Source organism: Chrysoperla carnea, chromosome 2 (assembly GCF_905475395.1).
Source record: "Chrysoperla carnea chromosome 2, inChrCarn1.1, whole genome shotgun sequence".
NCBI lineage: Eukaryota > Metazoa > Arthropoda > Insecta > Neuroptera > Chrysopidae > Chrysoperla > Chrysoperla carnea.
Window position 1 is genome coordinate 49,954,444 of NC_058338.1, and position 121,896 is coordinate 50,076,339.

A 121,896-nucleotide genomic window follows, 5' to 3' on the forward strand; every position below is an offset into this window, starting at 1 on the left:
TTAATATATATATATATATATATATATATATATATATATATATATATATATATATATATATATATATATATATATATATATTTAATTAATTTTGAAAGGTTAATATATTTATTCGTTGTGTACCATAACCGCTAAATTAGTAAGCAAAAATCAAATATTCATTTTATGTCTGTATCGAATTTCAAAAATAAATAGCATATTCAGTCTCCCCTTAGGTCATCGAAAAATCAATAATTTTTTTGTAATAATTCATTGTGGGGTTTTTTTATGACTTAAATTGAGTATCATGTTTGCAAGCGTCTAGTCTGTGCAAACATGATTATGCAAAAGTATTGATTATGCATGATCTGATGCAAAAGTATTAAATTTCAATTTTTGCTCCAATTTCATCAATCAATTTTTGTATTATATAAGTATAAATTAGCTTATCGTAATTATAATCTTATTTATAGCGTATTTTATTCGTCTAAAAGCGATTTAATTGACATTTTTATGCAGTATGCTCTTAAAAGCACTTAAAAAGCTGATTTTTAAATTAGCTTCGAATGTTTTTCATATTTTCTCAAAAATAACTTCATTAGAAATTTGTCGTAGCATTTCATACTGATGTATCCTTTAGAAATCTAAATTTTAGTATATAAAACCTTCAATTTTGCTACGTTAAAGGGTTGATAGGATTCAGGGCATGCATGCCATTACAAAAATTTATAAATCTCCATCATCACAGCTTTTAAGTGGTCGCGACCAATTAGCATAAATTTATTTTTCTTCTTGATGGCTCTTGAATTAATTATCGTTATTAGTTCTAAACTAAAGCCAATATCCTTTACCAAAAAAGGGAATCGCTTACACATTTTACCTAGATCGCAATAAATTAATCTCCAAAAGTGAGCACCTCCTGCGATTGGATTAGGTTGCATAAAAACAACAATAGTATGAAGTAAAGTTTGCATTGAGGGTAACCTATCTTCAAAGTTATTCTTTGATAAATAAGCTTTTTACTTTTCATGACTTAACGGAAAGACGTTATATTTATATCGTTACTAGAGTGATACCCACCCGCTTCGCTGGGTTTGAAAGTAAAGGTTGATAAAGATTGCTCTCGCTTATCCCCTTTCTATAACACTCGAAATAATGGTAAGGATTGTTTTACACAGGTAAAATATATGTATGGTTTTCTATATTTTTTTAAATGTATAATAGTAATTATTCATTGGTATATCAGAGAAGATGGAAGTGAAATATTTTATATTGACTCTTTTTACAGAAATCTGCAATTTATGGTAATGTCAAATTTTTTTCAATTCTCTTTAATTAGTCAAATTAAATTAATTGAAAAATTTTGTTTGTTTGTTTTTTATAAATGTATCTTTATAAATTATATCTCATGTGTTATTCTGATATATCAGGTATATAGCTGTTCAGTTTCATTAAAAACCATTCGCTAGTTTTAGCGTGAAAGCGTAACAAACAAACAAACATGTTTACTTTCACATTTATAGTATATAGAGATATTTTTTATTATTTTTACATATACGCTATTAAATAATCAATTTATTAAAATTTACATATTTTAATAAAACCATTTATTTTATTTGAGAAAAACTCAAATTAATAAATTTAATTTTATTGAGGTTAATCGATATTCGTTGTAATCCGATCAGAGCTAATTAATTTACTTGATACCTGTATTCATTGTATATATTTCATATTTTATCGTACCTATATATAAGGATAATGGATCTTTTATAGCATTCCATTTTATAGGATGTTCAAGTTACACTGATGGAATTTCTATAAGATTTTTTTATAGTTTATGTTATAAAGTATTTCATATACATTTTCATATATTAAATTTTTTTACTGAATTTGAAGCGAAATATTCCAATTTAAAGTAAGAATTCACGATTCATAATAATAAATCCACTAGTAAAAGGTCAACCGAGATTCTTGCGAATTTTCTTAATAATTCTTGGAAACTATTTTGTTCCTGAATTAAAAGTTCATTATCGAGTAAAATGATTTCTTAGTAATTTGTAAACGTTTGTACATATTACACGTAAAATAAAACTCGGTAATACTGAAAGTAATTTTAAACTAAATTGGCTTCATCCAAAAGTATTTTTTTTCATCTTGATTTTTGATATTTATTTACAAATGTCTCTTTTTAAGATAAATGTAACTGGAGCTAGTTAATAACAAAAATTCGTGGCGCAGGAGCTGTGTTAGCTAAGCGAAGCGCCCCAGAGATTGAAGAAATAACACATTTTTCATAATTAAAGAAAACTGAAACTTATTTGTATAATTTCGCCCATGAAAGCTAGACAACTTTTTCCTTGCGAGACCTAGGCGTGAATTTCTAGACGTTTATGCAACGTTCGTTTCAATTCTTAACAATTTGTTGAGGTTAACCCCCAAAAACTGCAATAACAGTATATTATTATACGGATAAAATTCGTTTTATAAAATTGGAAAATTTTATAAGTTTTATAAAATTACGAAAATGTTGTATGCCAATTTTACTAAAATAAAAACGAATGAATAAAAACACAACAAACTCACAAAAACAATTACAATAATTTATGACCACAGGTGTATATTATTTTAAAATTATGTCATGTTTTTTAAAAAATGGTTATGTCGTACATCCCTAAACGTTTACCCAAACATGATGGTTCAATTGTATTTGACATATTATTTGTTTAAAATTAGATCGGAAAATTTGAACAATAAATTGGAATGACAGAATATTAGTATTTTGAATACTCATAATAGAGATAGTTTCTATTGCGGAATGCGAAATTTTATGCATGCCACTGATTATTTAAGCTGATTTTCGTAACTTGTAAGAGAAAATTTTTAATTAAATGAAATTTATAAATGTAACGTTTTCTTTTATAAAGCAACTAACAACTGACCTTTTATTTAAAAATAATCTTATTATAGAAAATTACCTCTGATAAAATTATGCAATACCTATGACAGCAAAAAATTTCGTATTCCGCATAAAGGACTACCTCCATTTTGATTATTCAAAAGGATAGAATCTGTTCTGCCAACTCATTTTTATACCCTGTATATATGTAATATATTATATCAAGGTATACTAGGTTTGGTCCCAAGTTTGTAACGGTTAAAAATATTGATGCTACCAACAAAATTTTGGTATAGGTGGTTCATAAAATCACCTAATTGATCCATTTCCGGTTTTCCGTCTGTCCGTCTGTCTGTGGACACGATAACTCAAAAACAAAATGAGATGAGAAAAATGAGAAAACTTACGCCATAATTGTGTTGGTCTTTTAAACCATTCTGCTTTATAATAATATAATGCAAGCACTGATATTCAATAGTTCTATACAGGGTATTTCAACAATTAACTCAGTCAATTGTTTGTTTTCACTTTTTTCTGTTAAAATTGTCCAATCTATATGGGTTATAGGTAGGTACTTGAAATTTGATATTTTCATATTCATAAATAAAAAGTGACATATTTATTTTATGCTGCAGCCAGATACGAAGACGAACGTCAAATAACAACGTAGATAGGCAAGTATCAAATGGGTAAATAGCATCGCATAATGCGAGATTGTATTCACTTTTCTTTGCTACATTTGCTGTTTGATTCTTGCCTTTTTTTTCGTTGTTATTTAGTATTCGTCTTCATGTTTAGCCGTAATTTTATATAGAAACTTAACTTTTATTCTTAACCTAATTATGAGGCATGGATGCCACATCTAAACATTAAACCTTAAATAATACAGGAGAAATTTAAAAGTTTAAAAAAACTTTCTTTGGGTACGGAATACTGAACTTGCACTTGAAATATAGCTATGAACACTGTCCGATAACTTACCTTCTTCCTTATATCTTCCTCTAAACTGAGCCGATTTTAAATATCATCGTATTTTTTTTAGTTGTTTCGTGTGTGGAACTTTAAGCTTCCATTAGAAACATAGCTAAGAACACTCTTCATTAAATTACTTTAAAAACAAAATCAAAGCACCACCCCCCTTTTTGGAGGTTAGGCTAAGCGGACAATCCCTCAAAAAATAGGAAAAAATTCCTCCAAAATTATGTTTTACAGTTCTTAACATGCTAGAAAGATAGGATTTTCATCAATCGACAAAATTGATTCTCGAAAATTTCCTTACCGACATCACAGCCCCTCGAAAATGGGAAAACTGCTCTTTTCACTTCTATTCAGGCTAGAAAGACTGATCATATCAAAATAGATGTTCAAGTTATGATTATTTTAGTTTCATTTTATTATACCTATATTTAATTTCTTAATTTCGGTCACTGGAAAATGTCTTAATATCGGATATCTGAAAGCATGCAATCTTTGTGAAAAACACGATTTTATCCAACATTCAATTATTTAAACAAAAGTCGCTTATACATAGACCATCATCTATTAGTGTTTTTTATTTTACGAAAAAAAGTTTCCGATATTTGGGTACACTACCCTATTTAATGTTCTGAAAATACTGTATTTCAGATGAACTACCAAAATATTTAAAATATGTACCTTTTAAACAATTTTGAATTATACGGCGATTCAAACAAAATTGAAAATGAAACGGTAATATATATAAAAAGTTGTAATGTACATAAAAATTCATCCATGCTTAATAGGCTTTTGTTTTCGATGTGTAAACGCTAAAATATTTTGTTGTAGACATAAACAAAATATTACCCCTATACATAAATAATAATAATAGACACACAAAACAGTGACGGTGTCAGGCATTTGTTTTCCTATGGGGAAAATTTATTTTATAACTAGATAATAACAGTGGTTATATTTTATTAAATAGTTATTCAATTGATGAAAAACTGTTTAGTACTAAACTGAGCTATTTTAATTTCTTTTTTATTTTTAATATTTTGTTTTGTTTTGAGTAATAAATATCTAATTATTTTTTTGTATATGTTATTTCTAGTGTCAAAAATATATAATGCCAAAGTGTCTCATAAATGGTTGACACCAAATAAAAATTTGGTGTCAAAGTTTCCAAAAGATCTCGCACAAATTAGGTGGAATCTACATTTCGATAAAACTTTTTCTAATTTTCCCAAATGATAGTTTAAGTCATTCTAAAGAAAAGTTCCCATGATCACAAGTCATGAAAATGATAGGATTTCGTGTTATAGCTAAATTAAAGTTGGAAAATGCACTTATTTGTATATATGCCTATGTGTGTAAAGGCAAATACATATACAAATATGTGTAACTACATGCATACGTGTGTTTTTTAATGTAAGGGTGTTGTTTTTAATTCTTGTTTTTTTTTTTAAGAATATGTTACGAAATTCAAAGAAGAACGAGTGTTAAATGTTCAATGGATCAATAATATGAATTGTTAAGATCAATATTTTCAGCTACATATATGTATACGTACATGATTTTTGACAATTCAATTACATTAATTTTTTTATATATAAATGAGTACATTTTCCAATTTTAATTTAGCGATAACTTGAAATCCTGTCATTTTCATGACTTGTGACCATGAGAACTTTTATTCAGAATGACTTAAACTATCATTCAATTTTTTATCCCAAAATTTGAAAAAATTTGACCGAAATGCAGATTACATATAATTTGTGCGAGGTCTTTTATGATAGATATTATATATTTTGTTTGTCAAGATTCAGTAAATAGATATTTTCTAAGAATACGGTTCGAAAGTTCGCTGTTTTTTTGAAGACAATTTCGGTTTTCAAGATCGTAATTTAAGGAATGAAATCATAAAATTTCTAGTTTCCATTGAAACGAAATTGTAATACCATTGATATAGCCCATGGGTCAGGGTATTTTCCTTTTCGTGGCGACACTGTGACAGTGTGTGGACATTTTCACTGTGTACACAATACATACAACGACTCCATTTGTAAAATAGTTTGACCTACTTCAATGCATATGTAGTTTTACGCGTGAATAAAAAAAAAATTGATAATAGTATAATATTATTGAGTCATTATTTACAACAAAATACATTAATGAATAAGTAACGATGGTATATATTCACCTTACTTTCAAAACCGATAGAGGAGATCGGGAATTATTGACTATAGGGGAAGGGAGACAGAAATATATAGAAAGTTTATATTGAACTATTAGTGTTATAGCATACACAAAATTTCAAACCCAATTTTTATTTTCGTGGCAAAAAGTATCCCTTTGTAAAGTATGTATTTTTCCAAGCTAATACCATTTCTATTTCTATATTGGGGTGCATCAAAATTGGTTCATTGACTTAAGCGTGAAAACATTCCACGACGACCGCGAGAGTTACTTTCGCCTTTATATTATTAACTTGATCAGGCTTCCTGCCTATTAAATTTTCGCGCCTAAGCCCTGAACCAATTATAATGCCTAACGGTATAGAAATTTATGGAACCATTTTTCGCAAAAATAAAAATGGATAGGACACGGCCTTTGGCGTAGCCTTCGGTAGTGGAGCTCGAAAGTGCCTAGATAATACCTCAATACTATTAAAAATAGATAGTACATAGTATGTTGTAATAATAATGTAATTTTAATAATAAAAAATACCTCAATACTATTAAAAATAAGTAGTACATAGTATGTTGTAATATAAAGTAATATATGATTTATATGCGCTCCCACCATTTAATGAAATTTCATTTTTTTGGTGTGGAACCCTCAAAAACTGTTGTAGTGGACCGAATGGTAAATTTAAACCATCATCGGATCCACTTGATGTTTAAGAGGAGTACAACCACTAACATCTACAAACTCGAAATATGTTTATACAAATTCGAAATATGTATAATATTTAGGGGGTTTTTCCTGGCTGAATCTAATGACAATTGGTCGCTGTAGCCCATGTATGTCACTCTAACTGCTTCGTGTAATATAATATATATAGGCTATTATAATATAATATTAAAATGCTAAGTGTAGTCTCTTATCACTTAGCCAAAATGCAAAAAGTATTTCTTGACACCCACTGCTTGAAGTTGAAAATGAGTTCATAAGTTTATTAAAGGTTCCTTTTTTTAAAAAAAACGACCTTGGTTTTATTGTATCTGACATTACCCCATAACAGAAATAGATTCTGCACAGTAACGATGAATTTAGAGGTTTCAAAATTCGTCAGGTGCCGTCAACTGATCTTTTTCCCTATATAATATGACCATTTTTTAATGGTATATTTTCTATATTGGACGTTAATATCGCCAATTTAACGTCAAAATGAAAATAAAATTTCAGAAAAAATATTAAAACAATTTGGTCTGTTAGTTGTTATATTGAATTTTTTCGTTTGGAACTATTTAATTAAATATTCTAAATGAAATGAATACTTTTCTTATGAACAGAAAGGTTCGATTATATTACGAAAATATCGAATTCATAATAATATTTTCTTTTTCCATTGCCTGAAGTATATTAAAACAATATTCAATTTCATAAATATTAAATTAAAAATTATTTATTATACATAAATATGAAAATATTGTATCTTTTATTATTAAGTTTTCAAGCCACTGTACAAAAAATAATAAAAAAATTTAGCAAACCATTATTTCGACTTAAAACAGTTAATAAAATTTTTAGAGGTTGAAACTAGAGAAAACTAGTTTTTGGGTTTTAAATATATCTGTTTGAGGCCTATTTTCACAAACAATTATTAATCATTCATTTATCTTCTTCATTAAAAGGATAGAAAGTAAAAACAAACACATCAAATTTTAGATTTCTGAATCTGGTCTTGAAATTTCCACAAATCTGTTGAGCTTAGAAACCGCGGATTTTGGAAAATTACATTAAAAATAATAACGGAAAGATCACTCCTCAGTACAAGAAACCTTTTCACAAGTGATTAATAATCGGGACAGACTTCGTTATGATGAACCTTAAACTTTTTTCTGGAAAGAGTTTATAAGAAGATTAACGAACAAATAGGAAAGTGATGGTGTTTAACATTTTACAAAACTTGGTGTACGTGGTTCTATACCCGAAAAATCGAACGTTTGGTTGGTATCCGACAATCGACTTCCTATTTTGTAAAATGCTTCTTCAATTTCGGAGCACCTCTCCCCCCTCAGAAAGAATAAAAAAATTATTTAAGTTAATCATAACAAATTCTCAATCTCCATGTTATTAATCATTAGTAAAAAAGGGCTTTGTTGGAGGACTAAATATATAGGTACACATTATATATACTGGATAAGGTTACTCCTTCTTTAAAGTGGGTTAAAAATGGTTGTAATGTACGCTTCCATGACAACAGAAAGTCATTGTTTAAAAAAAAAAAAGGCAAATGCAAGCAATATAGTGTTTGAACAAATATTGTAGTAATTGATTTTTTTACAAACGCGACAACGAACAATTTACATATATAGTATAGTAATTTACTAAATAGATAATACCTGTTGTTCGTTCACATGTAATAGGGATAGCGAACCTTTGGTGCGCGTGCCATTGATGTCACGCGACAGAATATTTTGGATAAGTACACCACCGATCACAAAGTTCACTATAAAGTATTATATTAAGAACAAACGCGAGTTCGTTCCTTATTGTAGTTCTATCGTGGACTACAATTAGAACTTTGAAACAAATCACAAATGTTTTTTTAAGTCCCAACGATGTTTTACAAATTTTTTTTTTCGGGCGTTTTCGTTTCTCTTTTGAAAAGTTCTTTTAAAACTGTCTCTAAATTTAAAATTATCATGAAAAAATAAAAAACAGTTTTGTTATATAAGTTATACATATATAATCTCCCTCTTTTTTTTGTCAAAAAAAAAAAAATTGGTTAAAAATCCCAATTGCAAGTGCAATGAAGGTACAACATTAAATGAACAGATATGGATCCAATACATTTATTAATCAATCATTCTATGTAATATGTATTCGTTGTGTGCGTAGTCATGGTAGGCGATAAAGGACGCGTTTATGACTAATTTGCAATTCTTTACATGTTATAGAAAATGTCAAATTAAAATTATTGATAAATACTAATTAATTAAACTTAATGCATTAAAAATTGTGAAAATAAGAAATCAAATTGCACAAATATTATTTTTCAAATATAAATTATCATAATTATTTATTTAAATTTGTGAGACAATAATATTAAATTTTCAATGTAAGTCATAACTGCAATCCATACAATTATATATGCATCCATACAATTCTATAATTAAAGTAGTGTATCGTTGTCATGGAACTCGCGCACGGTGCGAATATATGTATAGGTTTATAACCGGCTGTACATATGACCTCAGTTATTAAAAGTGCAGCCGTTCTATAAAAGTGCAGCTTCTATACTAAATAAATTAAAAAAGAAAAAGAAAAGTGCAATGAAAGTACACAGTCATAATACTCTTAAGCTTTTGCATGGAGGAATTTCAACCTTAAGCATGCTTATTATTTTCTGCCTACCAATTCGTCGCTTCTTTGAGGCTATGTAACCAACTTTGGCCTAAAGCTTAGGATATCGGCTGTTCCGTGCCATCCTCTGAGCAGATGTTATATGGTTTCTTTTTTCTCGTCGAATTCTCCACATAAGTGGTTATTAATGATCCCCCAGAAATCGGGCTCTGGTTGATCCCGACTTTATAGTTTGCCGTGATGTTACCCGTGGTATGCAGGCTAGGTTCTTCTTATGATTCAGCCTTTTTATTCTACTGGTATCAATTTTCCGTCAAAAACAAGCAATAGTACAAGCACTTTGATCCGTCATAACTGCTTATGCTTTTTATACCATGTATATATGAAATATATATAGCATATTAAGTTTAGTCCCAAGTAACCCTAAAAAATATTCCCTCCGTCTGTCCGTCTGTCCATCTGTCTGTCAACACGATAACACAGAAAACGTAACGAGATATCAAGATGAAATTTTTATAGCGTACTCAAGACGAAAAAAGTGAGGCCGAGTTCGTAATGAGCAATTTAGGTCAATTGGTTCTTGGGTCCGTAAGACCCATCTTGTAAACCGTTAGAGATAGAACAAAAGTTAAAATGTAAAAAATGTTCCTTATAAAAAAATAGACAACTTTTGTAAACATCACTGTTTACCCACGAGGGTGCTAATTAGGTGCAAATTTTATAGTATATATTAATATGGGAAGAGGGCTTTTCATTTTAAAATCACGATTCACATTTGTTTCGTACTCAATGATTTATAACCAATGCGATAAAATGCATAACAAATATCTTCTATCTTAGTCCTACTTATTGCTGTCAGTACGAAAAAATAAACTCTGCACTTGCACATATGACATGATGAAAAGGTCTATATTAGTTATGTGTGTGTGGCTTTTTAAAAGTGGATATATTTTTTATTCACGTCACGTCAAAAAACAAACGATTGCGGCATCAACCCTGTCTATACATAATATTTCAACAATTAACTCAGTAAATTGTTTGTTTTCACTTGTTTTTTTGTTGTTTTTTTTTGTTTTTTAAATTTCATCGATAGTATCTTTTAGCGATATATTTATAGAGATTTTAGCGGATTTCCCAAGACCGTTATGAAAGTTTATTCTTAATTTAAAAAACACAACAAAAATCTTTATAAATAATGTTTTGTTTCAGATAATATTATACAACAAAAAATCTCATGGTTATGGTAAGTTGAATTTTAGAATTTTAATTAAAGTAAAAGTAGCACATAGAGTAGATATAATCCAAGCACATAGCGTAGATACGTATATTTTTTGAAGTGATCGTGAATTTTCACTGTCCTTTATAAAATCAAAAAAGATTTACTGTTTTAGGTCAAGGTGAAAATATACAGCCATTTACAGGAATGTTGTCAAGAGTTGCCTGCCATACTTTTGACTTCTATTACTTTCGTTTTTAAAAGGATTTGAGAAATCCTAGCACATAGCCGAAAAGATTTTGGGAAAAGGAGCCAATTTCTACATAACGTATTTAGTCGAAATTTACGCCTGTATGAAATTAGAGAAGCTTGGCTTTTTATCGTCAAGATATTGGACCATTGTTGAAAATTCAGGAAATATTTGTTGAAATGATTGAAAATAATGTGAACATCTTGCTGATTTTTCTTATTTTATTGTTCGGAATTGAAATTTGAGGGAATGAAATGGTTTGCATATTCCCAATATTTTCACAATACTCTTTTCTTACAACCCAAATGCAAGGACGAAAATCGGTATTGTTTCAGTACCCTTCAGCTAAAACTAAACACGTTATGGAATTAAATTCCTACTTACATGACGATTTTCTGTTTCACTAACATGCACCACATGAAAGTTGTTCTTAAATCTTTATGCCAAAGATTGAAAAATATAAGTGTTGCTTAGACTTTTCATATTTTGCTATGGAAAAAATCATTGTTTCTTTTTTGATTAGATTTCTTTTTTAACACGACTATATTAGCTTCACGTGTATGTATGTATATTTATATGTAGTTTTCTAATAGCATACCCATGCATAGGACATCATCAGTTATATACATTTATTATACTACCAATAACCATACTATACATACATACTTAGAACAAGCAACAAGCGTGTTTTTTAGTTTTTATATCATGTATATATGAAATATATGAAGTATATTAAGTTTAATCCCAAGTTTGTAACGCTTAATATTGATGCAACGAAAAACATAGAGTCATCTAATAAGTCCATTTCCGGTTGACCGTCCGTCTGTCTGTCTGTCTGTCAACATGATAACTCAAAAACGAAAAGAGATATCAAGATGAAATTTTTATAGCGTACTCAGGACGTAAAAAGTGAGGTCGAGTTCGTAAATGAACAATATAGGTCAATTGGGTCTTGGACAAAAGTAGAGCTTGAACAAAAGTTTAAATGTAAAAAATGTTCCTTATGAATAAATAAACAACTTTTGTTGAAAACATTTTTTTTGTAAACATCACTGTCTACTCACGAGGGCGCTAATTAGGTGCAAATTTTATAGTATGTATTAATATGGGAATACCAGTTATGTGAGTATTGTTATTTAAAAGTGGATATCTCTTTTTATTTACGTGACGTAAAATAACAAATGATTGCATCATCAACACTGTCTAAACATGGTATTTAAACAATTAACTCAGTCAATAGTTTGTTTTCACTTGTTTAAACTATATTCTTATTTATTTTTAAAACAAACAAGAAAATATAGATAGATGTCCGAAAAACTAAAAAATATTATTGTATTGGTATTGGATCTACTAAGGCAGAAGGTCGACCCTAGACGGCTTTCCCCTATGTCCTCGTATTATATTTAAGAGAAAATAAACCTTTTGTTAAAATTTTAATATCAAACACATTCTGTGTTATTTTATTTTTTTTTAATAATAAGCGTTTATAAAATTTCCAAAAGACAGATTTTTTTAATGTAAAAAGATACAGAATAAAGATAAGTAAGTAAATACTAATTTTAAAACGATGTGTTTATCAGATTTTATTATTTGTTCAACAATATACAACATACATCATTTTTAATTGTTAATCTCTTACCAGTTGTAAGGCCTCCACTCCACCTGCTCCAGTAAACTCCATACCAAATACGGGGTGTTAAAAAAATTCTATAAATATATTTTATAAAAAATTTTAGTAAATTTTCGAGTTATTTACTCAACAAAATCAAAAATTATTTCTTTTATACAAACTAACTTGATCATTTTCTGATTTTTACCATTTTATTAACTCGCAGAGACTTTAAAGGATGAATATAGATAAGAATTAGATGACAATGCATGAAACGGAAAAAAAATCCAATACCTTTAGATAAAAAATAAGTAGTTCAAATAAATAAATTATAGTTAAAAAGAAATTAATAAAACTCGCTTCATTTCACTAAGAAAAGGAAAATCATTTCAATTGTAATGCAAAATTCAAAGCATGGGGTGGTCTCTACATCCATTTTTTAAATAAGCTGATTTGGCAGATATCGAGCATCCCATACTTTGAGTTTTACATTACAATTGAAATTATTATTCACTTTTAAGTGAAATGACGTGCTTTTTAGTTTTTCAAACTATAAGTTATTTTATTATATTTTTGTCTAGGATAAAAATTGTGTTTTTTTATTAAATTATTGTATTGCAATCGCTCCTTGATAAGTATGCGAACTTTCAATTTAATCCGAAGTTTTGAAGTGCTAATTAAAAATACTTTTTAATATTTCACGTTATCAAAACAAACTGTAAAGTATAAAATAATTCAACTATTATAATTTACAATATAAAATTTAATGTTAAACAGCATCCACCCGTTTTAAAAAAGTGGGATATTAAATAATATTTTATTTAAATTATTTTTATTCTCTCTCTTTCTATTTTACTGAAAAAATTTATTTGCATGCAAGGATAGATAAATTTTCGAATTCATATTCTGTCAAATCTATTAACTGCCTGAAGTTAGACTTTTCAGGGAGCTTTTTCTGAAATCGTTATTTTCTGTGGTTGGCCTCTGTTCTTGGTCTTCTCTAACTCTCTGTGTGTAAGTATGTATGTATTATTATTCTATCGTAGATATCACATTAGTTGGCAAATTTGTGTATTATTGTCAGAAAAACTATAAATGAAGGACACAGGGCGGTTATATTTTCGTAAGTTTTAAACAATTCTAAATAGTTTTTTTTATTCGTTTTTGAAAATTCACGAAATTATTGATCGTTTTTCAAAGTTTAAATTTACTGGCTTATAAGATACTTTTGAAACAATTAAATACCCTTGAAACCATTATTTAGAAATTATTAAATACTCAAGAAGTTTCTCGAATGTTCAAAAACGTTTCCGAGTATTTCGTACATTTTCACCACTCACCGGTATACCTCGGATCTCAGATAGTGAATGGGATTCCAGAAAGAAACCAATTCTATACCACAAATATTCAGCATGAGAGAATTCAAACATTTAACATTTCTCTAACCTCAAGGTATTTTAATATAATATAATATAAACTTCGCGTTTATATTATATGTAATAATATAAACTTCCTTTACTTCACATCGCTTCCATTATTTAAAATTAATAAATTTCACCATCCAGATTACTGGAATCAAATTTTGTTATTCGTAATGGAACGTAAAGGGGAAAATGGAAGGTAAAAATGCTGACATGCTCGTAAGGAGAAGAGTGAAAAGTTGTGGAGAAAAAAAACACTTGACTTTCATAGTACGTATAATGATTATGTATAGATTATACATATTTTACACGGGACGATAAATGATATTTTTGTTTATCTAAGGAAAGTTAATTAACAAAAATATAAAGAGGTTTGGTATAAACGTGACATACAAACTCTGTATACAATGTGGCCGATGAAGATGAAATCTAACCTCTAAAAAAATGCAAATAAGCTGAAAGTTGTGAAATCAGGTAGCGTTTAGGTTGGAAGGTTGATTGGAGGATGAGTAGCCTTTTACGTGCTTCTACGACCTTTTCTCTGATTATTTCAGATTTTCAATTATTTTAATAGGATTCTTCATGCATATACACTATTCACTACGCCGGCCGATCATAAACACTAATTCAAATAATTTAAATTTGATTAAAATTATAAATAATTTTTGCTACGGCGGGAATCGAATACGCTACCCTAGAATAACTGCGCACAGAATTGGTTAAACCAACGCTTTCCTTACTAAACTACTGACCTACTGGAATACAAAATAAAAATAAAAGTAAAGTTTGGATAAAATCATTTTCTTTTCAAGGGATATTTCGTCGTTTTTTTTACAATCCCATGTCCTGCTATCTTAGCTTAGTCCCGCGCACTTACGGACTGATCCAAAGAATTTTTTTATTAATTTAATAGTTGGTTGTTTGGAGCCCTTAAATCTGATTTTACTTATTCGTGAAATTACGTTTTGTCCACTATCTTGCGTTCTACTCATAAAAATTTAATAATAATTCTATTAATTAAAAAACGACAGCAAAATCATCAAATTTGAATGAATAGAACGCAAGATATGGGCCAAAACGTATTTTTCAAGATGGCGGTGAAAGGATTAATTTCCCGAATACGCAAAATCAGATTTAAGGACTCCCAACAACCCCTTTTGGATGAATGAATAAAAAAATCTAGTGACAAAACTTTTGGGTTACCCCTCGATTTACGTAAGCGCACTGGGCCACTGGGAACTTTGATGCTTTTATCCGCTATCCTGGCTGCCCTACTACTATGGATAAAATAATTTTATATTTTACTATTATTCCTGTCATGTTTTCTGTATTTTATTCATATTCATATACATGACGACATTAGACACTTTATTTATGATTTCGTTGTAACTTGTCATACATCATAAATATTTTATGTTTACAAAATGTATGCTTATGCTATCTGCTGTGTGCTGTATGCTGTCAGAATGAATCTAAAATTGTTTGTTTATTTTTATTTCTGTGTAATATATCAACTATTTTATTATGAAAGTATTCCTCAAGGGCTAGTCCTTTTGGACAATATTTGAAATATACCCTTTAATATGAATGGATGAAGGTCAATTTTAGTTGAACACTGCTTTATTTCCAATACGAAACAAAAAATGTCTAAATCAATTCTGAAAATTTTAGGGGGGTTGTCTGATTATTTAAGTAAATAAATGACTTTAATTTAAAATGGCTTATTTAACATTGGTCTTGTGGGAAAACGGTAGATGGCTGATATGTTTTCATAGATTTCCCCAAAATTTGTCGGTGGAAATTAAAAAACAAATATTTAATACGAAAATGTTAATACGACTAATTAGAGATGTATGAGCACGGTAGTGGGGACCCAAATTAAAAAAATATATATATTTTCAATTTCGATGGTGAATTATGTTTTAACTTGACAATATATAAGACGAAAAGTAAGAGTAATATTTTTCGATATCTGGAGTAATTTTCAAAATACCGAAATAAATTATTTTACTTTCGATATTTTGAAAACCAAGGCAGATAACAGAAAGTTTTGTTCATATTCTTTGGTTACATTCGTGGAATTTCAACCAAATTCAATAAAGTACAAGTAATTTCAACCACAAGTCGAAATTTGTCTTTTCGCTTCTACTATCTTAAGCATTACAGTTCAATAATTAGAAAGACGATATTTTTTAATTTACGCCTTATCCTATACCTGAAAATTCTGAAATGAATAAAGAAACGAAATATTAAGGGATTAGCTATTATTATTAAGAATATTTTCAACGGTCTCGTACAGGTACGTCGATAATATATTTACAGTTTTTGTAAAAGATAAGGAAAAAAAAACCTTCTAGAAAATTTGAACTTAATGTATCCGTCGGTGAAGTCCGTTGGCATCAAACTACTCCTGCCGTTCTTAAGCATCCCAAAATGATTCATGTAGTAGTGACCGAGTAAGTCTTTTTCGGTATCACAAAGGACCGTATGGTTTAATTGTGTCCCACTTGAGGACAGCCACTCTAACTTTATCTAAGCTTTCCATCAATAGTCGTGGAAAAAAGTTAGACTCGTTTTTAAGATAAAAAAAGTTAAGCATTAAGCACCAACAATTTAGGATTAGACTATTACAGGAAACCTAGTCATACGAAAAGATACACCCTAACAGATTTAAACAATTTGCCAAAACATAAATAAGCTATATTTACTAGAAATGTCGAAAATAATATCTAGAGCACATCTAGCAAATATATAAAAAGATGAGTAATGAAAAACACGCCGTGAAATAGTCAGCAAATAGGCGACGAGTAACATCTCACAGGATAGTAATATCGACTATCTAATACTGACGATGACTATATTGAATCTGAAATATGTGTCTATTATACAAAAATTTGATTGAGACGTTGCAGGAAATTTGAAATTTTACTCCAACATGTACCATACGATATTCGGTAGAATCACATAAAAAATATTTTTTTATGATTCATATACCTACCTACAAATAATACAGCGAGCCCAGCAAGTTAAGATATTCCAGTCTAATTCTTGTTGAGTGTATCTTGATGATTAATCTTTCTGACAACAGGATTTAAAATATTTCGTTTTAAAGTAGTATACAGAATGACACATAAGTAACGCAACAGCTCCACAAATATCAAAACAAGTGTTTTTTGTTTAAATGTTTCAAATCAGACCATCAAAGATTAAAAAAATAAATTTGGTTGGAATACTTTTGTCAACAAAATTCCACAACCCCAGGTTGTAATTTCCATTCGTTTAGAAAAATCATATTTATTGCCTTTTCGTAGAATTAAATATACCTACTCCCATCAAAAAAGGTGAAATTTACTAAGTTAAGTTTTGGAGGCAGCAACGTCACCTATACTAAGTATTATCTTTTAACCAGTAGAATAAAAATTTACATATTCAGATATCGGTTAAGTACCTTAAAAAATGTGACACATCACTCTGTATGGTTGTGCCAATTTTTCAAATCGATATGCCCATAAATAACGAAGGAATGATGGTGTCTTCATCTTAAATGCAACACACTGTAGGTATATCTACATTCATTCACTCACGAGCATATTAATTTTATTCGTACGCTGACGATATGGTTACTATGCCTATGTGTGTCTACAAAAGTATTACTCATTCGTACCTACTTACTATAATATAAGCTCGCATGTGTTACAGGTAGATATTTTTTTAATCTGAAAACTTTTGTTGTTATATTCTCATATTCACTTGTTGAGCACTCACAAGTTGCTCCATATAGTTCATACGTAGTTGTAACATTCAAGGATAATTTTGTTTAATATTCCTTGTTTGAGACCCCATGTTAGAATTTTAAGTTAAGAAATGATAATTCTCCCTCAGTAAAAAAGTTATTACCATCAACCATTGTAGCTACTTTTGACTTTTGCTCAAAGCTTCTGATTAAGAATATCGTTAGGAAGATCTAAAAATTGAGAATCATTTTACTGAATATCGCTATCTAATTGGCTGGAAAAGAAGAAGTAAAGTATTAAAAAAAATTAAAAGGTCGGTACCTGATGTCTAGCCCAATCGCTGAATATCTGTTATTTTCTGCTTTCGAGTAAATGAAATAGCTCAACGCCGTATATCAACTACTATTTCCCTGAAAGTTTTTATTCCTTATATCACATAACTGGTTTCATGGTTCTTTCACTAAATTTAAAATCGAGAATAAATACGCTGAAATCACCTTTCGATACATTTAAAAGCCTTTTCCTGAAATTTTTAACTATAGTTTAAGAACTGCATTAAGATCGAACTTCAAATATTTGTGTACCGAATGAAAGTATGATAATGGATTAGAATGCATAAATTCCACACATTTCGATTATTGTGATTCAAATTCAACTACCTCTGCCAGATAATTCCAGCTCCTGATGCATGAAACGAACATTTTTATCGTACGAAGCTGAAAAAATGCATTTCTAACTCAATTTAAATAGCTGGTACCTATAATCTATATATTGCATGGTAGTGCAGAAGGGATTACAAAATTTATACTCGTAGCGTCTATATTTTCAATAAAACGAGACCATTAGTCCAAACTTAGGGTCAGGTCGAGTAAAGGCTGGTTTTATTCAATTTTTCATGATAAAGATGACCTTGTTTCATGCCTTCCATGACGAATCTTGGGTTATTTCCACTTTACTGATATTTCGGTCAATTGCGAGAAAAAAAGCTTCAAGAGTACGTAGAGTTCAGGTGCTTTTTCTCAGTATCAACAGTACTAAAAGAAAATGTTGGAATCATAATTACTGTAGGAATCGCCGAAAAGCATATGCACAGTATATTCTTAAAACAAGGTTAGCCTTAATTTGGATCGTTGAATTTTCAACGTAAATTTTTCCCATTTTTAATAACTTTAATGTTTAGTTATCTATGTGCCTTCATATTTAGTACCTACGTCGTACCGTTTAGTTCTATTAGTCAGTGCTTCCTTCACACACTATGACAATTTCTCATGTTTTTGTATGTATTACAAATTATACTATAACAAATTTAACTAAAATCAATAAATATTCAAAATTTTCAACGTTTTAAATTGTTTTACAACAGCTACGATATATACTTCATGTACCTATCTTTTAAGGATCTTTCACATGTACTCATATAATGCAAGGTTCTAAGTAACTGGAAACTTTTACCTGAATTTGCAGATGTCTAACTATGGAATCTGAGAGATTAAATTACACTAAGGATTTTTGTTCCGTCATAACGATACTTAGACCAACAGCAGAAGTTCAAACTTTTTAAGACGACAAGATGATCTAATTCCAAAACGGTTAACAGAGCTTAAAATCATTGTTGGGTTTATATGCAAAGAGTGGTCAAATAGAGGGGCAATCAAGGAGAGATTCGTTCCCAGAGTTTGCTTCGGTCGCAATATAACATGGGCCCCAGAATCGTGTGTGGTATCTACACTCTTAATGTCTGCTGCACAACGCGATAGTGCCGTCGCAATAACCACTTTAATAAATGTCTTTAAAGATAAGGTCGAATTCAAATACAAATGTCATACTGGTGATGTTTAGAATTCATTTAGTATTCGAAAAAATGTAGTAAATAAAAATTGTTTTTATTATTTATCGAGATACAACTTTAGTTGTGGTTATTTTATGTTTAAGCCTTTCGCTGGTGAAATATCGGGGGTGAGATATTTCACCTGGGAAATGGTACAAAATTCACTGATGAATTTATTCAGTTTTCGAAAAAAATGTTTCAAACAAAAATTGTTTGTTTTTATAAAAGGAACAAGTTTCTAATTTAATGTGTCAATCAATCTCTTAATAGTTGTGGCATAGACACGGCTTTTGAACTGCTTAAAAATAGGTTCGCACGCCCCTTGCGAACCCATCAACTTTCATTCTGGCATTACGAAGCTTTTTTTTGGAATATTTCTCTCGTTAATTGGATCAATTTAATATGAAATTAAATTCAATAACCATCTACTTGAAGCTACTTAGGCATTTGAAAACTCACTTTGAATTTTATAGTTGCCCCAAAAGGCTCCAGAATTCTCCAAATCAGAAAAAAAAATTTTCCCAAGACAATTCTAGTGGAATGAAAATTGATATATTACCTCATGATAGTATTGAGATAATGATATTTTTCTTTCAATGGATCATTTTTACTTTACAAAGATATCATTTTGAAAAAATAAAAATAAAAATACTTTCTATAAATATGTTATAACTCGAAGAGGAAAGCAGCTTATATTTTCTATCTGCCTGCAGCTTCGTAATCTATTCGTTATTCACTACCATTTAGTAACTTTCTATTTAGTTGAAAATTGAAGACAAAATTTGAAACACTTTTGTTCTTGGGTTAAATGTCAAGAGCCGAGCCAAGTATAGATAGGTTCCCTATAAAAAGAACTTTATTGCTAATGAAAAATTTATGACAATATGGAATTACAAAACAGTAAACAATTTATATAATATGATAAAACATGTACTTGTACAATAAAGTTTTCCAGATAAAAAAGGTAAAAATATTGCATCTCCACTTAGACAACAAGAAGATACTTTCTACTTAAAATGTATTCGATTCAAACTTTTGTATAATAAGTTAAATACACAACATTTTTATTTCGCTTTTGTATCAATATTGTTAATTTTATATATACATAGGTTCTTGGAGAGTTATCACACGATGCGTCTATTGCCGCTGAACGCTGGGCAATGCCATGATTAATTACATGAAGATTTGGAAGGTTAGTATTATAATTTGAGATTTTATAAATTCTATGACTTAAATTGTTATTCTATCTTATCATTTATTATCTAAATTGGCTATTAAAGAAACCCGAAGAATTATATCTAATCTGATGTCAGAACATGATGTCCCCCATCAAACTCTACAATTTTTGTTGAGGTCATTTTATAATAGGTGATGAGATATTCAAATGTATAGATTAAAATGGCTAACTCTGTATATTAAGATATTTCCAAAACTTCAATAGTATTCCAAGGGCTCCCAAACCTGTGGACTTACGATGCAGTGCATAAATCTACATTTTCGTGGGCTCTCTACTTTACTCTAACTATCACTATTTAATTAGGTATGGTAAGCTAAAAAGAAAATAATTTTTGATGATTCTAAAATATAAACGACAAAAAAAAAAGAAAGAAATGATTATTTATCGTTCCTTCGTTGCTCTGTTTATTTTTAATACGATATCATTGTATTGTATCTCGTTTAATGTTCTTTTTTACTGGTGAGTGGGTGGTAGGTTTGTTGGAGGGTAAAAAATGCGATCTTGTAACCTAAATTAATTTCGTATATTGAATAAATTTTTTTCTCGTTGTATGTATATTTTTTTCTTAGGTAGGAGAAATGATAATATTTGACGTCATTAAATTAAAATTTAATTATATTTTATCTTGAATTTTACAAATAAACTTTTAATAAAGGGTCATTTATATAAAAGCAAATCGATGAACAATTTGATATTTCGTTGTACGGGAATGTATAAAGAAAGCAGAATGAGAAGGAAAGAGAGACTGGGTGTAAGTGATCCCTCAAATTTATATTATAAACCTATCAAGATGTATATAAAGTCAGAACGGTTTTGGTTTCTTTCTCATTCAAATTCGGTAATATTGGGAAATTATTAGCTTCCCAGTGTAGGAAGTTATTTACTTCCTACTATAGGAAGTTATTGTAATAGGTCCGATTTCGAAATCGAAATATTCAACATATCTTTACGTTTCATGGTTAGGATATATTTAGGGTTCAAGGAATTGACACCGATTTGAAGAAGAAGTATATATATATGTGTGTGTGTGTGTGTGTGTGTACGTTTCAACATTCGGTCAAAGCGTATTAACCGAAATATGATCCGAAAATAATTCCATAACATTCGGGAGAGCTTTTTCTTAAATTTTATCCTGATCGATATCGCGTGAACAAAAAATGATATCAACTTCGTAGACGTGCCGATCAATAGTATTAACGGAAATATGGTTCGAAAAAAATTTCATAACATTCGGTCGAATCGTTACGGGTCAGTCGAGTTTTTTATTTTTAATTTTTTTATAACATTTTATTATACTGGGAAGTTATTCGTGTAGCCCGCAAGGGTTGCACCAGACCCACTCCTCGGCTTGCTATTATACTTTTTGTTTTGTACATTCAATTATTCAATATTTCTCGAAAGGCCGTACACTTTGTAGACATATATTTCGAAACCTATGGCAATTCATCATCATTATAGCACTCATGTGCCATGACAGTTCTCTATGTTTGTTGATAAAGTGAACTACACTTTGGTTCTTTTTTGTAATAGGAGATAATAAGAGCTCTACAGTCATTCTTCAAGTGACAGCAAGGTGAAGGTGAAGGAAATGAATGGATATGCCTTCGATTAATGTTATTAGAAGATATTGAAAACTTGAAGTATTGTAATGCCTAATATTGGCATTAAAAACCCTATTATCCGCTGTACTACTATTTTGTGCGCCAAGTACAAATGTTCATCTAATGTTCCAGAAACAGTTATGACTTTCAAGGACGCAAATAAAGTGGCCAAGTCGAACTCAACTCCATTAGAGGCTCAAATAATAAACTGTACAGAAAATTTAATAGACATTTAAAAATGAACTGAAAGATAATGATAAATAAAAGATGATAAAACCTCACCTGGAGCTGGAACACCATGACCATAATAACTATTTAAAAATTGAAGTTAATGCAAAAAGATTCCAAGTTAGTGGTGTTATTAATATTTGCAACACAGTAACCAAAATTAAACTTTTTCATAACGACAAACCAATGCCATAAAGAAAAAGAAATCAAATTATCTGAATGATAATTCTTGGAAATATTCCCACAAGGAATAATCCAAGATTTTACTATATCAAAATCCGACTTTTTTTGGTTGTAGAAGAAATTAAATTATCTCAAAGATAATTCTTGGAAATTCCCTTGATTTTCCTATACCAAAATCCTACTTTTTTGGTTGTACCTTATTTTTGGATTATCTCTCTTGCATTAATCGTATAGTGCAAATAATATACATCGCCTAAACTATTAGTAATATTACTATTGTAAATTTAGCAGTAATAATAAAACTTTATAGAGTAATAAAATACGTGCTTAGATGGAAATAGTGTCTTTTGATACATACATGATTTCTTTGTTCGGAATGAAAAATGCACATATTCATATACATATTTGTTTAGGTAGCTTTGGAAGTAGGCTACTCTTACAAATACTAGTAAAAAAAACGGCATAAATGTTGAATACAGAAGTTGCATTAATTTTTTTCTTGCCACAAATTCATATATAAATGAAAGAGTAATTCATCTAAAGAATGATTAAGTAATTTTTTTTAAAAATTAATATTTCCATTCTTATATTAGTTATTAATAAAAAAAAGTTAAATTTTTGAATAAATAAAATGGTTGTGACGTTTTAACCTCCGTTTAGCATGTGAGCCAATCGGTTTCTATAGAAATTTGCGGTGTAATATAGTGAAAGCCAGCTGAGAAACAAATCAATTTAAAAAATCTAAAATAATCTTAATCGTATTCTATTGCAAAAAAAAAAAGAAATTATTAATAAAAATAATAACAAAGAAAAAGCATGCAACTTTTGTTCATGTTATTTTGTCATTTCCTCGAGCGATGGCGTAACGAAAGCGAGATGTTGACGTCACTATCGTTTGAATTTATAGTTAGGAATTCCATTTTCAATTGTAAAATTACATGAAAAATCAATTTAAAAAATCTAAAATAATCTTAATCGTATTCTTTTGCAAAAAAAAAAAAAAAAAAAAAAAAATAACAATAAAGAAAAAGCATGCAACTTTTGCATTTAATTTATTTTGAATATTTATTTGTTTGTATACAAGAAAAACATTCTTTTATTATTCAATTATAAATTAATTGCAAAAATACTGATTTTTGAAGTTAATTTTAGTCGCGTTAAAAACTTGAAAAAAGATGAAACCATATACTGTGCTGATAAACTAGTCTGAATTGATGAAAAAAACGTGAAATCATATACGAATCCATTTTTTGTTATGTCTCAGGATATAATTTTTACTATTCTCGATTCTACTTCCTCTTAATAGGTACCTATTATATGAAGCTAAAATGCATTTTTCATAAAAAAAAAAAATTAAGAAAACAGAAAAACTTTATGACATAAAGTAGTTTTTTTTAAATCAAACGTTTAACTCAGTTATTTAAATATCTAAAAGGAGAACTTTTAATATCCTCCAGCCATACGGAGCACGTTTGTCAGAGGTTGCTGGATCGATTTTCGTTTTTTGATACCATAAAGCATTTTTTCTATCTACATTCAAACATATAAGAATTATTGCGACTGAAAATCTTATTTGAACCATTTATATATTTTATACTCTATACACCTGGTGGTTAGCGTTTATTATAAATTATAAAGCTCATCATAAACATCTATAATATATAAACGTATAAAACAGCTTATAACTCTTACAGGATTCTAGGGATTTAAAAAAAGGAATAATGCAAACACATCTATAATATGATATTAAAATTTATTTACTTAAAATTTAATAATTTTATATGATACTATTTTTAATATCATTTTTATCAACTATTTTTATTATCAGAAGATAAATTGATTCCACTAAGAACTGTATTTTGGGATGCTTTTCGTAATGAACGAATTACTTCTAATTCTAATTTTGGTACAATACGTTCACAAAATATTCCTAATGACCAATTTGAGATATCTGGTACAAGATTATTTAATGATCCTAGTCCAGTGACATCGACTTCAGTTGGTCTGCGAAAAAAAAAATAAATAAATAAATAATCTTCTTCATTTTAAATAAGTTTAGTCAATGAATTAATATAATATTAGAATAAAATAAAAATGCGTATCTAGATATTCAGCACCTCTTAAATGGATTTTTTTGAACACGTAAATGGACAGAAGTTATGGATATTTAGGTTGCATAATGCCTAGAAATATTGTCATCGACTTAGATGCCCTATGTATAATTAAATATATTTACTAAAAATTTAAGTGATTTTTCAAAACGCTTCACGATTAATTGGTATCATATACGGATTCTTTTTTATAAACGTTTTACTCAGTTTTCTTGATAAATCCAATTAATAAACTACTATATTATTCCTATTAACCTTATTATAATTTTATTTATCACTAGTTTAATACCCTTCCGCTTCGCTGAGTTTAAAAGTAAAGTTTGGTAAAGACCACTGCGTTATAGCCTTCAACTCTCTTGCTTTCACTCACCCCACTGCCGTAACACTCGAAAAAATGGTAGATATTGTCTTACACAGGTATAATATATGCACAGTTTCAATTTTTTTAATGTATAATAATCATAATTCATTGAGTAAAACAGAAAAGATGACCATGAATTGTTTTACAGCTACCATTTTTACAGAATAGTTTAATTTATGGTTCAAAATGGTTTTTTTTAAATATATCTTTATAAACTTAGCCTATGAATAAATTATAGCCCATGTGTTATTCTGATGTATGAGCTATATTGTTGTTTCTGATGTATGAGCTATGAAAGCGTAACAAACACACAAACAAATATTCTTACTTTCGCGTTCTTCAAGGCGAGAGATCTAAGGTGATGTAGTACATCGCCTACGCCTATGCCTAACTAGAAATCAAAACTTTAGTTGCTGGGAAAAAAATTAAACCCTTTATCCAGACTTTTTATATTAAAATCTTAATTCACTAAGTATAATACAACTAAAATAGATTCACTCGGTAGAGACGGAATCTTTTTGAAATGATTTTAATAATATATTTATAATGCTTAAAATCTTTGTAATGTATGTAACAACTATCAAAAGTGAGTATTCTAAGAATATTTTCAATTTAATTTATGAACTAGCTCAGGCTCTCTTTTACATACTTTATAATGAAGTTTTCAATTATATATTAAGTTTCAAGTAGTCTAGAAATGAATAAATATGTTACAGGCGAAATTGTTACAAAGTTTTATTATTAAATTAGTGATGTATATCGTGTAAAAACTATAACTAATAATAATAATAATAAATATTAGGGAATAGTGTTGTATTGTAACGACATAGCGTTTCTATAGAATGTATTCGATAGATACGACTTTGTAAACAAATATAACCTAAAGCACACTTGTTGTTTGTCCTCGATTATTGAAGATTAAATTCTTTTGATTTTTACTCTGTTTTTTATTTTCGGTACCAAGCCTCTTGGGTGAAACCCAGGTATTATTTAGAAAAAAAAAAGTTTATTCCCAAATACTTTTACCTCTGGCCCGGGGAGGTAATGTAAGGACATTGCTATTGCGTTTCTATCGAATGTATGTACATTTTTTACAGTGTATTCAATACTGTGGATTAACGTTTTGTATAAAAATATCCTTGGGCGCTTTATTTTTGGTGAACCACTCGGTAGTAAGTAATTACTATAAATGAATATTTTGAAAGATCTATAGACCAACTTATGTTTTTGTATTCAACTACTGAAGAAGTGTTACAACGTACTTCATGTTAAACTTCTTATCATTATTACCTATAATTTTCTATGGTTTTGAAAAGTTCTACCTACTACAGTTTTCTGATATATATTTTGCATTAGACAGGTAAATCAAAAGGTCAAAACCAAATGTTTCAAAATATTGTTTGTTCAAATTTATCACAGTGATTTTAATTTTAGTTATTATGTGGTTATGCCGTCAAAATTAATATTTTACTAACCTTTGAATCCATAGAAATATAAATCAAGGAGGATACGCAAACTTTCCTTCATAAAAAGAGATCAGCGCTTTCGTAAAATGAACAGTAGGTACACGCTATTAGGACTTTAAAAATCAAAGAGTATAAGGCGGTATACGGCGTATACCCATTGATTTGTTCTGAGAAATTAATGTATAGCCTATGCTTATTGAAAAGTGAATAAATTCTACACTTTAATTTTCTAGTGTATACTCTGTTAAGTGCTGTATCTTCATTACAGCACTGTTGGTGGCTAGGTGGCTAATGGTTGAAGCTTCTTCAAGCAAAACCAACTAGTACTGACTTGTAAATTTTGCAATGAAATAAAATCCATAAGAATGATTTTTATTTTATTAATCATGTGGTTTGTTTTTTATTTTTCAGACGCTTTTGCGCCTTTTGAGCGCAGCTATATAATTTTGATATCAATTTGATGCAAACGGACTTCAAATCGGAGAAGTCAAAAATGCCTGACTCTAATGAGTTTATCTTCTCGTAAAGCTCTAGGCAGTACAATCAAAATGGTATACAATCAAAATGGTATAGCTCCTGAAATAGTGATGATACACTGTTAGGACCAAAGTAGGGAATGCGCCCAAACCAGTGCTCTGTATCAGCTGCCGCAGATTGCTGATGGAATCAGCAATCTTGGCTTTTGTTTTCCGGCATAATTACTCATCTAAGTATCAAATAGTAACTTTGATTAGAATCAGCCTGTAATTATGTAAAATTAAGTAACCAGGTGGTATATGAAATGCATTTAAGTATGTTATAGAAGTACATATAATATTCTTGTTAATATAACTAACATAAATGAACGAATATATGTAGGTGGTTTATACATTATATTATTGATAATTTTATATTGAGCACATCCTCATGGTCTCTCCTACTTCGTCTACTAAAACACCTTCTGTTCGTTTTCAAACTTGTGTTTTATATTCGAAACTATAGATATATGACATCAATATGTAATGTACAAGTAAAGGATGATTCATGAGTTTACGGGAAATTAAATCAACATTAGAGTCAAGAGTCTAGCCAGCCTGTGGGCTAAGGAGGGGCAGGATGGTGTTCAGATAAAATTTATATACATAAAGTGTTTAATATATGACTTACTTGATTCTATACTTGCTCTTAGGCATTTAGCTCGAGCCATTAAAGTTAGATCCTCCCTTCCTTGTTTAAAGCGTGCACCCTATTTTGTAAAATGTAAGTACATGTAAATGTAAGTAAAATGTAACAACATAAATTTGGCATAAATTTTAGAAAATTTATGATATCCAATTATGATAATAATATATGATTGAGTGCTCTTTTTCTCGGTTCTGCCTCCGAACAGGCTGAAAAGTAGTTATCTTAGCATTGAGTAAAATGAGGGGAAATTTGCTACCGAGTTGAGTGGATTAACATTGAAAAACTTATCATTTATTTTTCACGCCCTTATCTTTACTTATTATTTACAGTCTTTGTATCAACATTTTTTGTAAGCCTGCAGTATTTGCTTTTTGCGACTGGCAGAAACTTCTATTTTTAATTCTTCTAAATTTTACCTGAAAGAAAAATGCGACAAATTTGATTATTTCCTTACAAAAGCAAAACTTTAAAAGTAAAATTTTGCAGGCTTAAAGCAGAAACAATTATTATTGAAAAAAATTATATCCGATTTTCAAAGAAATTTAAACGTTCCTGGAGTTAAATTAAAGTGGATATTCTGGTACACGCCATACAACTTGTGTATAAAGTTTTCTTTTAAGTAATGCTTTTCTGAAAAGTTATATCCGTGGATATCGATTAAAAGGATCTACCCTAAGACACATAAATGGAAAAAGTGTTACAGAAATAATGAGAATTTATTCTTTCGTTTCCACAGAGAAATCGCGAATTTTAATAATTCCAATTTGCTGAATACGCCAAGATAATAAGCTGTAGACTATCTATGTTGGAAATAAAGCGTAATTTGGTCAACAGTTTATTTAACCAATAACTCATGTTAAGCGGTAAGAGCCCCGAATTTGAATAATTCTTATTCCAATAGTTTATTCAATAATCACTTTCATCGAAATTGGTAAACGAACTGCATTATATAAATTTATTTCATTAAAATCAAATTTTATGATATTCTAAGAACCAGCATTAGATAGTGCGATTAACATAATTGAGAGAACACAAATATTAAGAAAAATTTTTCCCCATCCCTCACCCACCATAAATATTTCTAGCTAAAACGAGTTACTCATTGCGACTAAACACGAAGGTAAAGAACAAAAATAAACAATCTTCTTGTTTGTAACATTCAGTAAATAAACCATAAAAATTCTCTCGTACCATTGGAATTTATTCATTTGATACATCGACCAAGAATCTTTATTTAACTATCTACTATCAGTATCGGTAGTATCTAGTACTCCCACATTTCACATGAGTTGTACAAAGAATTTGAAAAAGTTTTAGCATTAGAGCTGATGATTTAAAAAAAAATGAGGGCTCAGAAACATAAAACTCCAGTTCGTATTAGTGATTGATGATGTTTTCAAATGATGCTAGAAGATACGTGTGGACAACGTGGGTATTTGCACCAGGCTCCAAGTACCTAGATAAAGTTCGTAATATGCACGCATCTATAGCTGTTTGTGCAGTTGGATCATTTGCCCCAGTTTGTTCTGCAGCCATTCAAGGGAATCATTAAATCTTCCAGCTATGTTAGCTCTATTTTGCTCTACCAACTAAGCGCTAGATAGTTTGTAGATACAGCTGCTATTTCTAAGGGTAGAATCAATGAATCATTTCAGCTGAAAAATTCAGAGGCGTTTAATTTACCATAAACTTACTCGGCGTATTCAAAGCGGGAGATGTTCGTTGAGAGTACCAAAGACGGTATCTTCTCTATCAAGTTTGGATTGATTTCTGAACAGTTAGACTCGGTGTTGATCAAAACAGAAGATAGACATAGATTATCCAAAAAAAAACATAGTCGATTTGAGACCGTCCAAAATTGTAGTGACGGGGTTCAGCTTCATTCAGTTCTATCTCCGCAGCAATGTTCTCGTTTTCCCAGAAGAACATCTTAAAGTCGATAAAAGAAAGATTTTTTCCTGTTTAAGAGGTATGTGACCAAAAGACACGTTCCTACGTACTCTAGATTCCAAGCAGAATATCCAACCTTCCTGGAATGAATCATATTTAAATAAATAGGATTCCTCCTCCTGCGTTGCGGTCGATATGATGTTTTTAGGCCTGGGCGAGATTTTTAATCGTAATGAGAAAACATTAGCCATTCTGAAATCAGTTTCCTGGTTAGCTAGAAATGACATATTTAATTAGTTTAAACTTGAGTGAGATGGTATCTTGTTGACACCCTCTATACGGGTCAACAACCACCTCCCCCTCCCGCGTTCTAAAAATTATCTTATAGTTGAAAACATAGTACTGGCTAACATGTCTAAAATTTTCAGCCTTTTTGAAATGACTCAAAAATATCAGCTTATCCGCAGACCTATCAACTGTCGTTATTTGTGGTTTATAAAACCCTAAAACCTCTGGCTGCTGGCGGTAGTAGTCAATAATTTCTAGTGCATGGCCACCAGTGGCTAAAACAACAAAGTATGATTACCCTCACTTTAATCACCTCCGATGAAATTGTGGCCTTATTATTACCACGTCTGACTTGGTATCATTTTCGAAATCAACCTTCCAGAAGCTGGTCTTCGATAGAGCCAAGAAATATTCCACACTACCAGCTATGGTTATGAAGTTGGTTGACATTTCAATATTTTTAACAACTCTGTATATAGGTAGTATAGCACTTTCTACAATATACCAACTACACTCTGATAGTAACAGTATTAAGAAAGCCACGACTGTAGCTGGTTGACAAGCAGGCTGGCTGGCTGGCACTGGTAATCTGATCAACTTTACTAATGAATATTTAATTAAATAAACCGTAATTACTTAGAATACAACTAACTAGTAGAGGTACTTCGTTATATTAAACAAGACAAGCCTTTATTATTATTAATTTACATATAATTTTTTATGTTAATTTTTTTCGTATAAAAAACTGCTGATACTTTATTTTATCTTTTTTTCTTAAAGATGAATTTAACTTATCTTGAAGTGAAAAAAGACTGTCGTGTATCATTTTTCTTTTTCAATTAAACTTGAAACGTGTTTATTTCAATTATTTTATCCATTATCCGCAAGGGTATCTTTTGAAATATATGTTTCTACACAGAAAATAATTAACTTGAATCAAGTAATTATTACTTGAACCAAAAATATTATTATTGGGACAAAATTTAGGTCAGTTTTAAGAAAATATTTCTCCTGCAATTATATTTGATGGTTCTTAGCTTAAAAAAATAAAATAAAACTTTGTCGAAGTGTTTTGTTCAGTCTATGGTCTAAGTAAATATTTCTTTTAGACTTATCTTATATTCTTATTTTATTGTAACAGAGTCAGGGGAAAAATAACACTCCTCAAAAGTTGGATATTTTAATTTTCAAGTTCCTACGTAGATATTAAAAATGGAAAAAATGAGCAAATATTTGATTTTTTGTTTGTTTGTTTATAACGGATAAAGTCCAAAACCACAGACCGATTTTACAAATTTTTTCACCAATATAAAAATTTATTATCATCGACTAACATGATTCAAAAGGATTCCACACCAAAAAGTAAAACCCTTGAAGTTGTAAACAAAAGTAGGAATAAGTGAGAGCGACGGAAATGAAATCTATAACGCGATGGTCTTTGTTTTCAATCTAAAGTTGAAATTGTCAAGCGAAGCGGGTGGTAAACTACTAATTAGTTATAAAATAAATTTTAACAAATTAAGTTTCACCATCAACAAGTTTATACCTTTTGTGATAACACCAAGGCGATCTGTACTGTTATCATCATTTTTCATTTAATAAATGGCTTATTTAACCTATTAATGGATAGCGGATAGTCTTACAGTAACAAATATCCGAAAATTTTGTGTCAAAGTCTTCCAGGCAAGGAAGCCCCAAACATGATATTTAAATGGTTTTTAAGGAGACTAGATAATGGGGCATGCTTAGAAACAAAGGAAATCGAGGTTTTCTATTTTTGTTTTCATAATATATACAACTTAAAGAATAACGTAATAATAACTTCTCGTTTTTTTTTCAGAGCACTCGGTATATATATAATTAATTTTTTGATTAGAACATTTTAGGTGTATAATAAGATTAATGAATTTATTATACCTAATTTATTAACTAAATGAAAATAATGTAGTTTAGTTTATATACATTAAATAATTAAATTTATTGATCAATTATTATTAGTTTCGGTATTACTATCGATAAACTTTATTACATAGAGAGCTACTTACCTACTTTGTAGATAAATAAAATTTTTAATTCTAGGAATCACATAATTTGATGAATCTATTCCTAATTGAAGTTTTATTATTGATGTATTCTGACCATAAACCATTGTTACTTTACCATTTGCTATTGTATTTGGGTAAATTATTTTATAATCGTCATATGTAAGCTAGAAAAAATATTCAAGTTTTGAAAAGCTTTAAGAATAAATTATAAAAAATGTGTAAATTTATACTCCAGACTAAAGAGAATTTTTTTCGGCTCGAGAACTTAAGGGTTTAAAGAAAAATTTCTAAGAACATTTTTTATTAATTTTGACCCTAATTATATAAAATTTTTCTGATGCTTTTCGGTCAATAATACTTATTTGTTTAAAAAAAATTATTTAAATAATATCCTATCGGGCTACCCACTGATAAGCTGTAATTTTACGTTCAGGAGCATGTTTTAAACGGGCTCCTGCAAAAATTTTTCATGCGAAAATTAATCATGCTCAATGACAAATTTTGCCGTGTCTTATTAATAATAATAGGGGTATTTATCTATTTTTAAATATAACTAGGTGCTAACAGACTAATTTTGTATGATAGATATGTGTTATAATATATTTTTATACGATAATCAATGATTTTTGTATACGATAAATCAGACTGATAGCTCTGATTCGTAAATGAATCGGTTGGACTCATGAGTCCGCCCAGTGAAAATACCTTTTTTATGAAGCGAAATTTCGATGATTTTTTTCCTGCCAATTAGACGATTTTTAAATAATGTAAGTTTGATAATAAATGATGCTTTAATAGTGATCCGATTTGTGTAGTATCGTCGGTAGATTCGAAGCCATGATTACTCCAGGGTTAAATTTACGGAAACCAGGTTGTCCGATTTTCGTATTTGACGATGCTTTTTACTTGGCGTATGTGTTGAGACAAAACCATTGATGAGACAATACATATAAATAAATGTCAAGAAGTGTCCATGCCGCCAAAATTTTCAAAATTTGTGCACAATTGAAAAAAACATAATGATTTTTGAACTCTTCGTTTATAGTTACAATTTGTAGCAAAATTTGTTGCTATTTGTTTTTATGTATTCAGAACAGTTAATAAACCGGGATAGCACGATTTTCGGAGTACATGACATAATCCTTGTCGTAATCTGGATTCGTATTCAGCGAACAAAAATACTTCCTAGATAACATTTTTAAGCCAAAGTAAACATTTCAAAAAAAATTTTGGGCTACATATGCCCCCCAAGGGGATTCTAGCCCCTCTATGACTAGGTTAAGTTGGCTGAATGGTCTTTTGGGTCATATAAACCCGTTACAAAAACTTTTATTAAAATCAGTGCTGTTTCTCAAATTTTCCACTATCCATACTTTTCCCGGTTTATCCACTGTATTAATTTTTTCGTCTATATGGCTTTCTTTTAACACATACGACAGGTAAAAAATATCGTCGAAACACAAAAATGGAAAAGTTCGATTTACTACCATTCGCTACCCGAGCCACGATACAAATCTCTTTTTTAAATTTACCTTTCTCAATCCTCTAAATAGCATACAAAAAGAATCATGGAAATTGCGCTTGATTGTAAGCGAATGGATGAAGGACTCAATTACGAGAACTAAAAATCTTACCTTTAATTCTTTAAAATAAACAATTGAATAAACGTATATATCAGTCATTGTAATATTTTTATCCCGTGAGCTATCCATTTCTTCGATTTGTTCATTAACTAATACAGAGTAATTAACAGTTTTTCTTTTACCATTTGTTCCATTCGTTACAATATTATTATTATTATTGTTAATTACATCCAATGGTATATTTTTATTTGTCACACATGAATTACATTTACGTTGTAATTGATTTATATTTGTTAATAGACCACGTGATGTTTGAAAAGCACCCCATTGTTGACAACGACCACGTAATGATTTTCTTGAGAAGTATGTTGATGTATTTGCTGTTGTTATATGTTTAGCAACAATTGAACGTGTCTCATTCAGTATGGCATCAATGATATTATTTGCAATTGTTGTTATATTCATGGAATACATTCTGTGGAAAAACGAACAAATATATATGAGTAATTCAAAATGTTGTTTAGAAAAACATGAAATTGAAAAATGGGGTCAAGTATGCAGTTAACTTGATTTGAATACATTATTATTGGATGGCGTGTTCGATATTCACACATGTGAGCTGCATAAAAACAGTGTGATTTTCTATTTCAAGGATTTTAGAATTTTGCTGGTTTTTGCTATCAGATTAATTCAATTATTTATGGCTAGAATTATTTTCAGAAAACATTATGATAAACAAGTCCTATAACCTTTGAGGACAGATTCATAACTTTTGTTAAATAAAAATATTATAGTCCAGTCAACAAGTTCAAATTGATGAAATATAGAAATACTGGTACAAAAAATACGTATGATAGCTCGTTGAATTCGATATGATGTCTAGAAAACTGTTCTAGAAGCGTTTTGCAGCGCATAAAAATTGTAAAAGCTATAAACAATTAAAGATGCAAATAGATATTCGTTTTTCGCAAAAATTTCATAAAATATTAATATCTAAAAAATTTTTTATTCTGAAAGGAAAGAAAATTTCCAAAAGAACACTCCCGGAAGCCTATCTCCATTATTTATAATTTTAAATTAACACTGAACATGGGTCTTATTGTGACATTTTTAGGTTGTTGTAATATTGTGTAAATTTTTTCCTATATATGTACTATTACAACAGTTTTTAGGCCTAAAAACTATAAAATCAGTACTAAAAATTGAAGCCTATGAAAACAAATTTTAATGTTGAATTTTTCGGAGGAAAAAGTCAGCATCTTTTACAAAAACCAGAGGGCATTATTAAAAAAAAAAATGTTGGCCATCGTTTTATAGAGAAGGTAACGCAAAATAATTAAGTCGAACAATTTAAAAAATCGCTCTGTACAAAAGTTGGATAAAATATAAATTATGGTGTTGGTCATTTACATCATTTTCAAATAAGAATTGTAAATACTTTCTCATCAAATCTAAAGTTTAACACAGATTCAACCTTAGAAAAATCACCTTTTAGTGATAGTCTTATGAAGGTAGATTAATTACACACATAAAAATTGTCACTGAATATTTTTGTCACGTAGAGAATATAAAAATAAACTGATTTAGGTACTACAACTTTAATATCACAAAATTATATTTTATGACTAAAAAAATACAATAAAATCATTCTCAATATATAAAATTATTAATTCGAAGAGTGTTCCAAAATGATCTGAAAGTAAAATTGATAATACACATTTTTATACCCCATATAAGGTTATATATTCATTATAGTCTCCATGGCCTGTCAAAAATTTTAAAAAGTTTTAATTCAAAATTAAAGAATTTCGGGTTTAAATTTTTTTTATAAATTCATAAGTTTTTCTTTTCCAAAGCCTACTGTAATCAGCAAAAGTTCTACGTAATGAAAAAAGTTCCTGACGTCTGTAACTCCGAAGGAGAGCGTTTCTAGACATATTTTCATAGTACTAATTTGTTTGTTTCAACTTCCCTCCAAGCTTCTAGATTATGGATTCATAATAAATTTTAACAATTAATTTTGGCAAAGGAAACAATTAAAAAATTTTTTCCAGCATTCACTGAAATTACCATCTGAAAAAGTAATCAGAGAATCCCATTGTATGTTATACGACAATATAATTATAATCTGTAAGATTAAAACTTAGTAGAAGTAAGTAAATACCCTTAATGTATTATTTATTGATCATTGATTTAATTATATTAATTAAGGGTATATATTTAATAATAATAATATAATGATAAGATGATACAATATAATAGTCCCTAGTCTTCAATCATTATTTAAGTTATAGTTAAGGTACGTTATTCAATTAATTAATTGTATTATTTATTTATGTATATGTCGCAGCCAACTAGCTTAATTAGTTGTTCAATTAATAGCCCAGTCTGTTTTACTAAAGGGTGTCGTTAACTGAACTAGCGGTCTGAATACCAACCTAGTCATTTAAATTTAGTTTCACTTTCTGCCACCAAGCGGTGAAATCCACACACTTTCAATATGGCGTCGGCAAGCAACAATATTATGGGTGTGGTGACAAAAATGATGTGGTTAAAGAAAATTTCGATCGAGAACTTGCTGAAAATGATGAATAGCATTAAAGTATGTATTTTGTTTACATAATCTAAATTTATTGGACATATTCCCATAGGCATATTAATTATGTATTCTCTACTGCACATATATTAATTATAGAGCGCTATTTTGCCATTTTGCTAGGCTAATGTCGAACAAATATTATTATATATTATAGAAAAAGAAAATTAATTACAATCATAATATCTATGCGCATATTGTATGTATACTCTGCGTCACAAAATCTGCACTAGTGGATTACCTATATTTATTAAATCCATTCCATTATTATCTAAATAGTTATGATACACTATTGTATTATTATATATTAAACAAATATATTTTAGAGAAAAAAGTATGGCAACTTTTTTAAATTTACTCAGTGCAGATTTTGTGACGTAGAGCATACATAATTTATATTAGGAATATATCTTTCTAGGATTTCATTTCAGCTATCAACATCGGAAAGAATCTTAGAGGTTATGGACATGAAATATATGCTAGTTTTCGAATAAAATTTCAATTCCTGCCCTTTGATAATACTTATTTTTTACGGATAGTTTTCCTCTACAAACCCTATCTCTAACAGTTCTGTTTGAGAGAGTGATAATTGTTCGAAAACTAGATAAGAAGCACTTTGAAGGACAAAAAAAATTTTTCTAATAAAATCTGAACAGCTTTTCCCGAAATTTTTTTTTTAGATTATTCAACGTATTCGCCACAAAGCCGAACTGATGTTATTTTGGGACTGGAGTAAAATTTTATGAAACTTTACATACAAGACGATATTATCATCCGGAACAGCAGTCCAAATGGGTGGAACCTTTTAAAACCATTCATTTCGGAATATTAGTTTTAAATAATTTTTACGTATTTCTAAATGAATTAATTATGGGAACATATTATTGTAGTTGAACTTATGTAATTTCAAGCATTTTAGTGTTCAATAATTTATGTTCATGATCCTTTCCTAGCTACTTTAGGTAACGCCTTCGTCAATCCTGTGTATTACATCCTTGCGTCTATGTATCGTCCCCACACTTATTAGTTATTTTTTCAGAAGTTTGCTAATTTAAAAAGAATTTTTTTTACTATAAACATAACTAATTTTTTTATTTAATTTTTACTTAATGCAATGTATTTTTTGATATTTTGATAAAGGCTTAATGCCAAAATGTTTAAAAAAAAAGTTCAATAATAACGAATCCCCTGGAAGTTTTATTTTTGGGTGAAATAATATCTGTTTTGTAAAATAACTGATAATTAATTTTCCCTCGTAGCTGGTATACATGTTATTTTATTTATTTTATGAAAAGTATCAATTTGATTTAGATACCCAGACCTTTTTTCTATACCTACTGGATACGCCTAACTTTTTCCATATAAATATGAAGTTTAACATTGGTACAATATACACGGCATTTAAAAAGTATAGAAAACGAAAAAACACCTGTCCAATATTTTTTGAAAGCCATCTAATCAAATGAAAATTGAAAACACAAGTTAAGCCCCTGAACTGGGCTTACCGAAATCAGTTTTAAAATCTTAAATAAAAACCGTGCAGACCGTAATCAAAAACCGTGAATCTTTTATTACAGATTCCGATTCCCCATGTTACAAAAAGTTCATGGTTAATTTCGAGTAAAAGTCAATTCGATTCGCATTATTTCACGTTATAATCGCAACAAAATTTGTCTTTTTTTTAAACTACTCACGCAAAATAATAAATTACTAGTTCATTTCCATGAAATTATTTATTTGAAGTAGTTTTTTTGAACTGTTAGTTAACGCCATAACCATCATATACAGACAAATAATGTTAGCTCATTTACATGAAATTTTTATGCTTACTGCTTATTAAACATTACCAATTTTTGAGTAAAATTTCCTTTTTTTTAACATAGAGAATCTTAATATGTATGAGAAAATGGAAATTTCAATTTAAGACTGTAACGCTGACCCCTACTCCAGTACAGAAGATTAAAAGAGAGAGAAAGGGCTCGATTTTCATTTCATTAGATGGATTTTATTAAAATATTGAACACGTGTTTTTTCGTTTTCCAAAACAAAGTGCCATTTTTACATTCTTCGACTTTTATCATACTTTTTGAATGCCCTCTATATCAAATTTATATATAAATATCGTTTTTATAATTACATTTTGTATGAGGGAGTGATTTTTCCTGTAGGATAATACTTATATATATGTTATCTATCCATTTGAGTATCCTAGCTCAGATATTGGTCATCATGTTTCATATACCGTGTGTCCAATTAAATCGGCACCATACACACACCTTTTTTATTACTTGTTTTATGAAAGAAGAGTTATTCTTAATAAAAATTTCTGCATATAACGCTAAATGAAACAATCCAATTTTTTACATTCATATACCAGGTTTGTCGAAAAATTTTGCCCAAGAGTAAATATACTTTATTTAGTACCTATATTTTTACACTTTCGCCACTTTTTATTGAGAAAATTTGAGCCTTATTGAAAACGACAGTGAGATATTCAATACCATCTACCATGAAAACGGGTAGATAAATTGATACTACACTGGATTTTTCAATGCATTCCAGATTAAAAGCCGGTCTGTAGGTATAAGCTATCAATTCTTATATACAGACTTAGTACAAATAATAAAATCTGTTTTGTTATGGTCGCTGGATAATATTAGACCTCTGATCGTAGTTTTCAATTAGAATCTCCTAGACAAACCTCGTATACAAATGCAAAAACTTGATTCTAAATATTTAACTTGGGTCATAGGGGCCACCATAACTTTTTTCTTTTTTTCAGGAATAACTTTTTTTCATAAAACAGACAATAAAAAACTTTTCCATATGTTGCTAACTTATTAGGAGGAGAAAAAATTACTATTGAGAAATTATATAGCAAATCAACAATTTGGAAGACTTTGTAACATTAAAAAACCGATTTCATAAATCAGCTGCATAGACATAATTATATTGTTTTAATTTGTGCAGTAAAACTTATTATTATGTAGTAGTTTAAATAAGCCGCATCTCGATAGGTCCCAAGCGAGTAATTTAGCGTAGTATATACAGGACAGTCCATTTTAATCTATACACCTAAATATCTCGTAAAAACTTAAACATAAGTTGCAGAGTTTCATGAGGGACATTATATTCTGGTATCGGATTGTACCTAGTTCTTCGGGTTTCTTTAATAGCCAATTTAGATCTTTAACGGTAAGAGGTAGAATAACACTTTAAAATTTGAAATGGTTTTGTTGACAATTTTACGTTAAAATGTCAACAAAATTTTTTTTTGCGTTATTTGGATTATAGAAAGTGTTATTTTGAGATACAAAACTGAAACTCGATTTACGAGAAAAAGCTACCTTCACCATTATATGTACCATAAGAACTATTTCCTCCTCTGTTATCGACTGAAATTCATAGTATTTGCGGCAGATTGTTTTAGGTACCTAGTAAATATTATTGACTATACATAACATAGAAATTGATAGAATAGAAACACATAACATACCTCAGTTCGTTAACAATATCCACATCCGATGTTTGTTCATTTGGTAATAATTCCGTTATTGATATTTCCTTAAGAACATCTTCAAACTGTTGTGTTATAGCATTATTGAATAAACACACCAATTGTTTCCAAAATACTCTTACAATTGTATTTTCTAAAAAATAAAATAAAAGTAAAACATTTATAGAACTGATTTGTTAAACTTTTTTGCGATCTGTATTTACGATGAATGAGTAGAAATATAAAAGTAGAAACATATGACACACGGAGTATTTAAAATACCTATCTAAAATTTCGCAATATGGGCTGAACTAAATTTAAAATATATTCCTGTGCAAATATATCTTTCAACAAGAGAAAATAAGCAATTGACTGAGTTAATTATCGAAATTCCTTGTATAGACAATGTTGATTATCAGTACTCGCACTATTTTTAATAAATAAGAGAAGTTTTAAAAACGAATACAATAAGTACATATATGACGGCCTTCCGTTCTGTATTTGTTCTAGTTCTGAATAATTCGAAGTATTTGTTAGAAAACTTTTTGTTTTGTTTTTCGAAAATCTTCCACAAGACTTGCTAGCTGAAAACAAATTTTCAACTCTCTATCTTTTATAATTTTCAAAAAAAGAACACCAAAACTTTGCTCTAATTTTCTACCTCACGGGAAAATAATGACATGATAAGAACAACAGGACAAGATCCAACTGACCCAATTGCCCATTTACGAACTCAAACTCACTTTTTACGTCCTGAGCACGTTATAAGAATTTTTCAGAATGATATCTCTTTTTGTTTTTAAGTTATCGTGATGACAGACGGGCGCATAGACGAATTATCGAAAATTGACTAATTAGGTGATTTAATGAACACCTATCCCAAAATTTTGTTTGTAGCATCAAATGTTCTAAGCGTTACAAACTTGGGACAAAAATTAGTATACCTTGATATATATTTCATATATACAGGGTATAAAAATGGTGTTGGAGTTCCTAAACTATTTATCAAAAATAACTATCCTTTGCAAAAAAAACTCGAAACTGATTTTCGGAAAATGCTTTGAATCGAACTCACGGGTAAAAATCGTTTAATCACAGATTGGTTTTTTAAATATTTTTGCTTAAAATTAAATGGAAAATTTCTTTTCAAATAATATTAATCAAGAAATTCTCTAAATTACGATAGTAACCGATCTAGCTTTCTTAATAGTAATATCGAATAAAAAAAAGAAACTGCAAAAGTACTTTCGCCTTACAACTTCGTCCTCTTTATTAATTTTCCCCTGTAGTGCAATGAGTAGCTGGGATACTCCATATAGTTTCTATTATAATTATTAATGATCTATATTTATGTGTGAAAAGAACCATTATTAAATTTTAAAACACATTGACCTACGGTCAAATTCAACATGGTCAAATTTGAAATTAAGTTCAGTCCACAGAAGAATACGTAAACGGATATACGCCTTCTGGAAACATAATGGTAATGGTTTGCATATATAGTTCAAATTCTATCATTGGGACAAACAAAATAAACAATTCACCACCAACAACAATAATATTCGTGTGTTGTTGTTTTAAGTGCCTAAAGTGTTTTAATACCCATATTAGAATATATATTAGGTATACAATTTTCAAAACAACTAACTAATTCTATTTTAGACAACAAAATGTTCATATCTAATGGTGTTTCGCAATCTTTTGAGGTATAATCCAACATATTTGTTTAAGATATCGATGCGTCTCAATTATTTATATCTCATAATAGTATCGATTTATTATAGTACATTATAGGAGAGGGTAGACTAGCATTGTGAAGTTAAGCATTGGACCTCGAGCCCACCTTTCAAATAGATTTAACAAAGTCTTTGAGACTTCGATGAAAACGCGACCAAGACTTACTTAAGCAGCCATTATCAAAGCGTCAAATAAACCTTTTGAAAGAAAAAATATAATAAATATTCTAAACCTTGGCCAAATCAAGTCACAATAAATAACCCTTACACAAGGTTGGACCAAAGCTATAAGCTCAGCCATGATTTCCTATTTTTTGTCAAGCGATGGTTAAGGCTAATAAATAATATTTTGATTTGCCAGCCCTTGCCTAATCATTATCTAATAAACCAATTTTATGTTTATCCTGTTTTGCTGATTTTTGCCAGCATTTACCAACTTTGAAACTAATAAAAAAGTGTTGATTGGTTAATCCTTGTCCAGGTCTCAACTTATTAAACCAAGTGTTAGTTCACCGCTTTTTACTCAATGTTCGCTCATTTTCTTGTACTTATTCAAATCTTGTTTCGCAAGTTCTTATTCTCGCCTCAACCAAATATAATTAACCAAGCTGAATGTTGATTTATAATTATATTTTATGGCAATATTGTAGTATGGTAGAGAAAATAAACGGTAAAGATATATTAAATGTTCTGCCTAGTAAGTATAAACATAAGATCTAGCTAAAGGTCTCAGAAATGGCATAATTGAACAATTTATTTTTACTTGCACCAAAGTTTGGGTTAAGATAAGATACTCTAGGTTAGGTAAAAGTTCCGTTTCATACTGTGCCAAAGCTCGTAATTGAAAGAAGATTTGGCCAAAACTAAAACTTGGTTTGATATTTAAGATCGGGTAAGGAACTGTCTTCCAAGCTTGAAACAAGACTTTGTTCCATGCTTGACTCAATGTTATCAATCGAAGTTAAACCAATACTAGGTCAGTCTTGATTTTCAAACCTAACTCAATTCATAACAATCTCCTTCCAAGATTGAATCAATATTGGTGCAGTTTTTATTTATTTTCTGAGAATGAGTCCTATGGATTTTAGGATTTCGCAATGAAGCCGTATCAAGAATGACGTTGTTAAACGAAAATGCAAGAAAATATACCAAGATTTAAAAAAAAGTGCCACAAAGTATACTTAAAAAAAGTATATTTGAATTACTTTTCACGAAACAAGGTTAAACCTTTATCAACGGAGGTGATCAGTGTTAATTTTGGACATTGACGTAAAATGTCTGAAACATTTTTAACATTCGTGTTAGATCTGAAAATAGTACATTACGAAAGAGTATGAGACCCACAACTTATGTAGGTACGATTTACTATTTGAGGCTAATCTATTTATCCGCTTATTTAAGCTATTAGAATATCCTGATCAAACAAATTGTGGGTAATGTACGCACATATTGGGTTGACTATTAAATCAGAAATAGTCTTTATAAAACTAATATTACAATTCATTAATAATGCATAGAGTTAAAGTAGCTATGGTATTTAATTCTTTAAACAATAAAACAAGTATTTCACTTTTTAAATTTAAACATTAAATTTTCTGAATTATCAATGCACAGATATGCAAAATTTATCGCGCAAGAAACGGAAAAAAAACTACTTAAACCTAAAATTACCAACGCTCAGATATGCAAAAATTATCGAAAGAGAGAACAAAAACCATTTACTAGAAACTAATTAAATTTAAGCAAGGTAGTGTATCACAAAACTAATATTTATAATTAATTACTAATACAGTTATTTGTATTTTCAAATTATTTTTATCCTGCTGTAAGCATATTTACATTTTTATAATTTTTTTTTAAATTTATTTAGTTTAACGGCTGCACTTTCAAAAACTGAGGTCATATATACAGCCGGTTATATATATATATTTACATATTACATACAATGATTAATGAAACAATTTTTTGGAATTGTGTTTTTTTTAATATCAAATCGACTTCAAGTCGCGCTGAAAAAGCACAAAATATCTTACAAAATTGAACATGTGCATAATCAATCATTTGAACTAGCAAAAAAATATATTAAATTAATAATGTACGAATGTAATGATATTCATAATTTATACATTTATTTCTACAAATGTTGGAATGTGCTGTCTCAAAATATCATTTGGGTATTTTTGTGAGTGAAATGTGTATAACTAAATTGAATTATAAATGGAATAAATAGTTAGTTGATGTAAATTAAATTTACTTTAAACAATTATAATACATGTATATTTTATTAAATAACGAATTCTCCTGATTTATCCTTATTAGAACATCATAATCTCTGTAAAAGATTTATAACAATGTTGTAAAGTATTAACGGGTTAATTAGCTCACTGATTTCAAAATGTTAAATGACAAGCACATGTTATTTTACAGTGAAACATGAACATTGCTGCCGAGGGTAGCCATGAAGGATTCTTTGTTATTATTATTGTTATAATTGTGTTAAGACTTAAATAACACTAATTATTCATATCAGCGTTTTTTGATTTTGGTGTGAGCGCTTTTTTACATTTTAAGATTTTTTTTAAGTTTTTTGGTACAATCCGTTAGTCAATCCAAATTTTATTATTAAAACACGCATCTAAATAAAGTTGTAATAATAGTTTGAAGTGCCTACCATACAAAGATTTACACGACGAATAAAATTATAATGAATTATCTCCATAATTTCTTCGTCAACTCTTGGAGTTGAGTTGCTACCAAAGAATTTTGAGTAAACCATGAGAATAATCGATATTTATGAAGAGCATCTTTTCTGTAGTAAACAGTTATGTCCTGTATAAAAATGAGAAACAGTTGCGTAGCTGTTGGCTATTGAAGCCCTGAGAAGTTTGTGAATTTAATATTATCTTAAAATTGTTTATGGAAAGCTATGATGGTCTAGGAGTCCGTGGGCGGAATACTTACGGTATTTTAACAAACCCCGTATTTCCTATTTTAACCTTTAATATTCTAGTCGGTGGTGCTTATAGAATACTAAGTTGTAAAACTCGTAAGATTTTAGTATCGTATGTAAAAAATCACATTTTTTGAGCATGTGAAGGGTGTTACTAAGCAAAAGGTGTCTTTGGAGGAGAGGAAATGTTTTACTGAAATTTTTCGATTTGACTAATTTGAACAAGTAGACGATTTTGTGTGGACAGATCAGCACCCTCCTAAGAAGATGAAAGTGTATGGTAGTTTAAAATAAAAATCGCGAAATCACTGTAATTTTGAAATATGGGTTGCAGAAGTTGGAATGATATGAAAATAAATAGTAACCTACAAAAATTCAAAATTTTTTTTATGTGGTATAGTTATAATAAGGAAGCCCAAGATGGAATTTATGTGGTAGCTCGAGCGCAATATAAATATGCGGGGTTTCTTGGACCTTCCTTAGTACCTCCACCAAATATTAGCCCTAAATATGGGGGAAACGTGTAGAGCAGACAATCAGATTAGTAAAAAAGAAATGGCGATAGCTGAATTAACTGGAACGCGTCAAATAAGATATGGGGGGTTAATTACATGCTAAAAAAATGTACATTTCAATATAAGCGCTCGAGTTAATTCACCTCTCGCAATTTTTTAAATAATCCAATCACCTGCCCCACACACATCTCCCCATATTTAGGGCTAATATTTGGAGGAAGTACCAAGAAAGGTTAAAGGAACCCTCATATGATATGATACTGATGCGTTCTAGTAACTACACAAATCCTCTCTTGGGCTCTTCTATTATTATAATCGCTGAGAAATTGATTCTATGGATAACACAAATTAGAATAATGATAATGCATTTCATGTACGCGGCTATAATAATTAGTTTGTGATTTTCTCACAAAATAAATCAATAATCAATAAAATTAAACAAGGATAATCTTGATGCTATGAAGGGTTTTCGAATTTACTAGTATTATTTAATAAATGTAATTAGATATTCTGTTATCGAATATTACTACCTATCATCTAAAACGAATTTATTTAAGATTTAAACAGTTTTAATATAACAGTGAAGTGATATCCTTAAATGCTCTGTCAACACGAATTAATGGATATTTTCAAGATATATATCTAATATAGGTAAGCCAATGTAATCCTTATTCATCTTGTAGTTTGTATTGAATTATCACCTCAATTAATTAGATGAAGTTGGATTTTTAAAGACACGCTATGCATGATTTATTCTGCCACTCTTCGCCAGTAGTTAAAATAGGTAATTATTTTCTTACAAATATCATCATATTGATTACTAATATCATCTTATTTTATATTCATTTTTTTCGTTGCACCTGTTGTGCACAATATATAGGAAAAAAGGTTTAAAAAACAAGGAATAAGGGCTCATTTTAGCGAAACTAAGTCGAAATAAAAAAATGATTTGATTTTATTTGTGTACACCTATACCAAAATTTTGTTCGTAGCATCAAAATTTTAAACATTACAAACTTGGCACTAAACTTAGTATACCTTGGTATATTTCATATTAAATGGTGTAAAAATGCGCGTCTCCCGGGACTTTTTCCTTCTCCAGGCAAAATTTTCTTATCAACTATGTTACATAATATTACTCCATGTAAAATATGCCAATTTTCAATATACTTTAGTATGTAAAAAATGTTTTTAAACCATTTTTCAACCCTTTCGATAGTTGCAAACATATGTTGCCCATTATTTCTATGTTTTATGCTGTCAATGTCTTTCTTTTAACATACACATAAACAACACAGCAAGACATTGCCAAAATATGATAAACAAAAATTTGATAACCAATAAATACGACTTCTAGAGCTGCGGTTAAAACTAGGCTTAACTTTATAACCAAAAAATTATTTCATTACTTATTTCTATCAATCCTCGCCAAACGATATGAAAGAAGAAGCAAAGAAATTGCGCTTCATTATTGGCTATAAAGTATACATCCAAAGTACGTTTGTAAATCTCGAGCGGGGATACACTCAAGTTTACTTCATACATATGATACCTAAACGAAAATCAAAATATAGCTAACTTAAATGTACAGTGTTAACGTCGGTTTGTACAAAATAAATTACCAGGAAATCCAACTTTCTGACCTACGGTCGTAATATAATATTTTTCATGATGACTATATACCTATAACCACGTAATCTATAACATGCAAATAATAGTTTATCTTATTTATATGAAAGTCGAAAATACGAAAAACAATGCTAGTTGTCTACCATTGTTGGATGGCTTTTTCTATTGTGTAATAAAATATTAATTTCATTCATTTTACAATTTTTATGCTCTCTTAAATTCTGGTAAAAAATGGGAGAATTCCATTTGTTTTTCAATGACCCCTTGGGTAAATAACTAAAGTTTTTATTATATAAAATAAAATAAATTGAATATAATAAAATGAAAAAATTTAAGAACTTTCGAAAAATATATAAAAATATAATGGATCAATAAAGGTATATAATATATACCTAGGAAAATTGCACCTTTGTAAAGTGTTCAACTGTAAAGAGTTTCTTACCACAAAGTGGATTTTCTATCACCTAAATGTCAACAAATAAATACAATCATTGTCGTTCAAATGTTTGATAAGTCCATTAAAATCAGTTATTTTTCTCAAATTTCATATTAAGTTTCTAGATTTTACTCGCATAACCGTTAGGGTTCCGTAATACGTCAGTAAAAATACACGTGTTTTTGTCAACTTTGCACTAAATTACCGATCCATTTTCCCTTTTTTTTCTGTGGTTTAGGATCATTTACTGAGTTTAAATCACAAAATGCTGGCAGCTTCCGAAGGAGTTTTACTCGCCAACCTGAAAAAAGGTTTTTGGCAGATATCTCGGAAACTATGCAAAACTTACCGCTTACAATTTATGGCTCATTTATTGAACAGATTTTTCTATCTCAGCCGATAACTCAGATAGATCTTTTATTTGAAACTTTTTTTCTAATGCCCATACTTGTCGAGCTATAGGACTCTTAATGTTAGACTATCGAGTGCAAAGTCAAAAATTTTAAGGTTTTCATAGAGTATAATAATATGTAATAATTAATAGTAAAAAAAAAAGGTATTTTCTCGTCAGGAAAAAATTGTCTGAACGACGAAGACATGATGGTAGTCAGTTCTCTCTTGTTTTTCAATAATTTCTACATCTGTATACCCTTTTAATTTAAGCGGGATACTTTGAAAAAAACCGTAAACATTTTTAATGAGTGAAATCTAAGCACAAAAAGTTTTTTGGAAAAATAATAATGACTCAAATAAAACAAACGAAACTAATACCATATTAAATTTTAATGAAATTTATAATCCGGAGCATAATTGTAATATTATACAGCGTGCTTTTCAGAATAAATATTTTAGTATTTTTAGGTATACGTTGTAACTTAACTGTTAAGGTACGTTCAAAGAGCATAAGATAGAGGAGAAGGCATCTCAGTCCCATTACTGGCCTCTAGTGATTGGGTCCATTCATAAACGATCTACATCTTCATTATTTTGCTTAAAAAAAATTTGCTAGTAAAAAGCGTAATTTCGATGTATAAGCCTCTGGGTTATGGCCAGCACGCTTCACGCTGTTTTAAATACAGTTGTATACAAGGACTCAAATATCATATGGCTTTCGTACCTGTATACGCGACCTTCTCCTGTATCTTACAACTCTTGGGGCACGTTATTGGGCACGTGAAACTTTAGAAATATATTGTTGAAGAATCGCTTCTTAACATGGCAACGTATGTTGCAATTAACTGTCAGATTCTTTAGAAATTTAAGACCTTCCAGGTCACCAACAGAAATTTTATACTTGATTGTATTCTGTTTATCGATCGCCCGATCGATCACGCCCGATCGAGGCGGACAATGATTTGTCTGTTCAAACATATTTTTACATTAGTTGACGATTCGGTGTAAGATATTTTAATCTATTTTAATATAAATTAACATAAATAAGAGAAAAGAACAGTCAAAAACCAAAAATTGCTTTGAATATTGTGTGTTTTGTAAAAAAGTTAAAAATAGTAAAGATAATAACAGAAAATCAACTGAACTTTTTTAAATACAAGTCTTAATACGCCAGTAAAATCTTACAAAAAAAAAAAAAAAAAAAAAAAAAACAATACTAAAATCGCAAAACGCAATGTAAAGTTCCTTTTTGTTATGTTATTTGGACTACTTAGAAGAATGTGAAACTTCATTTTGGGAGGGTGAAAACGTCCGGAAATTTGAAACACAACTGTTTATGCTTGCAACGTAATTTCACACTCTCCTACGGGATTCAAATACCTAACATATCAAAAAAGCAACTACATAAAGCATGGTTTTTAACATTGAGTCAAGAAATTTCTGCCGGCAAAGAGAAGAGAATATTTGAAATCATTCTGATTAAAATCATATTCATTTGAAAGATGGAATGTTATTTTAAGGGATCCATAACAACCGCACTGTAAAAATATTTCAAACGTACCTATACATACCAAACAAAGTAAATTGAAAAGATAAGAGCAGTTTTCATAGTTATTTTATTTTTCTGTAAACCACAAAAAATGAAATATAAAACAAAATTAAAGAAAAACCAACAACATTTGCTTTGGTATTTTTGCATGTTTTACAAATAAAACGAACAAACTATTGTAATATGGGGAGGAAGTCTGGATACGTTGCTTGGTATGTTTAATATAAACTTCAAAAGTTAAAGAATGAACGCTGTTCGAGATTGAGTATGGAAAAGTCAATGACTGTATGCTTTATTTTGATCTGGTCCTAGTGATTGAAGTATATGAAATTGTGTGGTGCTAGTTAAAATGTCACCACTTATTAGATTGCTCAAACGCTCTTTGAAATATCAGCTTCCAAATTAATTCACAATATTTGAGAGTCCAGTCAAAATTAATTTTTATTGTTTTCAAGTTATCATATTTAAAAGAAAGTGAGCTAAAGCGCCTACGGACCCATGACCCAATTGACCTATGTTGCTCATTTACGAACTTGACCTCACTTTTTACGTCCTAAGTACGCTGTAAAAATTTCAGCTCGATATCTTTTTTCGTTTTTGAGTTATCGTGTCCACAGACAGACGGACGGACGGACAACCGGAAATGGACTAATTAGGTGATTTAATGAACACCTATGACGAAATTTTTTTCCTAGCATCATTATTTTTGGGCGTTACAAACTTGGGACTAAACTTAATATACTATGTATATTTCATATATACATGGTATAAAAAGACGAAGGAAAGTTGGTATGATGGGACTATGGCTGCTTGTTCACTGAGTAAAGACTGTCATTTCGCTACCACGGCTAGATTTTTTTGGCTTTCCAATCCTGTAGAGATAACTGAACGTAAAAACGATACCTCGGAAACACAGTCCAATCTGTGGCAGGGAGGTAAATAGGGTACTTTCACTAGTGAAAAATAAATTATGAAATTTGAAAAAAGTTAAAATATATGTAAAAATATACTTAAATATTCTGATTTCGAGTCATAAAAGCACATTTTTCTTTTATAATTAATAAAATTAAAAATCGTAATTTTTAAACTGTATATCACGTGACCTAAAACGCGGGCAAGTCCTGATGTAATGTCATATCGGTATGAACCATAGACCAACAGTTCAGTGTGGACAGCTTGGTATAATATATCCATAGATAATAAGTATTTATATTTATTATAATCAGTAGTCTATGAATATATCTCTCAAACTTGTGTTATTTCGTATAATGATACCGATATTACGTCACCAAATTGAATGCCCGCGTTTTTGACAGTTTAAAAAAAGTTTAAAATTTAAGTTTTTGGCAAGAAAGCGTGTGTATTTTTCCGAAATAAAGTTTTGGTGGCTTTTTATTAGCAAAATCAACATTTTGAAGTATTTTTTCAAATATAGTAGAATACTCTATTGTGAGTATATTCAACGCCATATAGTGCCTGAATTTAAATAACATCTACTTTTATATTATTGATGAAAACTATTTGAATTTTATTCACTGATATATAGACAGACAGGCCACCAGTAAGCAGAAATCTAGTATAAAAACCTACCCTAATCATATTTTACTTTCTCCTTATGTTGTTTGTTATAACAACTATGTAACCTTTTGAGAGAAGTATATTGACCTCTAACTCCTTTAAATCTCTCCTTTAAAACTTGTTCAAAATTTATTAGGTTGATACTCTATGTATGTATAGCCTAGATCTTCATAGCTACTACGAACAAATTGAGAGTTAGTTTATTGAAATAGAGAAAGATATAAATTGTAAGAAAAATGCTTTTTTATATTGAAAATGATATGTTTTGTTTTGTTGAGAAAACTTTATGATAAAGTATATCATAAAGTTTTAATTTATTTATTGTCTAGTTTCATCAAAAATAATAATTGGAATCGAAGTTTTTTAATTCTATGTATTCATTTGTAAAACAATACAATTTTCGTTGAAATCGACATTTATTTTCTTGTCTTCTAAGTGGAAAATAAAATGCAATCTGGTCGTGAAAACGTAAAGAGCGTCCAAATATAGTGTGCAAGCAATTTGTATATGTATTGAGTTTAGGTTAAGAGAGTGCCTTATGGCCTGTGACAACTCCCCAGCCTCCTTTTCGCCCTTTCTTGTGGGTATTCCATATGTTTTCAAAAACAAATATATATAATAAGAGGGAAATATTACTTTAATAATGGATTTCTCTTTCTAACAAGTATTTTTTTGCGACAAAGAACATGAACCGAGTAGTAAAAATAGGTTTCGTTTGAAAAAGCAAAGTGAACCCTTTGTTAAGCGTAAAGATATTCTTCTACAAAAAAACTAAATACCTACGGTATTTTTCATATCCCTACCCTAAAATTTGCTGATGTATGTTTTCGCGGCTTTTGATGTCTCATTCAGAACCTTTCTTAAAAGCAACCTGTATATATAATATATGAAAGCTATAAAGCTTAGTCTAAAGTTTGTAACGTTAACAAATTTTTATGGAGATATAAAATACAGGTGCTCATACAACCTAAGTCGTTCATTTTAGTCGCTACGGCTGCCAGTCTGCATGACCGTCGATCATCACGATAAACAAAAAATGCAAAGATAACGAGTTGAAAATTTTATAGAATGTATTACTGGCCCTAAATACTGACTGTAATCAAGTTCATAAATGCAAAAAAATGATCTTATGCGTCATAAGTTCATTAAAGCCATCTTTTGAACCCTTATAGCTAAAACAAAAGTTGAAATACAAAAATGAATCCTTAAAAAAACCCATTTTGCGTAACTTTATCTTATTGTTAATAATCAAATTCGAACGTAAATATTTAAGTATATGCAAGGTATTTAAATAATTAACTCATTTAGCTGTACACTTCACTTGTGAGTAAAATTATTTTATTAATAAAACTTCAATGTGTTTCATCAGTTGGTAATTTTACGTTTGCAAAAAATGATAAACGCAAGCCTATGGGTCGTGGCAGGGAAAAATATTTATAGCCCACCCTTCTTTAAAATTTAATGTTATGTGAAAAGGTTTCATATTTACAAGAAGCTTTAAATTGCTGGTTAGTTCATTCTAATTTCATACCATTTCAATAATGTTAAGGTGGATAAGCGAGAGTTCAAGGGAGCACAATCTCATTCTCGCTTATAGAGGTTTCTCACTAACCCAAGTTTCTCGCAGATACATTGGTAGCGCTTTTCTCTTATTGAGGTACGCAGTTATATATATATATATATATATATATATATATATATATATAGCTATAGTTCCTCCTAAATAATATAAATAAATAAAGCTCGACTGTCGCTTATAAAGGTATAGATAAGTAGCAGTCTCACTTACGGAAGTCTCATGAGGGAACAACGACTCTCTCTTATACAGGTTTCTGTTTCTTGCTAATAGAGGTTTTGGGAGCTTAAAATGACGGGTCCTGGCTATTACTCTCACTTATAGAATTTTCTCACTTATCCAGTTCTTACTTATCCAGATTTGACTGTAGCAGTTTTTATACTTTTCTTACTTCCTTTCTTTTAATTCGTAGTGTCCGAGTACTTTCAGTATTTTGGGCTGAACTACATTTGGTTTAACGTTCTACACACGTTTTACAGAAATCCTATATATAGCTTGCTAGTATTTTTCCGTGAGAACAAAGATTAAATGACTAAAGTAAAACAATAAGCAATAAAATGATATCCTGTTAAAAGTAAAATGAAAATGAACAATATCAACTTACTTATACTTACGTATATCATTTGAAGTAATTTCACTAACGACTGAATGTGTTCCTCCACCACCTCCAACTCCTCCTATTCCAGCTGTTGTAGTAGTAGTTGGATATTCCACCTGTTGAGTGTCACTGCGTGTCAGATATACATTTATAATTTTATGTTTATAAATTAAATAAATGAAGTAAACAATTAATAATTTAAATATTTACTGAAATAAGTATCAATGTATCATATATGGCCAATAAATTATTTCGTTGTGTTTTAAGAGTCATTTGCTAGCATCTTCAACATTACTTAATGGTTTGTTAAGGAAATATGCAAGGATTGAATAATACTAGAGACTTCAATAAAACTTGATAAATACATTATTTGATGAACAAAGTTTCCAAAAATCACAAAAAATTCTTAAGTCCTTGGGTTTTTTGTGATTTATTATTTTATCGTTCAAAGTTGGCTGAAGAAATGATGAATCATATTGGTTATCCTTTTCAATTGGATATTTCTATGTCAAAAAATCTAGAGCGTGTGATAAAAAACTATCTAAAACATTTAGACAATATTGTAGTTTATAATAATTCCATAAAAATGTAAGGTTGCCGATTATATAAAAACAAAATTTTAATTTAATTATGAGAGAAGTCATAGATCCATCATTTGATGAACAGAGACGACTATAGTTAGAGAATTGATGATTGAAGGGCGATATCTATATTATCAAATTTATAAGCAGCACTTGCACACAATATATTATATATTTTTGTTGTTGCGTGGTATTGTAAAGCTAAAAATAACACATTATTTGATTACAAAAGCATATATTTGGTTTATATGTATGTATCGTGCAATAAACCAAAACTTTTCTACAATACTGTAGGGAAACAATCATCTTAATTATAAAATAATAATAATTTAATTTTCAATAAAAATGATTATCTTATTTTTAACTGGCATAATAACAGGAGGGCGATTAATTTATACTGTATATACAGAGTAACTAAAAAAGAACTATCTAATATATTACTTAATTTAATTCAATTGTAAATTGTAATAAATATTAACGAAATATTTTATTAGAAAATATAGCAATCGAGATTATGATGGAGTCAGGGGAAGGACAGAATGGTAGACTGATTAAATTTATAGTAAAATATACAAATTTAAAAGTAAAAAAACTAAATGCGAGGGACTATGCGGAATCCCGAAAGGACCCGCTTCTAACATAAGTAAAAACTATATTTATATCAACAATATTACATGTAGTCCGGAAAATGTACGGAAAAAATACTTCCGAGATACGACTGTGTGCTTTTTATTTAAAATTGCCTTGGTGTTCGTACATACGGAAGCCAGAATGGGTCGCTGTCAATTTATGAGAAACTGGCGCTACACTAGCTTATGTTTTAAATGTGTGCTACCCACAAGTATAAAACCAACTTTTTACTATAAAACTAACTAGTTTAACAAGTGCACTTGTGACTTGTAACATGAATTATGAAAACGAACCTTTTTGAAGATGTCGGTATTTTGTCATGTGCAGATTTCTACTTAAACGTCATATTAAACACTTAATAATACTTTTAAAGGTTAGAAATTAGAAATGCGCAGATGCAAAAGAAAAACATCAACAATTAAAGCATTATTATTTTTTAAATAAAACTAAAGAAAGTTTTTAACGAACTACATAAGACAAATTATGAACATTATCATATTATTATTAAATCCAGACATATAATAATAAATAATCCCAGAGAGTTTCGGTAGTGTCTAATTAAAGGATAGTCATCACAGACTTGACATATTCAAAAAGATTCGTTTCCATAATGCCACAAGTCACAAGTGCACTTGTTGAAAGTGAACTAGTGATTTTTTTAAAAGTCGGTTTTGTACTTGTGGGTAGTACATATTTAAAAAATAAGCTAGTGTAACGCCACTTTCTCATAAATTGACAGTCACCCATTCAGGCTTCCGTACGTAGACCCTTAAATGGCCCTTAAATGACCCTTAAATATATAAAAATTTATGTATCCACCTGACAAAAACTCACCATTTTAGTGTAGACAACTCGATACCAGTTATTCGAATCAATATTCAAATTAAAATTTATTGTTTGCAACATGATACTTTATCTAATGTAGGTATATATATATACACGTGCATGGGGACCCATTCATTGTATACATATTCCCGGATATTGTTTCGTTACAAATATTTCGATTTAGCTTTTCAATATTAATGAAAACGATTGTTGTTGATGCGTTGTTTATTATATATTCTAGATGTTTCTGGCTTATATAACAAAAGTTCTAATTTAAAATCAACTCATCGAAAATACTACAGAGTGTAGTAAAATGTCATGTGTCGCCGCAGTCTATGTTAAACTCTCGTTGCATTCAGGGTCACAACATTGAAAGCGGCGTTAAAAATGGTGTTTGGGGGGTGGGTTAAGTACAGGAAAATTTTGTCTTTGAAATGAGAAGAGGTGACGAACATAAAACGGTAGAATTTTTTTAAGTTAAATTACCCAACGAAGCTGCGGTGGGTAACTGCCAAAAATATATTTATTCTGAGCAGCAACAGACCGTTTACAGTAGCAAGTTTATACAGTGTTCCGAATTTAAGATGAAGACAACCTCATATTTTCGTTATTTAAAGGAATATTGATTTGAAATAATCCACAGTCATACATGGTGATGGGTTACATTTTTAAAGATCCTCAACCGAAATGAGAACTTGAAACTCAGCCTACTTAAAATTGACAAATGGGTCGATTAGTAATATTTTGCTTAACGTCAGAAATTGTTAGAGATATAGAAAAAAACTATTAGAAAAAGATTCTTAGAATATTTTTTATAACCATATACCGATGTTCATTACAAAATTCGCATTTTTTATTTTTTCATTATTTTGGTCTGTACTCAAAGTTATTACAAGTTTATTGAAGTATTTGAATACATAACACATTAAATTATCAATTTGTCCAATTTTTACATTCCATTGCACACTAGTTAGAAAAGTTTATTTTTTAATTTTATAACTACCTAGTGTGTTATGGAATGAAAAATTGGACAAATTGATAATTTAATAGTGTTATGTATTCAAATATTTCAATAAACTTGTTATAATTATGAGTGTGGGCCAAAATAATGAAAAATCGGTACATGAGTATACAAAAATATTCTAAGATACTTTTTCTTATAATTTTTAACGATATCTCTAACCATCGCCAAATATTAAGAATCGGCCCTATTTGTCAGTTTCTAGTAGGCTTAGTATAAAGCTCAGATTGCGGTAAAGAATCTTAAAAAATGTGAACCACAAGTCTTTATAACTGTGCACAATTTCAAATCAATACCAAATCACCTAATTAGTCCATTTTCGGTTGTCTGTCCGTCTGTCTGCCAACACGATAACTCAAAAACGAAAAAAGATATCATGCTGAAATTTTTACAGCGTACTCAGGACGTAAAAAGTGAGGTCAAGTTACATAGGTCAATTGGATCTTGACCTATGGGTTCGTAGGACCCATCTTGTAAACCGTTAGAGATAGAACAGAAGTTTAAATGTAAAAAAATCTTCCTTATCAAAATATAAACAACTTTTGTTTGAAACATTTTTTCGTAAACATTTGTTTACCCGCGAGGGCGCAAATTAGGCGTAAATTGTATAGTATGTACTATATGGAGATGTCAGTTACGTATATGTGACATGTAATGTGATAGAGTAATCAACACTGTCTACATGGTATTTCTACAATTAACTCAGTCAATTGTTTGTTTTCACTTGTTTTTGTTACATCCAGTACAATTATATGCTTACATATACTTTCAACATAATAATAACAAATAATAATAACAATGTGTATTCTGTTATTAGTTATACTACCTATGTAGTGCCCATTTAATGTATATCAACAACTTATTAGATAGATTGTCATAAAATTTTATTTATATAATTTTGGATATGTATTATCAATATCAAAACATTTTAATCTAACTTAGATTACTTAAACCGATATTATAGATCCACTGACCATACCGATATTAAAGTTCAGGCTTTGGATAAATCACATAAACCAGTTCAAGCTTACTGGGCGATGGCATAATATGTGTTCATTCCCTGTGGATATAAAATCTTATAAGAAAGTTATCGATAGCGGAACGTTCTATTTACGAGGATACCGGTGTGTCGTTTTTGACGTAGAGATATATACAATCTTTGGAATTCAACGCAAACCAAAAAAGAGTGAAAATCTATATTATTGTTCGTAAAATGTAATTATTCGTTGCGTACAATATAGTATGTTTTTTGTAGTTAAAACGACACAAATTTTGTCATTAATATTAGAATCGTTTAAAATGCCTCCACACAAATACCAATTTGAATGTCCCGGTAATGTACTTTATGTCGTTAACTGCGATATACGTATGTATTACAACAGCTATCTATCAATCAAAACTGACAACGCCACACGGACTTCAAGCAATATATACGAAGCGAACCACGTTCAATATATATGCTGGACAATAGATGTCAGGAAGAGTCATATTTTACAGTTGATGTATCAGTTTTTCCTTAAAACATGGATAAAACAACGTTTCCCAAAAATTAAACCTAGCTGATCGATTTTCCGCTCACAAAATTCCCGCATAATAAATTTCATGAAAATCATTTGAGACATTTCCGATTTCTCTTGTGTATATCCATCTAAGCGTAATGAAAATGTATTTCTACATTCTACGCCAATGCGCGTAGAATTTTTTTAAAAATGATTGTAATTTTTAATTAATGTAAATATAAAATAAATAATTTGATACCCGTCCACTTCGCTGCGCTTAAAAGCGAAGACCACCTCATTATAGCCTTCACCTTCCTTACTCTCACTTATCCCCCTTCTGTAACACTGGAAATATGGATAAGGATTGTTTTACACAGATAAAATATATGTACAGTTTTCAATTTTTTTTAAATGTAAAATAGTCATAATTCATTAAGTATATCAGAATCGATGGCCATAAATTGTATCCGGTTCACGATTTTTACAGAAATCTTTAATTAGCTTTAAATGACATTCATAGATGGTGCAGTAAATTGTCAAAGTTAAATTTATTAACCTCCGAACTACAAAAAGGGGTGTTATAAGTTTGACGGCTATGTTTGCCGATTCTAATTTTTAGTTTTTTGAAAGGTAATTTAACGGAGAGTGTTCTTCGCTATTTCAAGTACGAGTTTAGATTTTCGTATTCGAAAAAACTAAAAAAATGGCGATGATCTTCAAAATCGATTCAGTTTGGAAAGGCATGGCATTTAATTTTAATATATAAATAATTACTATGGAAATGAATGGTCAAATAAACCAGGCTCAATTCATTTCGAAAAGTGAAATGGTAAAATAATTCAAAACAATAATTCAAAAGAAAAAAGTCAACTAAAATATTTCAATTTCAATTGAAATATTTCCAAAAATATGTCCCAAAAAATGATAGCTCTCTAAATATCTATTCGATCTCATCTGATGTCCTTGACTCTCACTTTGATATTGATTTAAGAAGGAGTGTTATAAGTTTAAAGTATTTATCTGTGCGTCGGTGTGTTTCTCAGTGGCATCGTAGCCCCTAAACGGTCGAACCGACTTGATTGAGAAGACTTTATAGCTAAGTTTCCAAAAATCGGTATACAAAGAATAAATAGCATTTGTCGGGGGTTTTTTTAATTCTGTAAATTTCACTTCTTTTATTTTTATTTTCTAATATATCTTTATAAATTATAGCTCATGTGTTATTCTGATGTATGAGCTATTCTTGAAAGATAGGCAGGCAGGTATTATACAGCCATTTGTTTCTTAAACTATATAAAATAAAATAAAAATATTTACCCGAATATTTATTTCTTGCATTGTATATTTAGGATCATAAAATGTTGGTACAAAGTAATCTCCATGAATATGTAATCCAATAATGCCTCGCGTTTTCATATTTTCCATGGTGACCCTGTGTGTATATAAAATAAAATATTGTTATTAGAATATTATCTTGTAGGTACTTAAAATTGTGGCTAGTTGTAAGGTAAGCAAACAGATATATTAAACAAAAAAAACATCATATCATATACATATATGCATACAAGACGGGCAGATAAAGAGTGTTCCAAAACTACCACAATATTCATTTTTTAGATTTGTGAAGTTTTTACGAATTAGGAGGAGGTAGTGTGATGTCAACCTAGGCCCTCACCTTTAATCATTGATTTCTGCTAAGGGGTTGAGCAACAAAATCGGGAAAGAGTAACTAACTAGCATATAAATAGCATGAAATTTTTAGAGTAGGGCCGATTTGGTTTTCGACGATGAAACGGGGGGACATGTGATTTTGATTACTTGTTATGTAAGGAAATGCTTCGGATTAACATCATTTGGATTGGCTGATTGTTTATTTACTTGATCACATGCAAGAAAATAAACATGTAGTCCATATCTCATATTAAAAATATCGTTTTAATGGGTTATTTAATTTGAGTAGTTTTCTTGTCATTTTTTTTTTAGAAATACATCAAATCATTAATAGTTAACACTCTTTACAAGTTTTATACAGGCTATCTTATATTCCGAGATGATTTACATAAATCAGTCAAATAGTTTGCCATAAAAATTTGAATTTGGTTAATGTTAATCCAGATATCTTATAATAACACTGACCGGTAAAATTTCATTTTTTTTAAAAGGATTGATACGATAGATTGTTTTGTATGGTTTTTGGAGTGCTGAATTCGAATTTGGCTTCAGAATTTTTCGGCTTCAGAATACATAAGATTTTCGAAATATTTTTAGCTAAAAAAGGGAAAAGTCCGTTTTCGGCTAGATTCGAAATTCCACTAAGTATATAAACACCCCTAAGTAATTCTTTTCTCATATGGTAATTGAAAGCCATCCTTTTAATTCCTTCTTCCTTTAAAATACTCATTGAATCTTTCCGATATCCCTTTTGCTCTTCGAGCAATCATGTGATATTTATTATAGTCAAAATACATAATGAATAAATACTACTACTAATATAAAAATATATAGATATAATTAATTAATTCCACTTAAGTGTATATTTATCTATTTCTTCTATTTTCTGGAAAAAAATCTTGGAAAATTTCAAAATGGCTTTTGAAGGGAAATAAATGGTATTTTCTCATGGCGTAAATTTTTGTGTGAGGAATTATTATTCACCGGTGAATCATGACTTCGAAGTTATTTCCATATTAAGGGGCGAATTTCTCGAAAACGTAACGAGCTGAAGCAAATTTGCGATTAGATTCATATTCAGGATGTCAAAAGCCTTTCAAACTTCTCTTGTTTTGGGTATAAAATATGTGCCGACCAGTGTAAGTTATGATAAGTTACAAACCATAATTAACGAAGCTATATCAAGTGAATGTTACTCCTCAGAATATGTCTTCTGAGAATTCTTCCTAAATATAGCCCTGCTATTCTAATACAGTAGTTTTGGGACACCCCATTATAATATAATTACATTTCCAAAGGTTGTATATAAATATCATTTATTTCATTTATTATGTACAATCGGATGTTCTGTTTGTATCCCAATATTTAAACTTTACGCGGTGTGTTCCATGTATACAAAAAATTATATAGCGTTCTTTTTGTGAGGTATATACGTTATGTCGATGTAAGAACATTGCCGACGGCTCATTAATTGACAGTTGTCAGTGTATGTATTTTACACTCAGTGTACTACACCGGGACAAAAGGAACAAAACTTATAAAACCTATGTTCATCTAATCAGGCCAGAATCTTATACATATATTATTTTACTCTAGCAAGTTTTTTTCTGTCATATCTTTCTGATTCCTTTATCAAATTCCATGATTCACCTCTCATTTTCAAGCTTATTATGTCTAGATTTGACGAAAAATATACTCTCGTTCTAAAAATGTACTACTTGGGAAAAACACTTGTAATCTATATACTGGGACCAAGTTTATAGGCATGCTTACAATTTTTCCCCGCTACTTATAGACGTCATCAAGAATTTGATATGTTTAGTTTTAAACTTTTAAGATAACTATGACGTTTTCTTCCTCTCGCTAAAGATTTTCCTCTAAGGATATGATATTCTAGCCACTTTTTTCTAAACATATGGCCCAATAAATTAAGCTGACGAAATCATAAAGTCTTTATTAGTTCACGACCTACACAATGTTTTATTTCATTTATGCATTTACCTAATGGAATGGTCACGCCAAGATATATGTACTGACTCACTTGTTCTAACTTTGCACAGTCAGTCTTTATATTCACTTTGAGGTTAGCTTGTTTGGAAATTATCATACATTTAGTCTTTTTGCGTTAATTGTTAAGCCATATGTTTTACAAGCTTTTTTCAATAATATATCTTTTGGGATATCAATTTTTTCTTAGCAATTCCAGCCCCAAAAAATTGAATAAGTTGAATGATGCAGTTCTGCTGATAACGATTTTTAAAAATTCTAATCTTGATTATTTATTTTGAATCGCACAGTAGATTCTCACGTAAAAAACATTTATAGAATAAAATAATTACTAGTACTAACACCAATTTGAAGAAAATGGAAAATACTAGCTAAACAATGTAAATGAACGCTTCATACATCATATTTTCACATAATATTTATGTAAATGTATTATTTATTATTTATGAAACAGCACTAATTATTTAAACTCGTACGTAGGTATCTAAAGTGAAGGTTGAGATCCAAAAATCATAAAATAAACTGTATGAAAATTATATTCTCATTTTATTCATCGTCATAACATTTTCATGAATTCAATTAAATTTCATTTTGTATTTTGGTAATTTTATTGTCAAGTTCAAGGCCATTTAATAATTATGTTCTTTAACTACGGAAGTTTTAGATGAATTTTGTAATTCATCTAGAGCTTTTATAACAGTTAAATGTAAACATTTTGTGGTACATCTTATTTATTATACATCCGTTGCCTGATTACTTATAGAAAGGAGGTGGGCGACTACCGGGCCCGATGATTATGACAATAGAAATTTTTAATTTAGGCCCTAATATGAAATTTTGAATAATAAAATTTGTAAATGTCCGGATTGCCGGCTTTTCACACTTTTCAATAATTTTTCAGACTTTTTAAGAATTTTCACAATGAAACGCTACATGAATCTTATAAAAAAACTTCAGAGTTGTTAGAATTAACAATAAATTTGATAGACCATTATTATATTAATTTAATAGATACATATTTGAAGAATGAACAAAGCTCATAAAATGGCTTAAATTACTTATTTCAATTTTCATGACCTTTAGGTGTGAAAAAAGCCTATCTTAGCTGACTTCTTTTATGTTAAATGGATTGCGTTTTCCTTGCGGGATTTTTATTATCTGAAAGATATTAATCAGTATTTAGAAAAGCGTAAGCTTGGGACCTAACATGCTTTAAGATATGTCTTTATTTTTCCCTAAATAGATGCGTGAACAGAAATAGGACATGTTCCTATATCAGATACCAAGGGGACTCATGCCCAAGCTTTCTGAAATGAGTCCCAAAATCAGGAGGGGTATGCTACAAATATAAAGTGTTAAATTTGTTTAAAAAAACATAGTGTACATCCTAAATTATTGGATCAAACCATAGAGTATATACACCGTTTACTCTGTCCCCGTTATCTCTATCTCCTTGCCCGAAATGGCTATTCGATAAATTTCGAGAAATAAAAAAAATTTCTTGTGAAGTAGTTCATAATATTACTAGGGGGGGGGAGGGGTGGATTGCCCGATGGGAGAGGGGTGTATTTCCCGATTAGAGGCGAATGAGTTGTTATTTAAATCAATAAATGATTTCAAAGGTTGACATATTTAATATTGGTCTTATGGGAAAACGGTAGATAGATGATATGTTTTCATAGATTTCTTCAAAACTAGTCGTCGGGTATTAAAAAAAAATGATAGCTTATATGATAGCTTAACAATATCAGTAAAAATTTTCGATATCTGGAGTAATTTTCAAAATATCGAAAATTCAAAGTTTTTGTTTAATTAATTATTTAGCTTTCGATATTTCAAAAACCAAGGCAGATCTTGAAAAATTTTATTCTTATTTGTCGTCAACATTCATAAAGTTATAACAATATTCATAATCAAAGTAGAAAATGAGGTACAGTAACAATTTCAACCACAAGTCTAAACTTGCGTTGGCGCTCGTACTACCTTAAACAAGTTCCACATGAATAATATTAACTATTCTTGAATAAGACTTTGATAAAGTTTAATATCCAATTAAATGAATTATTCTAATTGGAATGTTAATAATGTGGATGGTATTCATTCATTAACCTTATGAACTGTTTTACATTTTCTTTTATAAAATAACATTATTATGAATTATTATAACTACTATAAATAATAATAACTGTCTCATATTTATAAAGATGCCTATTATAATTAATTCCAAATCACAATAATTAGTTCTTTGAAGAAAATTTATATTATATGTACTTATTGTATATTATAAATATGAAATATATTTATTCACTCTAGACTCTTGATCATTCATGGGCAAACATGGCTTAGAGAAGCCACTCAGATTTCTGTATCTAACATACGAGTAAGACAGTGATACCCTAACCAGTGTTAACCAATAATACGAGTAAGAAAGAGAGACAACATTTTTTTTTGTACCTATCTCATTACTATTAGAGAAAGTGAGATAGGTAGAAGAGTCGTATATCTGCCTTGCTTCCTCCTCTATGAGCAATGTAGACTTGCATAAAGAGACACACAATAAATTTTATGGCACGCAATAAACTTATAACAATGGTGCCTTTGACTTAAAATAACTCGCCCACGTCTGCTCTAGAGATTGTAAGGAATATTTTATTGTACCTTTTTATCTAACCTTTCACTTTATAATGACATCTCGTATGTGAAATATATTTATCAGACCTCAAGTTCGAAGTCTGACCAATATGTTCAAAACGAGGAATCTATTATATTTATACTTTCCGAATAAATCAATTTGTATTGGTTGAGACAATGTACGGGACAAATCTGTGCGAGATTGGTTACAATATTCGATCTCATAACCCCAATCAGCGGAGAGAAACATGGCGAGATAAATAATCTTTAAGAAATTTATGATTTTGGGAAAAACTCTGCGGGCGTATATATCCCTATTGTGGAGTGATAGGTTGACGAAAGAGGCAAAGTGGCAAAAGATATATAGATTCGATTTATGAGGTTTTATTCCTTCTACCTTTGGTTGGGGTTACTATTTTTCCGTACTTGTCCGTACTATTTTTCCGGACTATGTGTAACAATATTGGTATAAATATAATTTTGAATTATATTGGAAGAGACCACATATACAAAACAAAAAACTTTTGTCTGCTGAAAATTAACACTGAAATGTCAACTTCATATTCGATGGTTTGGACATAATCGATGGTAAAAAAATATAGAATTTATGTATAGATTCATTAAAAACTGTTGAAAGTCACGACTAGAGATAATATTCGATTCCGAACGTATGTGGCTCGCTAAAAAATTATTATACTATTCAGAAAGCTCTATTCCCTCCATTCCTATTTGATGTGTGATTTGTTTCCTCTGTTTAAATGATTTTTTGTTTTCAGAACCTGAGTGTTTTTGCAAATGGTGTTTAAATACACTCTAAAATTCTCCAAAAATATGCAAATTACAAAAATTTGTACAAAATAACATTATCACATTCTATTTTTTATCTCAACATGTCAGTTTTGTAAGTCAACAAACATTATTCTTTAAATAGATATATTTCTAAATAAAACCACATAAAAGTTTGGCTTCCAAATGAAATTCGAGTTACCCAATGGAACACTTTGTAGAATATAAAGAAAGGTAGTCCATAGAATAAATGTATATTTATAATATACCTACATACAATATTACAATCATAGTTACCTACATACAATATTTATTTATATAAAATACTTGTATAGGCCAGTGCATTTACGAAAATCGAAGAGGGGTGATCCAAAAGTTTGTTTTTTTATTCATTTATTCAATAGCGGCTTTGGAGACCTTAAATCTTTTGCCACCATCTAGAAAAATAACTTTTTTTGCGTTTAGCCCATATCTTGAGTTTTATTCATTAAAAATTGATGATTTTGGTATCGTTGGATGTGGACGTTGCACACATTTTATCTTCACGCTACGAATGACAGGAAAAAAGTTATTCATGCTCAAAGTCACAAATTTTTTTCGTGACTTTCTTTTTGTAACGGTTTTTTAAGAGATATCAAGCTGAAATTTTTATAGCGTGCTTAGTTTGAAGATAAGACGCAGACAAGCCCAACGACACGACAATCATCAAATTTTAACAAACTCTATATTTAAGTTTAAAAGCTCTAATGACAACTTGAAAACACAACCAAATTCTTCAAATCCGGAGTTAATTTCTATTTTAAAGAAATTGCAAGTTAGGGTCAGCTTACTTATTCCGTTGCACCCAGTATACATACACATGATGTACGCAGATACCTAGACTAGATATATAAGTATAAGTACCCACCGAGTTGTTTAAATAAATAGAAGTTGGCAAATTATATTAACTAATTAAATACATCTAAACACTTAAAGGTTTTGTTCTATATAAAACAACGGTTATGTTACGATACGATGTTATAAAGGAAACGATATTCAAACAAGAACAAGATAGTACAAGGTGCGGTAGATATAGCCTTTAGAAAACAGAATAATAACTTCCTGGTTAATCTTTTTATTGTATTCATTCTGAAATGATGGTAGGTTAGGTTATATTGGCTGTCAACGAAGGACACACTGAGGCTAGCCCATCTTTGTGATACCATATATGTTTTTTATCACCTTTCCGGTGATAATCTCATTTATCAGCTCCACATTATTTTCAGAGACTGAGTTTACCTCTTTCATGCATATACCATACACTACACCAGCCCATCATAACTATTAACTAAATTAATTTTTGTTTTGACGGTGACATCAAACCCGCTACCTTAGGCATACCGCGAACGGAATTGATTACGCTTTCACAAAATTTAAAATCAAAATAATAAGACGACGAACTTCGTACTGCCTGATAGATAATAAATGTCGTTTTCTGGTAAATATCAACTTTAAAAACAAAGACTAACACGTTATAGCGTTCACTTCCCCTACCCTCACTTGATTCCTATTTTGTTCTCAATTTCATGGATATTAGTTTTTTAGAAAATAAAATATAGCCCTTGCTACTTGCTGTCAATTTTATAGGAGAAAGAATTTTTAAAATCAAGTAGTGGATTAAAAATGTTTTATAGAAACATATTAATTCCTTGACCACCTTGCTGGGGTGCAGGACTTTTTAAAAGTAATTATGTTATTACAGCCGCTCTTGAGTTATAAATGATTTAGTTAACCCGGCTTTGTCTAATATTTTAAGTTGTAGTGCTTAGAATCAAATATCCATTGAATCATTCTGTGGTTTTTGGGCATTATTTGTATTGCAATGAGGAAAATTTGTTAAAGAAATTAACAATAAATTTTTTTGTCAAAATGTAAAAAGTTTCTTCTTAAACTATATATTTACAATAGTTTGTCGAAAATATTTTTGTATTCTTAAGATCAAAGACTAAAGATGTTTTTGCTTTTAAACTACAGTCTATATAGAGTATTTTAATAATTAACTCAGTCAACTGTTAATTTTCGTTTGTTTAACGTTATTTTTGCACTAAAAATACCTCAAAACGAAATATATCATACAATTTTCGGTTATATTTTTCGGGTTAAGATAAATAACTTACTTTCATAAAGTTAATGAATATGATTCACTACTACGTTATAAGGTACCATTATATAATATTATATGTATATACCTACTATATGTATGTTATAAACAAAAACATTTATTAAGGTTGATTCAATTAACATATATCTTTTTTATAAGACTGTATATGTTTATTGATTTGTAATGGCCTATAAGTGTCATAAGCTCTTCTACCAAGATTTAAGTCCAAATTGGTCATAACTGTGTCGAAGTACGTTACTGGAAAACATGATGTTCCAAAATCTTAAACTAAGTTTCTTAAATATTACAGAGGCTAGGACGGGAAACTAAATTTTAATATATCGATATTTTAATTTCTAGTTGTTTAAAATAGCGATATTTAAACGAAATAATGGCGTAGAATAAAACGAAATAATAACAAGAAAATGTCCTAGCTACTGTGCAATTAAACCGCGTGAAACCAGCGACATATAATTAGCAAAAGAACTTCCCGGTCCCCAATGGTTAAACAAAATTTCAGGAGCTAAAATAATTTAATATATTTTAAAAACTTGTTGGATGTACAAAATTTATGTATTTAAGCATTTTATAGGCTTTGTGCCTACTTCTACCATGTGCGTTATGAGAGTAAATCGGGTTTATACTTGATGTTGACTACTTATGGGAAGTAATTTTAAAATTGTAAATTCATTCAATATCGATATTTATGAGACGATACTTTAACATATCAAAGTTCCTATTGCGATATATCGAATATCGATATTGAAATTAACCTTTGTTATCCCTATTAATATATCACAATGGGTTCTAAAGCCTAAGTTTATCCTTCATTGACAGCCAATATAACTTAACCTATCCCTAGTAACGGCTGAGTTTTTATACAAAAGTAAAATAGATACTATGTGAAAGTTAAAAAAATTCAAGTTGATTTTTCAATACAGTGTAATCGGGCCTCTAACTCAAGCTTAATAATTTTTTTTGTAAAATATCCTGTAGCTTAGTATTGAAATACTTTTTGTGTCCATAGAATTTTTAATCGTATTATACCACTTTAATTGAAACATATTTTACATGTGTGGTTTACCTGCTTTCCCCCTACACATTAATATTTTACAGAGCTTTTAAAAGGTAGTCTAAAATTTAAAATGTTTATTTATAACGTGGTCGGTTGCAAATGGTAGATACAACTGACATGGCGAAACAAATTTCATTAAAATTAAGATAAAATTCACTATTTGTTATTATAATAATAGTAGCTGATTCGTCGAATTTGAACTTCGTTGGGTAATTTCAACTTTAAAAACAAACACTACCGCACTATAGGCTTCACTTTCCCTGCCTATGTGTTTTTGTCCATGTTATTGGCTGGCGTGGTTGGAAACCAGTGAAGTAGTGGACTCTACTTTAGTCGGGGTGAGGATAGGATGGTGAAAAATACAACCTTTTCTAATAACTACCAAATATATAAAAATAATTCGGAGGAAAATGTCTTTTTTCCTTTCATTTTGCTTCATTCTGCACAGTTAAAACTTTATTTATTATCAAACTTAACTATCTTGGCAAGGTGGGCCATTTTAATCTATACACGTAATATCTCGTTTTTTAGTTTACCAATCAAAAAATAACTTAAACAAAAGAAATTGCTGACTTTGATGGGGGACATCATGTTCTGACATCAGACTGAACCTAGTTCTTTAGGTTTGTTCAATAGATAATTTAGAATCCTTTAGAAAGAAAATACGCTTAAAGTTTATCGATAATTGTAGGTCAAAGTCATGGACACAAGCGTGATAGGATACCATCTATGTCTATTGCCCTTGACAACTTTTTAAGTCGAATTTCCTCCGAAACCTAACGCTTTTCGAAATAATGTTTTTAAAAAAATTGAAAGTTTTTTATGAAGATCAACTTTTTAATTTAAAGTGTTTTTCTAATATCTAATATATCTTATACTTTTAGGATTTTAATTGACTATTAAAGAATCCCGTACAACTAGGTTCAATCTGAAGTCAGAACAATGCTCGTCATCATACACTGCAACATTTGTTTAAATTATTTTTTAATTGGTTAACTACAAAACGAGATATTTACGTTAAAATAGCCCACTCTGAATATTTTATTCAATTATACAAAATGGCATATAATAATAAAAATTTTGTTTCATTATGGGCTCATGCTCTTCTTAATATTAAAAAATATTATTAACAGTTAATTAACAAAAACTTCCCTTGTTACGTTTATGGCTGTAAAAACCACATAATCAATAAAAACATTTACGTTTAAGAAACTTTTTTGACCCATTCCAAACATTCGTTGGCATACGGCATACTTACAAAATGAATAAATTTGTAAAAAAAAAAAAAAAAAAAAAAAAAAAAAACAAAGAATGTAATTACATGAGTTGTCCTTCAGTTGAAACAGGCAGTAATCGTGCAAGTGCTTCATTAGTTGCTTCATAATGACTCTTCAAACGTACAGTACCCAAATTAATTTCAACAGGCATTGACATTGTCTTCATATCAGCATTTAAATGCGTTACACGCATATCAAGCATTGACAACAGATGAATATTCTTTAATGATCTGAAAATGTTACAAGAGAAAAAAACAAATTATCTTTATGTTTCGAAATGATTACTTCTTAACTTTTTCTTTCTTTTTTATTAAATGTAAGAAATAAAATTAATTTTGTTGTGAAACTTATAAATAGGTTTATACACGATGTTTCATATTAAAATTTCTCAAGGATTATTTATGACTAAAGGATTGTTTTTATTATAAGAATATAGTTTAAAAACTAAAAAACACGCTTGTTGATTGTTCTAAGTATATACTAGTATGTATAGTATGATTATGGAAAATGGAAAACTTGGAAGAAAATATGTGAAAATCTACCGTTTCCACACTTATTTCGAATCCTATTGAGCCTAGCGGTTTAATTTGACGACACATTATAAACTAATTGCTAATTTACCACCTGAAACTAACCTCCAAAACAGAGCTCAGTTTTATACTCTACGTTCGTGTTTGAATTTTAATCTCTGATCTTTGATGATGAAAACCTTAAAACTAACTAATTAATTTGAGGGTTGGAAAATGGATTTGAGGGTTGGAGGGTTGGAGGGTTGGTCTTGCGAAGGATAACAATTCTATAATATCTCTTTATCAGTTAATTTTTAGCAGAACCATGCATTTAAGTGTCTATAGAAATGTTATTTTTGCTCATTAATTTATTTTTTATTGTACGGTCAAGGCAACTTTAATTTTCACCTTCAATTTCCTAAATATGAGAAAACATGCAAATATTGCTGTGTAAAGAAAAATTTTTTATAAAAAGTTTTACGTTATTTTCATTTTTACGCGGATACAACACAAGAAAATGATCAATTAGCTTTGTATCCCAACAACTAAACATTAATCACCTTCAAACCTTAAAACGTTTATGATAAATATTTATCCAAGAATGTTCTTTGTAACCAAATGGAACACCGTGTATATTGCAAAAGAGGGCATTTTTTTCTCTCCGATATTAACAATACTGTTATGTTTATTGGTTAGACAGAAGTAGAGAATAGCGGTGTTGTTTCATTTTTATTCTTTACCAAGATTGTAGACAACAAAAGATAAATTGATTGTCTTTACGACACAGTCTTTCAATATACTCAATATATACTCAAAATAAAAGGAGTGTAATATGTACTAAAAATAGAAGGAGTATTCTCCATCATTGTCGATTTTAAGAATTCGGTCAAATGCTTCTTGAACTTGACCCCCTTTTAACATAGAATTCTTATTAATTTTTTTTTCGATAAGCTACTGCATAATTATTAATATTTAATTTGATATTTAATTAAAAGTACAATATGTTAGCCAATGTCTTCATTCCGTTTGCGAAAGGTACTTAAATTGTTACAGTGGGGATAAGTTGTATTAAAAATGATATTCTTGTTATGACATCATATTTTTAAAAAAAAAACTCGCGTATAGTTTAGATTGCAAATTTACTTTAACCAATAATTCTTTGTTAAAAGCATTCTATCTACCAATTTTATCCTTGGAATTTGCCTCCCCTAATTAGAAGGGTAAGATTTAGTACCTAGAGTTCAATATACCTTCAATCGTACTGTAGTTTGACAGATGTAAGACAGTTATTGCTATTTCATGGACAAAATTTGTATTGAAACCAATGAAAACAAACAATTGACCGAGTTAATTGTTGAAATACCATGTATATAGACAGTGTTGGTTACGCAATCGTTTGTTTTTGTAAGTCATGTAAGTAAAGAAAGATAGTCACACATACATATATACATATCACACACATATAACTGATATTCCCATATAATACATACTATATTATTTGCGCCCTTAAGGGTAAACAGTGATGTTTACGACAAAATGTTTCAAGCAAAAGTTGTTTTTTTTTTTTATAAGGAGCATTTTTCACATTTGTTCTATCTCCAAAGATCCAATTGACCTATGTTACTCATTTACGAACTCGACTCCACTTTTTACGTGCTAAGCATGCTATAAAAATTCCAGCTTAGAGTTATCGTGTTGTCAGACAAAATGTTTCAAGCAAAAGTTGTTTATTTTTTTATAAGGAGCATTTTTCACATTTGTTCTATCTCCAAAGATCCAATTGACCTATGTTACTCATTTACGAACTCGACTCCACTTTTTACGTGCTAAGCATGCTATAAAAATTCCAGCTTAGAGTTATCGTGTTGTCAGACGAACACATAGACAGTATATTTAAAGTATACAAACTATACTTGGATGAATAAAATTATTTAAAAAATGTAAAAAAATTTGAAAAAAATTTACGTTTATATGCCAGCGCAGTGCCATAAACTACAAGCAGGTACCTACAATTTGAAAAATTAAAATAATAAAATTTATGTGTATGTTATAAAAGTTATGAGTAGTTATAGAATTTGGTTCGTTTTGGTCATGATATTATTTATAATCATAATCATTTTTCTAAGTGGTCTCGTGTTTTCGTGTTTATGATAAACATGTATACATGTACAATGATAATTACATGCGCACACCATCATACCTACTACCTTTTGCATCAGATTTTTATTATCATTCCAGAAATAGTTTTCCATAAATATAAAATACCGCTATTTGTTATACAGGTTGATTTTTTAAAGAGTTTCCTCATTAACATTTCGAAAACCATAACTGCGCGAAAACATGTATCGGCTCATTTTTAGGGTGGGCGAAAATACACTATTCAGGTTTTCTTACACGTTAACGTCTTGTTAGTCAAACATAAAGAAACTTTTTTTATAGAAATAAAAATTTTTTTAAGCAGATTCTTGATCTATGCTACAACAAAATTTTGTTGAAAAATTTTTTTCTTTAGGAGCAATTGAAAAATAACGTCACACAAATTTTATGATTTTTTACCTCGTACCCGCTAAGACGGTGGTCGGTCGCCTTTGTGAAACACAGCCCCTGGTGAGACGTTACACATTTTTCTAGTTTTTACTTAGGAATATTAAATAAAGACCCTTCAAATTTTTTTTATTTTTCATTAAAAATAATCTTTAATTAAATTTACATCAAGTCAAATATTTTCGATAACTTTTTAGATTTTGAAATGTGATGTCACAAAACTTTTTAATCCCCTAATTTATTAATCTGATTTCATGTATTTTTATGTAAAAATTTTCAACCAAAACAATTTTTAACTAGGAAATTCTGAAAATTATACTTTTTTGTATGAAAAACAAAAACCTTACCGAAAAAATTGTTTACTAATACTATTCCTTTAGTTTATAGGTTTATAAACTAAACCTAAAAACGAATTGACTTAATGGTTAAGTCAATTAAGGACTAGGGAACAATTGAACATAAGTTGCTTCCTTTGCTGTAAAAGATATATAGTTCCATTTCAAAAAACAAAACTGACGGTTTAGCCATGAAGCTATCCTGGTATAAAAAATTACATACTACAGTTTTGTTCTTCTCAAAAATGGGTCGACAAATGTTTTCCCGTTTTTTTGTGTTGTATTCCGGCTTCAAAATAGACTCACCGACAAAGAATTTTGTCACAATGATAAAATAAATTTACCCAATTTCAGATATTTGTATCCCCGCGAAAAATGATCCGAACTTGACCGTATGCAGTTCACACTTTAAATTTTTGGAAAATGTAGCCCAACAGTTATTATCATCCTCTACCGCTTAGAAAAGATTGTGTACAAGGGTAAAAATTTATTTAAAAAAAATCACCTATGTATGAAGTACAGCCATAGTACACTCTCCCTGAAAATTGAATTATTTTAACATTCATAGATTAAAACAACCTATCATAAGGTGGACTAAAGCAAAAAAAGCAGTCCCTATCCAATTTGATATGAATTTTATAACCGAATAATGTTGCGTTTTCAAGATATATTTAGCAAATACATAAAATTACTCTTTTCCGTTTTACTCTATTTCTGTGAAAAATATGTTTAACTTCTGAATTTTTTAATAAGCATCGCTTTTGCAAATCAATATTATAAAATTGTTTTTCAAATATTTTTTATACCATGTATATATGAAATATACATAGTATATTAAGTTTCGTCCCAAGTTTGTAACGCTTAAAAATTTGGTGCTACGAAAAAAATTTTGGTATAGGTGTTCATAGAATCACCTAATTAATCCATTTCCGGTTGTCCGTCTATCCGTCCGTCCGTCCGTCTGTGGACACGATAACTCAAAAACGAAAAAAGATATCGAGCTGAAATTTTTACAGCGTACTCAGGACGTAAAAAGTGAAGTCAAGTTCGTAAATGAGCATCATAGGTCAATTGGGTCTTGAGTCCGGAGGTCCCATCTTGTAAACCGTTAGAGATAGAACAAAAGTTTAAGTGTAAAAAATGTTCCTTATAAAAAATTAAACAAACTTTTATTTGAATAATTTTTTTGTTAACATCATTGTTTACCCACGAGGGCGCAAATTAGATGCAAATTTTATACTATGTATTAATATAGGAATATCAGTTGTGTGTGTGTCTATTTAAAAGTGAATATCTTTTGTTATTTACGTGACGTCAAAAAAACAAACGATTGCGCATCAATACATGGTATTTCAACAATTAACTCAGTCAATTGTTTGTTTTCACTTGTTTTAAGTTTAAAACAGAAAAAAGTATAATTCCTTTTTTGTGGCTATTTAACCGACTAGCAAGGAGTGGTTATGTTTTTCGAGCGTTTCTTGTATGTATGTATATTTTCAACATTTAAGGTATCATTATATTTGTCTCAAAAATTCAAGTGTTCTTAGATAGGAGTTTGAAAACAAAAAGGCGGATTTTTGGAACGATATAGTTATACGTTTATAAAAAAAATTAACGAAACCTAGCAAGTATGGTATCAAAATAAAGGAAATTTGAAGGAGATTACAATAATATTATATAAGCTATGTTTAAATCTAAATAGGAATAAAATCGCTTTAAAATTTTAATATAGTATAAAAAAGGGTTTTATAAGATCTGAAAAGAAAGAAACAAGTCCAATAGTTTACATAGAGATTTTAACAGTCGGAGCCCATTACAATTTAGATCGACCTGAATCTTGCAATAACTTCCTGGACTTGGTTCTTTCTTTTCAGATTTTAACTAAAGCAGTCGGGTTTGTTATTTTTTTAATTATTTATTTTAATTACTTTTTAAGTTTTTAAATAATTGAATATTTCATATAAACCTTCTTTTTTTCGTTTTACAATTAAAGTAATATTGGATTAATTTCTGAGCATAGTGGCGTCAAAGTAAATTATCGAATGATATGAATCATGGATAAAAATAATATTGATGCCTTGTAGTCCCTTAGGTACTCAATTTGTGGTGTACTTTAACTAAAAAAAGTGAATATTTGCCAATGACTGTATTTCCTTTTCCAGAATGAATAAAAAACAGAAGAAAAACATATTAATTTCCCACACAAATAACCAAACAGAAAAAAAAAAAAAAAAAATCCTTTTGTATTTTAATTTAGTTTTTAATACCTACATCAAAAGAAAAATATAATACGTATAGTACAGCATTCGATCCCATGTATGTACACCACCGACAAAAAAAAACTTAACTCAACTGAAAAACTTAAATCATAATGTTCATTTTCTCGACGCAATCGCTCTTATCATAGTGATACTTGTTTTAGTAAAATCAGTTAATTTGTTTAAAGGTTCACCTTGGGAACAATATCAATAGCTAGGACAATGTGAAAATGGAACTTCGCTTATAGGTGGTGAACTTTTTACCTAGGGCACACCTGAACCGACTTATATGCATAATAAAGCTGTAAGTAGTTAGTTTCTTAAGTTATGGGTTATTGGCAATCTAGTCGTTTGTCCCATGTAAGGTCCGTCCGGAATCTGCAAGTATCTTGTATTTAGTAAATTTTACAAGTTATGGACGAAACACCAACCAAAAAACCGTGGTGGTCCGCGGTTTTTTTTGTCACAATATCCGAGTTTTACTCTTTGAACCGTCATCACGATTCTAACGGATCTCATTTATGGAAATCAGTAAAATGCTACACAATATCTTTTTTTGGCTACGTGCAAAAGAATTGATAGGTACTTCTGTTGCCCACCCGGACTTTATAAAATGAAACGTCTTTTCTAGTAAAACTCCATCTCATCATAGAAAATATTCTTTCTGCGCTGCATATCGTGTAGAAATATAAAACTAGAAACGTTATAACTTCAATTTATCCTTTTTTTAAACAAACTTTACGTAGCAAATACTTTTAAAAATTAAAAATATGTTTTTCCCCAGATTACTCAAAGTGGCCAGGCTATCATGTTTTTCGGTACATTTTGAACAACAGACGCTGTAATCAATATTTTCTTAAAATATAAATTTATTTTGCACTAATGAATATTAAAATAAACGATCATTGCAATTAATTTTATTAGAACGAAAAGTTGTATTCCAAAATTTTTGTGTGTTTTTTATTTAGTATTCTTGTTGATTTCATTTTTTTAGGTTTCTATGGTACATTTTATATCGTTTACATAAAAACGATACATGTACAAAGTACTATAAAATTAATCTATAAATAGCAATAATAACCAACCATTCATGAACAATGATAAAAACTGTTTCTCATTGAATTTTTCCAATTCAATTTTAATATTTTATGGTTTTTGCCTATATTAATAGAAAATTAAATTATTGAATGTCTAAATAATACCTGCATATGTCCGATGACCAATAAAAAACAAAAACAAACCGATATATGCATTTATGAAAGAAAGTGATAAGATACATCACAAAAGAATATTATATTGTTTAAGGACGTTCCCAAAAAACGTATTCTTATGATCATTTTTAAATTGTGTATATGCCTTTTCATGAATGCCCTTTATAAACAGAAAAATTTTTTCTCCTTTCGGTGTTATATTTTTGGATTTGAGTTTGATTTTGTAAAATATAAATTCTAAAGCTTTAGGCATCAATATTTCAAAAACTATCTTGTGTATCGAAAAGTTTTACTCTTAATTTTCGTCTAATTTTCCTAACAGAATCCACCCTCAAAATTTGAAACTGAAGACACCGATATTTACATTCCTACGCTATTTTTTTGTGAACGTCCTTACGAAAAACTCAAGCAATACTATAAGATTTTTAAGTTTAAATACATCGAGTTATTTTTAAAGTAAGCAAAATTTAGTACACACAAACAAAAATAATAAATAAATACGTTGGCCAACAAACGAATTAAAAATTCGTTGAGTTAAAGAGATATGCAAGGGTTGAATAATACTAGGGATTAAAATAAAACTTTATAAATACATGATTAATTTCCTATGCACAGATGATTAATTTTCATCTCTATAGGTGCATACTATATATGTGTATTTGAGTATTATATGTATGTATGTATCTTATATATTTAAACGAGCAATTCTTGTATATATATATATATATATATATATATATATATATATATATCAACGATCTTGGAAATGGCTCCAACGATTTTCATGAAAATGAGTATGTAGGGGTTTTTTGGGGGCGATAAGTCGATCTATCAAGGTTTCATTTTAAAAAAACGTCGTTTTATCCGTCTTTTCATGAAAAACTGAAACCGGCAATGCAAATTATAACTCTTCCTGACATCTATTGGCGTATATCGTAGTTAATGAAATAAAATACATTACCATTCTTAATAGACATTCAAATTGGTATTTGTGTGGAGACATTTAAAACGGTCTTCTATTAGTGATAAAATTTGTGTCTTTTTAAGAATACCGAGCAAAGCTCGGTCATCCAGATATTGTATATTATCCTGGCAATAAATAAATAAATAAATAAATTTTTTGATTAACAAAGTTTCCAAAAATCACAAAAAATTCCTAGGTCATCGGGTTTTTATTATTAGTTTATCGTTCAAAGTTGGCTAAGAAATGATGAATCATATAGGTTGCCGATGATATAAGAATAAAATTTAAATTTAAAAATGAGTTCATGGAAGATCCATTTTTGATGAATAGAGACCACTATAGTTAGAGTATTGATGATTAAATAGCGGTATCTATATTATCAAATTTATAAGCATCACTTGCACACAATATATTATATATTTTTGTAGTTGCGTGGGATTGTTAATAAAAAAATACCTCATTACTTCACTACAAAGCATGTGGTTTATATTGTATGTACCGTGCAATCAACCAAAACTTGTTTACAATACTGTAGGTTTACAATCATCTTAAAGATATAGTTGTTCAATTTGACACAAATATCCTATTTCATTATCTCTGAATGCGTTTCTTCGGAAAATGTGCGATATCACATCAGATTTGGAAAAATTGAAAATACTAACTTGATCTTTTATCTCTTTTTTAGATAAGGCGTTACAACAGCAGGTAATGTATAATTAACATTAAAATAATTTTATTTACTTAGTTTCCTTATAAACGGTTCACGCTAAAATTACGAGCATAAATGCAAAGCAACAGTGATTCGGAATCTACTTAAACTAATATTTCTTGTTACAAACTTTTTTCTTTAAAAACATCATTATAAAAATGGCTTTCCTTTTGTTTTGGCTTTTGGCATATTTTGAATTTACTGAATCAAAATTTATTATGAAAATGTTATCAGTGCAGCTTACTAATCATACGGCAGTCAAGGCTATAAAATAAGTGAATAAGCTAGAAGATTTTTATTAAGTTCTAAGCTTGGTTAATATGTTTTAGGGTAGAACAGGACAGACATTCTTCTCTCAGTCATAGGATGTATTGGAAGAAAAAATTGTTTAGTTGTTTGAAACCGTTTAAAACTTGGTCTTGCTTTATATACCTAGTTTTGGTTTTGTAGCTAGATTTTTGGTTTTTTTTCATCATCATAAATGCTGACTTTGTTACATGTAACGTTATACTTTTTAACAACGTTGAAGAGACAACGACGCAAAATAAAAAGCTTAACTTGCCATTTCAGAACTTGGAAATTGAATTTTGTAGAACATTAAATATGAGGAAGTAATTCGTTTTTTAAAGGCATTCCCCGTAATGAATAATTTTTTTGTTCCTGTTTTGATTAAAATGAACTTGTAAAGCAGTTAAATAGGAATAAATGCTTACGTGCCAATAATATTAGAAGATTGGAAAATCGCTATAAAAATTCAGACCTCCTTCGAAATGTAATCAGAGTATCTAATAAAAAGACAAATTTGTCTAACGTAGGTACAAAAAAATTTATTTTTTAATTCTTTTCAAATTTGATAGTTTTTAAATTTAGAAACAAAAGTAATGCTAAAAAATACTTGAACAAAATTTCCTTTTTTTTTCACAAAATGCTTTATAAAAAGAGAAAAAAAAACATTGGCAAGAGGCTTATGAAATAGAGAAAGTCTTGGTCTTGGTCTTGGTCCTGGCCAAAAGAAGTAGTCTTGGCCTCCAGACTTATTTCACTAACCACAATTACAAATACTTTTATTTATAAAATAATTTTGAATAAAATTAGAGTTTATAGAGAAACTCACTTACTATGCAATTGGTAGAAGGAACTAACTTTCTTCGTTTGGTTTCAACATAACTTTTCAACCAGTTTCCATTTTTCATATAAATAACCTATACATTATACCTATACCTAGATGTAATCAATGGATTATTTAATTATTTAATATAATTGAATTTATTATTAATAAGTGATTGTGAGAGTTAAAAGTAAGTGTATACGGAAGAGGTCTGATCCTCTTACCTTTTTTTTATAATAATTGAAATACATACTTCGTTGAATTTTTATACCTTTTATGTTTCATGAATACTTATCCTCAATTATAATTTATTTTCCATCAAAATCAATTGTTTCAAAATCAATTGTTCTTAAAATATTTTACATGAATAACAAAAATCGGTTTCCTTCAATTTAATTCAACAAATTTTATATTATTTGTGCTCATTTTTGGATGATATGACACCTGAAGAATCCCACGCTCGAATATAAATTGATAAAATTTTAAATTATTTCGAAATAACTCTAGATTTAAAACATGTTGAGTTTTTATACCATGTAAAAATATATATGATATATATATAATACATATTAGGGTATACTAAGTTAAGTCCCACGTTTGTAACGCTTAAAAATATTGTCGCTACGAAAAAAATGTTGGTATAGGTGGTCATAAAATCACCTACTTCGTCCATTTCTGGTTGTCTGTCTGTCTGTCCGCCTGACAACACTATAACTCAAAAACGAAAAGCGATATCAAGCTGAAATTTTTACAGCGTGCTAAGGACGTAAAAAGTGAGGTCAAGGTCGAATAATTTAACAAAATAGATCAAGGTCTTGGATCCGTAGGACCCATCTTGTAAACCGCTAGAGATAGAACAAAAGTTTAATGTAAAAAATGTTCCCTATAAAAAAATAAACACCTTTTGTCTGGAATATTTTTTCGTAAACATCACTGTTTACCCGTCGTAGCGCAATTGTATAGTATGTATTATATAGGAATATCAGTTATGTATGTATGTGTAATGTTACAGTGTAATCAACATCATTTATGTCTATCCATGGTATATCAACAATAAACTCAGTCAATTGTTTGTTTTCACTTGTTAATCAGTAGAATTGGATAATAAAAAGCTATATACAATTGAAGGATTTATTACATAAACGGTTATAATACCAATAAATTGTGCTGTTTTTCTAATAACAGCACAAATTCTATGGATATGCAATGAAACTACACTCTAATCCAGTGCAATAATGAACAACAAAAATAAACATTTTCATCTCTCTAGAAAGTAAGAAAAGAAGTTTCATAAAAAATCTTTGTTTGTAATGTATGCCAAAGTTTTTTCATAATACTGAAAAATTTCGTTACTTGACACAGATCGTTTTGATCATGACCATACTGGCTTTGGGGACTCAGATTTCAGCAGACAAGCATATATATTTATTATCCTTTTATACCCTCTGGACAAAATCTAAAAAGAAATTCTATTGCATGATTCTTCCTTCATGAAATAGGTCCTGTACGAGAGACAAGTCTTTCAAACCTTTATAAAACACAGATAACAAAATTTTTTTTTCTTTAACAATGTAATAACTTTTTGTATTATTACATTTATCATTGAATATTTACGGAAAATCGAATATATGTTACTTGACCGACGAATTTATTTCTAGGAAAATTAATTATTTCTAAAACCCATAGGATCTTATCTTTACGAATTGAAAAAACATTTTATTTTATATGATTGCCATTAAAATTGAACAAAAAAAAAGGTCAAAGGTTGATGTTTTAACTAAACAATAATATTTAAAAGGTTTTTTTTTTATGTGTGTACTGTTTAAAAAGCAAAAGGTATATTATTCTACCATTTTACATTATGATGGCTGTAATAAACTAATTATATTATAAGGTGGAGGATTGAATCTTGATGATAATGTACTTTAGATCATCCTTTAGTTTGATGAAAGAATATGAAGACAAACTTTACTCAACAAAATCCAAGCAAAGAAGTTCAAGTATATTTGTTTTTAGGTAAAATTGATATAAAATTTTTTGTGTGCAAAAAGTAAAAATTATAGTTTTAATTGTTTTTTTATTAAAGGAAATATGCAAGGATTGAATAATACTAGGGATTTCGATAAAAGTTTATTAATTCATTTTTTGATTAAAAAAGTTTCCAAAAAATCACAAAAAGTTGCTTAGTCATCGGCCATTTTATTATTATTAACCGACTTCAACCAAAAAAGGGGGAAGTTCTCAATTCGACTGTATTTTTTTTATGTTTGTTACTTCAGAGCTTTTGACTGGGTGAACCGATTTTGTCCCATTTCAGTTTGGTCCAGTTCTGATAATGGCATCTATGCGAAATCCATAGAGGTCTTAAATTTGCATTAAGTATGTGCACGAAAAGAGGACGAGTAACTCTTTTTTAGTGACAAATTAGTATTTCAGATTCACTAAAAATCACAAAATAAATAAACTATTAAGAAAAAAGAATCGACTTCAAAAGAAAAACTATTCCAAACAAAAAATTAATACGCACTTAAAAGTAAAAAAATTACAATAATGTAATGTAGTTACAATTATTGTTATTTTTGGAGTCGGTGTCAGCCACGGAAACAACTGTGACAGAACAGTTTGCTACACTAACTTGGCTGACACCGTATGACACCTATCGTTATTTTTTTACTTTTAAGTGCATATGATTATTGACAAATAATTAATCAATTGAAGCTTCGACGTCACGATCAGAGTTTCCAATGTTTCAATCACTTGCTTTCTTTAGAGTGAACTGGAAAGAAACTACTTTTTAAAAATAGACTCCCGATAAAATCGGCATGTTTTAAGGTACAATGGGATGTGATTCATGGTACATGGAGATTTTGTATAATGAACGAAATATTAAAAAACAAGTACACGTATGGTTCCTTTAAAACACATAAATATATCTATAAAAAACATTTTGTGTAATTTTCCATTATAAGGTTTAAAAAAATAAAAAGTTATACATAAAAATAATAAGGCACAACAGTTTCCCATACATTTCTTTATTAGACGTGTATGTAATAAGACAAATATTTATGTTAATTAAAAACATAATACATACAATTTTTAATTATCTAATTAAAACCCATATAAGTATTTTAACAAAAGTTTAATGTTTTATAGTAGGTACATTATATCTAATGAGATATAGACATTAAGACGGTAGTGGGGGAACAAATTTAAAAAATATATATTTTCAATTTTAATGATAAATTATATTATAACTTGACGAATTAAGACGAAAAGTAAGAATAAAATTTTTAGATATCTGGCGTCAATTTCAAAATATTGAAAATTGAAAATTTTGTTTAAATATTCAGCTTTCGATATTTCGAAAACCAAAGCACATATCGGAAAGTTTTATTCTTATTTACATCCATTGATTAGTCTACATCCATGAAGTTATAACAAAAAATTACTTACATGGCTTATATGGACGGAGACACTTGGTTTTTTCTTTTTTATGTCATTGCTTATATGTTTACTTTCTATTAAAAAGTTGTTTTTTTAAAATTTGTTTTCTTTCATTCCAAGTGAAAATTATTAAAGGCTGTCGTTTTATGAAATTCCTTCATATGAGCCAATGTATGTCATATCGATTTTCAATGACTTTTTTCTTAAAAATTATACCTAAGCTGAAATTTTAACCACATATTCTTTGAATAAAAGTCTGCCTACAAAAAAATTTTGAGCCTTTAAATCAATTGTTGTCATGCTCATATATCCTTACCAGAATTATTATTATTATTAATATTTTTTTGGTAAATGGGATTTATTAACATCACACAGAACTTCATTGAGATATAACCGTCCAATTTCAAACAGTTCTTATATATAAGAGTACTAGCGGCCCCGACGAACGTTGTCCCGTAAAAACGTAACTCCAATTCATGAATACCTATACTACGTTTAGCCTGTCCGCTAAACCCATCCCGCTAAACCCCAATTTAACTCCTATTTATTGGAGTGGCCTGATCTTCGACCTTTGGCCTGACCTTTGATAGTAGAGCTCGCTGCGCTCGCATATGGCTCTAATAAATGCCTATTGACAATACCTGAATACTATTAAAAATTCATAGTACACATAGTATACATAATGTGATATGATTTATATGCGCTCCCACCATTTAATGAAATTTCATTTTTTTGGTACGGAGCCCTCAAAAACAGTTGTACTGGACCAAATTGTAAATCTAAACCATCCTCGAATCTCCTTGAACTCACACAAAAAATTTCATCAAAATCGGTCCAGCCGTCTAGGAGGAGTTCAGTCACATACACACGCACACAAGAAATATATATATTAAGATAAGTAAATGTATATTGATTTGTATTTCTGATTTTATAGCAGGATATTAATCGTTCGGCTATATACGTTATAACACTTTCAGACAAATTAAAATATTAGGGGAATCATTATCGGAAGTTACATAGACAACCTTATATCTTTAAATAAAATTTTTTTTAGATACCATAAAGCTCAAAAGAATGAATAGGATAAAGTAGGTACGTTCTTCGGTTACCGTTACAATATGGTAATGGTTTATCTAGCTAGATTAGTTTTGGGAACTACCCCTGCATCTTTCTTTTTAAAATCATAGGATCAGTTTCCCATTAATTAAGGCAATAAATTAGACTTATGGGAGACTTCACACCCTGAGTAATTATGAACAATTTTATTCAATTCAAATCCAATTAAAAAAAAAAAAAAAAAAACAAGTGAAAACAAACAATTGACTGAGTTAATTGTTGAAATACCATGTATGGACAGTGTTGATTACTCTATCACATTACAAATATACCTATACATGTCACACATACATAACTGATAATCCCATATTAATGCATACTATAAAATTTGCATCTACTGTGTGCCCTGAGTAAACAGTGATGTCCATAAAATCACCTAATTAGTCCTTTTGTGGTTGTCTATCTGTCTGTCAGTCTGTCGTCTCTCTGTCGTCTGTCCGTCTGTCGTCACGATAACTCAAAAACGAAAAAAAGATATCAAGTTGAAATTTTTTCAGCGTGCTCTGGACGTAAAAAGTGAGGTCGTGTTCGTAAATGAGCAACATATGTCAATTCGGTCTTAGGTCCGTAGGATCTATCTTATAAACCATTAGAGATTATAATAAATTAAACAAACTTTTATTTGAAACATTTTTTTGTTAACATCATTGTGTACCCACGAGGGCGCAAATTAGATGCAAAATTTATAGTATGTATTATATGGGAATATTAGTTATAAATATGTGGATATCTAAAAGTGGATATCTTTATTTACTTACGTGTCGTCAAAAAACAAACAATTGCGTCATCAACACTGTCTATACATGGTATTTCAACAATTAACTCAGTCAATTGTTTGTTTTTACTTGTTTTTAAAATTACTTTTAAAACATTAAAATAAACTAGATTCATCAAAAGTCTATATTTTTATTATTTTTCATTTTCAAATTAATTACATAAATTGTTTTGCAATGCTTATAAAGTATTTTAAATATTCGTTTACACAATGGAACAAGTATAAATAAAAACCAACTATAAATAAATAAAAAGTTTTTTTCATCACTTCATATATTTCGCATTTTTAATTTCGAATTCCTTTCACATGTAAACATTCCATATACAAATATGGTAATAAAAATAATCAGAAATTTTTTAATTATTTACATTTAGAAAAGCGGTTCAGTCTTTTTTAAAGCAATTTCTAGAACTACGCTTCAAGTAGTCAGAAATGCAGCACATTCATGCACTAAGAAATGCATGGCATTTACTACAATTCTGGCATGGTATAGAGAAATATACATATAGTATTTCTCTGTTAACATATGTAATATTACAGTATTGAATTGAGCTATCCACCAGAAGTATTGTAAGTATGACCAACCAGTATGGGCCTGACGCTCATACTGCATTGACTCGCCCGCCGTAACTATTGATAATATTATTATTCCCTCAAATCAGTATACAGTATGGCGTAGACACTGATACTGACATAATGATATCCACAAAAATTCCTTCCGTGTATATTTATTTACTAAATATCAGTTGGGAACATTAGTTCGTCTGCATCATAGCTCTTCAGAAAAATTGTCAGTTCTAATTGCCGGTAAGAGGCAGGGTGGTTTTTTCAATTGCTGTTGGAAGTCCCTTAACGTAAAGATTTATTGACTAAAAGTTCAAGTTTTACATTGAATAGGTTTTGCTTTGCTCTTGAATGCTTTTTAAAAAATGCGTACCAGGCGTTTTTAACTGCACAAAAAACAATTTAGAAATGCAAAAATCAAAAGAAGAAATGCGCTCTTTGTGTAAAGCTGCTCGTTAAAAAAAACTGAAGAAGTTTTAATTTTCATTACTATTTGCCATATTTCAACAAAAAAAGTAACAAATCTTCTTTTCTCTTTATATGAGTATCAGGTGCAGTAAAAACTAATAGAATCAGGCTTAGTTAAGCTGAAAATATAGCTTTCTCTGACAATGAGTAATGAAAAATACGTGTGTTACCTCCTGTACTTTTTTTATATTATCAGACAAAAATTTGATAATTTTGGAGAATAAACAACTTAAAGTTTTCGATTCCAGTAAAACATAATATAAATGATAAACTTTTTTGAAATAAAATAAAAAAACACTTTGAAAAATTGCATTGAACAAAATATTAGACTAACAGCATATATATAGGTATTCATTTTATTTTTGCCTCTTTGTTTTGGGTTGACCTAGTAAACAAGTCATATGTATGATATGTATTAGGTCAAGGGAAAATTTGATTCAAACTTTTATCTACTTAGAACTTAAAAAATATCATTTTATGGATGAATTATGGAATTTTATATCGAATGTTATAAAATTTGAAAATGCTAGGAATGCGAAAATATCAAGTGTGCTTTCTAGACAATGTTTGGAAGGAAAGGGTATGAACCTTTGATCAGTATTTTTTGAGTAAATAAAATTAATATTTTCATTCTTAATAAATAAATCGATTCTCACCGTTCAAAAATTTAAAGAAACCTTTTATCTCCTAAATTTCAGCACATTAGCTCTTTTTGTTTGACCATAACTTTATATAAAGTAGGTCGTGTAGTTCCTTTGTAACATTTCTAATATTTCTAGTTTTATTACCTTCGATCAAATAGAATATTGCCGCACACAAATAAGTAAATTTGGTGCTGTCATAAATTATAATAAAAACAAAACGGTATGGGATATCGTTTGTGGAAGTTAACGTTATTCATGAACGTGTGGATTTACTGTTGAGAGGAATATAGGTAGATTTTTTTATCTTCAAAAGCAGGAATGTCTATGTTCAAGCATATCCTAATATACATTAGATCATTTCATGGGAAACGCGAAGCAGCTCTTTTTCGTTAAATGAATGCCTTCGTGAATAAACAAAATTGGCGCTTTGGATTTAAGGACACGTTTCATTAATTTTTTCATAGCCACAAAATTGTGAGTTGTGGTATGGAAGTGCAAACATTTTTTGAAAATTAAAAATGCCTTGTTGTTACAATAAAAAAGGGTTTTATACCGTTTTGGTTTTATTTCAAATTAAAAATTTATAATTCCAATTCGATCACCTTATGTATAATTTAATTTATTGTTTTATGATTCAGTCTATAAATTCATTTGATAATCCTTCGAAAAGAACTAAGAAAAAAGTAGATAGTATGGAGTATAGGTATAGATGGATCCTTTTTATTGGAATAGGTATGAGTGGTCTTTTTGTATTGGAATATATTCAACAATTATTTGGTTAGTTTGAGCTACATATACTTAGCATCCAACTTTACAAGCGGCAAGTAAATTTGGCGCACCGGAAATCCTACCTATGTAAAAAAAAAGTGTGCAATTCGAACGGGTTATCTATTACGCACTCGTGTAATAAAAGCATTCACTTCGTTCGTACTTCTATCTCCATGTGTAATTGACAGTTCTCCCACTTGTTCTACAATGTACTTTTATGTCATTACAGGTCTGTAATCGTGAACCCAAAAACCATTTCAGATATTTTTTGCAACTAACAATTGAATTTTTTTTTTGTAAATGCCAGTATAAAAACTGTTGATTTAATTATTTAAAAAACCATAATAAAAATGTAATAACCCATTATCATGACCACGAGTATTTATAGCTTTTTTACGACCAAATGACGCCATTTGTGACGTAATGTCTATTTTAGTACGGAACATACATTGAATAAATTTTAGATAATTCTGGCATATATCCTAGAAAAATGCATTTAGTTACAACTATAGTTATAAAATTTAAATGTTTTTATACAGGATGCCCAAATGAGTACAACTAGAAAAGTGCCAACAATTACACACCGAAGTTCCATCAAAAAAATTATTTCCATTTACAGAATGCATTATCATTAACGGAATACGGCTTCTTTAATTTCCGTAATTTATTATAAATATTTATCGTTTAATTTAAGTCAAATTGTAATGTAATGTAATAAGGAAAGTTGGAAAAAACAAAATTTATTAAAATTCACCACCGAATTTTTTTTTCTATTTTAATATTTACGGAAACGTTCAAAATTCAAAATATAATAAATGAAATTTTTTTTATATCTTTGAACGTTAATATTTCTGTTAATTGTAAAGCCAGAGAAACAATTCCTGGTGTCTAAATTGTAGTAAATTTTATTTTCGACAACTTTTTTAATATAAAAATTGCAATTTGACTAATATTAAATGAGAAATTTACACAGTTACATACGATAATTAACGAAGCCGTGGTCCGTTAATGAAAACTTTTGTTAAAAGTCCGATATATAATTGTTAGTATTCTTCTGTTTGTAATAATCGAAGACACCCTGTATTTACGTATTTAAATTTATTTTGGGCAGGGATTCATCCTATCTCTAAAGATGGGACTTAATCTTTAGTATCACCCTTGAAGGCGGATACTACCCTATGGACAATTCTTATGAAATTATTAATTAAATCGACATTTAAATTATTTATAAGTGATGCTATTTAAAAATTTTTCTCATTATTTGGCGTATTGTTCCTACATTGTAAACCAATACAATGAAAAGGACCTCAACTCGGCAATGAATTATTTGTACTTACTTCACCTAAAAAGGCTATTCAGAAACCTAAAACTACAAGCAAAACTTAAAATTTAATAAACAAAAATAATTTCAATTATTTGAGTTAGTCTACTGGGCAACGAATGCCTACTCTTGAAAAAATTTACAAAGCTGTAGTGACTATTAATCCAATATCGACGGAGAAACATTGCCACTAAAATAACAAATCTTCGGTCAGATAAAATTTTAGTTGGTATACTATGCTCAAATTAAAAAAATTAAGGATCATGTGTCGTTGGAAAAATATAACCTTAGCGACCGAGCTCTGCTGCTCAAGATTTCTTTGTTTATTAGCTCTCCAAAAGACTTTAATGTGCACAGAATATTTAAACAATTAACTGGGTTAGTCGTGTTATTCATTATATTCCGGCGTCTACTCTAAAATTTGTACGATACAAAATCTTAGAAGTTCAGTTTTTCATGATAATAAAATATTAATCATTTTCGGCAAATAATTTTTCAGTTATTACAAGTACTATCAAAAAATATCTGACATTTGATGGAATTCGAAATATACCTTGTATTAAAAAAAAAAATCTATTGATCTAATAAAAAACTAAAATGTTACCTTGACATTAGATCATGTCGTCAGCCGGTATCACAATTTTTTTTTATTTGTTCCAACATAAAATTGGTTTTTTTTCTACCGACTTATTCGAATGGAAGGACGTGTCGTAAAATGCGATCTGTATATTTTTTGGACTTATGAATATAATATTGTAATATGTACCACGAACATAGTCAGAAGTGTGGTAGCTTCCCACTTGAGATTCTTATTAGTATAGGCAAGAAATTTCACACCTGACCTAGGAGCTAGTATCGCCGTACATTTACGGAATTTTTGAGCATATTAGAGACGTATTATTCGTCATCACATATTTGTAGTTTATCACAAAATGCGGCACTTTTTTCACGTGGCTCAGAAAACCATTTTTAATTATGCCAAAAAATGAACTTTTTTTTTTATATAAAATCGGTTTTTATTGGGTAGGTATTATAAAATCCGTTTTTTATTAGCTTAATAAAAGCATAAATGAGAAATTAATGTATAAATTATTTTGTACTCCACTTTTCAAAAAGAATTTGCATAAAATGATTTTTTCTGACATCCCCATTTATCAACAAATAGTACTGTTAATCTTAACTAATATTGTAGAGCTGAAAAGTTTCTTTGTTTCTTTGGTTGAACGCCCTAATATCAGGAACTAATGGTTCGAATTGAAAAATTCATTTAGTGTTCCAAGCAGGCTATACAACAGTTATCCATCCGCTTGCTGGATGATTTCGAAAACTACTGAATGGATTTTAATGAAACTTTACCGAAATATAGCTCAAACATTGGAATAACACATTGAATATACTTTATAAAAATAGCAGTTACCCGGCCGTTTCTCTGGACCCCGGGAGGGGGAGGGGGGTTGGAATCTGAATATTACTTTATCTTTGAGAGAGGGTATAAAACCCATTCTTACGTAATATTATGAAAGTCAAAATTTAATATTAGAAATCTAGATCCGTTTCGGATACCGAATGATTTGATTGACGGTTTGAAATTCATTTTTCAAAGCGTTACGTTCTAATAAAATATTTTTATACCATGTACATATGAAATATACATAGTATATTAAGGTTAGCCCCAAGTTTGTAACGCTTAAAAATAATGATGCTAGGAAAAAAATTTTGTCATAGGTGTTCATAAAATCACCTAATTAGTCCATTTCCGGTTGTCCGTCCGTCCGTCTGTGGACACGATAACTCAAAAACGAAAATAAATATCGAGCTGAAATTTTTACAGCGTACTCAGGACGTAAAAAGTGAGGCCAAGTTCGTAAATGAGCATCATAGGTCAATTGGGTCTTGGGTCCGTAGGACCCATCTTGTAAACCGTTAGAGATAGAACAAAAGTTTAGGTGTAAAAAATGTCCCTTATCAAAAATTAAAGAACTTTTGGCTGAAACATTTTTTCGTAAACATCACTGTTTACCCGTGAGGGCGCCAATTAGGCGGAAATTTTATAATATGTACTATACTTGATTATCAGTTATGTATGTGTCACATGTTTGTATGTGTTATGCGATAAAGAAATCATCACTGTCTATACATGGTATTTCAACAATTGACTCAGTCAATTGTTTGTTTTCAATTTTTTTTAAATATATTTTCTTGAAATCAGTAATGTTTTTTTATGAAACGGTATTTTTGCATACATGTCGATTAAAATATGTACATTTAAATGAGTTGTTTGTTTTCAGTCAAATAAAGCCCTATGTAAACAATGATATAGGTGTGTTTTCATACATTGAGTTCAGTGAGTGTGTTACACTTCTGATGCTTTATATCACATTCAATTCACACACAAAATGGATTTCGAATTTAAAAAATATTTATTCCTTTCGTTATTTGCGGCGAAAACATGGTTCCGTAGATGGAAATGGCCATAGTTGGACTCAACAAATTCAGTATGGTCACCAAATGAGTATAAAAAAAACGTTCTTAACAGTCCATATAGAAAAGTTAATGTTTACTGTTTTTGGATAAAAGGATGTATAGATTATAATTGCATCATTTTTTTGGGGCAGAGTAGGGCATAATAAAACACGGTACATTTTGAAAAAAGCGCAATATTCATATCTTTTCGCAAGAAAGTTTTTTATAGTTGTATTGAGTGATTTTAATGCTGCGTATAGAGGACTGAAAATTATTACGATTTATTACTTACTGATTTGAAAAAAGGGTCCAAAAACAAAAACTCAAAACAAAAATTGTTACTATAGGTAAAATTGTCATTACAGTCGGGGAACTCTTTTCCGGTTTCCGTTTTGAGGAAAACTATTTAATCTTAGCAGCCCCTCGACGGTAATGACGATTTTAATTATCATAGAAATTTCAGATGAAAATATAATTTCTTATTTTTATACTTTTAAGCCGTCGTGAATTTAGGTTTTGAACTTTATTTTATTTACTATTTGGGGGCAATAATTTTTTGAGAAGTGTTAGTATTCTCTTTTGGTACCAAATACGGTACCATTAAATTAACATTTATTTTTGTTTTTGATGAAGTTAACCATCAATTTGAAGGCATTCCCAAGGCAAAATTAAATTTTTCCACATTTTTCGGCTAAGTTTTGGGCATTTTAAGGATGCCAAATTCCAAGCTCCTATCCTTTTTTTTGTGTCGACATATCATGTGTTTTCGAGGTTTTAAAGCTTTTCGCCTGTCTATAACCCCTTTGAGCTAGAAGTGACCAAATTTAGGCGAAGTTAAATTTATTTCTTGGCTTAATTACAATAACTTCTATTTATTCATTTTTTTCACATATGGAAATAGCATCTACTGAAGGAGAACATGAACTTGGCGATGTAACTTTTCTGCGCATGATTTTTTTTTGGAAGGTATACCCAACGATCAATTACACACTCAATTTAGGTAGATACCTACTATAAAAATATTTAAAATTATAATTTAAAAAAAAGGTTTTTTTTTTTAATAAATTCATTCATTATTTTAATTATATTTATTCGAGCAACAAAAGAGTTAAAAATACTTTATTAGACTTCTGATCTTTGAACTCTAAATTCCAGATGCCAAAATTTGTTTTGAAGGACTGGAACTAAGTTTAGCTTATTCCACTTATTTTCAGCCGTACAACAGACACTAGATTTAATCAATTATTATTTTTTGATAATCTTGGTTGCATTTTAAAAAGGGATAGATTTGAATACAGGGCGTCCGTCACTCGATGAACATAGTTTAAGAGTTTATTTCTTAGACAATTTCAAGTATAAAGTACCTTACATACTTTTATCCAAAACTCAACAAGCTATTGTGCACTTATTAAAGCGGGTTTCAAAAAACCCAGCTACTGACGATGGTTGCGTTGCAATCGATATATCGATATTTAGCGAAATGTAAGTCTGTTATATGTATTTTTATTTTTATTTTTTAAATAAAATTTCTTAATATATAATTTTATTTCAATGATCGTATTAATTTATTTCCATCTCAACTCGAAGTCAACAAAAATTCATTTTTATATAAAAATGTAAATTTTTTTACTGCTTCTGTACACTTCACTAAAAAAAATATTTTTGTATAGACCAATTTGCATACTTAACATATTACTGAAGTTTTTAAGTTGTTTTTTTTTTTTTACATGGTTTTATTCTTTTTGATGGGTAATAAATTTTTTATTCCGACTATACAATGGCGAGGGTTATATGTTTGACCGATATGTATGTATATTGTATGTCCATCTGTTCGGATCATAATTTGACAAATGAGTCAGTAAACTACTTATCATAATTTGGTTAATACAATGAGAATGAGCATCTGATATCACAGTTTTCCGAATATCAACTGAATTATTTATAATATTTAACATATTTTTAATATAAAATAATAAATTTCAATTTTTGGTTTCTGTTTATTTCTGTAATTTGGGATGCATCAATTTGTTTAAAAAAATAGACATTCCCCTTCATGTGTAGAAGAGAGTTAAAATAAAAAGAGTTATTATAGGAGGGAAAGTATATTTGTTTGGAAAATTGTTTTTCGATTTTGATTTACGGGTAAAAGTTAAAACCGGTGTGTACATATAAAGGAAAGAGTTAAAGGGTATGGAAAGGAGTATTGAAGTTTTCCGATTTTTGAGTTATTATGGAAGTTAAGCGATGAACAGCATAAATCAGAAGCATTTGAGCACGAATAGGTCGGTAATATGAAAAAATAGTGAATTTTTACTATTTCAACTGTTTGTATCTTAGAAAGTATCGTCTCTTGAGAGTTACAGTCGTTTGAAAAATCTATCAGGACGTCTTGAAGTACACCATATGGCAATTATTGCGATTATTCACCTGGTTAAAGAGTTCCATGTTAGTGGTGCAGGAAATTTTAAAAATAATTCTAATAGAATAATTTCTATAACTTTTTTATAAGCTGTCTTACTCATTGAAATCGACATTAGTGGGCGTATTCTACCTAAGAGCACGACTGACATCAGGTGTAAAATTTAAGTTTGAAAAAAGGAATTATTGATACAATTATATATTTTAAAATAACTTTGGGCGTTCTTTTTGAAGCTGAATCATAGCTATTGTACCATTCTGCTCTTTATTTTTCTGTATGAGAAAAACTAAACTGTGATGGTTGTGACCTAAGAAGATGTATACCAACTTCGAGGCGATTGCATGAGCCTCCTATAAAAAGCAAGTATACACACACGAAAGAAAACAGAAGAAATATTGAAAAAATTTCATTCATTTAAACATTGTGTATCTGTTATGTAAACATGTGTTTGGTTGCAAGGTATAGTTAAGGCGACTTGTTACACCGTTTACAACAAAATCGAATTTTTTAAAATAGGTCATTACACCATTATTCAACAGTGTCTTAAAACGGCTTCTTAAGTTTCTAAAAATAATTAAAAATAAAAAAATAATTTAACGGTTTACAAGCGGCCAAAATGCTAAGGCACTCGATATGCAACGATTTTTGAGCCGAGAATTTATGACTCAAATTTCTCAGCAAAGGTAGTTTGTTAATTATTATAGGCTAATTAAATATAGGGCGATTAATTTAAAAAGTCATGTTGCATTAATGACCATCTCAAATAGACCAAAGGAGTTTTTCCGTCATATTATACGTTTTTATACCATGTATATGAAATATACCAAGGTATATTAAGTTTAGTCCCAAGTTTGTAACGCTTAACAATATTTGCTATGAACAAAATTTTGGTATAGGTGGTCATCAAATCACTTAATTAGTCCATTTCCGGTTGTCTGTCTGCCTGTCGTCTGTCGTCTGTCCGTCTGTCATCACGATTACTCAAAAAAGAAAAGAGAAATCAAGCTGTAATTTTTATAGCGTGCTCAGGACGTAAAAAGTGAGGTGGAGTTTGTAAATGAGCAACATTGGCCAATGAAGTCCTGAGTCCGCAGGACCTATTTTGTAAACCGTTAGAGATAGAACAAAAGTTTAAATCTCAAAAATGTTCATTATAAAAAAATAAACAACTTTTGTTTGAAACATTTATTATTATATGGGATAGTATGTATTATATGGGAATATCAGTTATGGATGTGTGACATGTATGTATGTGTAATGTGACAGTGCAATCAACACACTCTACACAAGGTATTTCAACAATTAACTCAGTCAATTGTTTGTTTTCACTTGTTTCATGTGTGTTCTCAGATTCTTTGACAAGATTAAATTTTATTTTAATAAAGACGAGCTGGAAACTATAAAATTATTTACATACCGCAGTGTAACGTTCTCTAGATCTGGGTAAACAAAAAAAATGGCTTTTTTGACGTTTCCATGGGTTTAAACTTCAGTACTGGCCATATTGAAATAGAGAGTTGTAACTCGGTACGTTAGTGTAAGTTTCAACGATATGCATTTTGGGAGTGCCGCGATATTAATGGCTTTAAACATCATCAACGCGTATGTTAGTTGGGGTAGTTTCAAAGATAATCTTTTTGGGCCGAACTAAGTTTAGCCCAGCCAGGCTACACTGTGGGTACTAGATTTGAAATTTCATCTTCATCGCTGCCTAAGTGACTAAACGAAAATGTGTTATGAGCTCAATGAATATTCATTATTTTGATCTTTATTGCACAATTAAAAGCTAATTATTAATTTTTCAGACCGTCAGAAAGAAAAGTCAAGAGCTGGATGAAATGACTGTCTTTCAATTTCAAGCCGTTATGCAAATTCTGTAAAATATTACGTTGCAACACCTTGATCTGCAAAATTGTAATATTGAAAATATTTATAAAAAATTTTATTCGCGAATGGACTTCAGGTCTCAGGGTATGAGTCAGCACATTGCTAACCTTACCAAAAATAGTATTAAATGGTAGTATTTTTAAAAATGGGCCCAAGGAATATTTACTGATAAGATTTTTTAAGCGCCTCTACTAAATTTCTGTAGGTTCAAATAGAAATGAGGAAAAGAATAAAATATTTTGTTTCATAGTTCACGTATATTTCTTTATTAAAATTTTATTACACTCAACTATTTTATACTTCAAATAACTATTTATTTTTATAAAGTTTTGCGTTGTTTTTATTTATCTGATAGAAAGGCATTGGTTTCGTGCCAGAAATCGAAATCAAATTATTTTTTCGCAATAAAATACAATTTCTTTTTCTTTTTAAATAATACCGAAATGTTGTCGCCTGACAACTCATAAACCAACTATCATTTCAAATTTCATTGATTACGGGACTCTATATATAATAAGATTGCAGGCAGTCCTATTGAGGCGCATTAGAGGCATATTTGAGGAAAGCCAGCACAAGACACACCCTCCAAATTTCAGGTCTCTACGATCAGCGGCTTAAACTGTGCGTTGATCTGTCACTCAGGTCAGTCAGTCATTCAGGACAAAGCATTTTAGATGTATAAAATATATATAAATGGGTAAGTGAGTTTCTGTGTTTGTTTGTTACGCTTTCATGCAAAAACTACTGAATGGATTTGAATGACACTTTACAATAATAAAGCTCAAATAGCAGAATAAACCATAGGTAATTTATAAATATATCTTTTAATAAATATTTTCATTAAAATTTAATTAAAGTATATTTTAAATTAAATATTTCTGTAAACTAGGTGGATAATAGCCATCTGTTCAACTGTTGGCTTGTCATGCCTTTACTTTTAAAATGGAAATTACTCAGCGAAGTTGGCGGATATCAGACTGATATTTATCATATTTTGTATTATATCTAGTTACAAACGTATTTTACAAGTTTAATCAACAAGTTATTTGCTTAATGACAAGGGTAAAATTTTTATACCATGCATATATGTAATATGCAAGGTATACTAAGTTTAGTCCCAAGTTTGTAACGCTTCAAAATATTGATGCTTTGAACAAAATTTTGGTATAGGTGTTCATAAAATCACCTAATTAGTCCATTTCCGGTTGTCCGCCCGTCCGACCGTCCGTCCGTCCGCCCGTCCGTCTGTGGGCACGATAACTCAAAAACTAAAAAAGATATCAATCTGAATTCTGATAGGTCAATTGGGTCTTGACCTATGGGCCCGTCTTGTAAACCGTTATAGATAAAAAAAGACTTTAAATGTTAAAAATGTTCCTTATCAAAAAATAAACAACTTTTGTTTGAAACATTTTTTTGTAAACATTACTGCTTACCCGTGAGAGCGCAAATTAGGCGTAAATTGTATAGTATGTATTATATAAATTGTATATGTATGTGCAATGTGATACAGTAATCAACCCTATTTGTGCATGGTATTTCAACAATTCACTCAGTCAATTGTTTGTTTTCACTTGTTTTATGTTATTTTTATTTTTATATAGTTTAGAAAACAGTAAACAATGTTCAGTGAAGAGGTAAACTACATAGGTAATCTTTTGTTGTTGGAAAACATAAATGAGAAAAATTCTCTCATTATTAGTCAATGAAAAATCCTTTTGATGAAAATTATTTAATTATTTTTTTATTTGTTTTTAATTTATTTTAGTGTATATTTTTGTGTTTGTTTACATTCAATATAATATGTCTCATCAGAGGTTTCTAGAAACCGTCAAATATACAAAAAGTTTTCAAGCAAAAGTTGCTCGTGACTTCAATTATATTAGTTTACAAAATATAAAAATTAAAAAATAACGGTAATATAATGAAGTTACAATTATTGTTATTTTTGGAATCGGTGTCAGCAAAGAAAACAACTGTGACAGAAAGTTTGCGACATTAACTTGGCTGACACACCGACTCCAAAAATAGTAATTATTGTAACTACATTATATTATCGTTATTTTTTTACTTTTTAGTGCATAATATTTCTTTTGGATTAGTTTTTTTTTGAAGTCGGTTTTATTTTTTGTTAAAATTTTGTTGTTGTTGTGAATCTGAAATACACTAACTAATTTGTCACTAAAAAAGGATCATCGAAATTGGTTGGCGTGATATTGAGTTTTTTGTCCATTCGTCGCGCACATACTTAATGCAAATTTAGAACTTATATGGTTTTCTCATGGATGCCATTGTCAGAGCTAGACCAAATTGAAATGGAAAGCATCAGCTTTCAAATAAAAAAAAGAATCATCAAAATCGATTAACCCAGTCAGTAGTTCTAATGGTAAAAAACATTTTGAAAAAATACAGTCGAATTGATAACCTTTCCTCTTTTTGAAGTGGGTTAAAAATAAAGGTATGTCCTTACAGTGAATTTCATATCGTTTTATTTAGTGGAAATAACTAAATGCAAATATGTATATGTGTTTCATTTTTATTACGTCAAGAAATAAAGTAATCATAACATTTTATTTTCAGACTTTAGTTAAATAATTATTTATTTTTAAACTTTGTCGAGGCTTTAGAAAATGCTAGCATATGCTCCATTTTTCCTATCTGGGGCATGGCATAGCTTTTAAGCATTTACGCTCTATTTTCCAAGCCTTACTGAAAGATGGTTGGATCAGACCATGTAAGCCGATTATTGCTAGTCTATTTTAGGGGACGCAAGGCACAATTTATTGCTGGCCTATTGTCATAGACACAAATAATACTAAAAAATAGCTAAAGTAATTAATTTATTTTTAAAATTGTTGTAGGCCTATTTTTGCAAAACAAAAATAATAGATATTTTGGAAATTTGACGTGCATCCCAATTGTTAAGAAAAAAAACCTTGCATGTTAAGGACAAAAACCACGCAAACTAGTGTTCTCATTTTAACAAAATAAAGCAGTGGCGATAAAACTTTTGTAAAAGCACTCCTTATCGTATGATGCACTTTTATAAGATTTATAACATTAATAAGACAGAAGTTATAAATGAAAGTTTTTAATTAAAATTATTAGATTTAAAGTTATGTAAATAATGTTTAATAAATAATTGAACTTGTAAAAACTTTTTGATTATTCAAAAAGTTAATTATTCATAAGTATAATATTATTTTTTATTCCAATTGACTTTTACACTTTTAATATTAAAAAGTAAAATAATTTTTCATATAAAGCAATTTAATGGTATAAAGAAATTGAGTTGACAGTATGACATTAAAAAGTTTCGTTTTTAGAGCTTTTCAATAAACTAGAGAAACTTAATTGCACAAAACGAAAGCTATAACATTATTTTAGACTTGAATTCATATAAAAATCAGAATCAGAAGTATATATATTATATAGTGTGTCCTTTAAAATAACCTACTGCGTATAACCACAAAATAAGTTGATTTAACTAAAACTTCCCTCACTCCAAATTGCTCCCGTTGGGAACTACTTAAACTTGGAATTTTTTTAAATAAAATTTGAAATTTCATCGTCAAGAAAAATACATATCCAAAACATTGATTATATCTATCCATTTACGTAGAATGTAAAGATATTAGTAATAAAACCCCACAAATTTTTACGCCAATGGAAGTAACTTATTTAAGGAGGTTCATACACCAACCTATTTTGCCATGTGCGTTCATAGGGAAATAGTATGTAAATTTTAAATAATTTCAATTTTTAAAACTTTTTAATAAGTAAAACTGGTAAAAGTTTCAAGTATCTGATGTATTTACAGTTATATGAGTCGTCATGTATTTATATATTTAAAAAAATGCCAGGGTAAAATAATTGAAGGGTACTTTAGGCCTATGCTTGATATCAAATGAAAGATCTTGAAGAGTAAATTCCAACATAATCTATATAATCTATATATATTAAATAAAAATTAAAAACTAAAACTTGACAACGCGAAAGAAAATTGAGAAAAATAAAATAGCCCTTTCCTGATACAATTGTATCTCCGACCTCAAAACAAACGAGAGGTGTTGTGGGACATCTTGTAGAAATTACATTTCTTTCGTACCTTGGTACATTAAAAATGTAGCGCTTACTTTTTTTATTTACGAGATATTTATCTGCAAATTTAAGTTTTAATTTTAGAAGTAAAATACTTGTTTCATTCTTCATTAAAGAATTTAATTTTATAGCTACTTTTACTGTTTACTCTATGAATTAATTTTAATACAAGTTTAGAAAAGACATACTTCTGATTTAGTAGTCAATCCAATATGTACGTACATTACGTTTGGTTTGATCAGGATATTTTTTATGACATAACATAAAATTATCTTTAACTTCTGATAACCTTCTCAAGTCAATTTTTTGAAATGATAAAATATGAAAATTTGACAAAAAATACAAATTGACAATTAAAAATATATTTTTGTATTTTCTCAGAATTCAAAATATATTTTTGCATTTTCTCAAAATTCATGGCAAGCTAAATCGATTGAAAAAGTTTTAGTTTCTTAGTTTCCTATATGAAAATGGTCGGTTTTTTTGGTTTTATCTCCCAACCAGCAAACAAATCAGAATGATAATGTGCGATAAAGAACATACTCCAAAAAGTATCCCGGATTTTGATTTTTGTCTATAGTTTATAATTATTTTCATCTTTTGCGTTGTCAAGATTTAGTTAGTTCACTCTTATTTTATTTTCGTCTTTTGTGTAATTGAGTTTTCCATTTTTAACGTTTATTTTATTAATTTTTATCGTTATACACTTATATGGGTATTATATACTTACACATTTGTATTTTCATCCACACGAAATGAGACATGTTCAATATTAAATGGTGTTGGTGTAGCAGGTGTAGATATCGAATTTAATTCTTGATTATGTAGGTGTACCAATGTTTTATTGAAGAATAATGGTGACGATGGTGACGATGATGATGATGTAATATCTTTATTATCATCTCCATTTGGTGTTTCATTGATAGCGGTTGTAACAGCATTATTACCATTTGAATGATGTTGACTGATTTTCTCATTTGAATTGTTACGTTTTATGTATGTTTTTTGAATTTCAGCATTAATTAAACCCTAATTAACAAAATTAAAAAGTGTTAGCGTAAATATTCTGAGAAATACAAAAATTGTATTCAATTTTATTATTTAAGGATGTTCGAGCGCCAGGGCAAAAGCCTAGATTTTTGAAAAGTCTAAATCAATTCTGAAAATTTTAAGGAGAGTTGTTAACAATTAATTAAACTTGTTGCACTAAAAATTGTGAAAATAAGAAATCAAATTGCGCAAATATTATTTTTCAAATGTAAATTATCATAATTATACTAATTTAAATTTGTTGGACAATCATATTAGACTTTCATAATGTAAGCCATAAATACAACCCATATATGTATATGCCATCCATACAATTATATTAATAAAGTAGATATCAACAAGAAACATAAAAAAAAATCATAGACAAAATCAGCAACTGTTGCTAGGAGCTCACTCTACATGACATTTAAATGATTTTAAATTGTATAAAATGTAGAATAACAAATTTTTATTTTACATTGCATGACATTAGCGAATTGCGTCGAAGGAAATGGAGCTAATGCTTTTGTACTGATGGTGGCATTACCTTACCTAACAGATGTCATCTTTAAAGTTATAATTTATATATATATATATATATATATATATATATATATATATATATATATACTTAAACGATGACATCTGTTAGGTAAGATCGATGGACATTCTATTTGAATACAATTTGGTATCAAGAAGGGTTTTGGTATTTGAAAGGTCAAGTTCGTTCGTTAATGAGAAAAATCGACCGATCCGATAAACAAGGGGTGGGGGTTAAAAAAATTATTAAATAATTAAAAATGAAATATTCAATTTTTAGAAAAATGTGTTATTTTTTCAATCTCTGAGGGAATTCGCTTAGCTAACGCAGCTCCTGCGCTACGAATTTTTTTATATTATAATATGAATAAAAAATGTACGTCTTTATGATATCTAATAAAACTAACTCATTTGGTATGTATTCGATTTCGAGTTATACTTTTTAAAAATTCTTGGATAATCACTTTCCGGCAAAAATATCATTTTATCCGATAGTAGAAAGAACGAGTTATCCGTTATCCCTTATGATAACTTAAAGGCATCTTTAGTATGTAAGTATAATTTTTAATGTTGAGAGTCGGACAACGTTATTATAAACTTTTCATTCTTAGCTTTAATTTGAATTTCGCCCTCAATGAAAATTTATCAATTTTAACCTTATTTTTACCTTCTGAAATGGAAGGTCCGTCACGTTATTATGTTTCATGAAGGAAAAAGAAAACTTTGTATAACGTCCAAAATAGATTTTTAAAATTGATTTGCTTTTATTATATAATATTTCATTGAAATCCATATATTATTAATAATTCACCACGTTATACAGCACTGCGAGAAGCTTTATTCTGCTATATATTATTTGTAATGTTTACATACAAATAATTTTTCTAATGGCTGGCTGACACATAACTACTTATGTAACTATGCCGAGATGGCTACCTTAGTTTAGGTTGTAAAACAAACTGATAAAAACAGACACATATAGAATAAACTAATAAAAATGTCTGGAAATTTAAATAAAAATATTGTTTTAAATTGAATTGCATGTCATAAAAATATTATAGATAGTCAAGTATGGTATAATGAGTAGATATAGTCATAGCTGGGCAGGCTTTGACTTTGTTATACTCTTTATGGATTTTAACAAAAAAAGTATGTTTCGAAGTGTGAACAAATAAAATTTACAAAATTTTAAAAACTCCCGACAAATTTTTCGGATACGGAACCCTAAACTCGGACTTGAAACATAGCTAAGTACACTCTCCGTTTAGGCGCTACGATGCCACAGACAGACAGACACACAAACATAGCGGTTAAATTTATAACAGCCCCTTTTTTAGTTCGGTTGTAAAAAATAGTTTAAGTACAGAGAGTCTTTGATAAGCTTTAAAGATTTATATACAAAATGTCTAATGATAAGGTTTGGGGGGGTGGGTGATAATTTTGTTGGTGATTCATTCACCTCTAAATTTCTTCGAGAGTTACTTTGATTTGAAATGGTAAAAAGTACTTTTTTTTTGGTAAGTGATTTTAATAATGGAAAAGACTATTGCTTTTCAGTCTATAAAACGAATTAAATTTATATGACATTATTATATTTTTCCCCAGATAAATGTTTTAATTTTAATAAAATAATTGATAGACTACTCTGTTATTTACACTGAATGAGTCTCACCTCGGAACACACCTCTCTGTTGCTTACTCTTATTGGAGGATACGAAAACTATCTGGTGAGCTTACTGAGTAAAAAGGGTAACCGGTGCCCACAAGTGGTATTTGAATCCCGTATCAGTTGATCATTTTGTTTTTAACACTACAACTGTCATTTAAAACTATGATTCCATAAACTAAAAAAAAAATAAGTTCAAAGTTTATAGTGTCTGCCTGGTATATTGATTCCAGGGGGAAACAAAATTGACAACTATTATAATAAAGTAAACACGCATCGCAACGAAAGCATAGTTGATAACACATATGGTAAAATATTTTTGTCTAGGAAGTGTTTTTATTAATTTATAAATCATTAGGATTATATGATCCAACAGCAATAGTACCAAAAATGAACCTAGAATGCTTTTAAAAAATCATTTGCTGGGTGTATTGACACGCGGTTTTTTCATTGACTTCAAAAAATTATCTTAAAAAAAGTCAAAATGGTTTAAAGAAGAACTTAAGATTTTACTCCCGCGTCATTTGGGGTGTTTAAATCGTAAAGTAAGTCAAATAGAATAAAATAACTTGATTTTTAAAAGGTCAAAATACTTAAGTAACCTGAAATTTAAGATATTTTTATTAATGAACTCTTTTATGCACCTCCCTCTATCCCTTCGGGGGTCTGAAATCAGAAAATGAAAAAGACCATTTTTTGCAAACGAAGGCTATTCAATTCAATTCAATTTATTCATTATTTTTTTAAGCAATACAATATTGTACGGAACATGTCATTAAAAGGGATAGAGAAAAAGAAAGGAAGGGGAAGGTATTCAGCTATAGCTGACTTTGTTAGGAACTATCCCGGTATTAACCTAGTGCAAACCTAATGGAAAACCATAGAAAATCATAGGTAGGTACTTTTAATGGCATATAAGGGAGTTTAAACAAAAACATTAATTTCCACTTTAGTTAAATAGCCAATTAAATAATAAATATCTGGATGACCGAGCTTTGCTCGGTTATTCGCCAATAGATGTCAGCAAGAGTCATATCTTTCACTTTAGACTACTCAAACGCCTCCTTTTTGTTATGTTATAATTTGCATTGTATTTCATTAACTACGTTATACACCAATAGATGTCTGATGAATTTTTTTCACTTTAGACTACTCAAACGCCTCCTTTTTGTTATGTTATAATTTGCATTGTATTTCATTAACTACGTTATACACCAATAGATGTCTGATGAATTTTTCATGAAAAGACGGATAAAAGGACATTTCTGATAAATGAAACCTAGCTAGATCGACTTATCGCCCCAAAAAACCCCTACATACTCATTTTCATGAAAATCGTTGGAGCCATTTCCAAGATCGTTGATATATATATATATATATATATATATATATATATATATATATATATATATATATATATATATATATATATATATATATATATACAAGAATTGCTCGTTTAAATATATAAGATTAGTTTAAAAAAAATTGATTTGAAATTTTGTTTGGTTGAACCACTTTTCTTTAGTGTTGGCTCTAACTAAATGCAGAAAATGGGTATGGACTTTAAAGCAAAAAATAGGGTATAAACTTGGAAAACAGAGAGTTTCTTTCAGAAATTCAAGAAGCCACCCTGTGATGATAAATTTACCAGAGTGGATTCATTTATTTACTATCAGAATCTATTTTACTTTATTTACCCTGTATAAAAAAGATAATGATATGGCTCCAATATCTAGGTGTGTTTTACACAATAAGAAATCATCAATTTTATGACATCACAAACTATTACAGAGATATAATATGACACACTCGTAGGAATAATCTTGAAGTGAAAAAAAGTGTAAAATGTTCCCCATTGAACCTTTACGATTTATAGCTAGTGCGAATTGAATTTCTATTTGATTTTTCTATCACTTTTATACTGATATGAATAAAAAATACATTTTTCTTTTATTGTGTTGTTAAAATCAAATTGGTGTGATTGTACCTAGACCCACTCATAGTAAAAAAGGTTATAGCAGTAGGTGGTTATTATTATGTGTGAAATCATAACTTTTAAATATAGCTTCCGGTATAAAGGATATCGAATGAATTTTCTTGGAAATGTTTGGATTTTACGTTTTTGTTTAGTGGGAAATATAAATTGACATTTAAGGATATATGAGCATGACAACAATGTTTGATTTAAAGGCTTTTTTATAGGCTTTTAATCAAAGAATATGTGGTTAAAATTTCAGCATAGATATCCATGCAAATTTTTAAGAAAAAAGTCATTGAAAATCGATATCAAATACATTGGCTCTTATTGAGGAATCTCAAAAAACGAAAAAACGACATATTTTGAAAGTTCTTGAGATTTTTCACTTGGAACGAATGAAAACAAATTTAAAAAAACTTTGTAATAACTTCATGAATGTAGACGGAAAATAAGGACTTTTCCATATTTTCCTTGATTTTTGAAACATCGAAAGCTGAATAATTAAACAAAATTTTCAATTTTCGATATTTTACGCTAGATATCGAAAAATTTTATTCCTACTTTTCGTCTAATATCAAGTTATAAGGTAATTTATCATCAGAATTGAAAATATATATTTTTTTTTAATTTGAGCCATCATTACCTGCTCATACATCCTTAAATGAATAAATGAAAACATCTTATGGTGCATTGGGCGCTTTTGAGATGAGGAAAAGTCACTGAAATCGCGTGACCGTCGATAATAGACGCTAAAATCAATATATAACGTCCCTGACGGATCAGTGGTATCGCTGATAATTTGGTTTGCAAGAAAGAGGTGAGCAACAATCTATTAATGCTTATAATTTTTTCGTTTTTAATCAATTTTAATAAAACTTTCAAGTTAATAGAAAATCAAAAAATTATAGAAAATTTTCGAAAACCAACTAAATAGTGGCCGAAAGGCCGCCATAATTGTGTTGGTTTTAAACTTTTCGAATTTATAAAAAAAAAAAAATAATAATAATAATGCAAGCACTGACATTCAACACTTTCTTTACAGGGTATTTCAACATAAAGCTCAGTCAGTTGTTTGTTTTCACTTGTTTTAAATACCATTAATAAAACAGACAGGATATTGTGTTATCATATCCATTTGTGGCTGCTTCCGCTTAACTGAATTTAACCTCTTCAAATATTTATAATCAAGTAAAAACTTTCATATAATACATTTCCTCGGATATTTTTTATTTCTATATATTTTTTTTTTTTTTTTGTTTCATACGTGACAAATATAGATATATATATATATATATATATATATAAAATATTTGCTATTTGATGATAAAAATGCAATATAAAATTGAAAAATACGTTTTAAATAATTCAATTTTTATTATTCACGTATTTTATAATTCATGATATTAAAACTTTTAAACTTTTAAATAATTCATAACCACATAAAATACACGCAGTAAGGGCTTTTGTAAATTTTTGGAATTTCTTTTTAACTTGTTAAATAATTGTTAAAAATTGCGGGTGTGAGGCACTACATACTCACTAAGGTTCAAATTGAGAACAGTGGATATCTACAGAGGAAAAATTACCTAAAATCAAGTTGATTATTATACCATGATTATTATACCATGTGTATATGAAATATACATGGTATATTAAGTTTAATCCCAAGTTTGTCAACACGATAACTCAAAAACGAAAAAATATATCAATCTGAAATTTGTACAGCGCAGGACGTAAAAGGTAAATCTCGTAAACTCCTTTGAAAAAAAAAGAATCATCTTAAGTAAACAGTTAGAGATGGAACAAAAGTTTAAATGTAAAAATTGTCCCTTATCAAAAATGAAACAACTTTTGTTTGAAACATTTTTTTGTAAACATGACTGTTTACTAACGAGTACACACATTAGATACAAATTTTAAAGTATGTATTAATATGGGATTATCAGCTATGTATGTGTGATATGTATAAGTATATGTGTAATGTGATAGAGTAATCAACACTGTCTATACATGGTATTTCAACAATTAACTCAGTCAATTGTTTTTTTCACTTGTTACTTACTTGAATGAAAAAAAAAATAGAATTAAGAAAATTTTGTCTTAAAATTTTTTATGCTTTTTGTATAGAAAACAAAGCTTCATATAAATGGTCTATGATTAAAATAAATATTTTTTTTGCATTTATCTTTTGTCTTTAAGTATACATAGATCATAGATATAATTAATTTACCACCTTTTTTAAAATATTTAATTCCAAATTCAAATTAAAATCTAACTTTTTATATATTTTTTTTAAATTTTACTGTTTTATATTATGTTTTGCTATCCTATTATTTGTATTTGAAATTTCAAATACCTTTTCTCTCAAATTTTTTGCTTAAAACAGTAAAACTAACTATTCAATAATAAAATAATAATATAAAAAACTTATTAAAATCAATTCATTAACCCAATTTTAATTTTATTTACATTCTTATTTCTATTTACAGACTTTAAACCAGAAAAGCCATCCATAAATTACATCGCACCAATTTAATGACTTTTAATATTAGTTAATATTTTTGTGAATTTGAAAATTCTGATCAAAATGCGAAAAAATGTTTTAATTTTATTTAAATTCTTATTTCTATTTAAAAATTTTTTTTAATTTTTATGAAGGCTATTTTTTAAATATTACCATTTACAGACTTTAAACCAGAGGAGCCATCCATAAATTACGTCACACCAATTTAACGACTTTTAATATTAGTTAATTTTATGTGAATTTGAAAATTCTTAAATCAAAATGCGAAAAAATGCATTAAAATAAGTCGTAAAATGAGTGCTTTTTAAGGAAATAAGAATGAAACTTATTTAAAATTGCATTTTCCATCCTATTGTGAAATTAGAACTACAAGTTATAATTTTTATTCTCTTTATTATATTGATACTTATGGATTTCTTTTAGAATGACGACAAAAAATTAATTTAAAATTATATTTTCGAAAAACGGATATAACATTTAATTAAAATTCATGATAAAGTTCTAAATATGATGTAACTTATCTTATTATTTTTCTCGTGATTAGAGAATTGTCTTACATAAAATACCTAATATCGTAATATCGTTTATAGTTTACTATCCAAACAGATACATCACACTATATGTAAAATATATATAGCTATAGATATAAATATCAAAAATCTTGAGACGCGGAAATTTATTTTTCTTTATCCATTTCCTCTGAAATACCACAATGAATGTGGAAGTATATGTACATCGAAATCCGTTCGATTTTATAAAATTTTACGTTTATTTTTAACTAAGTTTGTAAAGTATTAAATATTTATAGTGGTAACATTTTAATGAAAAAATTTGTATAAGAGATGTAATAAAAAATTATTTGAAATTTAATTTACCAAATTTCCCAAATCTCGCATATTTTGGTTTTTTGGGGTAATAATATGATTGTAACTCAATCTAAAACCAAACTCTCTATTATCCATTTCGTAATATGTTATATTATTCTTCCAACAACCATTCGTCGGCACGATAATTTTCTAAATTGGTAAATGTAACATCAATCCGATAATGATTATGATTTATTTTTTAAACCAAATTTATCGGAGGTTTTTTAAATTTGGCAAATTTCACTTGTTTAATCATTATGAATAGACGAAAAATAATTTATAGGTAGATACTAATTGACATTTTAAAAGAAATTTTCCAAAAGATTTAATTTTTTACGTCTATTGGTCACTTTAAATTATTTAAATTATTTATTTTATAGATTTATTAATTATTGAAATTGAAATTTAGTTTCAAAGTTCATGTATACAGATTATAATTTGATAACATTGTTGTATTCTTTTATTCAAATATAAATATCCTTTCAATATATGAATAAAAGTAATGATTTCTCCATTCAATATGCAACTAAATGCTTAAAAAATGATTTAGTATTCATTAATTCATTTTTATTTCTGTTCTACACAACGACAATTCGTATTTTTTATATAATTGAATCCCATTTTCGATTTGTCGAAGGAACTTATAATAAAATTTTAAGGGCCGTGCCGGTGAAAGGTTTTCATTTTCATGTAGCCATAATATTTTGAATTAGCTCACCTCGGGTTTGTGGTTTATTTGGATACACTAGACTGTCCATTCAATTCTTCAATGATAAGAAAAGCAATAATGTGCAGCAAGGGGGGGGGGGCTCTTTGAACCAAAACTTTAATTATATTTGTGTTACCCATGAAAAGTTTTGAATTCACAAAACTTTAATTTAATGGTTAAATTCAATGTCTTTTTAAGAGTGCAGTCCGTGGCCATCAAATCACGAGACACACATAGTGCGTAGGTACTATTAAAGCCATATCTATTACTCCTCTACATTATTTGAACGAAAAAAATATCATAAATTTAAAGTTTATTAGGCAAACATATTAGTTTTTACAGATGCTCTCCAAATACTCTAGACATATAAGTACTATTTTTGATATATGTTCTCGTAATATTAATTTAATAACTTTTGATGTTTTACACCATTTTTCTACAAAATTTGTTATTTGTTGTTTTTAGCCACGGATACATGGTAGCCACAGGTTACGGTGTAACTACGGGAGCGGAATTCCACACGGGTCGAGCGGAATGAAATGTCCAGTAACAAATAGTTACTGGACATTTTATATTTATCTTCCAAAGTCTATCCAACCAAAGCCCCAACAAAAAAAAAAACTCCAGAAAATAGTTTTTCGAAAATATTTTCTAGAATTTTTTGTACATTCAATCAAATAAGGAAAAACCATCTTGTAAACCTTTAGAGATAGAACAAAACTTTAAATGCAAAAGTTATTTCTTCTAAAAACAGAATTTTACCGTGTGGTCGTCTCTAAATTACTAAATTTCGAAACTATTTTCTGGAATATTTTTTGTTTTTCTATAGAATGTTTCACATCGGCACTAGTTGAAGTTACCTTGAAAATATTCAACACATTTTTTGGAGAAAATGGACACCAAAGTTATTTCATAAGTTGCACGCACCCTCACGGGTAAACAGTGATGTTTACGAAAGAATGATTCAAATAAAAGTTTTTAATTTTTTAAAGAATACCTTTCGCATTTAAACATTTGTTCTATCTCTAATATAACGGTTTACAAAATGGATACTTTTTTATTTGATTGAATAAGCAAAAAAATTCCATTTTAAAACTGGCATATCTCGGTCAATTTTGAAGCTAGAAAATCGAAAAAAAAAGAAAAAAAAAAGTGCACAAATACTTCAGCTAGATCTTTTATTTCAATTTTGTTATTTATTTAATGAATAGTTTGTTTCTTAATTTGTAAAACTGATTAAAACCCCCCAACTACCCCCAAAAAAATGGGGTTTAGGTGCGCCCCTGAGAGGTCGACTTTTTTTAACGAAGTTTTTACAACCTTATAAACAAATATGGAAAATTTCAAAGATGCATTAATTTTTTTCTATTTAGATATTTAGTTGAATTGTATTTGAATCAAAGCATATTCAATAAATCTATCATACATATAATTGCTTCGATATAATACTACGGGTTATATAGAAGCTAGTTACTCTTGTCCATAATGCACTAAATTACAGGAGCTATTTTTTATTTATTATTTAAATAAGTGAAGTATGCTTACAAAAATAAGCTCTTTACCATTTTTGTTCAAAAGTGCACAGTTAGGAAGATATAGCCTAAAACGGTTTTCTTTAAAATGGAAGCACTTCACTCGCATATTTTTGTAAGGATTTTGTGAATTTTCATTCAGTACGTGATCCTGAACCTATTTAAATAATAAAATAACTCCTGTAATTTAATGCAGAAAAAAATTGTCTGTAGTCTGAAGTATAAATTCGTGACAGATAAATGAGCATTTCTTCACACTAAATAAAACTTTCATTTATTATTTGTTACTAAATTTGTTTTTGTATGTTTTTGCATCAGATTCATAGTAATAGTACATTTGTGAATGAGGGTAGGTACATACACAAATCGAACAAAGTGATGAAAAGTTTTAATACATTGCAAATAATACGTTCAATTCAAATTGAATTTACATGTAGATACAAATATATGTAGATACGTACACAGGAACACAGGTACATTGTATTTCTATGGTAGTACGCTAGATAATATCTATCTATCTACCCTTCAATGATGTTAAACGAAATGGAAATAGAATTTTCTATCTCATTTTAACATAACATTATTTTTCATATTCAGATCAGGTAAACAAACCTTGATGGATTGGACCGTTTGACCGAGAAGCCAGAACAACTTGCAGTTAAGGATGTATGAGGATGACAACAATTATTGAATCTATGCTCAAAATTTGTTTATAGGTAGATTTTTACTCAAAGAATATGTAGTTAAAATTTCAGCTTAGGTATCCATGCAAATTTTTAAGAAAAATAACATTGAAAATCGCTATAAAATAATTGCTCTTATGGTCGGTCGAGTTATTATAATAATAATGGGGGTTTAACCTCCGTTTTTGCGACGCATGTCTAATCACATAGGCCACCCACATCATTATTTGTTAATCTTTATTTATTAAATTACAAACATATTTACAATTACATTTTTGATGTGGGTGGAGTCGGTTACTTCGTTCTTATCCGAGCGATGACAATGTGATCAATTCTGCACTCCCTTTAATTATAAATTGCTCACACTGCCGCTGCCTGGATTCGAACCCGCAACCTAAGTCTAAATAGTCAATCGGTCGAGTTTTTAATTTTTTTAAATATTTTATAATTATTTATTATTTTGGAAACTTATACGTGTGGACTTCAAGGGTCTCCAACCCTACCTACAGCTTATTAAATTTTGCATCAACTCTTATTTTTAACCCCCGAACTAAAAAAAGGGGTGTTATAAGTTTGACCGCTATGTGTGTGTGTGTCTCTGTAGCATCGTAGTGCCTAAACGGATTAACCGATTTTAAATTTTTTGGTTTCGTTTGAAAGGTAATTTAACAGGGAGTGTTCTAAGCTTTAAGTCCAAGTTTAGGGTTCCGTACCCAAAAAACTAAAAAATTGACGACGATCTTCAAAATGCTTTAAGGAAAACCGTAATTTAATAGAGAGAGTGTTATTATATATGTTTCAAGTGCGATTTTAGGGCTCCGTACCCGTAAAATTTGTCGGGGGTTTTTTAAATTTTGTAAATTTCGCTTGATCAATGTATTATTTCAATTTTCTAGGTAAAAACAATATATTTTTATCAGAAAGTTAATAAATGTATATCTATATCTTTCTATCTTTCGTAGGGTGTATGGGATGAAAAACAGATGAAAAATTCCCCTGTTGCGTTTATTGGAACGATATTCAAAATATATATGTATCAATAAAATATCCGTTTTATTTATGTTTTTTATGATTTTTCACACAGATTTAAAGTTTTCGAATATTGGAAAGTATTCTTGATAAGAAAAATTGTAATTTCTACTTTTTTTAGAGTTTCTATGATTTTCAAGCACTGTTGCGCGCAGTCATTTAAGCATTTCACTTACAATGAGAGCAAACACTAAAGAGAGAATATATCGGTTATTCTAATAATTTACAAAAAATAGATATCTTTAGAAACCAAATTTGAAAAATTTAAATTGGCGAAGCATGTTTAATATGAAAAAACGTGAATCTGGAGCACAGTAACTAATTTGTCACTAAAAAAAGAATCATCGAAATTGGTTGGCGTGATATTGACTTATTCGTCCATTTGTCGCGCGCATACTTGCAAATGCAAATTTAAGACTTATATAGTTTTCTCTTGGATGCCATTGTCAGAACTGGACCAAATTAAAATGGGGTCACAGTTTTTCCAGTCAAGCCTTAGGTAAGTATATTGAGGAATTGTCATGATTTTAACGTTTGTGTCATTTCTTAAAGTCCTGCTGATAGAACTTGGATCACCCTGTATACATAATAATTTATAAACTTTTTTTATAGTTCAAATATGGATACCGAAACGTATGCTTTTTGTCCATTAACTCTGTTACTTGTTATCTTCACTTGTTTTACAAGGTCATTTCCCTCAAAAAATATAGAAACATACCCTTTTAATTGTATCCTCAAAATGTGTTCGAACATTTTTAATTGTTTCATTTAATTCATCACTAAAATCACTTAATCCTAAAAACATTTTCTCAGCTCCAAAATAAATTAATTAACACTAAAGACCATAAAACAGAAAATAAATAAATCACAGAACACTTCACTTTGGATAATGAACACAAAATTTTTTCACTGGTCATTAAATCACAAGAACAATTTTTATTTAATAACTTTTACTTTAATAAACACACATTTTTTTATTATTATTATTAAATTATCATATTTATGAACATTGTAAATATTTGATATTTTTGAGATATATTTTTATGATTTTGATAAATTTATGAATGCGTGTCAATTTTATAACAATTATTAAGACTGTTGTATTATTTTAACAAATAATTTATATTTGTTAATATGATAAACAAAATAGACAAAGATGAAATACATAGTTAAATATATGTAGTATAGGCGACCACGTCGCTCGTGGTAGTGGTTTTAATTTTTATTTCAAGGTATTTTAAATACCAGTGTCGTACAAGATAAATTTTATATTGCTTATATACATAATATATGATGGTATCTTTATAATCGTGTAATTTACACCAATTGTTTCGTTGGTAAGAGGTTTTTCAACTCTCCCGTCAACCGTTCGATAATCTTTAGGCGCGTGATGCTCTTCCCTAACGCGTTCTGCATATTACGCCTATAAATTTGTAAATCATAACCTCTACATTATTTTACATACATTTATTTTTTAATGCTCTATTTAAAAATAGTTTGATTAGGGGATTATTGAATGAAGTTTGAGAGTGAAATTATTAGAGCAATGAAATATTTAAATTCATTTTGACTAATTTCACTATATTCTTACCACAAGTTTTTTTAATTTGCTGAGTACGACTTGCATTAAACTAACGAAAGTATACGATCAGTACCGAAAATTTCCGAGAAGTTAATATTTTTTACTAAAACATTTACTCTCGTGATAAGAGAAATTCTAACAATTTCTGAAGGACTTAAAATTTTTTTTTAGCAACTGTAGATAGATTGAAATAATCTGAAAAATTCATTAAAAAATCAATTCAAAAAAAGATAAAATTATATGAAGATAGAAAAAGTTTCAACAACATAAACCATTTGAAAAATAAATGCTATTTATGTTTTAAAACGAGCGTGAACAAAATGCTCACAACGCGAGTGCTGACGGGCTAAGAACAATTTAATTCGTATCAAAGAAATAATATCATACTATATGCTTTATAGAGATTACGGTACTGTAAGTCAAACAAACAAGGGTCGATTTTTGTAATGATTGGAAAAACCCAATTCATTGCATATTAAATTTTTTTAAACTATTGTAATTGCATAACAGATTGCACAACTGCATCACCCAAATTAATATATCAGTCAAAATTTGATCCCAAAACATTTTGATCAACAAAAAAATTTCTCCCCAAGAAAGGAAAGAAGCAAAACAGAAATATAAGTTGGAGTGTACTAATTTTTAATGCTCATTGTCTTAAAATTAACCTTTAAGTAAAAAAAAACTTTTTACCGATAAATATTCTTTTTGAATCACCTGTTGTAGTAGATGATTATAAATATATTTTTGTGTAAAAAGTATTATTTCTTAAAATTTTTGTATTTAATTTAAAATTAATACAATATATACATTTTTTAATTAGTATTAATTTTTTTGGCATTGAGAAATACAAATAAAACCATATACTCCAACCTATTGTAACTGGCGAATGTGAAAACCTCCGCTACTGTATCACGTTGATAGCACCAATACACTTTTACTTTACGGTATGCTGCAAATAATTCTTTAATGTTTTGTTTTAATTATAGTTTACATACTATAAACTCGATTCGTTGACTATCAGTGCGTAGTTACCGTCCATGATATCTTTTCAGTAGACCTATTAATAGTTCGTTTAGGAACTGAAAAAGTTTTAGTAATGGAAATATTTTAAGATCTGAAGCTCCAAAACTTTGCTAAAACATGTTTTATTTAAGATGATCGTCACTAATATGGAGCATGGTATTTGTGGGGGTCATTGAATTTATCGTTTAATAACGTTGATCGTCTGAAGTTTTGTGTGTCGCATATACGTAACTAAATTAATAAGATAATAATGTATACTTTACTTTCTTGTTTTCGATGCAGACTATCTATCATTGCTTAGAATAATAGTTTTATATAATCTTTTTATCACGCTTTTATTACCTTGATATGTGCTATGTTTCTATGTATCTATGTAACGGAATTTTTTAACGTGATTTTCTTACACTTCAAAACATCGGATTGAATTGACTTCAAAATTAACGATTAACTTGAAAATCTTTGATGGTGGAAGTGCAGATAACATCCATAAAATTAATATATAAAAAACGTAAAAGCACGTTTTCGCAACTGACTTAATTAAAAATTAGAAAATATATAATAGTTTAAAAAACACAATTTTGAAACTAGATGAACTAAAAAGTAAAAAATAATTGCTATAAGTTCAAAAAAATTTAGTGAAGATAAAAATCATTTTATCGTAAAAATATGTGGGGTGTTAAATTTTAATTATTGAAAATATTTTATTGGCAGATATTGTTAAAAGTAGGCAACCCTAGTTGCTGATTTGGTTAAAGTGTAACCAATTTCGCTCGCAGCAAGCCTAGGGTAGCGGGCTCGATTTCCGACGTCACAACAAACATTTATTTAATTATTGAATATACATGAAGGAGAAGCACTCAACCTTCATATAATTGAGAAGCAGATAAATGAAATTATCAGGGAATAAGGTGGTGAAATATAAATGGTATCACATTGGGCTCTATGGCCTAAGTGTGTGTACATTTCAGTTCAACTATAAAATCGTGTTTTTTTAAGTTTCTATAACTATTCTTTATTCAAAAGCCGTTTCGTATTTCATATTATATTTTTGTCTATTTTTATCCAATGAATAAAATAGAAATTTAAAACAAGGTTGTTATTTCTGAAAGTGGTAGAGATAGTTTATTCGCGGGTATATTTAAATGAATTAAAATCACTTTGAATTTAATTTTAATTTTTAATGAATTGAAAAACACTTTGGCCATAATTAAAATATGCCGTAATTATTTGTAGATAGTGTTATCAATGTTTACAAATATAGCTAAATAACAACAATTTTTAGATGTCTTAAGTAACACAACTTGTTACCTATATAGCATATTTTTAAAATCACCTTGTAATTGAACAAGTACAATTTGTAACAAACTAATGAACCAATAAAAATAATTCTTTCTAACAGTACTTAGTGATAATGTTGTTATTTATAATTCTTTCACGTTTTTATTTTACTTCCATGTGTAGGTATATTACAAATTAAAAATAATGTTCCGAATATCAACGGAAGTATCTAATTCAATTTTTTAATTTTTGTGTTGGAAGTGATCATTTTCAGAGTTTAAGTAAGCTAGAATTTTCCCCGTAAATGATCTTTTGAGAAATCGAAAATCAAGTCTTTCATCCCTTGACATTATTAAACTTAAATTTTAACTTGGCTATAGGTAGACCAAAAACTAAAAGCTACATGACAAGTTCAACTTTGTACACCCTATAGTTTCGGACGAAAGTTTTGCAACTTTTATGCGCAAGCCGTACGGTACGCTCTAAAACAATTTTTTTTTAATACCATGTATATATGAAATATACATAGAATATTAAGTATGGTCCCAAGTTTGTAATGCTTAAAAATATTGATGCTCCGAAAAAAATTTTGGTATAGGTGTTCATAGAATCATCTAAATAGTCCATTTTCGGTTGCCCGTCCGTCCGTCTGTGAACACGATAACTCAAAAACGAAAAAAGATATCAAACTGAAATTTTTTTTTTGTTTTACATCGCACTCAGGACGTAAAAAGTGAGGTCGTAAATGAGTAAGATAGGTCAATTGGGTCTTGGGACATAGGAACCATCTTGTAAAACGTTAGAGATAGAAGAAAAATTTAAATGTAAAAATGTTCCTTATAAAAAATGAGGATGTTTGAAAAGATGTTTATCTTTTGTTTGAAACTTTTTTTTGTAAACATCACTGTTTACTCACGAGGGCACATATTAGATGAAAATTTTATAGTATGTATTAATATGGAATTATCAGTTATGCATGTGTGACATGTATAGGTATATGTGTAATGTGATAGCGTAATCAATACTGTCTATACATGGTATTTCAACAATTAACTCAGTCAATTGTTTATTTTCACTTGTTTTTTTGCTGAAATTGAAACCCAAATTTCGGTAACATACTACCTGGAACAAAATCAAAGATAAAGTACCTGCACTACTTTTTCTCAATTATAGTTTTGATTTCTTCGGTTACCGCGAAGATGTGAAAAGTTTGTTTAGACTGCCACTTGAATTTTAATAATATTATTTACTTAGTTATAATTTAATTAGGCATGATATTGCCTATAAAAAGATAATAAATGCAACAGTCATTCAAGAGATATTCTAAATATGATAAAAAGATATTTAAGAGATATTCTAAAATATGATAACGCGTGGTAAGATTAAGATGTATTACACAGATTCTGGCTGAATACAAAATTAGTAAGATTTTTAGTAGGGGAAATAGAGAAAGTAGATAGAAATAAAGTGTGTATATTTATATACAGACAGTATAACAGTGATTAAATTATGAGGTCAAGTCTATTTCTTTTTCTTTTTTTTATAGAATGTTTATTTTATGAAATGAATGTGAAGATATGATACGAAATACAGTTTAAAATATTCATTTGTGTTTCAATAACGTTGATTTATTTCTTGACTTAAAAATACCTACGAAAAAATTCGAAAATATGAACGGTAAAATTGCTAAAAGAGTAATAGGGCTGTAGTTTTAATACAGGCAATCATTTAATGCCTTCTAATTTCCTTCATAAGTTTTAATATAGAATATGTTATTCACTTGCTTCAAAATAATCGAGGATTTTAATCCGGAATACAGACCAAATTTATAAAAAAAAGTTACTAAACTACGATAATTCAATAATTAAAGTACAAATATGACTTATTCAATGTAATCATAGAGACAAAAATCATTTCAAAAGTATGCAAAATAGGCGTTATAAGTAATATTTGTAAGAACACCGGTCAGAAATCGAATACACATTATCGTGGAATCACTTACTTATCCATATTCAAGAAAATGATAGACAGATAGGCTATAAGCGTGAGCTGAACAAAATAACATCATAACTGTATGTGAAGCGAGATTTAGAGAAGTACTCTACAGCACCTTAGATACCGTAATGTACTTTACTCTACTTTAGCTAAGAAAGGAAGAAAGCAGGAAAAGTTTTGGATTCGATTGGTAGAGATATACTTTGCGGAAAAACTATAGAAGTTGGGGATTTCGGATAACATATTGAAAATAATTAAATTGATCTACAAAGTTTACAGACTTTGCATAAAGATAGATGCAAACAGAAGGTTTGAGATAAGAATGCTATTTTCTACACTACTTTTGGCGCTTATAGAAGTTATCGTACTTATAGAAGGCATTAAACTAACTCCAAGAATATTGTCAGTAAAATATTGTGAAAAAATCGAAAGTTCCAATTTATACAGTTGTTCATTTCAAAAGTACCCACCCTTAAAAACTCTTGACCTGATGAGATTCTTGTTTTGAATGAAAATATGTCGATTTAGATATCAAGGAGGAAATTCAAAAATGATTCCAAGAGGATTTTATCTTTCATCCCTTAATACCTAGCTACCACAATTTTCAAGTTTTAAATAGCACCCCTACTTTGTGAAGGATCGTTTGAAAGGGCACAAAATTCTCTATTCATCCATGATAAAAATGAAATAGATCGATTGGATCTTGAGATAGACGACACAGAAGATGGAAGGTATTCACTCTTCATAACTCTTGACCTGATGTGATTATTTAGATATCGACGGGAAAAGATAGAGTTTTAGGTTTAATCGCTTCTCCCTACTTAAGCCTTACCTACTTGTAAATTTAAAATGGCACTGCCTACCTTGTGATACCTCATTTGAAAGGGGATAAAATTCTCTATTCAACCATGATGAAAAACTCTCTGTCTGAAAAATAATTGCAATTACCCTACTTGTAACAGCGCTGAAAAATATTCGATTTACAAAAAATATTATTCAAGAAGAAAGTTATTATTTTAAATTCGATTAACAAAAACTATAATTAAATTTGGTATTATTTGAATTATTTTAAATATAAATAACCAGCCTTGAAATTTAAAATTAAATTAAATTAAATTATTTATATTTGAATAAATATTAGAACCATTTCAATTATTAATGGACAATGCATTAATTAAATAATAACAAAAATATTTGCTTTTCTATTAAATATACTTACCATACATTTTACACTTAAATTAATTAATTAGCATTATAATTATTATTACTGATTAAATGTTTGATCTAAATTATTAATTTATTGATTGCTTGTTTATATTTTATCCCCTTTTAGGCGGTATTTTAGTTAGCACAATACGTTAGCTATTTTCACTCTGAAAATAATAGGGAATATTCATGTTTTTGTTTTTGTTTTTTTTTTTTAATGCATTGTTTACACCGTTATAACAAAATTAAAAATACTCTATTTAAGTGTAAAAAAATTTTTAAAATACATTATAATTTTGAGATATTTAAACGCTGTCTTTTGGCGCTCTCTGTTGATGACGCATAAGTACCTGATCTGTCAATTGGTGACAGTTCAATGTATAATTTACACTTTTAAAATATGAATTAACAAACCAAAATTTACACTCGTTATCATAAAGTTTTCTAATAAAAAGCCGTAGAATAATAGAAATCAATGTCATACCATACAAAATTTAAGTAATTAATATCATACAGTATGTCAACAAATTTGACAAGCCAGTACTATGATGTCACGTCCGTTTAAAAATTTCAATTTCCCGTTTTAGAAATTTTGAATTTTTCTCACTGAATTTGTACTTTTAATTAATTTTAAGTAATTAAAAAGTAATTAATTACTATAATAAAAGTTTATTTGAAATGTCTAGGCAATAAAGTTACGGAAAAAAATATTTGAACAAAATTTAAATTTCATGAAAATTCCCTATCATAGCATTGGCAAATAATCTTGGATCTGCTCTCTACTTTAATCAAAGGTTTAAAAACAATTTTTTTTTTTAATTTCAACTTTTGAAGTTGAAAATATATAACAGGAACAATTACTTAAATCATTTCTATTTTAGCAGAAATTGTCAAATAAAAAGAAGATGATATTCATATAATCACGATTCTATTAAATTTTACACGAAAAATTAAAAATTTTAAGTCTAACAATTTTTCATGAAAAACGAAACGTTTGGAAAACGAAAGTTTTTGATCTTAATAATCAAAATTTCAAAAATAATGATAAAAACTGAGCAGATAATGTTTCTATCTTGGTAGAACTAGTTCTACCAAGGTTTCTATAGATTTTTTCTAAACAATTTAAAACATAAAAAGAAATTTTCCATCACTGATTGATCTTTGTGAACAGCAATAAACGTACTCCTTTCGAGGTTCAACCGCTCTCTTTTAAAGTTTTCGCCATATTTGCAGGTTAATAAGGCAGATTTCTCAAAAGGGATTTTTGCACTTTTGCACAAGTGTTAACAAAAATTTGTTACCTCTATAATGCCGCAAATTTTTTAAAGAAGACCAAAAATCATCCTTTTATTGCTGTACGATCATTAGTTCTTTTAATATCGATGATTAAAAAGAAAAATTGATTTCCATGCAAAACTATTTTTATCCCATAAACAATTTTAAAAATGAAAAATTTTTTTCGTTTCTTCGCACAATTTTCTTTTCATTTCGAGAACACCACGCCTTATGCCTAAAATAATTTAAAATTCTCTACATTGTACCAAAAATTGTTTGTGCAATTTGATTTGCTTTCACATTTGGTCAATAATTAAAATATAAGCAATATTTAAAATAAATTAAAATGATTATTATATATAACTGAGTATATTCCTAACTCAGACACTTCAACAACAACCTTCGATAGCTCAGTTGGTAGAGCGGTGGACTGTAGAGGTACAAATCATATTGATATCCATAGGTCGCTGGTTCAAATCCGGCTCGAAGGAACCTTTTTATAATTTTGAATTCAGTTTAAAAAAGATTAATTTTTTTAGCTTAAATTGTAATTTTTTTTACATTTTTTGAAACTTTAGAACTCTTAGATTAATTATTTTTTCAGAATTTTTGTAGTACTTTAAATTTAAACCTGCACATAATTTGTAATTAGAATGTAAATTTTTAAATTGTATTCAATTTCACAGGCCAATTGATACCTGAGTGACTGATACATAGGGCCCCCAAAAATTGATCGGGATACTGATATTGATGCCACTCACATCTGTCCCGATTTTTGCTACTCGAATTGGATATTGACGTCATTTATACTCTTTATGAAACATACGAAAGTGAAATGAAACTGATAAATGGTGTAAGAACTATTCGAACATCTATAAGTATCTCAAATTCTTGACCCTTGTTCGAATTCGCTTTAAAGTAAGTTCAATAAATAACCCATTTGTGCTTTATCAAGCACTTTAACTTTTGTTTTGACATATTTTTTTTTTTACATAAAAAAAGGATGAATCATATAGGTTATCCTTTTCAATAGGATATTTCTATATCAAGAAAATCTAGAGAGTGTGATAAAAAACTATCTAAAATATTTAGACAATCTTGTAGTTTATAATAATCTTAATATATATATTTCTTGTGTTCGTGTGTATGTGACTGAACTCCTCCTAGACGGCTGGACCGATTTTGATGAAATTTTTTGTGTGAGTTCAAGGGGATTCGAGGATGGTTTAGATTTACAATTTGGTCCAGTACAACTGTTTTTGAGGGCTCCGTACCAAAAAAATGAAATTTCATTAAATGGTGGGAGCGCATATAAATCATATCACATTATGTATACTATGTGTACTATGTATTTTTAATAGTATTAAGGTATTGTCAATAGGCATTTATTAGAGCCATATGCGAGCGCAGCGAGCTCTACTATCAAAGGTCAGGCCAAAGGTCGAAGGTCAGGCCACTCCAATAAATAGGAGTTAAATTGGGGTTTAGCGGGATGGGTTTAGCGGACAGGCTAAACGTAGTATAGGTATTCATGAATTGGAGTTACGTTTTTACGGGACAACGTCCGTTGGGGCCGCTAGTACCATATAAATTTAAGGTTGTCGATGATATAAAAACAAAATTTTAATTTAATTATGAGTTCATCGAAGATCCATCATTTGATGAACAGAGACTACTATAGTTAGAGTATTGATGCTTGAAGAGAGATATTTATATTATCAAATATATAAGCAGTACTAGTACACATATATTATATATTTTTGTGGTTGCGTGGTATTGTAAAGCTAAAAATAACACATTATTTAACTACAAAGCATGTATTTAGTTTGTATGTAGATATGACTCGCGCAATAAACCAAAACTTTTTTACAATACTGTAAGGAAACAAACACCTTAATCAAAATTACAAAGGATAGGTAACCTAAAAATATCTTGTTAATGCAAATAAACATTATCGAAAATCTGCAAAAGAACGATTTTTTTAAAATTTTAGCCTCTATAACCACTGTGCTCTTATAATGCAATAAAAATATAATAATAAATTAAAACTGTTTTTAATCTTGTAAATCCATAATCATTTACTTTTTTTGCAAAATATTTGTTGTCAAATAATAAAATATATTTCAATGGTTGTAGGTATAATATGTATGCATTATTATTATACACTAGAGTGAATTTTTATTAAATTATTTACGATAGATTTAACAATTTAAAGAAAATTTTTTATTAAAATAAAAGAAAAAAATGCCAATATAATATTTATATACATAATTTTTACAATATTATATTCATTTTGTAGGGGGGCCGAATGCTATGAATAAAAAATATAGCAATTTGATTACTTCCATCTACAGATTGAAGTATCAGATTTTACAAAATTTCAAAATCAAACTGGTAGTAACTTGCATTGGCCATGGCGTAGCTAGGAATGTTTCTAAACTTGGTCAATCAGCTAGCTATCACTTCAAAATATACATGCTTTGAAAATAATTTAATAACAAAAAATTCTTCAATCTCTAAAAATTGACCCTTCTGGCTCCCTTAAAATTATACTATCGGTTTTGTATGAAATTAGAATCAATTGACCCAC

At 29.0% G+C, this 121,896-nt stretch overlaps 1 protein-coding gene and 1 non-coding gene across 2 annotated transcripts; one reads left to right on the forward strand and one right to left on the reverse strand.

Annotated features, from left to right (window-relative positions):
• Window positions 1-24,482: 24,482 nt before the first annotated feature.
• LOC123292746 lies at window positions 24,483-111,812 on the reverse strand. The gene is made up of 9 exons (XM_044873459.1): window positions 111,663-111,812; window positions 99,116-99,414; window positions 68,822-69,007; window positions 58,508-58,622; window positions 52,651-52,750; window positions 39,675-39,828; window positions 33,634-34,057; window positions 32,000-32,163; window positions 24,483-24,678 (listed from the first exon to the last, which is right to left on the reverse strand). Exons 1-9 carry the CDS (start codon window positions 111,747-111,749, stop codon window positions 24,483-24,485), a joined length of 1,725 nt encoding a protein of 574 aa, XP_044729394.1. The 5' UTR covers window positions 111,750-111,812.
• Window positions 111,813-119,705: 7,893 nt separating this feature from the next.
• Trnay-gua lies at window positions 119,706-119,797 on the forward strand. The gene is given in 2 exon segments: window positions 119,706-119,742; window positions 119,762-119,797. It is a non-coding gene; the product is annotated as a tRNA-Tyr (tRNA).
• Window positions 119,798-121,896: the final 2,099 nt, after the last annotated feature.

Bases quoted from the DNA above. Each gene is read 5' to 3' on its own strand.
- LOC123292746 (XM_044873459.1), bottom strand. From the start codon at position 111,749: ATGTTTTTAGGATTAAGTGATTTTAGTGATGAATTAAATGAAACAATT. The intron at 58,623-68,821 runs GTAATTACATTC...ATATACACACAG, and splicing joins TCAACTGAAGGACAACTCAT to GGTCACCATGGAAAATATGA. The intron at 32,164-33,633 runs GTAAGATTTTTA...TATTTTTTCTAG, and splicing joins TTTATTTTAAAGAATTAAAG to CTTACATATGACGATTATAA.